This window comes from Astyanax mexicanus, chromosome 17 (assembly GCF_023375975.1).
Source record: "Astyanax mexicanus isolate ESR-SI-001 chromosome 17, AstMex3_surface, whole genome shotgun sequence".
Classification (NCBI taxonomy): Eukaryota; Metazoa; Chordata; class Actinopteri; order Characiformes; family Acestrorhamphidae; genus Astyanax; species Astyanax mexicanus.
In genome coordinates, this window is record NC_064424.1 from 13,456,970 (window position 1) to 13,571,919 (window position 114,950).

At 37.9% G+C, this 114,950-nt stretch overlaps 5 protein-coding genes, 1 long non-coding RNA gene and 3 other non-coding genes across 10 annotated transcripts; 6 read left to right on the plus strand and 3 right to left on the minus strand.

Annotated features, from left to right (window-relative positions):
* Positions 1–441: 441 nt before the first annotated feature.
* Positions 442–19,380, minus strand: LOC103033580 (neuronal acetylcholine receptor subunit alpha-10). The gene is made up of 5 exons (XM_007259577.4): positions 18,663–19,380; positions 9,450–9,595; positions 7,572–7,726; positions 3,128–3,660; positions 442–1,803 (listed from the first exon to the last, which is right to left on the minus strand). Exons 1-5 carry the CDS (start codon positions 18,721–18,723, stop codon positions 1,055–1,057), a joined length of 1,644 nt encoding a protein of 547 aa, XP_007259639.3. The 5' UTR covers positions 18,724–19,380; the 3' UTR covers positions 442–1,054.
* Positions 19,381–20,297: 917 nt separating this feature from the next.
* Positions 20,298–37,174, minus strand: nup98 (nucleoporin 98 and 96 precursor). The gene is made up of 33 exons (XM_007259573.4): positions 36,994–37,174; positions 34,540–34,646; positions 34,058–34,153; positions 33,457–33,639; positions 33,215–33,360; positions 32,977–33,084; positions 32,672–32,852; positions 32,238–32,395; positions 31,967–32,095; positions 31,684–31,816; positions 31,474–31,563; positions 31,241–31,384; positions 30,899–31,032; positions 30,615–30,802; positions 30,367–30,486; positions 29,981–30,264; positions 29,742–29,855; positions 29,503–29,641; positions 29,199–29,376; positions 27,715–27,867; positions 26,409–26,636; positions 25,926–26,055; positions 25,404–25,821; positions 24,603–24,829; positions 24,222–24,488; positions 23,969–24,126; positions 23,696–23,836; positions 23,225–23,379; positions 22,849–23,070; positions 22,316–22,557; positions 22,041–22,195; positions 21,786–21,897; positions 20,298–21,686 (listed from the first exon to the last, which is right to left on the minus strand). Exons 2-33 carry the CDS (start codon positions 34,616–34,618, stop codon positions 21,484–21,486), a joined length of 5,415 nt encoding a protein of 1,804 aa, XP_007259635.3. The 5' UTR covers positions 34,619–34,646; positions 36,994–37,174; the 3' UTR covers positions 20,298–21,483.
* Positions 37,175–38,315: 1,141 nt separating this feature from the next.
* Positions 38,316–39,872, plus strand: LOC103032202 (uncharacterized). The gene is made up of 5 exons (XR_455648.4): positions 38,316–38,562; positions 38,692–38,792; positions 38,988–39,047; positions 39,517–39,561; positions 39,758–39,872. It is a non-coding gene; the product is annotated as an uncharacterized LOC103032202 (long non-coding RNA).
* On the plus strand, positions 38,832–38,909 carry LOC125782523 (small nucleolar RNA SNORD49). Its single transcript, XR_007425230.1, has one exon. It is a non-coding gene; the product is annotated as a small nucleolar RNA SNORD49 (small nucleolar RNA).
* LOC125782530 (small nucleolar RNA SNORD65) lies at positions 39,371–39,444 on the plus strand. The gene has a single exon (XR_007425237.1). It is a non-coding gene; the product is annotated as a small nucleolar RNA SNORD65 (small nucleolar RNA).
* Positions 39,607–39,681, plus strand: LOC125782531 (small nucleolar RNA SNORD65). Its single transcript, XR_007425238.1, has one exon. It is a non-coding gene; the product is annotated as a small nucleolar RNA SNORD65 (small nucleolar RNA).
* An 873-nt stretch (positions 39,873–40,745) lies between the features above and the next one.
* Positions 40,746–45,780, minus strand: nsrp1 (nuclear speckle splicing regulatory protein 1). The gene is made up of 7 exons (XM_007259572.4): positions 45,674–45,780; positions 43,505–43,592; positions 43,358–43,414; positions 42,531–42,659; positions 42,182–42,389; positions 41,983–42,085; positions 40,746–41,666 (listed from the first exon to the last, which is right to left on the minus strand). Exons 1-7 carry the CDS (start codon positions 45,694–45,696, stop codon positions 40,898–40,900), a joined length of 1,377 nt encoding a protein of 458 aa, XP_007259634.3. The 5' UTR covers positions 45,697–45,780; the 3' UTR covers positions 40,746–40,897.
* Positions 45,781–52,102: 6,322 nt separating this feature from the next.
* ssh2b (slingshot protein phosphatase 2b) lies at positions 52,103–91,780 on the plus strand. Of its 2 annotated transcripts, XM_007259570.4 has the most exons (15): positions 52,103–52,302; positions 58,997–59,040; positions 79,727–79,842; positions 80,520–80,584; positions 81,036–81,157; positions 81,390–81,455; positions 81,548–81,613; positions 82,485–82,679; positions 84,695–84,788; positions 85,864–85,992; positions 86,124–86,170; positions 86,260–86,406; positions 86,787–86,987; positions 87,840–88,740; positions 89,457–91,780. In XM_007259570.4, exons 1-15 carry the CDS (start codon positions 52,240–52,242, stop codon positions 90,783–90,785), a joined length of 3,585 nt encoding a protein of 1,194 aa, XP_007259632.3. In that variant the 5' UTR covers positions 52,103–52,239; the 3' UTR covers positions 90,786–91,780. The 2 variants fall into 2 exon arrangements, with proteins under 2 accessions (XP_007259632.3, XP_007259633.3); XM_007259571.4 differs by lacking the exons at positions 52,103–52,302; positions 58,997–59,040 and adding an exon at positions 71,902–72,351.
* A 1,454-nt stretch (positions 91,781–93,234) lies between these two features.
* coro6 (coronin 6) lies at positions 93,235–113,617 on the plus strand. The gene is made up of 11 exons (XM_007259567.4): positions 93,235–93,480; positions 97,166–97,365; positions 103,905–104,027; positions 106,134–106,263; positions 107,766–107,944; positions 108,814–108,933; positions 109,877–109,981; positions 110,095–110,240; positions 110,371–110,428; positions 111,184–111,411; positions 112,273–113,617. The coding sequence occupies exons 2-11, from the start codon at positions 97,168–97,170 to the stop codon at positions 112,393–112,395; spliced, it is 1,410 nt and encodes a 469-aa protein (XP_007259629.3). The 5' UTR covers positions 93,235–93,480; positions 97,166–97,167; the 3' UTR covers positions 112,396–113,617.
* Positions 113,618–114,950: the final 1,333 nt, after the last annotated feature.

The window sequence follows — 114,950 nt, forward strand, 5'->3', positions numbered from 1 at the left end:
CCTCTCTATCAAAGTGCGGTTTGACTGGGGTTAATGTAGAGTACTGCACAGGTGCAGCTGATTGGTGCTAATCACCGCCGGGGATTCTGGGAGTTGAAGTTTTGAGATCCAGCTCTACCATTTCTTTTCCTACATCTACCAGCCCCCTGCTGGCAGTTTGTGGATGCAGCACTGCCCATCCTCACTACACTATCCAGTAAAAAGACTGAAATGAACTGTACACTAACATACCTGTCATGTCTTCCGTTTTGCCCGGAAAACTACTGTATTTTACCCATCTTTCCCACTGTCATCCGTATTAGCATTTTCCCTTAAAACTCCTGTATTATATTATAGTAAAAAAACATTCCTGTGCCTCTTCAAACTGAAATGTCATTAGCCTCATGAGAACTGCCACATACACATACGCGACCAGAGCTGCAAATATTTTAGTGTGATTTTATTGGAAACATTTGTTATTTATTATCAACAGTAAGACAGCAGCTATTCCTTGATTGCTTGCTTTACTCTATACAATAAAGTCATTTACACATTTAATAGCATCATACATACACAACATGTTTTCAGCTATGCTAATGTAGAGTCAAACAACTTCCTTTGTATGTCTTTGTAAATACAATGCAAGCCTACTAAAGTACCCTACTGAGAGCTGCTAAGATTACATGCAAAACAGGCAGTTTGTGGACCACCATACTCCTTAAAACAGGAACACTATGTTTAATTCCATTCCTCTGTGCTTTTACGTACACATATAGATATTATCTTTACAAAGGTAGAGTTTCTCACTGTCATTTTTAGTTTCCTTTAGATAGAAGGATATTGACTATAGGGACAACAATGAATGACGCATGAAAAATGAATTACAAAAACAATTGGCCTCTGTGAACAATATTGCTGATATTTCTTGGTCAGCCGCAACAGTTCAGAGTTTTTCAAGTCCATCAGTCTTAAACTTAACTCTAAAATGTCTTTTGAGTTTCTCTGAAGATCATCTAACCAAACAACGTGCTTAAAATATTACAAAACAAGTCTTTTAGCAGCAGGATGGCTGATCTCAGATTGCTTTTCCCATGATCAGCAAACTCATTAGAAAGACCATGATGAAGAAGAGCCACATGAAGAAGCGATCCATGACTTTGGCGACTTTGCGCCATTCCCCAGTCCGTCTCTGAGTGGATTTCTGTTCACGGTAACAGTTGGCCATGTACTCAATGTTCTTTAACAATGGTTGCTGATGGCACATGCACTGACCCCTAAGAAGCACCTCCTTCCTTTTCACTGGCTCCTTGTTGCCTACAGCTCTAAAACTTTCACTCTCTTTCTCTCCGCCTGTTCCCCGCCGTCCTCCACACCCTCCTACTACGCCTGACAGGTCTCTGTGATCCATGTTCACAAAAACTCCATCCTTCCTGGCACCAGAACAGGGTGATGAGTTTGTTCCTGGTGATATGGTTGGACTCAGATCATCTTCCACGTCCTCCTTAAGCTCTGTTGGCACTTGAAGATCCCCAGTTGTGCTAGCTAGAGTAGATCCTTGAGTTTTTAAAGCCAATTCCTCTCCTATCGCCTGGCCATTGACAAAGCAGCTGTTTCCTCTCCTGGAGGTCGTCTCAGTCGGAACCGTCAGGCAGCTCTCTCCCACCTCGTACACAAAGCAGATCCGGGCCAGGTAGTTGAGAATAAAGCGACGGGCCCACTCAGGCACAGGCTGTGCGTCAGAACCACAGTGATGGATGTTCATAATGAAGATGGTTAAGGCTGTGGAGGCTGTGATCATAGTCATCGTGGCAATGTAGTATTTCCCTGTGAACACAATGAAATGAAACACAACAGCAGACTGCATAAAGAGCACAGCAGCAGTAGTGAACAGATGCATTCATAAATACCCACTACGAGGACAGGGGATTATTGCTTATCGGGTCCTAAAAGGGCAATTACAATAGATCATCTGAGCGCTCATTATTGACTGCTGTGAGCCTCCAATAATGAGATAGATAACCACAGCTTAGGAGATAAAGAGTTATAGAAGTGCTTTGGTCAACAAAATACATTAAGCTGATAAAATATTAATAAAGCATACAGTTTTAATAGAATCACATAAAACCGCTAGGGTAAATTTACTTATGCTGCAAAAGTATCAGTATTATTAATGCATTTCAACTGTTAGAAGTACAATCATTGAATCATTGACCACTGAAGTACAATCATGCAGTTATGTCTCAGGCAGATATGTAAATGAATAAAGGTGTGGTCAATTCAGACACTGGGCCTTAACACAAAAGAGGGCAAAATTGTACTTTGGCCTATACAAGTCCCCCTCACTGTGAATGTTAACATGTGTTCAATTAAACTGTGCAAACATATAATGTTTTGTGTGGTATTAGTTTAAGCAGACTGTGTTTGTCTATTGTTGTGATTAAGATGAAGATTAGAACACATTTAATGACCAATTTATGCAGAAATCCAAGTAATCCCAAAGGGTTCACATACTCTTTCTTGCAACTGTATGCCTTTATGACACACTCAAAGTCATTTTACCCATTTTACAGACTTTGAGAGGGGGCACATTATTGGACTGCAAGAAGCACAATTGTGACTAAATGCCCACAATTTGACTAAATGCCCACCATCTAGTCATCCATTAGCCAGCCACCACTGCGTTTGTCTATAGTGGTGTTGTGATCAATGAACCTTGACTTGCTTAGACTGGAACTTTAGCTCATATTTATTAACAAATCTGGTTGGCAATGCTTCTGGTTTTAATATAACAATGGTCAGTTTAAATATAAGGGCCACATGTTAAGGGCTTCAATCCTGCCTTTGCTGCTAAGCATTACACGACCCAAATGCTGTTGAGATGAGCCATCGCATATGACAGCCAGTCACCCCTAGTAGTGATACGAGGGACACTAACAACTTAGCATCTGCCAAGCTTCACTTTTACCAATTAAGCAATTATATTGGGACCAGCTAAAACAGCACATTTTGGTACAGTAAAGACAACACCTTTTTGCATTATTAAAACAGATACTATGTTGCTTTTCATGACACTAAATCCATAAAAATGACCTTATACTTTAGCTGATACCTGATATAATATACCAGTAAGTATGTAAGAATACCTTACCAATAAGTGGTACGTTCTCTGAGGGTGGCATGCTCTCTGCCACTAACAACTGGAAGACGGTAAGAGCCAGCAGGACTGTAACCCCAAGGGACACCTTTTCTCCTGAATCAGCTGGCAAATAAAAGCCCAGTGGAGCCAGGAAGGAAATCATCATACATGGAATGAGGAGGTTAAAGATGTAGAAAGAAGCCCTCCTCTTTAACTGCAGTGTATAGGTGATATCAGGATAAGGCTCCGAGCAGCAGCCGTACAGTATAACATTCTTCTTGGCAGGCATTCCAAGCACCTCCCATTCAACATTCTCCACAAAGTCAGCCAGGTCGGCGCTGTCCATGCCGTTGAGAATGTCCATCTGGTTGCCGTTGTGGGTCCAGGAACCGAAGGTGAGGCGGCACTTCTGGGAATCAAAGGGGAAGAAGGACACGTCCACCTTGCAGGAGCTCTTGGATATGGCTGGCTGATCCCACATGATCTGGCCATCATGGTGGATCACCACATTGGTCTCCATAGAGCTGGAGAACTGGTCATCTGCACTGTAAGTTTAAAGTAAAACCAAACAGTCAAAGAAAGAACAGGAGAAAAATGAATAACTGATTGTTTTAAATTATTTGAAATTGTGTGTTTTGTGAAGTGTAAATTGTTCATTGTAGTTTTAAAAAAATCATTTTTTTAACATAAAACCTCTCAAATGTAACTCATGGACTACAACTGAAGAAAATACAATAAAATATATTGTAAAACTATTGTCATCTAGAGCATTTATTTGCAGAAAAAGAGAAATTGCTGAAATATTAAAAAAGATGCAGAGCTTAATTAATGCAAAGAAAACAAGTTCATATTCATAAAGTTCAGAAATCAATATTTGGTGGAATAACCTTGGTTTTTAATCATTTTTATGCATCTTGCCATGTTCTCCTCCACCAGTCTTACACACTGCTTTTAGACAATTATATGCCACTTCTGGTAGTTTGGTTTGATGGCTTGTGATCATCCATCTTCCTCTTGATTATATTCCAGAGGTAAAATCAAAGAAACTCATAATTTTTATAAACTGACATTAAACACTGGTTAAATACTGAAAATAGAGAGATACTCACTTGCACATTTGGAATAACCAGTTCATGGATGGTTAAAGATGTCGGTACATCATGGGAAGTGATGAAATGTAAAAAGCCACATGTACCATGGCACAAAAAGACCAGAAGAACACAGTGCACATTTGAACACTAATGCTTACTCCTGTTTTCTCTTCACTGTGTTGGTTTCTGAATTTCATTATCTTATCATACTTTAAACTGTGAGTAATTTCTTAAATTCTTAATCAGAATGACTGATTCCTGGATTAAATCTTATTTTTTAAAACTATGGAGATTTGAATTAAATCTGTGCATGGGATCTACTGTAGAGACTTTCAGCATTTTAACCAAAAGCAGTGTCCCCTATGGGGTCATATTTTGTGTAAGTTCCATGCTTAAATGTTACAGGAAAAAGGATAAAATCTATAAATATGTGAAATGGAATGGTGAATGGGCACAGTCCTATGGAGTCAAAAAAGGGTCATAAAGATTTTGAGTTTGTAAAACAGAAGTCACAAATGTACTGAAACTTGTAACTGCGTTTAAACAACTGCATGCACGGAAATCCAAATCCACAAATTAACTGGAATGTGCAAACTTGAAACAGAAAGTAATATTAATAATAATTCAAATGTACAAATGTGAAAAAAATATTTTAATTATATATAAATATATATTTTTTAATTTGTAAATCCAATCTCTTGAATGTGTGAATCAGTACTGCTCAAATGGCTTAAGCTGGATCAGACCAAAAATCACATGGAATTTGTGAGGTTGTAAATGTGACAGTGGGCGTTTTTCACTGTGGAGCTAAAATCCTCTCATTCATCTTCTCTGCTGCGTGTGCGAAGCTCCAGCTGCAGTTGCGAATTTTGACCCTGTTTTGACGCCTGATTGATGGACCAATAGGAAAGCTTTATCCGGACCAATCAGATTACGGGGTTTGTTTAACCAATCAGAACACTGGGTGGGTCTCTGCAGCTCGGAGTACTGGGTGTGTCGAAAGGTGTGGGCGTGTCGAAAGTGTGGCCGCCATTTTGGAGTCGGCCACCATGCGCCCCCCAGTGGATCAATTTACACTGAGGAAGGAGTTTAATAAAACAATAATATTCATAACTCTACCAATTTTTACCCGATTTACACACGGTTTGGTTTGTTACAAACAGCAGAGATGTAGTAATGACACAGGACACTGTCACACATTACAAATACGTGCTTTCATGCTGAAATACTTTATATTATGTTCTAATAATATGAATTAATTTTATATTACACACACACACACACACACACATATATATATATATATATATATATATATATATATATATATATATATATATATATATATATATATATATATAAATTAATTAATTAATTTATGTACTTATTAATATGCTATACCATATGTCTGTCTTTGATAAAGAGCATAATATAAAGTATGAAAGCACATATTTGTAATGTGTGACAGCGTCCTGTATCATTACTACATCTCTGCTGTTTGTAACAAACCAAACCGTGTGTAAATCGGGTAAAAATTGGTAGAGTTATGAATATTATTGTTTTATTAAACTCCTTCCTCAGTGTAAATTGATCCACTGGGGGGCGCATGGTGGCCGACTCCAAAATGGCGGCCACACTTTCGACACGCCCACACCTTTCGACACACCCAGTACTCCGAGCTGCAGAGACCCACCCAGTGTTCTGATTGGTTAAACAAACCCCGTAATCTGATTGGTCCGGATAAAGCTTTCCTATTGGTCCATCAATCAGGCGTCAAAACAGGGTCAAAATTCGCAACTGCAGCTAGAGCTTCGCACCCGCAGCAGAGAAGATGAATGAGAGGATTTTAGCTCCACAGTGAAAAACGCCCACTGTCACATTTACAACCTCACAAATTCCATGTGATTTTTGGTCTGATCCAGCTTAAGCCATTTGAGCAGTACTGATTCACACATTCAAGAGATTGGATTTACAAATTAAAAAATATATATTTATATATAATTAAAATATTTTTTTCACATTTGTACATTTGAATTATTATTAATATTACTTTCTGTTTCAAGTTTGCACATTCCAGTTAATTTGTGGATTTGGATTTTCGTGCATGCAGTTGTTTAAACGCAGTTACAAGTTTCAGTACATTTGTGACTTCTGTTTTACAAACTCAAAATCTTTATGACCCTTTTTTGACTCCATACAGTCCTTGCTAACAATTTTTGGTTTGTAAAGCATTTTCTTAACTTTACAATTAACATTCTTTGAATGTTCACTCTGTGAACATTTTGTAACATTTTGGTAATGTTGCTAAAATGTCACTTGTGTCAATGGTCTTATTCGTTTGTGAGTTTTGGAAATATTACTTTTAATGTTTCCATGATGTTAGTAGTCCTCTAGCTAGAAACACAATGTGAGAAAAGTTCTAATAATGTTATGATGCAAACCATAATTAAGTCACTCATTTACAGAATGTTGCTAAAATATTATTTCAGTAATTTTACAGGCTAACTTCCCTTAAACCTTTTAAAAACTTTGCTTAGTGTTCCTAAAACAATCTCTGTCGTCTGGCATGTTGGATTATGGTGCGATCATGTCCAGGTTTTATTTAAATGGTGAACCTTTTCTTCTTTGTTTATTGTGTTTATTGTTCTGAGCATGCTCCACTTGTTTTGGGTCTTATCTGCCTGTAACAGGCATTTGGACATGAAAAATAAATGAGTGGAAAGCTCAGGCCATTTGTTCAGTGTCTGTGTAAAAAGCACAGATATTCTGATTCAACATAAAATTCTCCTCAAATAGGGTTACTTCTAATAGCTGCATAACCTTTTCTGTGAGGACAAGATTTACAGTGTATGTTGTTTACTGCGAATTTAATTTTTCAGAGTATTGTTTTCAGTTATAAACAGAGATGTCTGAAAGCCGTAAATAACATTAGGCATTAGTAGACAATAACACAGTCTGGCATAGTCATCGGGGGGATTTATTTTGCACTCTGACTCACTTGTTCTCTTTTGAGTAGGATTTAGAACTTCAATATCCAATCCCTTTCACCCTCCTGCAAAGCTCTTCCCTAAAAAGATTACTTGTGTAAAGGATTAAATGATTTCACCACACCTGTGCAGGAATTGTCCCCAAAATGTAGGACTGTCCCACAGCAAAAAAAAACATTCTGCACTACAACTGAACAGGACAATGAAAGACAGAAACGGACTGTGTGACTGGACACTCCAGTTAAAACTTCAGGACAGTGTCCAGCTTGTGTCGATGGCACCACCAGTGGCAGGGTGTATTGGAGAGGATGGTGGGTGTAGTGAGCACAATGGCAGGCAGAATAAAAATCGATGAAACTCAATACCGGTCCGACCTACTTGTTATATAGGACTATATCTGGTCTCCATACATAACTACTAGGTATACGGATGGTATCGAGTCCATCGTAGTCCGCCTTATTCCATGTGAGGTATGCATCCAACCAGACCTGACGAATCCACAAGTATGTGGTGAGGATCTGGTTCCGTTCATCCTGAGACCAGACATGGAAAAAAGCAGACTGATTTATAAGACATCAATAATAAAAAAATGTTATTCCTAGTAATCATCTTGACTTATATTCATTTTAATACAAAAAATAAGATTCATTTGTTCATTTGATGCATAAAAATTCAACATCAATTTAAACATTCAACATCAATTTATGCACTGCTTGACAGAACTTCAATTTAATCCATCCTGTATTTTTTATCATGAACTTGACTGGGAGAAACAGAAAGAATGATTGGAATTATTGTATTATTGAGAAATTAACACATTACTACAATTAGCGACAAGAAAAGACTAAGACTATCTCAGTGAGTAAAAAAAAAAATTAGTCAAACAGATATAAATAAATAAATTGTACAAAAAAAAAAATTATAACATTTTTAAAATAAACAACACTATGTTTACTATGGCGTCACATCAATGTCAAAAGTAGGGGGCGCAAAAATACCAGGTGGAAAAAAATTACCAGCGTGCTTTAACATTTTGTGTGTGTAAAATTACTTCTTGCAAGCACAAATGTAAAATTGGTGAACCAAAAAAAAAAGGGAATTGTGTGCACGCTGAACAAAATATCGCTCCGGAGCTTCATTTTTCTCCCTCTCGGGTGTTTTTTTCCTCTCAAATTCACAATTGTCCTCGCACGCCATGTGAATTGCCTGCAGTAGAATGTCGAATGTAGAAAAGGGCAGTTTTGACAGTTTGTGGGTGGGGTCAGGGTCACCTCCCTTAGTGAATGCTATTGGCCGATTGGCCTACTACCAACAGGCAGGGGAGGGCGAGAAAAAAAGACAGCAGGAGAGTTAGCTAACTATGCTAAAATCCAAACAACCAGCTCTCTGGCGCTTTTCACCCAGCAGAAAAATGAAAAATTCACTGTCCGTTCCACTGATCATATAGAAGCACTTTGTAGGTCTATAATTACAGACTGTAGTCCTTCTGTTTCACTGCATACTTATTATCCTCCTTTCACCCTGTTCTTGAATGTGTTGTGCTGGTATGAGTGGAAAAGTGATAGGAATATCCAGAAATATCAACCAGAAACATGCAGCCAACAGTGTCTTGTGGGCAGCAATCCTGTGGATAGTGTCCTGTGAGCACTGAGGAAGAACTAGAAGATCACCAACACAAACTCTGCAGCAACAGATTCAGAGCTTTTGTCTCCGACTTTGCCTATATATGGGGGAGCAGCTATAGGTAACAGTGTCTAATATAGTGGAGGACAGTGAGTGAACACAGTGTTTAAAAACTCCAGCAGCACTGCTGTGACTGATTCACTTGTACCAACACAAAACACACACACTATGTCAGTGTTACTGCATTGTCTAGAATAATGACCCACCACTCAATTAATACATTCTTTCTGGTGGTCTCTCCTTTGGGGTCCTGACCATTGAAAAACAGGTTGACAGGAGGATAATAAAGTATGCAGAGAAACAAATACAGGACTACAGTCTGTAATAATAGAAACACACAGTGCTTCTATATGACTAGTGTAGCTTGACAGTGAATGTAGAAATAAAAAAGTAAATATATATATATATATATATATATATATATATATATATATATATATATATATATATATATATATATATATATATAAATATATATTGGGTGATATTGTTTATCTAATTGAGATTGGCACTGTTTTGAGCAGCAGACAGTAAGAGTGGACAGATGGACAGCTCTGTGTGGTGTGCCATTACCATATCGATGATTTGGGAAAGAGTGATCTGTAAGGTGACGTTAATGATGTTGTCGGTGTCCTCCACAGGCCTCACAGCATTGGAGTAATTAACAAATAGGTCCTTCAGCAGCTTGTGGGCATACCTCCCCTGAGCACTCCAGCATACTGCAGAGAGAGAGAGAGAGAGAGAGAGAGAGAGAGAGAGAGAGAGAGAAAGAGAGAGAGAGAGATGGGTTCAATGTTCTGCTTGAGAAATTGTCTTGGTTAAACAGGCAACTGACCAATGCAGGATTGTGACAAGCTCAATAATACACAGTTTTGATTCAGCAGAAGAAATATACACTGCGGATGGGCTCAGTTTGCACTACTTCAATATCATTGAACACCTTTATTTTTTTTAATGAGATGTGAGGCTGGTGATGGAATTGATTTATGTATGCTGAAAGGTGAAGGCCAAGAATCTGCGTCGCCCGAGCGATTTTTCCATTTCCCCTTACTGCAGGGTGTCTCGCTGCACAAAGCCTGCTGCAATTACACGGTATAACAGCAGCAACACTGCGGACCCTCTTGCAGGATTAGTTATCTTTCACTGAGCTTCGAGAAACTGTTTCATTACAAAATGGTAGAAAAGAAAGGTCTGTTTTTACAGCTCTGGAAAAAATTAATAGACCACTTCAGTTTCTCTGATTTTGCTATTTATAGGTTTATGTTTGAGTAAAATGAACATTGTTGTTTTATTCTATAAACTACGGACATTTCTCCCAAATTCCAAATATAAACATTATCATTTAGTGCATTTATTTGCAGAAAATTAGAAATGGCTGAATTAACAAAACTGATGCAGAACTTTTAGACCTCAAATAATGCAAAGAAAACAAGTTCATATTCATAAAGTTTTAAGAGTTCAGAAATCAATATTTGGTGGAATAACCCTGGTTTTTAATCACAGTTTTCATGCATCTTGGCATACTCTCCTCCACCAGTCTTACACACTGCTTTTGGATAACTTTATGCCACTACTGGTTTTCAATTAGGTAAAATCAGCGAAACAAATCATTTTTAGTGGTCTCTTGTTTTTTCCAGAGCTGTATTTAATAATGCAGTAGAAACTGAATGTCCCCCGTTTTCAAGTTGCCAGCATAGTGGTAATAAACAATAAACTGATGTAACACATCAGAAGATGTATATTCCACTGAGCATAATAAATATACAGTGACATTATTTTAACAGCATCTAGTTGCTTATCTGTTTATTAATAGCTTTGCCTAACTGCTGTCGAACAGTGGTTTCAGGCTATAAACTCTGCAGTGTGTGACTGACAGTCCAAGGTGGCCTGGTGCCCAGCTCTGTGATGAATGAGAGAACCACTAACACACTTTCCCTTGCACCAGGCCTGAGTGCTGCAATCACACTGCAAAGTCTGAAGCACTTTTTCTTATTACCTCCAACCTATCGGGGCTATCCTTTCCAGAAGAGCTGCTAAATGCCTTTCTTTTACAGTTTCCTTTTAGTTGATTCTCTAGCTTCTTTTACAGAAACATGTTTGCAGATATTATTTATTATTTTTGGAAACCAACACAGAAAATACAAGCTATGATCCATGCAAATTAATTCAAATTTAAATGAATTTCTTGAATCCAAGAAAGATGCTACAGCCTCAAATGGCTGTGTTTATTACAAAAAAAATTTAACTGATCTAAAAAAAAAAGTTATCGAACAGTTATAAAAACAAGAACAGTTGTACTGTTCCTGTATTTTATACACATTTAGTAAACATTCACAGTGCAGACTAGAACAAACTAAGTGACTCCTTCAATTTAACAAACTATTGATTCCCAGTTGACACCAATAATTTTAAGTGCCCTCCAAAATATTGTAACAGTAAGGCTAATCCCTTTATTTCTGCTGTAGACTGACAATACTTGGGTTTGACATTAAAAGATGAATATGAGACAAAATGTCAACATTTCAGTTTTTACTTCCATCAGGTATTTACATCAGGATCTGATATACAGTTTAGAAGATAGCACCTCCTATCTGAATCCACCTAGTTTTCTTGTGAGCGAAAGTATTGTAACGGCTAAACATAAAGTAAATTAATGTGATTTAGACTTAATATTTAGTTGCAAATCCTTCGCTTGCAATAACTGCATCAAGCTTACGACCTACTAACATCCCTAAACTCCCTAATTCCTACCCTGTGATGCTTTTCAAGGCAGTGGGTTTTGGGTCATTATCTTGCTACATGATGAAGTATCTGTTTTGTTGTAACTTTCTTTAAACTGACATTCAAAATGTTTCTGTAGGCTTCTGAGTTCATTGTACACCAATGGAGATCAATGAACCTGTCCCAGAAAAAGCCATGCCAGCCCAAACAATGACACTACCTCCACTGTGTTTCACAGATGAGCTGGTATGTTGGGGATCATAAGCAAATCCTTTCTTTCGTGAAACTTTATCCTTTTTTTTTCACAATGGAAAATGTTACATTTTGTCTCACTAGTTCATAATAAGTTCATATCAAGACTATAATTGTGACTTAATAATAATGATAAGAAAGAAGGCAGAAATGTCAAATGGTTCGCTTATGTTATCTTGCAACTGTAAATGGAAAGATGCTAACACTTACTACAGCAGCAGAACACTAATGAAGTAGCAGCTCTATGTACTCTTTACTGCTCCCCGGAGCTCGGGACATCGGGACTAGTGTGCTCAGCTCTTTTTTCCCCAAAATCAGTTCAGGCAAAAAGCCATGCATCACACACTGTGAAAAGACACTAATGTACTAATGTAGTCAGAGGGCAGAGGCATCGCAATACGAGAGATTGGTGTGAAAAGAAAAGACTATGACAGTGAAAGTGATAAGTTTTAGGTGCAAATGCTAAGCTACAATACATACTGTGCTAATATCGATGGTAATACTAAAAATTATTACTGAAATTGTTTTTGAACAACAGCTGATCATGACACTGTATGAGCATACGAAATACTTTGATTCATTTTAAAGCAATATAAATATAGTTGCTTCCAACATTATCGTAAGTAAGATCTTATTTTATTCATGTGTTTTGAGATTAGGAACATTTCCCTTTTCATGTAAAACTGCTAGATTTTGAACAATCTCAATGAAGATTTTTCCACATTCAACAAAAAGAGCATTAGTGAGGTCAGAGTGTTGGCAGATGTGGGGTTCCACAGCATCACACAGACTAAATTAAGAACCCCTCTGTTCCAGCACCCTTCATTCAGCTCATCAGAGGCATCCCAATTAGCAAAGCAATCTCAACTATACTGCCAGAGGAGGGAATCCCTAAATTAGACAGAGATTTAACAATGATCATTAAAATATATACACCATTAAACATGTGGGAAATCTTACGAAGAAACCCTGTTTTACCTTGAATGTATTGACACATATCTCACAATCATGATTACTTATATTAGTATCTAAAATTACATAATCATCGTGTGAAACCTTGTATTTTATATGCATTAACCAATACTCACACTATATTTGATCATTTTTATTACTCAGTGTATTTTACACGCATTTATATAAAAGATTAATCAATAATCACAATATATTCTGCACATATATAGTAAAACATTGTTTGATATGGCATGTGACTAACACAGACTCTATTATATGACAAATTAACCCACATGATACATTTACTAACACATTAACATATAACATATGAGATGTAGCTCAGGCTTGAAGTATTTTGTTTACTGCAGGACCCTAACTAACGGTCATTAATTCGGCTGGTACGGGGCTAAATTGCTACAAAAAAGGCTATTAGATCAAAGCAGCCTTTGGATGAGTGAGTGCCTCCCTAAAAAAACTCTACTTCAAAGCGGGGGGTGACGCACACACACAGATAGTGCCATGAGGTTCCATTCTGGAAGAATACAGTCAAGGTCAAACACTAGTGGTCCAGTCAGACACGTGAAACTTCAGTATTAACACGTGCATGCTAACATGAGATGATTTTAACAACGCCTCATCAACAGGCTTACGTCATTTTGGGTATAAAACATGGAGTCAGATCAGAGGGGGTCAGAACTTATGCTGGGTGGCTGTTAGACGGTCTCTCATGTGTTAGTTCTCCTGAATATTCAGTTTGTAATAAATACTTGGTTTGCTTTCAACTTCACTCCACTGTCTGACTCTCTCTATCAAACGAACACGCAGGGGAGTTGTACCCCGGACAAGAGGTGGGAGTAGCCCACCTCACATTTTCTTTTCTACAACAATTGGTGACCCCGACGTGATTTGAACACGCAACCGGACGAGAGGTGGGAGTAGCCCACCTCACATTTTCTTTTCTACAACAAACATTACCCTCAACAAGGCACTTTTCCTGGCATTTCCCTGGTTCTTTAAGAAGAATGTCAAACAAATAAAACAAGACGGAAAAAAACACACACAGTACAAACTATCCTCCCCTTAACCCACCACTTGTTCCCCAGACCCAATGCACAGGTCAATCCCTCCTCACTCCCTGGAGTGCATTGCTACATGGCTGCTTGATTGGTGTCCCTATCAAGATAAGAAACTGAAGATTGACTAAAGATTTCTTTTTATTCAATTCAAAGTTGCTTCATTAGCATGACAAACATTCTCATTTGTATTGCCAAAGCTGTGTTCAACATTTTCCAAACACAATAGAACATCCTGTCATCATCACCTACATCCACTGCATCTCCATATATTTCAGGCCTGTTTTGAAAATGTTGTCAGTTTGGCGAGTTGTCTTCCAGGTGTTGTACTGGATCTAATTCCCACCTGCTCATACCTCATTTTTTGTCTGGAATTAACATCCTATTCTTTTAGCAATACTTCAGCCTCAACAAATAAAGTATATGTAGTTTATTGTGCAAGTTGAAGTGTTTTTATTCTTTTTTTTTTAACTTGTATGGAACTTGCTAACTTACACATGTATGTTTTTGGTAGCATTCAATACTGTTGGAGTTTATGTCTCAATAGGACACCCAATTCTCCCCCAGACTCACATAAGAGATGGATAGTTTGGTGGTTAGTAGGAAACCGATGTTGGGCCTCAAATGAAGGCTGAGAGGCCTCTAAGTTGGGGTAAACAGGATCTAGGGTATTATATAAGCATGTGTATCCAGATCACAAATGGTCTTTTATGATCAGCAGAACATATCCCAATCTCTTTATGAATTATAAAGGGATTATTGTATCACAGACAACTTCTCTGCTATTTTTAGACAGCCTAACAGTTTTACACCACAGGGAAATATCCAATATTCACCAAAATGCATCACAACAAACCAGGTGAGTTGACTTCCAGAATCTGATTCCCTGACTGAATCTGACTCCCCTTGCCTGCATTCCCCTATACAAGCATATGCGTGAGCACCCATACTGCTAGGTGATCTGCATGCACCAAAAGTGGAGTCCTTCAACTTCCTGCAATTGGTCCAGAATAGGTGTTTTACACTGCAAATGAACTAGACTGCATCCAACAAGAAGAGCATTAGTGAGGTCAGAATGTTGAATGTTCACCACCCCAACTCATCCCAAAAGAACTGGATTGAGCACCATCATTCCAGAGAACACAGTTCCGCTTCTTACTGCTTTTTATAACTGTAAAGCCTGAGCCTGGCATTGGGCATGGACCCATTTGGTTTATGTTTATCTGTTCTAGAGAGTCCTACACTGTTAGCAATACATCTCTAAAGGGGATAGGCACAACACTGGTTCTTTTTCATCGTCTGCTGTTGAATGGGTAAAGGTAGCCTCCTTCAACTTTTTGAAATTGGCCCAGAAGTCTGAACCATCTGAATAAATGCTTTCACACAGCAAATGAACCAGACAATGGTTCATTTGATACGGACCTTTGTTGTAACAAATTTTGGACGGTTTGGACCCAGCTGAAAAGTCAGAAAGTCTGGACCATATTAGGTAGTTGTGAAAGCACCCTAAGTAATCCTTTACCTAAACAAATTCCATCTAGTGATGTATTTTTTTATCTTTTAGAAAAATAAGATAATCAATATAGCCGCAAGCGGCAATCATCGGGTTCAAGCACCAACTTGCACAATGGTGCCTACTGGAGCATTGAATGGTGATGTGTAAGAAGGTCTAATATGATTGGAGATGCCCTGTCACATTTAGAAATTATCAAGTTTTTCACCTGTTATTAATGTTGAGCAGAGGCATTTCAACCTGATCAGTGCTTAAATTCACATGTAAATCTAGTGAACTTTGTAGGATATTCATTAAGTGAGTTAGAACTAGTCAAAAGGTGTCTACATGTTATTGGTATTGATCAGGTGGCTTCAACCAGAATGTTCACAAAGTGGTATTCAGATTGACCTTTGAACCTTTGCAGAACAAGCTGAAATGTTTGACCAAACAAGTTTAAATTAACACAAAGGAGTGAATGTTCTGATATGACATGTAATTACGAAGTTATTATAAATCTAGTTCTGAATTAAATGGCGCTTCATCAAGCACCAACTAGCACAATGGTGCCTACTAGAGCATAGGATGGTGATGTGTAAGAAGGTCTAACACAATTGGAGACATTCTGTCACATTTAGAAATGATCAAAAGTCTTTCACCTGTTATTAATGTTGAGAAGAGGCACAAAGGAGTGAATGTTCTGATATGACATGTAATGTCAAGTTATTCTTAATCTAGTTCTGTATTAAATGGCGCTTCATCAGAGTGATATTGTACAGAGGTCTTTAACATTGTGAGATTACAGCAAATACTGCAGAGTTACAGCAATTTAAGTTAGAAATTCCAAGGACGCACAGATTGCTTGATGCCTGGAGAGTATTGTATGTGAAATTTTCACAAATGTTTTTAATGAACATTTACCTAGAGACTCTACAGTGTGCAGCAAGACTGAAATGGAGGTGATAGGCCAAATATCCAGAGAGTAGTTTCAATATAGCTATTTTCAAACAATTAGCAATTATAAATGAACAAAGCACTTTTTAAACATAGTTGTATTGAGAAATTTGTCAGAGCCACTGTACTAAATATGGCAAAAACAATTAGATGTCAAAATAGTACAGCATGATTGACATATACTCGTTTTTTTGGAACAGCGCCCCCCAGTGGGCGGATTGTTTCAGCACTTTGCAGGTCACTACAGTGTCTCCACCTGAACATAACTGCCAAATATCATCCAGATTGGGCAACATTCAGCCTGCCAAAATGTCTGCTGAATGCTGATTGGCTGATGGTGTTCAGCCATGTTGATTGATTAAGTTGCCCTTTGAACATCCTTTAGAGGCTGTATGATAGATTCTGCATGCAAAGTTTCAACTTGCTAGGTTGCAAGGTTGCTGAGAAATGGTGCTCCAAATTTACCTCTTGAAGTGAATGGGGCATATATCTGGAAGGACTAATTTGCATATGGCGGCCATATTGTTTACATATTTCAACTTTTTCTTAATGAATATTGAAGCGCATGCTCTCACGAGTGTTTTGATACCAAACATGCCAGGATTGGTCAAAATACCTAGGACTAGTTTGCAAAAGTAGGTTTTGCATATTATGCAAATTAGCAAAAAATCTATATAGACGGAAGTGCATGGTCCAAATTGGAAAGTTGTTGGTATTGACCCAAGGAATCCATCAAAAAAAGAATTTTGAATGTAGGTCTTATGGTTTTTGAGTTATTGAGAAAATTGTGAAAAATGAATTTCCTTGTTTATAGCGCCACCACTTGACCAATCGGTGCCATTTTTGTTGTCCACCGAGATGCACTGATCCTACATCTACCTACCAAGTTTCATTTCTCTATGACTTACGGTTTAGGCTGCACAACTGTTTTTACAGGAGAAAAAGAATAATAATAATAATAATAAGAAAAATCTTAGCAAAAACAATAGGGTTCTACGCACCTTCGGTGCTTGAACCCTAATAAACTTCTTCAAGACTAGACAACTTAAAAATTGTGGAACAGAGACATAATGACCTAAAAACAACTGCTTCAAGGCTCATTTCTGTAATGATCCCTGACAGAAAAAATAATGGCATGATGCATTTAAAAAGGCAATAAAGAAAAGCTTAGATGGGCCAAAGCATGCTTGTGCGCTTAGGGCCCAAAAGACAATATTTACTATATAAATTCTTACAACATGTATTTTGATTATTTCCACGCTTTATTGTGCAGCAGAACAATGACCCAAAATCCACTGTTCTAGCAGATAAAGAGATTATGATGGCCAAAAAGTGGACAGATTCTTGCCAGGCCAAGTCAGTTACTTGATCTAAATCCAATACCGCACGCAGTTCATATTGTAAAAGCTCTGAAACAACAAGAATTAAAGACGGCTGCAGCATAAACCTGTCAGATCATCATTACAGCTGATATGTCAAAAAGATTGAACACAATTGTGAGAACATGGTTTTAGGAAATAATATGCTAATACACACCTTCTCTAATGTCTTTCTAAATATTAGCATGCCACAGCAGTGGGTGATAATATGAAATTACACATTTATAAACCCAACATTTAATTATGGTTCCACTGAGAATTATACAGGAATCATTTGGGGATTTTTTTTTTTAACATTTTTGTTGTCCCCATACCCTAAGCCCTCTTTCTCATAACTGGGAGAAAGCCACAGGGAGGATTATAAAGCCCCACATGAGCATTCAATTCTCAAGATGCTCATAAGGGCCCTGATTCTATCTTTGCATTCCCTGTGGGCTGCAGCCTGTAATTATTTATTGGCAGTTTATTGCTTAATTGAGAATCTGTAAAACGCTCATTTCAATGTATCCAATAATAATTAATATCTTCCCACCCCAATCAATAACATGTTTGGTATAAACCTGGTATCACATCCAGGAATCACAAATAGCAGTGGATTATTACAGGATGTGACTAAACAGCACAGTGTGAATGGGAGAATCTCCTGTATAACAATAGATCATTTAAGGATAAATGTGTGGACAGGATTAAGGATGATGAGATGGTGAGGTGTTTTCATTCACAATCATTCCTAAATAACATTTTCCTATTATTATTATTTTTTTTTTTTTGCCGTGTGTGCCTGTACACAAATCTAGCCCTAAACCAGAGTAAAAACTCCCAAAATTACAGCTGATTTAAGAACATTATCTAGCTAAACCAAACCAGTCCTGCACACTTCAATTCCAGACTCCAGCAGCAGCAGCAGGAGGAGGAAGCAGTGCTAAACAGCTGCCCAACTCGAAATAAAAGTTCTATTACTAACCTGGAAACATGCTGAACCCGAGGAGAAGCTGCAGTGGAAATAAGCCGCTCCATAAATTCATCTTTACCGCTAAAGAAAAAGGCAATAAAGCCGCTCAATCTGTCCCCAGAGGAAGCGTGCTGCAGTCTGCAGGTATCTCCATTACACCCGAGAGAGAGAGAGAGAGAGAGAGAGAGAGAGAGAGAGAGAGAGAGAGAGAGAGAGAGAGAGAGAGAGAGAGAGAGAGAGAGAGAGAGAGAGAGAGAGAGAGAGAGCGTGTGAACCAGAGAGAGAGCGAGAGAATGAGAGATGTTGTCAGTAAGAAAAAGAGCGAGAGAATGTGAGTGTGAGAGAGAGAATGTGAGAGTTTGAGTGGGAAAAAGAGCAAGAGAATGTGTGAGAAAAAGATAGAGGTAGAGAATGAGTGTAAGTAAAAAAAATGAATGTGAGGAAAAGAAGAGAGAATGTGAGAGGGTCAATGTTAGAAAAAGAAGTGAGTGAGACAGTGTGGGTGTGAGAAATAGAATGAGAAAGAAAGAGCGTGAGAATGTGAGAGAAAGTGTGAGTTTGAGAAAAAGGAGAGCGAGAGCAAGCGAGTGTGAGAGAGAGCAAGAGCAAAAAAGAAAGAAAGAGAGCAGGAGAGTCAGAGAAGAGAGAGGGAGTGAGAATAAGAGTAAGCGAGGGAGAGGCAGCACACCGTCCACCGTAAGCTCATCTGCAGTCTGAGGCGCGAAAATCAGCGACCTCAGAAACTGAGGTGTTTCAGCTGTAGATTATATAACTCATCTAAAACTCATGTAAAAACACAAAAACGCAGGGCACTTATATGTGCTAAAGGGAAATTGCACAGTTTCATTTTGTCTGCATAAATCAGGTGTATAAAAGGGTCATTATCAGAATAATGTGCCTTTTGGCCTTCAAAAAATTATAAAACGTTATAAACTACACAGAAACCATATTTTCTCAGATTAAAGACTTTTCATTTTCACTTTTTATTTCCTGCCACACATCTGTACACCCCATCATTGCAAGCTCCATGAGAAGGCGGACAATTTTAGCATTAAATTGTCATTTAATAAACAAGTTGCAACATGTTGAGAATTGTTTTTGATGAGCTTGTCCTGTTTCAAAGATACAGGACAACCCCTATACTGGGGCGTTTATTCCAGAACGACAGGATGGACTGGGAATTCTTGGACTCCAAATACTGCGGTTAAAAACAATTAATTGCCAAGCAAATTAGGCTACCAAAGAGTTAAGTAATTCCTTATTAAATAAATACTTTCTGGTAACTAGCTAAACAATCTCATAAATAAATAACACAACCAAATTCTACCTTTAAGGGTACAAATGCTTGCAACTAAGGTGGTATCCGTAGGTAGACTTTGCATGTTTTGTACCTTCAGTAAGGGTACATTATCTCACTATATTATAAAAAAGACAGTATTGTATTCTCATTTTTTTGCTCTAATATAAATGGTAATAAAAATGCATCCCCAACATAAACACAATACCCCGAAGAATTCCCACATACAATAACATTGTGCCATTTAACCATACAGCATAATTTTAGAAGCGTAATTGATTAACCCTGTGATTCCCATAACATTAAAAACTGTAGAAAAGAGTGAAACAATTAAGACTTGAATACAAGACTTGAGTATTGTTTTAATTTTATTGTTTCTTTAAAAAAAGGAAAAAAAATATATAAATCACCTGCACAACCATGCACAGCAAAAAACACAGACCGGCAAAACACATCCCCGCCTTAAAGAAACAGAGCCTTCAAAAGAGAATTGAAATAAACGGCACAATATTGCAGGACTGATCTGAAGAACTAAAGCACTTAAAGTGATGCCTAAAAATAGGATAGAGAGCATAGCTACAATGCAGTTATCATAAATACATGTAAAACCTGTGCATGGGGGGGAAAAGAATGGCAGCCACATATGTTTTCTCTCAACATCCTCAAAGCATAGCCTCAGATTCACTTATTGTACTGGAGTGCTCTTCATTCATTCATTCATTTATTTATTTTTGTTTGTTACAAGCTTTTAACAATATGGTTTTGCTGACTGGCATATGTACAAAACCCTACAAAAATAGAGATATTCATGACCAAATTTACATTTTTACCCAGTCACCAGTGTTTGGTGCCAAAAGAGAAAGTTCATCAGATGAAGTTTCCCCCAATTAGTTTTACTTATCCATCTTAAAAAGACTCTAGTACTCTTTCCAATCACGCATTTCCAACATTTCTATCAACAGTTGCTTACTTGCTTGCATCATACACACAAAATATTCAAAGACTCTGAAGAAGGGACTAAAAACCCACATCTACACAAATTTTGCATTACAGCTCAGCATAGTCTGCGCACGCAACCTCAAAGGAAAAAACAACGAAATGTCTGTCTAGATGGTGTATGTAATGTTGAGAGCTTAGATGGTAAAATGTATTACACCCAAAACTACTCAGCATTTGAACTGAAATTTGAGGTTTTATGTAGTACTGTAATTCTCAAATTGCAAATGTTGTTGTCTGAGAGCTGGCAGGGTCTCCTCTTCCATAGGGAATTAGCAATATACAGGGTTTTATCAAGCAGACTCTTCAAAATATACTTTATCAAAAACAGACACACATTATCTAAGCATACAAGAAACCAAACACACGCAGGAATGACTGATCCAGAAGATTTTGCTGCTTTGTGTGTTAATGGGCTTTTAGGAAGTCCATAAGTCTAAAAGAACTGGAACCAGAGTGCTTAGAAGTCGTCTAATGATTGCCAATAGTGTCCACCCAAGTCATAAGAAAGCCCTGAAGTTCTGTATGTTGTCCTGATTTTCAGTTACTAACAATGTACTCCCGAAGGTAAGACTGGGTGAGGCTGCGAAGTTCTTCCAGAGCATAGTCTTCAGGCATGGGCAGACGTCCAATGTGGGGAGCCAGATGACACAGAGGGATGTGACGTGGGTCTGGAGTGCCCTCTCCACCCTGCTGCAGGCTTAGCACCACACGCAGGATGTTGGCCAAACGTTTGGCCATTTCTGTAAGCACAGGCAAAAGGTTGAGAAAAAAAGGTTAAAGAATGTTTATCATAAAATTGAAATAACAAGATAATTTAGACATGGAGGAACATCTCTGACCTGACTGGGCAAGCCTATCTTTGGCTTTGGAGCAGGGGAGAAGTTCAATTCTACTGCACAGAGATGTTACCTCTGTGTGTAGCCGCTCCAGCTCGTATCCAGGGCTCTCCATCTACAGTCACATACATACAGACACAAAAGTTACTTTCAGAAGATTGAAAGAATCTAAACCCTCCACAATTATTTGTGGTAACACCCACTCATGTTAGCATTTAAAGCATTATTATTGTACCCATGTTTATTTTGCTGCAGTACCTGCTGAATTGCCTTGAGTGTCTGAATAACGCGGATGTAGTCCAGGTACACCCGGCCTGAGGTGTCCCAGTCCTGGATCTGAGCACAGCGCTCAGGCACAGCCAAGCCTTCCAGAAACTCCATCAGGTAATCATGGTTATCATTAATGATGCAATCTTCAAGAGCACAGTAAAAACAAAAAATAATTTACAACACATTATAATGAGGCCAAGGTTAAGTTTATTAAAACGCTTGTGTGTGTATATGAAAAAAAAAATCTGCTGATCTGTACCAACCTGAGGCCAGATACTTTATGACTAGCCGGTGGCAGTGATTCCAGTGGCCAGCCTTGTAGAGGTGCAGAGCTTCTCTGTGTTTATCTCCATCCCTGCAGGCGCGAATGGCTTTTGCTTGGTGAATCCACTTCATGGGGATCAGCAGCTTGTCCGTAAGGAAACGCTCCTTCTCAGCAGACTCCTCAGTCTCCTCCAGCGTACAGTGCTGGTTTAACATTTCCCTCACAGCACGTTCTCTTAGCCTACGGGCCAGACAGAATTGTGTAGAGTTGTGATCAGCCAAACGTAGTTGTACTATTAGGTCACAAGACAATCATAAATAATTAGATTACACTATAAAAATTTATTTAGTAATGCAAAGTAACCAACCAGATTTAAGGCAAGCATAACCAGGCCAGACAAATAAAAACAGGGACCTTTATTATGCCCCCCAAAAACGTATAAATCATGCAATAAATCTTTGGGAGGAGAATCCTTTTAAAAGTCTCTAAGCCAAAAATATTTATTACCAAAATGAAAGCTTGGATACTTACGCAGAGTCAGGGATGTGTAGCAAAACAAAGACCGCCATCTCCCAGAGGCCCCCGCTCTCGAGCTGGGCAGCATAGCTGGCATGCAGGAGGCCCTGACGTGAAAGTGAAAGGTGGGTGTAGTTTAGAGCCTGTAGCACATTCCACAGGTGCCAACTCAGTCTGTAATCCAGCTGTTCCGCTGTCACTGTGCTAGGGTCCAGCAGCTGCTGTAGACTGTAGTACCTGACAGACAATTAAAAGTTTATTAAAATGTTGAACACAACAAATTACACCATTTGGACAGTTCTCTCAAAAGCTTTAAGACTCCTGAAAATTCTAGATAAATCTGTTGAATTAGATATCGAATCAAACCAGGAAGTGGGAACTGGTTTCTTACTTGTCGCTGTAGAGTTTAAGCAGGTGGAAGCAGATGTCATAGAGGGGTTTCTTAGTTTCGGTGTCCTCCATCTCTTCATCTAGTCCAAGCAGCTCTAGGTCATCCACATAAGGAGGGAAAGGTGCACAAGCATACTTGCTCACCTCCTCTTGGCCCTGCCAGAACATCCAAGTAGAAACATACTTAGAAGTGTCCAAAATGTGACAAATTAAAAGTTAAATATTATAAATGGGCTCAATTTAAAACACACATGCACCAGGCCATTTACATTTACATACTGCTATTCCATGACTTGCATGTTAGTGTAATTCCAAATCATTTTGGAATCATTTCGATTTGCCCATTCATAATGTATTATTTTGCTACAGCTAAATTAATTGTGACCACTTCCTGGTGCACATACTTACAATAGTCTTTAACTAATCTTTAACTTACGTTTTAACATGAAAAAAAATTCTGGAAAATTCGTACCTGAAACGCAGCCTCATATTTGGTGAGAGCATCCGCTATAGATGCTGTAGGAGGGAGCATGTACCACAGGTGCACAGCCACACAGCGCTTCCAGTCCAGCTCAGAACACACATTTACACAATGATCTGTTGACTCCCATACCTGACAAAGACAAAGTAATAGAAGTATTAGAATACGGAAACATGGAAACTAAAAAGTACTAAAAGTGTACTGTGTCAATTATTTCAAGACTTTCCCCTTAAACCTACCCACCCAAGCCCTTTATAGACTTACAGGTTTGCCTGCTAGTAAGGCAAATATTCGAAGTCTCTCTTCCTGAATAAACGAGTCAGTCTGCATTCTGTTCCAATCAGCTAGTTGTAGAGCCAAAAGGTCTCTGCTTAACTGGGAGCCTACTGCTTGGGAGAGTAGAAGCGACAGACGATGGTCTCCTACATAAACAAATACAAATTAGCAAGTTACATCACATCAATCTCACGAACAGAATAGTACAATATAGTATAGTAAATGGTATCAGTGTTCTCACCGCTTTTCTGAGCCAGTTTGCAGGCCTCACTTATGCAGTGGCCAGTCAGATAGCTGAAGATAGCCTCCACATGGCTGTGTCCCCTACTTCCCACTTCTTCCAGAATTCGCTGGGAGGCACTCTCAGACAGCCAGTGAGAGAAGCTACGTCGGCGTGCTAGATGCTCCTGGTAGTCCCCACTATACTCAATCTCCGCTTCCTCATCTCCCAGCCTGCCCCAAATAGCTGCACACAGGGTCCACACTTGCTGCCACTGACCCAGGACAGCTGGGAAAAAAAAAGACAGGACAGAAGAAATGGACCAATTAAACTCGATTACTCAACAAATATAAAAAAAAAATAATAATAATAATAATACATAAAAAATAAAATAAATCCTACCATCTCCTGTTCCCTTGTTGGCCTCGACAATCCACTTAGCATACTCATGCAATGCATTCACTCCTTTTTCAGGCTTGATGAAGGGGCATGCATCCTCAGTGCTGATAGTGCTGTGCTTAAGTCCAATCTCCAGCGGCCGGTGGTGCAGAGCTAAGCTCTCTGCTGTTGCCTTTGGCTCCATGCCCACCACCTGCTCCACATGCACTTTAAAGGGGCTCTCTGTGATCCTGGTAAAATGAAAAATCATGTAGTAATGAAAATTTGTATAACAAAGCAGTTTCATAAAAAACTAATAAATGACCTAAATTTAAGTATCCTATTTACCCCCAATGTTTAACTAGCAATGCCCCAACCACTAGGAGAGTGAAGACTAGCACATGCTTCTTCTGATACATGTGTAGTAATTCACTGCCTCTTTTCGGACTGCGAATAATTCAGTGTCACTGGGCAGTGCGCCCACCTGGTGGAAAGCACCGATCACCCAGCTCTGTGACCAATATCACACTGGAAGTGATGTGGAGAGAAAGCATATTCTACCCTTCCTCCAGGGAGGACATGACCAATTGTGCTCTCTCGGACTCTGGCTGCTGATGGCAAGCAACTTGATCCAGGATTCAAACCAGCAATTATTGAATTATAGTAACTGGACCACTTAGAATAAATGAAAAAAAGACTTGACTAGAAACAGCCAGGCTTAACCAGATAAATGTTGAACTAAACTGCCAACAGCTCTCAGAAAATTAAGATGATTGTTTATTGTTGGCATTCAGAATCAGAATCTGCAACCACTGCTCAACTCACTGTCTGGTCTTGCTAGGTTTGGGCAGAAAGCCAAATCCCATGGTGTCTACAGCATGCTCCTTTGACTCCTGCGCTGTGCTGATCGATTCTCCACAGTGCACCAGTGTCCAGTTAGGGCCCCAGCCTACCCTGAAAGACCGGCCCATGTACAATGCTGCATCCATCAGCAGCCGTCCTTTTCCCTGAGTGACCGAGCTCTCCTGAGCTACAGGTCCCTCCAACCTGCGAGCCCCCACAGTCCGCAGGGTGGCCTCTGGAGCTGGAGGTGGCAAGAGGAAAGAGGGGCCCAATGAGGGCCATGGGGCTTCCGGTGCTGCTGGTTTACTGAGCTTCTGAGGAATCCCTCCGAAAGGAATCTCTGGCAGATGGGCAAAGAGCCCCCCACCTGATGAGAACTTAGTCTGTAAAAGATTCCCCACTGCAATAGAAAGAGAAAAAAACTAGTTTAATTTATGAAGAATTTAGATGAAAGGAAGTACGCACACATATTTTTGTAAAATCTTAATCTTAGACTTGGCTAACCTGACAGACCACCTTGGGATTTTCCAAGTAAAACACGTGGAGATGCAACCTCCTCCAAGATTTTCTGAGGGAGCTGCTCATGGAAGGGGTCATACTCATCATCCCCCGCAAACAGAGACGCCTTCATTATCTGTTTAAAAAACAAGAGCACTATTACTTCAGTGAAGTGAACAGGAGTGCAAAAATGTGACTACTTGAGATTAAAGATGTAATGGTTTTATGTTACTAGCTCATTTTACAACTTTAGGATCTCAAAAATGTGCTGTTTTTTATGATTTTCTTTTTCATAATCTAAAAACTGTCTTTTTGATTTAGGATAAATATGTAGAGACACTAACACTAACAATTTCCTTTCCTGAAAGCTCAGCATTCAAACACAGGCAAGAGATGTAAAGAGTGGACACAACTATACAGAGATTATTTATTATTCCCTACCAGTACTTCACGATTTGCAAGATATTAGAACTATTAAGGATACTCTACCTGAAGGGTGTGAGGATTGATCCCCAGTGTAGAGGCAATCTGGCTGGAGGCAGAGACAGGCTCATGTTCAGCAGGGGTTTCCAATCTTAGTGCCATCTTTGCATCCTCATCCAGAGCACCCTCATCCTCCTCACACAAAACCCCATCAGGTGCTTGGTCCTGGGTAATGTCTGCCATGTCACTGTCCAGCTCCGACACACGGCTGAGAAGCTCCAACAGTGCCGTACTCTACGCAAACGTGCAAAGACACACTGTTTGACATGCACTTTATTTTTAATCTACATTTTGTATGAGATTAATGACAGGAATGTGTAATTAGATTATAACTAACTGAAACATACCATAACATTCTTGCAAACTCACATCTGCACACACTTTACTCAACTTTAGCACAAATGGTTAAACAACAAAATGTAGGATCTAGAAAAATATTCAGTCTGAAGACACAAATCTATGTATGTATAAACCTGACAGACACATTACATAAACTTTTTTTGCAATTTTATTTCATAATAGAACAAAAGACAAAATAATGGTAATGCGCACACACACACACACACTCAACAGTCAAACCTTAATTTAAGTTCTAAAAAGTACTAAATGCAAGAAGCATCACATCTTTAAAATGTTTGTTATTAGAGGCACATCCAAACATTTATTTTTAACATCACTTAAAATACCTTCATAACAAAAATGTGCATTATGTATTCATATAATCCAGTATCTGCAACAATTCAAAATATATATGCAAACAGTTTTAAAAAAAACATTCATCAGATCACGTGAGTTTGGTCATGTCTCACGATGCAAATTCATCCTAATTTTCATGTGAGCATCACACAGACGTTACATAATTAAATTACTGCTGGTGTTATCATTGCATATAATATTTTATTTTTTGTGTATTTCAACAAACTATATACTATATGCAGCTCATAACTTTATCTTTACTTAAATAGTACCGTTCTCAGCCAATATAGTCTGAATAAGCATGATCATAATAGAATAAAATCCCTTAAGAAACTTCTCCAGCTTTAGCATAATTGGCTGTCTCTGATTAAAACAGCATCCCTGAAAAAGAGTAGCACACAGGCCATCCCTACAACAACAATACACAAGCTGGTTATATATGTCAAAGTGGCACAATGCAGCAATATTAAAAGTTATTGTTAACAGTGGACAGGCATCAACAACAACCACAAGTCAGCTTTATTCTTCCCCATCGCAAATGTAGATGTGGATCCAGTAGACAAAGCAGGATTATTTGACCCAGTGTGTGTCAGGCGCAGTGTGTTCCTCAGTCTACCTGAGCCTGTGGCGCCATCTGCTGCTGGGTAGGTGGAATCTGCTGCAGCCCAGGATGAATAGCGGTCTTCAGCTTTTTTGGGTCGGTCCTGGCTGGTGGAACCTCTTCGTCCTCGTCAGAATCCTGCAGGCCATACTTGGAGAAGTGGGCCACCTGGAAAGCAAGAGGTGTATATGAGAAAGCAAGTAAATCAATGGCATCGGAACACAAGAACATCGAAACACATTCTGCGCCAGGCCTAACTTAAGGTGTTATTTCATTATTCTTCCAGAGCGCCAACAAAAAGAAAAAAAAACAGAATACTAGGGGCATCCCTGATCCAAAATCCGAATTAGGTGGGGAAATGTAAACAAAAATGTAACGTTGCATTGTTACTCCACAGGTTCACTATAGACTCTGTTGCATGCATGTAGCAAAAATGCCCGTGCTGCGTTTACATTTGCAACAGCAGTGCCTCATGTTTTAAGTGTGTTCACGACCACTTGGGTTCATCAATGCTGATTTATAGTGAATTAGCACAGAGGCTGATCCAGCAAGCTAACTGTCAAGCCATTTGCTACTTTCCTCCACTCTATTTTCCTCCAAACTGCAGACTAGTCTAGTCTGCCAGGCCCTTATTCTCCCACCTAAAAAACTGAACTGCCAGTATTAAAATTAAATTATGATTAATCATAGAATTGTTGTTTTGCAACATTTTTTTTTGTTTGTTTAAGAAAAGATGCATAATTAAATGAAAATCATTTATATTGTTTATTTTGTGCTAAAATGGTAATTTTTTTGTACTGTTGTTTAAATACAAAAAAAATACCACCATTCAAAAGGACTGTCATGATATAAAGGTTTGCAACATTTAAGAGCATTTATACCACTGATGTAATGATAACATAACAGCATAAAATGCAATCACAACCTTTTAAGAGCAATATGTTTAAGTGCACTGGACTAGCATTTTTTTAAGTCACCATACTAGCTGACTCACATTAATGAGCTCACCTTGTTAAGTGAATACAATGGGCAATATTTAGGTCAGCATACAAGTATACAGTCTAAATGTGCACTCTTTCCATACTGCTACAAAAATTCATTTGCCAAGTGACCATTCTCATGTTATGTTAGCACTAAACTGGCAGTGGTCTCCTATGCCCACCTGCTACCCACCGCCTACCAACCAATCCACACATGCACTTTTTCCTCCTCATATTTTCTGGATCCTGAACATTAGACATCTGCACAAGCTTGATTTTTATCTGCTTCAGCTAACGTCATGGTTACCAGACAAAAAAAAAAAACATAAAATATTCCATTGCTTCGGTCTTAAAAAATATATATATATTATTTCCCCTGCAGCAACTAAGCAAACTGCATGCCTCATTAAAGAAGGTAACACAGCTGAGGGAAACATGAGTGCAAGAGAAATGTCAATAAGCAATTTATTTATTTATTTATTTATTTATTTTTTTTAAAGAAACTCTAAATGCTCATACCTCAAACACCCAGGAGCCAGTTTCAGGCCGGTACTCTAGGAAACGAGCACCCTGTTTACGAGACGCATTCTCCAGTCGCCCCTCGTAGTTCATCTCGGTCAGACGCTCAGGAGTCTTGATCTGTGTGCAAGTGGTTTTGTCATTGGGCCACACACCATCCAGGGTCACCTCTGCACGCCTAGAGACAAATACACAAATTTATACATAAATAGACAGTTTTTAAACAAAGTAATTGGTTCACTCAGAGATTCAGATTAATCAATATCTAGATCACCTCTCACAAAAATTGCATCCTGATACTAACCTGTTAAGGCCTTCTCCCTCAGGAGGTTTTTCTTTGTCATCAGGGTAGATTATTACCTCCTTGCGTCTAAAGTGTACAATTTCATCCAGATTCATGTTGGTCAGATTTACCTCACCAGGGAAAAACACAGATCCATAACCTGCAAGATACCATACTCAAGGTTAGTCAAGCCTTGTCAAAAGAAATGAAAGAAAACAGATTAAAAACAGATTAACTAGATGGAAATCTGTGTAAAGTACCTTTCCTGCCTACAGTGAAGTTCTCCACAATACATTCTCCATTTTCATTCAGCATCTTTCCGAGCTCTTCCATGGATGGAATGGTGTAATAGCCTACACGACTGAGCACTATACCTGCAGACATACAAAGGAAATAAATAACTATGACAATGGTTCCGAAAACAAATAGGGCATGGAACCGTTAAACAAAACATCAAACAAAAGACCTATAAACTCGGTCAATAGAATAAAAAACATACCGGCTGGGTGAGGTGGTTTCTGGGCCTCCAGCTCCTCATCTCGCTCCTCCTGAACAGAATCCTCACCTAAGGAGATTTCCTCACTGCTTAGATCCAGTCCATTGCGGGCATTGACACCTCTTCTCATGTTCAGCTCAGTAATGGTGTCCTGCAGTAAGGGGCTGGGCTGAGAGTGTGGGATGGGCTTTGCAATGGGGTTGGTGTAAAATTTGGACACTTCCAGATCATCCTCCACTCCCCTCTCGGTCTCACCATCTTGAATTTCCTCTTTATCGGTTCTCAAACTGCAGGCAAGGTTAAAATGGTTAATATAGCTTTAAATATGGCAAACTTTATTTAAAAAAAAATACTAGAGAAGACTAAACAGTAACATGTAAAAATCATACCTGAGGCCGTTCTGTGGGTACTCTGAAGGAGAGTTCAAGTCATCAGCTTCTCTGTTCAGCGGGCTGCTGTATAAACTGCTGCCATTCAGGTTCTTCAGCACAAGCTTCTTTATGCTCTTTCTGAATCGAGCGAACAGAACAAAGGGACAGCAGATAAAATATTAATTCACTTACTTCACTAATACATTAATAAACAAGAAAAAGAAACTCGATTAAAACTTGATGTTTTGTACTGCATTTTTTTTTACCTTGGCATAAAAGCTCCATTGGTTACAGAAGGTTCATCATCATCCAGTCCATCAAAGAGCTGAGATTTGGCAGACCCTGAGGAGGTGAGGGCCTTGGGACGCACACGTGAGGCAGGACGGGGGGTCAGCTTGTAGTGTGTTGGGGTTGTCAGAGCTTTTTGGGCAGCTGGATTTGTTGGCTTTAAACGCTAATAAAAAAAAGAAAAATGATTAGTCACAAACATCACACAAACTTCTGAGGCTTTTTTTTTTTAACAAATCACATGCGAGGAACAATGACTCACCTCCTCTTTCTTCTTGGGGTCAGAGAGAGGGTTTCTGAAAAGAGGCGAGTCTCCAAAAGGTGCATAAGCCAGGGCATTGATCTGTTGTTGCATCACTGCTTGCTGGGCTGCGGCAGCATTGGGGTCAGTCAGAGCTAAAAGAAAGAACACAGACAGAGCAATTACTCACACAAATCAAAACATACCACCTTGGAGCATCAATTCTTCACACCAGTGTAGGTTCCTGTTCAAGTTTCCATTTTTTGCTTTTTGTGCAACATTTATATAGAGACTAGAAATAAAATGAAGGCCCACAATCCCTGTAATACTGTAATGCAAGGCGTTTGAATATATTTTACTGACCAACAGGCTGTTGTGGTGCTCCAAAGTTCAAAGCGCTGGTTCCTGTATTGAATCCAGTGGCTCCAAACGTCCCAACCGGGCCCAAAGTTGAGCCGATTTTGTTCTGGGTATTTCCAAACAGAGACGGTTGCGCTGTGCCTACACCTGTAAAGAACAGCCAAATTAATTTCACAAAAGTACACTGAAAATTAACCAACAAACAGGTAGCCACAAACATAAATGTTAACTTGTACCTGCTCCAAAACCTGTTCCTAGACCTGTCCCTAGGGCACCAGTGGTTTTGTTTCCAAACATATTTGCTCCAGCAGGATTGGCACCAAACCCTTAAACAATATAATTAAAATATACACTTTGTTTTTTAAAAGGAACAGAATATCTGTTTACAAAAATTCAAAAGAACACATTGTTACTGGTAGCTCATATCTGAGACTAGAGAGACTTACCAAAGTTGGAAGTATTTGTGTTGGCTCCCAGAGTAAGGGGGGGCTTGTTGCCAAACAAAGTAGAAGGTGTACCAAAGGAGGGTGCACTGGTTGTGGTGGTGCCAAAACCAGGAGGTTTATTACCAAACAAGGTCTGTAGAAAGAAAGGACTTAACATCAGCACTGGTGCAACAGAGATGGATCATTATGTAACCTACTTATATTTAATAACAACGAATGGGTAGTAAGAAGCATTAACTCTAGAGAGGATTGCTGACATGCTACAAATTTTCTGTGTACCCACATTTCCAAATGCTGCGCTGTTCTGGCCAAAGAGACTTGCGCCTGTGCCAAAGCCAGTGGCCGTACTGGTGTTTGCTGTGTTCCCAAACAGCCCTCCAGCCTGAGATGGAGCAGTGTTCCCAAACAGGCCCTGATAACAGAGAAGAGAGAATTAAGTACATCAGTCAACAACCAATTTATATTTTTATAGTATATCTAAGTGCATGTACAAGCATTGTGGATCAAAAGCTATTAATTACAGTTAATGTAATTTGCAGATTTTATTTACTAACCATGCTGCTGGTGTTGGGCTGACCCATGGTGTTGGTGTTGCCGAAGAAGCCAGTGTTTTGGGCAGTGGTAGCCTGACCGAAAGGCTTAAAGAGACTGTTATTCTGTTGTTGTGGTTGGCTAAATAAAGGGGCTGTGGTTGCACCAAAGCCAGTTGTACCTACAGAAAAAAAAGACATTTACAACATTAAATGTTCAATCACACTACAATCACGTTTACATAACGGGTAAGATGGGGATCTGTATTAGTTATGAGCTTTTATTATATACCACATGACTGAGATATATCAACAAAGGACAGTGTGCTAAATAAATGTGTATGCAAAAACATTAGGTAAATATGCAAAGTGCTATGGAAATAGACTCTTAACCATGTTTCTAATGTAAATATGAAAGTCCTATCTTTAACTACAGTTGGAATGAGGCATTTACTTACCAGTTCCAAATGTGGTCTTATTCTGGCCAAAATTGAAGGCAGTACTGGTGGTTGAGGAACCAAAGAGCCCAGTAGCAGTGCTGGGAGCCGCTGCAGAAGCTCCAAATAGGCTGGATGTGTTGGCAGCTATTGGGTTGGAGGGCCCCTTTCTGCCCGCCTGGTAGTCTTCCAACCTCAGCTCCTGAAAAGTACAGATGCAAGTTTTAGCCCAAATTAGACATTCATCATTATCTTTAAATATAAGATAATATCACTAACACCTATAATATATATGAATTAAGAGACTGTCTGGCAGTGCTACCCACCTCTAGAGATTTGTTTTCATACTCCTTCATGGCTGTGATGCACTGGTGTTTGGTATTAATGCTGGTCGTCACACCACTCTTTACCATTGTGTCACTTCCAGTTGGTGGCTTCACAAGATATTGAAAAAGAGAACATACATATAAATATCAGCCCTGTTGTGGATGTTTCTGAAAACCTTTAAAAGCTCCAGAAAACATAAAATAAAATAAATATATTTTATATATAATTCCAACCTACATTAAATTTGATGGCTGTGCCAGGCTGGGTGGCAGTGAAGCTTGAAGCCCCAAATAAGGATCCTGAGGTTCCTCCAAATGGATTGGAGGGGGTGTTGGTTGTCCCAAACAGCCCGCCGCCGGTACTGGCAGTACTGTTGCCAAAAGCTGCAAAACAAAATTCAGTTAATATATTTAGTATTCCTTTTCAAATCATTAAATTCCTGGAGGCCATTTTGATTACACTCAGTCAATGAAACGTACTGCCAAAAGAGGTAGGTTTATTGGCACTAAATGCATTGCCCTGCTGGGAGAAGAGTCCTCCACCTCCTGTGTTGGTGCTTCCAAAAAGGCTGTTGGAGGTGCCACTGGTGGCTCCAAAACCAAACCCACTGCTAGTTGAGGAGGTGACAGGCTGACTGAAGGTGCTGGACCCAAAAAGTCCACCTAAACAGAGCAGAGATCATGTTTACAAGAAATCAAATTGAGCAGAATTTAGTCTGAATTCACCATCAGCTAGTGTTCAAGTGGGTCATCTGACAAATTTACTAAAGGTATGCAATCAGATCAAAAGACTGAGACTGTATAAAACTCAAACTTGAAGCATATTTATTTTCAGTAAAATTACCTAGAGAAATGACAGATTAAAAGACCACATTGTGGTAATATAAAATCATAACTAATGTTTGAAGTAAAACTGAAGCTGCTAACATTTTGCACATTTGCTTATTAAAATCAGTCATTCAGACCCTTGTTAAAGTACAAAACTGCCAGATTTTTTAATGACAATCGTGGAATTGTGGTATTTTCCTGTAGAAGTTAACAGAACATAATGCTCAATAAAAGGTTCCAGCAAGCAGTTTACCAGGTTTGTTCTGTGGTGTCCCAAAGAGACCTCCTGTGTTATTTGCGGTCCCAAAAGCTGAGGAACCAAAGCCACCTGTTGTTCCAAACCCAGTGTCTGAAAATTAAATGTTTCAATGTTATAAAAAGGTAATCTTTAAAACAACCTATTCTGCTGGATACAATTGACATCATAATTGGACACAATCTTTGCATGAATCTTAGTGTGTGGCATTTATTCATGAAAAATCCTATAGAATAGCAGCTGTCATGACTAAAGGATATCCAAAGACAAATAAAGTAATGCAATCAGTCATTATGTGAGAACTCTTGTGCTTTTAACATTAGACTTATTCATTTTCAAACATTTGGTTGGGGGAAAAAGGCAAACTACATAGTTTTTACTCTGGTTGCTAGCAACTTGGTGCTAACCACATTTTTTTCAACATAGAGAAGAAATCCAGACACTCACAGTAAAGATATTTAATTACACAGTTTACTTACTTTGTTGTCCAAACGTGGATGATGTCCCAAATCCTCCTGTTCCTCCCCCGAAGGGAGCACCAAATGATTTGTTAAACATCTTGGACTGCTATACACCCTGCATATGTCTGCCACAAATAACAGCAGTGTGATAAAAGGTCAGTTTTTGTATTGTGATCAAACATGCAGCTTATTATTCAACTCAGTACACAACTCATCTGTGCTCAAAACATCAGAAAGTAAGGAGAGTATAAGAGGATAACTTAAGGCTACTTAACAGCAGAGGAAGATTTTACTTTCATTTCTCAAATCATCACATGAAACCTTACATAGCTATTATCACATTGTCAGAAAATGCACTGTAGCATTCAAAGCCTGCTTGGCTGTTACATTCCTAATTAAAAGCACTGGTTATCTGGCATCAGAATAACACAATAGTAGGTAGTCTGAGCAACTGGGTGGGCAGTACAGTAATATTTTTATCATACTATTTTTATCATACTTTTGTTAAAAAAATAAATTTTCTGAGCATACTGTGGGTTTAAGTGCTTGCAGAATACTAACCAACTGACCAACATTTATTACAGTGTGTGTAAATAGATATGTTTAATAGGAAACGTCCAGCGAATTTAAAATGAAACTATATCACCATACTACCGATGAAACAGTGTTTAAAACAGTGTTTGAACAGAATAGAGTTTGAATAGAGTCTTCTGCAATGACGCCTTTGTTTTTGGGTCAAAATATAACAATAAACATCGTTTATAACTTATTGTAGGGGTGCGGACACTTTTTTCTACTCTGCAAACATAACCATTTTTCGCTGCGTGATTTAAAAGGAACAATTACGGTCTCATTATTTTAATTGGCATCGCTACCAAAATTTATACCAAGTAATTGATATCTGCCAGAAATAATTTACTTTACTTTACAAAGTGCATTGAGCAATGTTTCATTATTAATGATTGTCAATTCTGTACATTTCCGAGGAAATATCACAATAAATATCACAGAGTAAAAGAATATTAAAATGTCCCTAAAAGCTCAGAAAGACACAGCATAAGCCATGACGACCTAAACATCACCAATTATCAAATTAATAAAAAATAGATAGAAAATAAATTGCACGATTGCTAATTAATATACAAATGTCGCTGTAAAGAAGGTCACAATAATAGAACAGTCCTAACTTTTCTTTGTTTGGATAATATTTAGGGATATCAGAAGCCATTGTTTCCATTACATTAAATGTATTTTTTTTAAATATACATATTTTACGAACAGTAAGCAGCCCCAATTCAACCCTACATGCAGCTTTTATATTAAACTCTAAACTGTATTTCAGTTAAGAAAAAGTGTAAAACATGAAAATCGCTGCAATATCATTTTTTAACAGGTTTCTGGCAGAAATAAATGTATATCTAATTAGATTTTCTCTGCTATATGTAAAGTCTTAAAATCTCAAATATTCCATTTTGAAAATGCTATTAAAACAGTATTAAACAGTACATAATTTGATTAACCTTTCAGCCCTAGAACACACAATAACTAAATATATTACGTTAGTAGTTACATCACAGTAGGAAATATATACATAAAATGTATAATGATAAACATCTTGTATAATGAAAACGTCTTTAAATATCGTAAAACAATATATTTTATAATAGTGGTCACCCCTACATTTCAGCAACTGGTCGCAAACTTTAGTCAGATAATCCTGAGCGCCAGAAACAGGCCTAGCTAATGTTGGAAACGGGCCCGTGTGTAGCTAAAATAGCTATCTAGTCAGTAAACATGGAACGCATGCTTTTAGATACATAAACAACACGTGAAAAACACACCCTGCTAGTTTGTAACCAGTCTGGTTCAGTAAAACTCGCTGTGTGACCGGATTTATCCTGAGAAAACCAGTGTGTTCAAACATGCGCCGACCAGAGGCAGTTCTCTGCTGGCTTAAGCTAGTTACATTGTTTTCGTTAACACTAACTCTTAGCTAGCTACAGTAATGCTCGTAATTTAATGTTTGTGGCGTTTCTTAACTGTTTAAATCACATAAAAACAGGTTAACATGAAAATTAACGTAAACAGAGGAGAAAACATGAAGCTACACACAGCGCCAGAGGCTCCCACATCATGTGCGTGAACACTGGCCGCCGCTACTGAAGAGGCTAACGCTAGTTAGCCAGCTAGCTAGCTTTTAGCTTAACGAGCTGTAACAACTCCAGTTATAAACAACAAAACACTGCCCCGCTTTACACACAAATTATAAACAAACACGCGCCGAATACTCAGCAGAACCCATTTTCAGCTGTAAACTACACTCATGTTGCGCAACTTTTGAACTGTACACACAGCTGAAGCGGCAGCAGGCTAACTATTCAGCTAGTCTAGGTTTAGCTTAGCTTGCTAAGCCGTTAGCATCGGAGTTTCAGAAAACCAGCTCAGCTACAACAGTTCTCCTCACACACTCACCGCGCACACACAGCGGCTCAGAACGTCTCAGCGGGATCTGCTAGCGCTTCTCTCAGGGTCTTCAAATTTCGCTCTCAGCCAAACTCCGCCGTTCCCTCAGATTCCAGGCATTTGTGTGAGTTGAGAAACACACTGTGTGGAAGGAGGGAAACGACAGGCGAAGCTAAAGCAGTACAAACCTACGTCAGACCCGCACATCAGCGGACGTCACCACCCCGCTTCTGTCATTTTCTCCACACATCCAAAATAAATACATTTATTTTTTATAATGACGATTCTTTGAGATAATAAAAAGAATGAATGTTTTAAAGTGGACTTCTCTTAGTTTATTTGAGATACAACACATAAAAGGAACCATCCACACTTTTGTTCCTACTGTAAAATGTTATATTCATAAATACATCTTTAATTCGCAATTTCTTTAGATGAAGTAAATAAATCATAAAACATTAGCCCCCCCATTATTATTATTATTATTATTATTATTATTATTATTATTATTATTATTATTATTATTATTATTATTATTATTATTATTATAGTTATTATATTAAGTTATATATGTTTTGTAGTCAACTAAGTGGCGTAATGCTCCAACGATTTGGTGGTTGTAATAAACACAAAAAGATGCTTTTAATAATCAGATATGCATAAACAGGCTTATTAGATTTGAACAATACTATCTATCATTACTAACATTTATATTTTGTTATAATACATAATAGTATATGGTTAATTATATCATATTAAATACTGTATGCTCTGCAATGCTGTCCACAATAATTTCGATTTTTAAATGTCCCATTGTGCTTTTACATCAGTACATTTTTCTAGATGTATATATTTTTGTAGTTTTAAATGCTAGAACGTATTATATATATATATATATATATATATATATATATATATATATATATATATATATATATATATATATATATATATATATATTGATTTCAATGGATTTAAAAATAGCCTTTTATAATTACATTGTTTATTTTAGAACATAAATAAATTAAAGGTGAATGTCTAAATATACCGTAGGTTATACCGTAGTTTGTTTTTATTATAATTTTATTTTATATAAATGTCTTACTTCTAATACTTTTTGCTGTGTGTAATGCCTGATCTTTGAATAAGTATTTTGTACGTAATTTCTATGTAATACGTATTTATAATATAAGAATGTGTACATTAAAATAAAGTAAAATAAAATTAACTAAAAAATCCCGTATATCCGGTGTTACGGAGTAGATCTGTGTGCTTCGCAGCGGAACATGAGCAGAACGTCACCAGGCGGCTCGGATATAACTGGAAGGACGACGCCATTCAGTCTTTCTCATACGGCTCCGAGAGGAAGAGTGTAGTGCAGAGATGGCTAAAGTCTGTATAAGCAAACACCATGGGTGTGTTTCCAGTTTTTACGCATTAATGGAGAAATATCTCACTCGACAATGGCTTTCGATGGGCGCGAGTTGAGATAATTTGTGCTTACTACATTAGTTAAAACCTAGTTACTGAAGAGTTCAGGAGAACCACGTGGCTGAAGGAGGCACGATGCGGCACAAGGTAACGTTACACATTCTTCACATATATAATCGATAATGAATATCGATACTGATACTTTTCTGTAGTTCTGAACGCGGTTACAGAAGTGCTATGGTATCTTAACTTCTGTTTTAAATGTGTTTCCTATAGGTATGGTGCTGCAGCCCTGCATCTCACAATAAACTATGTCCAAATCCACCACAGTGCAGGGCGGAAAGGAACAACTGAGGCTTGAGCCTTATTATTAAAAGGTGAGAAACGTTAATTCGTAAATTAGTGTTTTTTCACGTCTCTGTGAAGAAAACTTTGAGTAGGAAGTGCCGTCTTATGCGATAACTGACGATTTCATTTATTCAAATAATCTGAGAGACCTTAACCTAATAATGTAACCCTTTAGTCACTAGTACTAGTTAATGTTTACCATTTCACCCTTTCATTCACTGCAGGCAGAACCTCCTTCCACGTGCTGGAAGAAACAATTGCTCGTTACTACATGAGTTAATAAGGTAAGTCGTTTTTTGGCTAAAAGATTTGGTTAATTATGGAGGTTATGTTAATAGTATGTCCACAGTTCACTTGCAGGTTGCAGAATTTACTATTAAACATGCCATCTACATGTGCACTTTTATATATGTTATTAAAGATTTAATTATTTGTTTAATGCCTGATATGTAATTTTATTTTTCCCCACTTTTTAATGCAGTCTTTCTATCACTTTTACTGCTGTAGTTACATCCCTGCCCCCCTGTGGGATTTAAGCATTCTTGGTAGTAAAGAAATTAAATCGAGATTCATTTAGTTAGTAAACAAATGTAGTCCTGATATGGTGTAATGATGAAACCTAAACTGAAATAGCTGGAATTACCGGCAGAAGGTTCAGTGGTGATCATCGGTTTTCTGAACACACAATAGCCACTTGCAGACTTTAAGGTAAAAGTATGTGATCTCAATCTAACAACTTGTTAATTTTTACAGGGACCATGTGATCCAAGGATTCAAGAAGATTTTAAGTAAGGCGGGGTGAGTACACTGCTAACCCTGTTCTGTTAAATGCCTCATGTTAACTTGTGATGAAAACAAAACTGAGAGTAGCTGGAATTACCGGCAGATTGTTCAGTGGTGATACTCGGTTTTCTGAAGTTTTAAGAAATTTTAATTAACTGTTAAATTTGGTTTCTGTACTTGGTTTTAATTTTTTTTTCCATCTTCCACTCAGGCACTGGACAAAGCAGTAAAAGCTGTTGAGCGGAAGAACGTGAAAATCAAACCTGCAACAGTACATGTGTGGCATGCGGAATAAAATTTTTAATTAAATAAACTTGTTAACCTGACCATTGGTGTGTCTCTTCATCTTGAAGGTTTAAGCTTTTCCATGAATTTTAGTATTTTCCAGAGCAAATACAATGATTACTTGATGAGGTTTTTCATTACTTTTATATGCTATAATTCAGTAAAAGGAAAAAAAAACTTCTAAACTTCATTCTAAACAGTCAGTAGCACACCAAATTTAACTTGTTTAATCAGGTGGGCAGTCATTAAACTGCATCTGCTTGGCTGAAAAACCTGTGCAGCCACACCAGCTCTGTGTAGGCAAGGTTTTAAATGGTGTAGATTCAAGGAAGAAACAAGGAATTGAACCGGTACAATAACACCTGTGGCCAAAATGAAAAGTTCCTTGCAGATTAGAATAGCACCCCTACAAATTTGCCTGAGAAATACCTCAACCTTCCTTACTCTGGTGGATTTTTTTTAAAGGAAGGGTGAAAATAATGGTGTGCCTTAAGGTTTCATTACTTCAGGGGGGAATATGCTGGTCTATTGCAGTTTAAGGACTTGGTCACATAGCTAAGAAAACCCAAGGGAAATTAACAATGGGCAGATACTGGTCCAGTTTCTTTTTATCAAGCTGCAAAGAAGTTGTATAGCATAAATCTAGGGAAGTCTGACCCTCCACATCCAGTAATGTGACTAATGCTCATATGCGCATTAAGGCAAATGAACTACATTGTGCACCTGTACAAAAATGTACATTTTTTTAGATCAAACTTTATAGCTGGTGAATAGCAGCACATCAGTAGTATTTTGACACCAACTTGACAGCGTTTACATGAACATTTAACAGGGTAAAAGTGTGGTTTCTTTACTTCTGTCCCTGTGAATTAGACCAAGTCTCTGACAAAAAAAAAACTGAATTTTAGCGAAAATGAACCACATACTTTTTTTTAATAAGCACAAACAAGTTACTGTACAATTTGAAATTAAATGGCAACTACAGTGGAAACATGACTTCCCTCAGGTTAGTCTAGTTACCAACATCCACCATATGTGAAACAGTCCCTGCACAGTTGTGTGCATTTTAGTCTTCATCTTTTTCAATGTAGGACTTTGCAGCCGATCGAGCCATCTGTCGAGCCAAATATCTTTCCCGGGCAGAGCTCACAGTCTGTTCACTGTTGCGTTTTGCAAATTTGCTGGGACCTGGTTCTGCCTCAACTTCAGCACCACCTTCAGCTTGTGCATCCTTTTCTTTCGTCTTCTCATCTGCTTGGGTATTTTCTTCCTTCTCTTTTCCTGCATCCCTTTTGCCCTTGTCATCTGTTTTGTGGTGGTCTCTCTCATTGTGTCTGTCCCGATCCCTCCCTTTTTCTTCATTTCGTTCATGTGCTCGCTCTTTTGGGCTGCTGTCTGTTCTGTGTTTCTTCCCATGCTTGTCTTCTTTGTCTCTCTCCCTGTCCCTGTCTCTTCGCTCTCTTCCTCTGTCTTCATCCCTTCGTTCTCGTCCTTTCTCTTCCTCCCTGTCCCAATGTCGGCCCCTTTCTCCTCTGTGGTCCTTGTCTTCTTTGCGATGACCATGCTTGTCCTCTCTTGCTCTGTCCCTCTCTTTTTCTTTGTGTCTCCTCTTCTCCTTCTCTTGTTTCCTTTCCTTCTCTTGTTCATCGCCACTGGCTGAGGAAGGAGACCTCTGTCGGTAGTGCCTCTTGGAGTGGCTGCTGTTGCTGCTTGTCTTGCTGAACTCTGATTTTGAAGTCTTCTGGTCATCATCGCTGTGGCGTTCGTCTTCACTGTCATTTTCTTGTGGTGGGGAGTCCACAACTGGGGACTTCTGCTCCTTGGGTTTCTCTGCCCTGGGACATACATTAGTATGGCATGTTGTAGTAAGTTTTACAGTTTTTGTGTGATTTCAAGTGTAAAAAGTTAAGTGCCAAAAAAATACAGAAGAGATCCTTTTCACCCCAACTACACAAATGTAACGAACTCAGAATTCAGGATTGGTCTCTTTACAGTTTGAACTTTAACAGTGCATTAACCAATAAAGCAATAAAGAGATGTTCAGTGCCTAGAACAGTATTACATGTTATTAACCTACTACATACAATTAAAGCTAATTTAGCTTTAACTTTCACTAGTGATGACACTAGATGTTCACTGTCCATATCTCACCTTTCAGCACTCCGATCAGGAACAGCCTCCTCCCCCACTGTCTGATTTAAAAGATGCCTGTAAAATCCACTAAGGTCCTTCTGCTTCTTTACATCCAAGGCAGCTGAAAAAAATAAATAGAATTGCAGTTTAGAGTCATCATTTTTTAAAAATTATTATAAAATATTTAATTTTAAGCTCTGCTGTAATACCATCTTACCCTCAATCTCTGCAGCTCTTTTCTCTTTCTCAAGCTCTTCTTGCCTTTCTTTAAGCTTCTGCCTATATGCTGAAGTAACGTATGCTTCTTTGTCAGCAAACTTCTCGCCCTCTGCCTCTCTTTCCTTCTGAATCTTTCTTTCATCTCGTCGCTCTTGCTCCTTCTTCCTCTCTTCCACAGCCCGCAGTAGCTGGTTTATATACTTGGGCTGAAAAGAGAAAAACAAAAAATCAATGTGATTTAGCTTTGATTCAATGTAATATGTAAAATTGTAAAATTGAATATGTAAAATTCACTTTAATAAAAAAAGCAAAACTGATATCAAATCAAGCCATCAAATCAAACATACCTTTTTGTCTGTACCTCCTAACAGTTTTTTATTGCTATCAAGCTTCTGTTTCTGCATGTCATCATATACATTGTCATACTCGTACACCGTGCTGTCCTCCTCCAGAGCTTTCTGCATCTCAAGACGGGTCTGTCATACACACAGAAACAAACATACAATACAACGTTTTTTTTAGACAGGAAGACTTTTACTGATACATTAAGACAGAATGCAGAGTTTAGTAACATTCATTTAAATGTGTATCTATCTGTAGGATACAGATGCCTATAATGAAACTAGCATAAACTGCATTACAACAAGGAATCAGTACAGACATCTACAATTTAAGATATCACTATTCCTAATAGCTGTAGATTTAAAATATAGCTTAAGGAACAAATTCCAAATCATATTCCAAATAAACTCATCTCATAAAGAACTATAATTCATGGGTAATAACAGTCAAATATTGATCAAAAATACACTGTCACAGGGACTACAACAGTCCCAAATAAAATTATACTTAAAAGGTCTATTTAAAACATGTATTGTAGTTCAGTGTTTGTTGTTTAGTCCACAAAGGGAAGCCAGTATGTAGGAGTAAACACTGAGTCATTATATTAACACTATAAGAGAATTGTATGAATAAAATGTAGCAGAAGAAAAGGGTAAGAAACAAGTAATTAAGTCAAAGACGTCCAAAAAGAAAACTATGAAGAAGAAAGACAAACACTTAATTGAGATCTGTACAAAGTAGTAAAAAGTCATTTGTTGTAATCTGTAATTTTAAGAGTAAGTTTTTTTTTTTAATTCCAGAAAGGCAAGTCTGCTTCTAATCTTATTCATACCTGCTTCATCATTTTCTTTTTGATGGACTCCTTTTGCAAAGTCTCCCCAACAGAGGCCTGTGAATGTAAAAAGTAGGTAAAAGCACAGTCAGAATATAGAATTTGCCAAAAAAAAAACAATGAGTGTGATATTGTAAGTAACATTACTTCTTCGTCCGAGTCATCCCCAAAGATAGAAGGTCGTGGAAGGGGGGCAGATTTTGAAGTGCCTTTTTTAGGTAGTATGAGCCCATACCTGTAATGTAAGTATAAAAAAACTGTCATATTTAGCTACTGCAGTTCATACATTTTGTGCATTCCCTTTTTAAAGACCTCAAAAATGTTACTGTACTATCTTAGCCAAATTAGATATTGCAAGCTATCACCGTAGTGGAAATTTTTCTGTCATCAGTTTCAAACTTTAGGGTATGCTGCTATGACCTGAGATTTTTTATGGAAGCATCAGTTGGGATGTGAAGAGGTAGAGTTGGTTTAGCCATATTTGAGTAATGTTCTAATCCATATTGTCACAAAAACTAAATAAAGAAAAAAATACTTTAAGAAATGAAGGTCAGTCAATCCAAAACAATTCAAGAACTTTGAAAATGCAGTCAAAAAGACCATCAAAATTATTATGATAAAACTGGCACTCACCAGGAGCACATTAGGAAAGGAAAACCAAGGCCCAATCCCATTTCACCCTTTGTCCCTACTACTTAGCTCTACCCCTCTGTTTTGTGTGTATATTTTGGGGTGTTAGAGCTACATATTCCTTCAAAAAGAGATTTTGCGGAGGCACGCTCAAGATGCTGACACAAATGACCAAAGAAACTCATACATTTTTGTATTTTCCTTGTTAAAAATTATGATAACCACTATACTACCACAGTTTAATGTGCAGTTACAATGTTTTATGGTAATTTCTTTATAACAAGCATAAAAAAAAACACTCGTAGTTAATCTCAGTAGCCAACTAACTTGCCCTTTCCACCTTAAATGGCGCAACAGGCGGCAGAGGCTGCAGCATTTAAGGTGGAACGGAAAAATAAAATAAAAATAAAAGCTAATAAAAGCTAATATCAGCTCCCCATCATAGAGGAATTAAGGAATGGACAAAAATAATTAATTGCTGTAATATCTGTCCCATTTTTCTGAAGACATACCATGCCCTAAAAAACTGTTATTTCAACAAATATTAATTTCTGAACTCTTAAAACTGATTTATATGGAAGCCCATTTCCGCCACCTGAAGAAAAAAAAAAGTCCGCAACTAAGTCATAATTATGAGATAGAAAAGTCATAATTATGGGATAGTAAGTCATAATTATGAGATAGTAAGTCATAATTATGAGATTTAAAAAGTCATAATTATGAGATAGTAAGTCATAATTATGAGATAGAAAAGTCATAATTATGGGATAGTAAGTCATAATTATGAGATAGTAAGTCATAATTATGAGATAAAAATTATAATTTTTTATTTTTATAAATTTTTTATTTTTATTTTTAATTTTATAATTTTTATTTTTTTATTTTTTAGAAAGTCATAATTATGAGATGACTTTCTATCTCATAATTATGACTTTTTTAATCTCATAATTATGACTTACTATCTCATAATTATGACTTAGTATCTCATAATTATGACTTAGTTGAGGACGTTTTTTTTTTCTTCAGGTGGCGGAAATGGGCTTCCATAGATTTAAGACTGGTGGAGGAGAACTTGTCAAGGTGCATGAAAACTGTGATAAAAACCAGGGTTATTCCACCAAATATTGTTTTCTTCAGTATTCATTTAAGATGTAGCAATAAAACAAATAAATAAAAACATTGAATGAGTAGGTGTGTCTAAACGTTTGACTGATACTGTGCATTCATAGCTTTTATACTAAGCTAGTAATTAAGGTTAACGTTATATTGGACATGTCTCGTTAGCTAGCTTACTTGGCGCCCTAACGTATTTAAACACAATTGGTGCAGCTGTTTTCTTACTTCTTAATAATCTCTTATTAAAAATAAATGCCAACTGCATCTACGAGACGCTAAAATCAGCTTAAATGTCCTGGAAATCAGTACTTCTCAAACTGCCTGTCTGAAACACGCTGGTCTGTTCAGCTGCACTAGCTACATGAGCTAAGCTGAGCTAAGCTAAGATAGGTTAGCTGTTTTGGATTCGTGAATCTATTAACGTTACGTAGAGCAGAATTAATATCTCGTGACACTATCTATTCACACTGACGCACAAATCGATCGTCTTTTAAAATGATCGTTAATAAAATCACGAAACTGCGTGGAAATCGAACAGTTAAAATGTAATTTTAATGCTAAACTACTTACTGTTTACTGCCGGAGGCTGCCATCTTGCTTATGACACTACCTGACGAATCACATATGCAGTTTCGATAAAGAAACTCCACTAGCTATATTTATTTAAAAAATATGTTAAAACACATTAGAGAGGCTTTATTTTAACGAATAACACACGCAATAATCATCATAATTCTATAGAAGCAACTTTACAAGTTGTGCAAAGATTGCATGACGAAAATGCCCTTTTTCATCAAATGGATATTATAGCAGAAAATGACTGGAACCACTAGAGGGGGCCCGAAGAATGAGTCCTCAATGAAAGGGAGTGAAGGAGCTAAACGGCTAAAAACTCAAATTAGTTTAAATTATTATTAAAATAGTATGCGTATTTGTACGGAATATTTTTATTTTTATTTAAGTTGAGAAAATAGACTACCGTATTTTGTTAAAACGTAAAGACAACATACATGTATATTACCATTCTTCTACATTTGTTTTGACAACAGATTCGCTAGTATTAGTGCTACCAAGATCTGACTGGCTGATAAACTGATCTTAAAGGGAAGGCTATAGCTTGAAAAGCTGCACTCTAGAGATTCTCTGCTTATACCATTTACCAATTTTATTACATTCAGTAATAAAAGTAATAACAGTTTTATGTTGTTTTTAGAAATCGAGATAGCCACCATTATTAAAAAATAAATAAATAATAATAATAATAATAGATGTGTACTTTTACATTACATTATATTAACACAACACAAAAAGTAATTCACTATAAATAAATACTAAATAACTCATTTTAATGCATACAATTTTTTTTCTCAATTTTGAAAGGACTGGAAAATGCAATATATTATATAGAAAAATATTTCATTTTAGAATTTATTTCCATTTAAACATTGACTTTTAACATGCTGGATGTTTTGCTTGCTGAATATTTTGAAACCGATGTCAGATATTATACATTTGATTGGGAACTGTTTCCTGATCAGTCAGTTATGTAAACACAGACAAAAGATCCATCTGCTGGAGATTCTGACACTGTACACATGCAGAAACCTGTATCTAATCTGAACCGCTCGCCACCAGGTGGAAGCAGTTATCTTACTTACGTCAGAAGAGCGCGCCCTGAATTCTGTAAATTCTGTAAATAACAACAATGTATTAAAACAAATGCATCAAAATAAATGAAAAAATATATATATTTTAAGCATTTCATGCACCTCATAACAAAAGCTATTTTTGATATAAATAGTAATTCATAGCAGATCTTTTATGTATATTTTACGCATATGTATGTGTTATTTAGGGCATGTAAAACCCTGTAGACCTAAATAAACAAATAAAATATGTCTGATCACTGTCTGCGGCGCTTGTACAGAGCGCGCGCTTTTACGCACGGAATGCGTTTTTACGCAAGGCGCGCGTTTTTACGCACGACGTGCGCATTTACGCATGACACGTGCTTTTACGCACAGAACGCGTTTTTAAGCAAATGCTATGACTTAGCTATGACTCTGTTGTGTTTCTACTTTTTTCATCTCTTTGATCCCAAAGGGACACTTGGAGATGTCCAAAAGGACACTTGAAGATGCCCAACGGGATCTTAGAGATGTCCAAAGGGACACTTGGAGATGTCCAAAAAGAAAACTTGGAGATTCACAAAGAGACACCTAGAGGTGTCCATAAGGACACTTTGAGATGCCCAAGGGAACACTTGAAGATGCCCAAAAGGACACTTGGAGATGCCCAAAAGGACACTTGGAGATGCCCAAGGGAACACTTGGATATGTCCAAAAGGACACTTGGAGATGTTCAAAGGGACACTCAGAGATGCCCAAAGGACACTTGGAAATGCTCAAAAGGACACTTGGAGATGCCCAAAAGAACACTTGGAGATGCCCAAAGGGACACTTAGAGATCTACAAAAGATCACTTGGATATGGCGAAAGAAATGTGGAGATGCCCAAAAGACCACATGGAGATGTGCAAAGGGAACTTGGAGATGCCCAAGAGGACATTTGGAGATGCCCAAAGGGACACTTGGAGATCCCCTGAAAGCCACATAGAGATATCCAAAGCAACATTTGGAGATGCCAAAAAGGACACTAGATGCCCAAAATGACACTTGGAGATGCCCATAGGCACACATGGAGATGCCAAAAAAGAAAGATACTTGAAGTACTTGAAGAAGTCTGAAATTGCACTTTTTGATGCCCAAAAAGACAATTGGAGATAAAATATTTGGGTCTGCAAAGGTACACTTGGAGGTGCCTAAAAGAGAACTGGACATGGTAAAGTGGCCAAAACATACCAACCAATATTTCAGTATCTCAAAGCAACATAATTTGCTAACAATTTTGTTAAAGAATAACAGATTGTTGAAGATCTGAGGGCTACAAAGAATCCATCAATTGCGTTCTTCAAATTCACTCCAAACTTCGACTGCACTTGCACGTAGCTAATATTGTGGGATCCTTTACTTAGGAACTCCCTTCATGGATGTAGTGGCCACGAAACAGAAATGCATCTCATCGCTGGTGCAGCCTAGGTATTGTAAAGCAGTTCTTTTACTTGGTGCAGTTATTTTTTAAACCACAGGGTGCGCTGTTTTACTAAAACACAAGGCCTGTTATTTAGGTCTGTCTGTCAATATTGACAATATTGTTTTTGATTTTTTTTATTGTACATTTTTAAACAGTGCATAACATGCATAAAAGTTATATGGGTGCCTCATATGTGTAAATAGATTTAAATGTATATCTTTCTTCAGTAATGTTTTGGATGCCTAAAAGGTAAAGACCAAGTAAGAATTGTTTTTCATGGCCTGAAGAATGAAGGTCCCAGCATTTGGTAAGTAATCTTATTAAAGGTCAACTCTTTAGCTAAACATCACGTTTAGTCCAATTAAACATCCCTGTTTCATGGCATCAGGTCAAATGTGTCATTGATTAAAGAAGGTAAAAATAAGACTGAATTTATGATGACCTTTGCTTTTATCAGTTTATTGTCTGTATGCATTTGTATTTTCATGTCTCAAAATGTACAGAATTTGCAAATGAAAAAAAAATTGGAATGACTTCCTTCCTGTTGATTTAGTGTTAAACCCAAACACTATTATCCCTGCCGTAATCCTAATCTTATCTCCTCTACTCTCTCTGTTAATCCCACTCGCACTGCTCAGGATGGGTGGACAGATGGAGCAGCGTTCAGAGGCGGGTCAGTCCTGATTCCTGCTGTCAGGGGTAGAGAGACATCAGAGAAAAAGGAGGGTGATTTGATGCTGGAACAACGCAGAACAGCAGCAGGTCTCTGCTAGTTTATTGTCTTGTGATGTATTGCCATTGTCACATTGAATGTTTTCCCCGATGGTGGCCGAAATTGTTGTGAGGGGGAGATCAAACATGATATTTGATATTAATGTTTCATTGCACAGTAATACATAATAATGCAGAAAATACAAAAACATTTATGAGAGGAAAACATTAAATTACATTTTGATCTTCTGGCTAAATTCAGAGCATACACTGGAAATGTCTGATGATTATGCAACAAAAACAAAATTACGCATGACAAGGTAAAAGATCAAAGTTAATATTATTTTCAGGTTTGAAGATCCAATTATCGGTAGTGTCACATTATTCTAATTATTCTGTGTCACAGGTGTTGTAGGTTTACATGGAGGAAGTGGTCTAAAACCCTTTTTCTGGCAGGCCATTAAAAATGGTATATAAGAAATTATTCATGCTACATAACTTGTGAAAGATGCAGAAGAAATAAAAGCCATATAGGATTATATTAAAATCCAAAATTCATTTTCAAGTACCTTTTACAACCCTTTTCTTTGTACCAAAAGCTGTGTCTGAAACAGTTTATGGCAGTGGCTGAATTCATATGAATTAAAAGAGGCATGTCAGAGACGTTATTATTGAGGAGACCAGCCACTATTTGAAATGTGAGTGGGCATCTCGTAACTGTTTAAGTCCTGTCTTTCAACAAAAAGTGACAATCAGTGGAGATCTGCGCAAGTGCAGTAGCCAAAACAAGCCGAAATATCATGTTTTTGTGCCTTATGGAGCCAAACGCTACAAACTAATCATAAGGTTTTTGTCAGATTTTATCAATTATTTAAAATATGTTGTTCAAATGGTAATTAGATCTTCAGTTTAGAGAGACAAAGATATTAATTCAAACAGATTGAAGGTCAGTCTTGTACAAATACATATATAACTGCCCAGTGGTGTTCCAATGGTCTAGAACGACTGATAAAATCTTCTAGTAACCACTAGAATGCAGAATAACTTGAAGATTTCACATGTAGGTTTTATGTGATATCACAAACATATAGACCGTTTTAGAGGAATATTCATGAGCGTAGGAAGTGACGTCGCTGTTCCTAGGACACTTCCACTCAGCGGTAAACAGCGTTCAAAACTGTGGACGTAACTTTTTAATTTAACATGAATGCAAACTTTACCTAATCTGAGAGTCACAAACATTGAAAATTAGGTCAAATTGTTCTTTAAACAAGTAAACTATGGAGGACCAAAAATTACATAAGTATAAATAAATACACATATAAATGTATAAATAAGTAAACAAATAAATGAATAAATTAATTAATGTTGAAATTAATAAATATATATATATATAAATGCACATATGAATGTATAAATAAATATACATATAAATAAATAAATACGTGCACAAATAATTGTATAGGTAAATAAATTAATTAATAAATACATTTCTTATTTTTATATTTATATATGTCAACATTTATTTATTTATTCATTTATTTATTTAAACATTTATTTATTTATACTTATGTCATTTTTGGTCCTCCATAGTAAACACGCCTGCTTTTGTTTTTCACACTGCTGACCTGCCATGCAGTTACAGTGTCTGCTCACAACTTCTCCCTCCTTCTTATCTATAAATCATGCATGTGTTGGATTGCGTTTGACTTGCTCCAGTAACCTCACCATACACTATAGTGATGCCTTCTCTACTACAGGAACAAATATTACCAACTTTTCCACTGAGAAATTAATTATATGCGTCCAAACTGCGGTGCCCTTTCACTGCCTCCGTTTCAACAAGATAGTGATCACATCTGGGTAGGTCACCTCTGTCAAGCGTTTTAAATCAGAGGAAAAAAAACTTCCATCTTAAATCCTTATCAAAAGGATCAGGAAAAGAGTTTTGATCACTTTTTACTAATTTCTGACCATATGTTTGCTCTGTTTTCGGGATATTTGCGAAGTATGCGCTCTCATTTTGACAGTTGTAGTTGAAAATAGCGCCACCGGAAGCGTCGAAGGAACAGACATGAGCAGTAGCTTTGTTATTGTTTTCCTCATTGAAACGGTCTATTAAAGGAAAACAAAAATGGCTAATTTGCATATGGACAAAAATAATAAATTTGCAGCACATTCTTTTCATATTTTTCATAAGTTCCCTGATAGCAAAGGACATTGAAATGATGCCAAATAGGCAACTTTGGTTAATGTCAGGAGATCGGTTCGAATCCTGTTCATGTAGCTTGCCATCGGCTATCTGAGCCCTGAGAGAGAGCAATTTCCTTTGATCTGTCTGGGTGGGTAGATGGCGCTCTCTCCCCACATCACTCCAAAGGGTGATGTTGATTAGCACAAGGTGTCTGTAAGCAAATGTATCAGAAACAAGTCGCTGTGCTTTCCTACGAGCGAGCTGTGATGCTACTTGGCAATGCTACATCAGCAGCAGTTCGAAAAGAGGCGGTGGCTGACTTCACATGTACTAGTCTGCACCCTCCTGGTGTTGGGGCATCACTAGTAATAGGGTAAGTCCTAATAAGTGGGTTGGGTAATTGACTGAATAAAAAGAAAATGAAAATGAAAAAAGAAAATGTAATCCATAATGGTAAATAATGCAGTTTCAGCTTTTTAAACACAGCTATTTTTTATTAATCATAGTTTAAGAAATATATACTTTTTTATTTATTATTCTTACTTTTTATATTGTTGCTGTCCAATTAAAAAAACATGTATCTCAAAACAGCACCTTTACAGGAGAGCAATAAAACCTTCTTTGGTTTCAGTGGAAATCAATGTAAAACGAGTTTATTTCAGGTAATTATGGAGAACTTTTACTGATCCATTTATCAAGAAATTGTGATATTTTGTGTCTTCAATTATGTAGTAAACAAAAAAAATACACAAAAATTGAGATATTTGTTTTTCATTGGACAGCAACGATATGTATTGTACGATAATTCGATAATTAATTATTGTGACAGGCCTATCTCAGGTGAATGCCTGGGCTTCTCGGAAAGCGTCAAACATGTTCCCACACGATATAAGGTAACGTTAGCTAGCTAACCAAGCACCTTTCAGCACAGCCTTCAGCTCACTTCGGTGTCTCGAGGCCACTGAGGCTTGACAGCTGGCGGTGTGGCGCATGCGCAGAGCAGTCGTACAGAGGAAGCGATAGAGCAGCAGCAGCAGCAACGGACGAGCTGGATCCGCTCGCAGCTCATTTCTCTTCTCACAATTATGTCTGTGTGGTCGCCGCTCGTTTCCCTCAGGTATCCGTTTCCCGGAGCCTGAATGGCGTTGGTTACGGTGCAGAGATCGCCAACTCCAAGCGCAACGTCCAGCCCGTGCGTTTCGGTGAGTAATGCTCGTCGTTTCGGTGTTCTTTTACCCCCCGACACCTCGGTAGGGTAGCTAGTTTTGGGCTCGTTTCCGCTGTTTTTTCCCTCCCCCGACGGTCCATTAGCGCTCAGTAGCACGCATGCGTGAAGATATCGGTTTGGTATTACATTGTTATTAGCGAGTAAAGCTGTTTTTTGGTATGAAACGGTGAGTGCGGGAGGTGCTGGGGGTTTTGTGGGGAGACCGGGAGGCACATTCAGCGGGCCTGGCGGCCGGTATGAGCAGGTTCAATGTGACAGCGGTGAACTGGCTGGAACAACGATGCAGGCAGGGCTGTGGAGCCTTCTCCACCTCCTAACAGGCAGCAGCACTTAGGTAGGTTAGCTAGCTAACCAGCAGTCAGTGAGGATTTATTCTAGCTAGATATTCTAGCTATATCATGTCACCTTCTGTAGAAAACAGTCACAGTCTTGTGATCGGCATGAAACAAAATAAGCGTGTTTCAAATATCCTCCACAACTGCTTGGTCTGAAGAGCCAGCAGGCCTATAGGCCAAGCCTTCCTGTGTTTAGTATAAAGTCAGTAGTCAGAAATATCACTAACATAACCTAATATGGCTTTTTTATTAACTGTAATTAACCCTCTGTGGCATATTGTTGCCCTCAGGCAACAAACCACATTTTGACTGTTAATGTTACACTGTACCCTAAATGTACATTTAATATGTAAAGAAGTATGTAGTGAAAGCCTATTTTGTTTCCATTTACCTCCTAAAGCTCCTAAAAAAAGGTGTTTTTTATTTGTTGCCTCAGGGCAACATTACACAGTTAGATCACAAGACACTCATGCTAACAAAAGCAGTGGTTCTCAAGCTCCCATGCTCCTAAAAAAAGTTGGTCTGATTTGTACTCTCAACAAATTTTAACAAACTTCATGCTATAGAATGTTAATGATCTCAAAGTGAAGGCAGAAGAACCAACGAACATCACTGAGGAAGAGACTGACATAGGTCCCTAAAATGAACAGGGAAAAAGTTCAGGGTAGGCTATTACAGTGTTATAGCTGTAACTGAAATGGAAAATGTAATAAATAATTATGTTAAAGGGTTATAATTAGTCTGGAAAGGAATATCATGTATGCACTTCAGTTAATGTGGAATTTCAAAACAATACATTAGGCCTGCTCCATTTAGAACTGTACAATATATAACGTTTTTAAAAATAAACGAATCAGTATATTTTCATACGAGATATACGATGAGACAATATCGTTTATATCCTTATAGGCTATCTATGTTCTGTTTCAATTAGCTTCAACAGCTCCATCTCTCGAATATATGTCTCATGTTCATCTGCAGCTGAATGTAAAAAAAAAGTGCCCGTCTAAAATTTGGAACATGTACTTTTGTCTCAGAAGTGTCTTTTTCTTATTACCTTATGGGCTGAACAAATATTGTGATTTATTGTATATATCCTTTCATCTAAAAAATATCAAGATATTTGTTTTGAGTCATATCGCCCAGCCCTAGCTCCAGTCTTTCTGCATACAAGCCGTATTGTACGTGTTTTGTCTTTACATTCATATACATTTATAGATTCATGTATACTACATTTAGTCTATTTCGGACATAAGCAAAGCCATAATAAAAAAAATCAACTGGTTTGGATTCATTATTATATTCATTATAATGGTAGGTTGACATTTCCTTGTACAGTTACAACATTGATTTTCTGAAGTCTGGTTTCTCGTTCTCCAAACAAAACCTGCTATTGTAACTGAAATGTCTTTATAAATGAATCAGTTCAGTCAAATTGAATTGGGACCTTTTTGATTCAGGAGATCAGTGGTGATGCCCATCCCTAGCTTTAACCATTATTTCTACTGATGTAGAGAGATATAGGTAGGTGAACTAACTGGCTGGCTGGCTGCCTGACTGACTAACTGACTGATTGGAATGTACACAGAGCCTCCAACACTGAGCCAGAGTATCATTTGTTTGAGATATCAGTGTTGTCCACACTTACTGATTAAAACTGAATGAGCTCTCGGGTAAAGATCGCAAACTAAATGTGGAACGAGTAGGTTATTTAAAATGTATGAATCCATAGCTACTACTGCTGCTGTCATTAAAAGCCCCTCTCGGAGATAAACAGCAAAATCAGGTTACGTTAGTCCACTGTATTTCCCTCTAGCTTCAGATGTCATGTGATTCCAGCGAGATGTCTCGTGTGAAAGTGTCTTGTGAGACTCTTCCAGACTCGCTTTGAAATGCTGCCCTGTTCAACTCCTCTGAATTTGCTTGCTTGGATTTTTTTGACCTGGAAATGTGAGCCACTGTGCTAAAGCATAAATTATGAAGGTCTTGGAAGACAAAAGTAATAAACACTTTTATTACACATAGTGCACCCGTTTTGGATTAAATTAAGTATTAAATGTGTTTATTTACTTGTCATGAGCAGATTGGACGTAAATCATCAAAGCACAGATTTCTTAAACAGGTGGACAGATTTTCATAATGCAAAGCACTATGTTAACTGTGGTATTGGCTGGTGCTGCACGCAAATGCATACCAACGATCTGTCTGCCAGGCAGGCATCTATAATCTTGTGCACTAATCTGATAGCTGAAGGAGAGGATATCTTGATGTTGACTGGTGGTGCCTCAGTTTGAGCATTTACTCTATTTATTTGTTCACTCTGAAAGTCACTGGACTGTATATAGGTGTGGGCTAAGGGCTAAAAGAGCTTAGCTGGCAGCTCATGTTTCATATGATGCACCCTGTAACCTTGTGCATTGTGCATAGTATCATTAGCAAGACAAAATTTCCCATAAAGCCAAGAGAAATTTTCTAGTAATTCTTTTTGTGTGTGTGTGTGTGTGTATGTGATCATTCCAGCCATGCAGTGCAGCCATGTAGTGTCTATATGTGTTCTGCTCTGTTCTGCAGGGCTGGGCATTGTAACAACCACCCCTTTTTACAATGTGGAGTTCATCCTCTGAAGGACTTTGCATAGTCTTATGTAAGCACTATTCTAGTGGGATGTGAAGTGTGTTAGTTAAATTTAATGATTTGCAAATATCATAATACAGGAAGATGACAAAATCCTGCACGTAATACTTTTGGGGTCATACATAGGCCCTAGCCTGCTCACTCACTTATATTTAACTACACAAAACTGAAAAAAACATATAACACATAACATAACAAATGCAAATAATGTTCCAAATATTTTAATTGTTAACTAATGAATATGTTGCAAGGTGAAATGTAAAGTCACTGTAATTATCCCTACGCATATTACACTTGTAAATGTCTGTTGATTTGTTGACAGTTTGCATTTCTTTAATTAGAATTTTTAATGAATTAAAAAAATGCGCCCCTGACTAAACCTTTTACAGCTTTCCCTGCTTCCAACTCATCCGATTGAAATAATTAGTTGATTAACAAGCCTTCCTGAGTTGCAGGGGTGTGTTAAAGCAGGAAAGCCTCTTAAATGGGCAGCGTCTAAGTCTAGTCTAGGAGTTTGTTTCCCAGTTAGGGATTAAGCTTAGTTCTGTTCTACATTTTGTCTATATCCATTACAGTGTTGTGTATTTCATGTCTCAAAAACTCGCCATATAATTTTTAACCTAATGTTTAGTCTTTTTAAATCAGATACTTTATTATCATCCTTATGTGATATGTTTGGGCAAGTTATCATTTTCAGATGGGAAACAAAACAACCGCATTGTGACCTTTGAGTGAAAGTGGGCACTGTATGCTGCCAAATGAACTCTGGGGTGGTTAGTTTATAGTGAGAATGTGATCTTTCCTAGATCCGACCCACCTATTAGATGTACTTTTCAAGTTTGATCTGAACTTATACTAAGGTACATTTGTAGTATGCTGTCTGGGTGTATAGTCCAGATAATTTCTATAACAATGAAAAATGCTGTCCCTAAAATGAATAAATATCCACTAGTGCAGAACACATGACTGTTTGTCTGTATTTACTTTATTGCTACCGGCCCAGACAGATCTGGCCAATAAGTAGATTTGCATTTTTCTTGCATTTCTCCCAGCGTGAAAACAAACCAAACCCAGGGGAAAACACTACACATTTACAAACTTGCTATATGATTCAAACCAGAGCAGCTCAGCTGTGATTGGTCAGCCTGATTTCATTGCACCAGACAAAGCAGTACAAATAAATAGGTTCTAAAAAAAATACGCAATGTTGCAGTCCATCAGTTTCAGCTTCTGTTTGAAAGTCATAAATATACATGTTTATTTTTATGTGTATACATGTTAAGTTAACTTCATGTGTTTTTTCTCTTTGTCTGTAAAAATCTGTACTCTGTATTAAACTGCCATAACTCGCTATATATGAATAATATGATTTGCATTATCTGAAACGATACATAGCCAATCGATTCTTTTATCTCCAAGTATTTCAAACTCCTACATCTATATTGTGTGCATGTGGTCCTTCTATGTGGTCTGTACTCTAAAATAGGGCTGCACGATATATCGCTTAAGCATCAGCATCGTGATGTGCGCAATATATGTTCCAATATTGTGCAGCCCTACTCTAAAAATGTGTTAAAGCACCATAATAATTTTGTCTCTGACCTGTAACAAATCTGTTGTTGCATAAACATTGCTTCGTTGTGTCAATAAACGGCAGTGTATCCTATTCATTTTCAATGGGAAGGGGTAGTTTATCAGCTGCAGCCTTGCAGTACATCATGGGTCCGGCACGTCGAGTCCGGAGATGCTAAGCGGCAAAAAGTTGAGCCCAGACACTCTGTAGACAAATGAATCTGTACAACGTTTTGGTAAATCATAGAGGAAATGCTAATTATTGCTGTTTCAGGGTTCCTTGTCCTTTATAACACATCCTTCCCAAATAAAAAAGCCTATATGATAAGCACTAGATAGTGTTATGAAGCTCAAAATATAGCTTATATTAAACCATTTCTAATTTAGTAAAATAAATCAAATCTGACCAGCTGACGAGGGGGAGTGTGTTCATGTCTGTTGACACGATTGAGCTGTGTAATTGCATCGTATCCACTGTATGTCTCTTCCTGTGTGATAATGGAAGTGCCAGAATTGATAAAGTGCTTTTGTGCCATCTCATACCATTACAGGCTTTTTTTTCATATTGCTAATTTTTCTCATTTTCCGCCCAATTTGGAAATCTAATTACTCAATCCCTGTTCATATGAACCCCCCTATCACTAGTAATGCCCCCAACACTGAGAGGGTAAAGAACAGCACAAGCCTCCTCCAATAAATGTGAGGCCAGCTACTGCTTCTATTCGAACGGCATCTGAAGCAGCATTGCCAGGCAGCCAATGCGCTTGGAGAAAAGTGCTGCACCCAGGCTTCAATACATCCGCTAACAGGTGCCTGTGCTGTAATCATTTCACTGGGAAGAAATGCCACAACCCACTCCTAAGATTGGAGACTGCTCTCTCAGACTCTCTGTTGATAGCAAGTCTGGGGTCGTTTTTGAAGAGCATGTGTAAATTCAGTCACGACTGTGGAACACATCATCATGTCAGTTGCTACTGTTTGCCATGTCTTGTTGTCTTGTTGTATTAGTGTCGTTTCAGGCATCTGTGTATGCGTCCCTCTATCAGTTTAATACATTAAAGAGTTTCTTTTTTTTCTGGAGAAGGTTATTTGAAGTTAACTACATTCATAAATGCTGCGTCACCTTTTCAGGTGAAGAGGCACCAATCCCACCTTTTATGCAAAATGGGTTTGTATGCAAAGCATTGTCACAAAGTGCACTGAAAGGTTTCTTAGGGTGTGGAGGTCAGTAAGGCAGCAATTGTACTCCTCTACTGTTGTTATTGATGCATGATTACTGCTGATATACACATTTATAGCTTACAGAGAGACTAGATACCCTGGTATAACTTTAAAACTAATAAAAATGAATAAAAATAGATTAAATCAATTCATTTTAAAGTGGCACAGCCAGTGTCCGCCAATTGTCATAGTGCTCGGTCCTTTTTCTGGCATTCAATAAATGCGTCAGCAAGTATCGTTTTGAAATATTGCTGATGGCTAAAAAGCAGCAAATATCGGCAGATACAGATATAATCCTGATATAATTATGCATCCCTAATTTATATGTGTCTATATTCTGCGTTTCAAAAATATTTTTGGATTGTTAACTTTAGCATTAGAAGATATGTTTACCAGCCCATAGTTCCCTCATTAAAGCAATTAACTTATCATTTTTGCTGAAACATCATAACTAAAACATGGCAATCAATAAATGTCTAAACAATGCTTATAAACAAGTATATTGTTTTATTAAAAGTTAATCTTAAATATACATTATATGGAACCCTATAGTTTTTCTGATGTCTCTGATTTGATGATTTCTGATTTAACGCATATTCTAATTAAATATATGTGTAATGAAGAATATTATTTCGTGTCATTTCATAGGGTCCTTTTTGCACATTTTTTGTACGCTTTGTGGCTGTAAGCGTGCTTATTCATCACAGGTGTATTTCACTCACTGTCAAATGGTGCGCACCAAAGCTTTGAGTGCTACCTCCGCCTTTTTGTAAAGAACACGTATATGTAAACTGTTAGAGTTTATCATCATACTACTGTGAATGAATTTTGTGTTTCTGACTTTACTATACCAGAGCGTTTTTTTAATGTCTGCTTCTGATCTGTTTTTTCTTTTCCTTCCAACAGGAGTCTGGCAGTGGAGAAGATGACCGCCGATCTCAGCCCCGAAGGTAGGAAAATGTTCATTGTAGGCGAAAGCTTCCTTTCTACTCCCTTGTGGTCAGGGCTAGTTTTCACTTTATGTTCCCATTGGCCATATTTCCATTGTTAAAACTGGGAACCTCAGACCTAGAAGTTCTTCTTCCACTAGCTTTCTGTTGTATTGGGTTGTATTTAGTTCTGTGGCTCTAAACCTATAACAGGCTAGTGTCATGTTTCAACTAATTGTATTAGATATGTGACCGTAAAAATGTGACCTTTTAAACATTTCAAAAACTAAGGGAACTGTGACACCACAGATGCTTTAATCTATGTTCTCATAGTGTTAGGAAGGTTTTTTTCTAGTCTCTTAGTAAATGTAGTTAGATATACACAGCAATGTTTAATTGGTGATACTAGTGGAATTGGTGGAATTTTCTTAACTCTATGATTTTCCAAAGTAGTGCTCACTATGGTTTCCACGCTAACATAAACCATTAAATAATTTGATTGATGTATGTGTGGGAAATAGTCAAATGAATGTGCACACATAGAGCAAATGTAAAGCTATTATCGTATGGTGTACGATGCACAACAGCGTCCAGCCTCCGACTAGCCGAAAGGCCCTTTCACACTGCATCCAGTTATAAAAAGGAAACACTTGTATATTAATGATGACTTTCAGACTGAGGCCAAAACTGACAGACTGCGACGCTTTGTGCATTTTTTAATCAGAGTCTGTTCGAATTTTTGCCATGTCAAATGTGTTAAAATCAGACTGACCAATCAGAGCTGAGCTCCATTAAGCAGCTGAGCTCTGTGGTCCTGGATACGGACCAAACAGATAATCCTAAAGAGTGCAGGAGAAGAGAAAAGCTTGGCCTAGCTATATAACAAGCAACATGCTAACTGTAAAAATTCAGAGTTTAAAAAAATATAATACATGCCCCTTTATTTAGCTGTTTTTTGTCTAGAATAGAGTTGCCAGGTTCCTGTTTTGCTCGACAAATTGGGCTTGTTTGAAAATATAGTTGCGGGTAGAAATATATCACATTTTAAAATAACTACAACAAGAAACACACAAATCATTATAGCATTCACTAATGAGCTCTCGTGAGGAGGAGGAAAATAAACAGAAAAACTGAAATAATGGACATTTATGAGAGCTGTGTGTTTCTGTATTCTGTTATTAATAGGGGCTGGGTGTGACTGTTATATTCTGTTCTCATTTTATTCTGCATTTTCAAAAAATGAAAAACATTCAAATAAAAGAAATTGCTCACATGGTTACCAACTAAATGAATTTAATCAGCTTTTAATACATTACTAGTTAAACCAACAGTCTTACCAGAGCTCATGCATGTTAAACTGTGCCGCATTTCAGATACTAGGAGGTATAACTTATAATAACCATTAGCTTAGTTAGCATGCTAACATTCTTCTCACCACAGAAAACCATTGAGACTGTCTAATAGAATCACCTAATACAAGACTTTAAATCGTAATAGACCAAATCTGATCCAATTCATTTCAGTGACTAGTAATGGAAGGAGTAATAATCTGAATTAAAATCTGAGGTGCTAAAACTAAAGCTCATATGCTGCGCTAAGCTAAGATAAGCCAAGGGAGTGCCACATAGCACATTGCAGCTGTAGTTCTGAGTAGTAGTTGGTAATCAAGTAGTCTTGACTATTAAATGTTGAGTGGATGCTTTTAGAGTGCCAGACAGCGACAGTTGAAATACACAGTGAGTAATGCTATTATGATACTTTATCATGATCAGACGCTAAAAATAGTATTATATTGCCCATCCCAGTATAATCATTGCTCAGTTCCCATGGTATAAATTTGCGTCAGTGCCACATCACACCACCCCTTCACGGATTATTTTTATATAACCACACATCCCGGGATTATCCCTCACATAATATGTATATGTCTCAAGGATTCCTCTCTTCAAATGTTAACAAAGACCTGAGGCATTACAAACACTCACAAACTCTGCAGCCCGTAATCTCCTGCTGTCATTTCGAATGCCTGTGCCATTGAAAGAAAGACACGAGTAAGTTTATACAGCATTTCCGCTCTGTTGGGAAAGCCCGAGCCGTTCTCTATATATAATGGAATTCTTCTAGGTCAAGAGATCAGGCTTCAGTAAATAACTGTAATATCACAGATCAGGCTATATTAAGGAACTTAAACAACTCATTTTTATTAATTATATGTACTAAATGTTGATAATACATGTTTAGGCCTGTCACGATTTGTTTGAATGAAATATTGTCCTCAGCATCTTTGTGATTAACAATATTATTGTGATTTTAAGACCATTTATGCCACTGAAAGCATTATATAACATAAGAATAGTAAAGCAATTACACTCTTTTATGAATCTGTGAACGTTTTTTATTAGAAAAATGGATCAATGAGACATTGGAATTTGGATATAATTTTTCTACATTTTCTAAATTTTATACAAATGACAAATAAAACAAAGCCACTATTATTAAAATCAACAACATACAGGTTCACTCAATGTACTCAATGCAATGTAAAGCTTTCCTTGCTAAGAAAAAACTAATAACAATAGCAATATCAAGGTCACCAAAAATTATTAAGGTCATGTTTATTTATTGTATGATAAGCCAATATAGTTTTTATCATGACACCAGAACATACAAGCGGTTCCTAAGCTTGACCTTTGTGTGTATTATAATTAGACTCTTAGCAACAGCAGCCACACCTACAGTTTACAGTGATATATAGGTGTTTCCCACAAAGCAGAGACACCACACTGACACCGTCCTCTGTTCCTCTCTGATGCCTCCCCCTGCTGCACTGTGATCAGTGTCTACAATGCAGCATTAAAGCTGCTGTGTTGGCTCGGTGGCCCCACTGAGAAAGCAAGTCAAACCGGTCTCAGCCTCCTTACTCAGGTTTCCTCAAACTGCTGTTAATTCAGAATTTCCTGCCCCCTGCAACTGACCTACTTCCTGACTACTCTTTCAGAACTAATAATGGAGAGGATTATCTTTAACTACAATTTGGAGATTATTATTATTATACAACCCCTGCCCAGATACAGTGTTTAAATCTTCCTATGCTGAATTTTACTAAGGCCCCGTCCACATGGAACTGCAGATATTTTTTAGAAACTGAGGTCTTTGTGTGCATTAACTGCATTACCACATTAAAATGCTGTTTTCAGTCACTAAAAATTGAGCTTTTCAAGCGGCTCTCTAAGCCGGAGAATTTTTGAAACAGGCATTTTTAGTGTTGTTTTGTGGATGGAAAAAACAGAGCTCAATGAAAATGCAGATGTCACAATACATTACATTACATTACATTACATTTGGCAGACGCTTTTGTCCAAAGCGACTTACAATAATTATAATAATAAGTACAGTGTAAAATAAGTTTAAAGGTAAAACATCTTTGGATAGGGATAAAAGGAGGTCAAAGGGGAATAATAGGATAGTGGAGTGAAGGAGGGGAAGAAGGAAATGAGGTTAGAAGTAGTTAGTGTGTTAGAGGTGTTAAGAGAGTAAGTGCTCTTTGAAGAGCTCTGTCTTCAGGAGTTTCTTAAAGATAGCGAGAGATTCTCCTGATCTGGTAGTGGAAGGTAGTTTGTTCCATGGTTTGTTCCACCATGCATGTTCCACCATGGTGGTTTGTTCCACCATGCATACATGCATGTTTCTGGCTGAATCTCTAAAACCTCCTTACTCCCTATTTGGTAAACTACATAAGTCATACAACTATAATTACTCTATGTAGATAGCTGTAGAATTCAGCTTTAAATAAATAGACAAATATATTATAACTTTAGACTGCTCTATTTAGATTTATCCACTCATGGTGGATCAATCTAACTGTCAACTACACTCCAAACTGTCAACTACACTCCTAGCAGTACCGCAAGGCTGTATGTATACAAACATGTGCTTGATTTATATGTTTTCTGAGCATGTCATGCACTTTATGTGCAAATGTTTTGAGCTGACACAGATGTGCAAATACAGACACACACAAACACAGATTATCTGGTCACCGTAGATAAGTATGGCCATTTATATAGGACTCTCTGGAGCAGATAAACCGTGCTTCTTTAACGAGATGTAGTTCAGTACTGTGTGTGAGATGTTGAATAGCCTTTAGCCTTTACTTATATTTGACACTACTGAGACTTTTTCTGTTAAAGCTCATCTAACCTCAGAAAAAGTATTGTGCTATAAATCACGTGCAGCGTGAATATGTCCTTCAGTATTAGTAAGGTATTGCATTGTTGCCATATTTGTAGCTTTATAGGTTCATTTAAAATAGCTAAATCAGATTGGTGTTCTGATAAAATAAAATCGAATATAGTAATATTTATTTAATATAATAATTTTCGTTCTAATATTCTCAAGCAGTGAAATGTCTCTTCATTTTGATAATATGAAATTTTATGAATATTACTGAGAATGGGAGGGGGAGAAGGTCTACTAACAAACAAAATCCGCTGTATGATGTCAGGAAGAGCTGAGCTTCATTCATCTCTGCAGCAGGACACTTCTGGCCACCAGAGGGGTCAGTGGAGCTTATTTTAGAGCCACACATGACGTGTTACAGAGTTTAGGTAATCAACAGGAACATGCTGCAAACCCCTGCCATGCTATAGCGAGTGAGAGAATTGTTCTGCAGACTAGAAGATTGCGTAACAAGTATGCTGTTGATGGATGTTGTTTATGATGTTTTTTTTTCCGCTGGCATTGGATTACATTCACATGTAATGTAATGCCTATGAATAAATAAGCTGTGTTGATTTGCATTCAGCATGGTGTAAGACAGCACTAGATACCTGATGAGTGAGGAGTATGTCAGATCAAGCAATCTGCATTTTTTATTGCATTTAGACTAATGATATTTACTTTGCAGGTTTTAAACTAGTAAAAATCTAAATGATAGAAAATAGTAATTTTATGGAAATCAAATGTTAACATAGGACTAGTCAAACTGCATGTAGGGTATGCCAACTTGCCAATATGACTGTTCAAAATGGGTTTATTAATTTGTAGTTATCATATTATTACTAATAAGATAAGAGTGTATGTTTTCAAACCTGACAGTTTTTAGTAGAGGTTTACTTTTCACAGTGCAGGGCTTCCAGCTAGTAATAATACTAAACATAAATCCTGTACCAAAGTCTTTTGGAAATGGACCGGCATGCAGAGACTTATGACTTGAGTCTTGACTTGGTTAGGCACGCAGTTTTTAGAATGTAACTTAGAATGGCCCTCAGAAATGTGAAACTAGATTTGGACTGGCACCTAGGGACATAAGACTTGACTCTAACTGGCACTCAGAAACCTACATTTCTGGCAGTCAAAGATGCGAGACTCAACTTTCACTGACACTTCGAAACTTGACTCGGACTAGCACTACAAGACTCAACTTGGACTAGCACTTTAAAACCCGCTCATGCAGCTTCGCCATCAGCTGCCGGTGCTTAGAGGGAGCAAAATTGGCTCTGCTCCCTCTGGGGTGGGTAGATGGCACTCTCTCCCCATCACACTTAAGGTGGCGCTGGGCGGCACAAGGCGTCTGTAAGCGGATGAATCGGAACCTAGCCGCTGTGCTTTCCTCCCAGCGTGCTAGCTGCTCAGGCAATGATTCATCCTCAGCAGCTTGAAAAAAGGGGTGATTGACGTCACACATGTCGGAGCAGGCGTGTGCTCGTCCGCATCCTCCAAGGGTCACGGGCGTCACCGGTGATGGGGACGCACAAAGGGGTGGGACAATTGGATATTCAAATTGGGAGAAAATGGGGAAAAATCAGAAATAAAATTTATAAAAAAAATAAATAAATAAAAAACTTAACTCGGACTACCACTACAAGATTCAACTTGGACTAGCACTTTGAAATTTGACTCAGACTAGCACTACAAGACTCAACTTGGAATAGCATTTCGAAATTCGACTCGGACTAGCAGTACGAGATTCAACTTCGACTAGCGACTTGATTCTATCACTACGAGACGTGACTTGGAATAGCGCAACAAGACTCGACTTGGACAAGCACTACAAGACTCAAGTCGGACTAGCAAATTGATTCTGTCTAGCACAGCGAGACTCGACTCGGACTAGAACTACAAGACTTAGCTCAGACTCATGCATGGTGCCGGTGCGTTGAATCAACGGTGGTCAACGGTGGTCCACCGAGGATAGCAGCAAAAGTTTTAAAAGGAGCTTGGGTTCCCCCATGTTCAATTCAATTCAATTCAATTTTATTTATATAGCGCTTTTTACAACAAAGGTTGTCACAAAGCCGCTTTACAGGAAAAACAGGTCCACGCCTCTTATGAGCAGCACCACAGAGATGCCAATTTTATGGTGACACAGTGGCAAGGAAAAACTCCCTTTAAGAGGAAGAAACCTGGGAAGGAACCAAGACTCAGTCCGAGGAACCCATCCTACTCGGGTTGACCCGCTCAGTACAAACAAACAACAAACAAATAACAGAACAAAACAGTACAGAGAATTAATGTGAACTATGGCTAATATAACAGGTACTAATTTATGAATATAAGAATGTGATGGGCACAAACTATAGAGCTATGGCTAATACAGAAACAGATACTGAGTGTGTTAATGGTAATCAGTGCAGGGTTGCAGAGCCGGACAACAACACAGCGGGCAGTGGAGAGCCAGGCTGGGAACATCAGGAACAGGGCATCTCCATACATGTAAAAGAGATAGATAGAGAAAACAGAAAGGAAAGGAAGAGAAAAAAAAGCAGGAGTTAGAAGGGCTGTGTAATAACTCTGATGAATAGAAGGACAGGGCTGATTCCTGAAAGCTGGAACCACAGACGGACACATCCAGGAAGACCGGCCGGCCAGGCGTCTCAGCACATGTGAGAAAGATAGAGATAGAGAACAGAGAGGGGAGGGAAGAGAAAGGGGTTAGAATGGTTTTATAAAACTCTGCTGGAGTGGGATGGGCACTGGTAGCAGCAGCTCAGGACATGGGGAGAGAAAGAGAAAGCAGATGATTAGGACAGGGTTTATATTTGCTGGATAAGCTGTAAGAGGAAGAAAATTGTAATGAGACATTACTCAAAAGCTTGAGCAAATAGAAATGTTTTGAGTCTAGATTTAAAGATTGAGAGTGTGTCTGAGTCCCGTATATTAATAGGGAGGCTATTCCAAAGTTGGGGAGCTTTATAAAAGAACGCTCTTCCTCCTGCATAGTTTTTTCTAATGCGCGGGACTAATAACAGGCCAGCGTCTTGGGAGCGGAGTGAACACGGCGGATTGTAAGGAGTAAGGAGTTCCTGTAGATAATGCGGGGCCAGACCATTAAGGGATTTATACGTCAGGAGAAGTATTTTATAATCTATACGAAATCTAACAGGTAGCCAATGTAGGGATGAAAGAATAGGTGTAATGTGATTGAACTTTCTAGCTCTGGTAAGCACTCTTGCGGCTGCATTCTGAACTAGCTGGAGTTTATGGAGTAATTTATGTGGACTTCCAGCCAACAACGCGTTGCAGTAGTCCAGCCTGGAGGTTATGAATGCATGTACCAGCTTCTCAGCATCTTCCAGAGAGAGTATACTGCGGATTTTAGCTATATTTCTTAAGTGGAAGAATGCAATTTTGACTATGCTACATATGTGAGCATCAAACGAAAGAATTGGGTCAAAGATGACCCCAAGGTTTCTCACAGTTTTACCAGGTATAATTAAGTGACCGTCTATGTCTACAGTATTAACATTTATGTTTTTATCAATATTAGGACCTAATAGAAGGACCTCAGTTTTATCAGAATTAAGTAAGAGAAAGTTGTGTGTCATCCAATTTTTAATGTCTTTAATACAGTCTGTTATTTGATTTGTACAGAGCTCCTCGTTGGGTTTAGCAGATATGTAAAGTTGCGTGTCATCAGCATAGCAGTGAAAGTTAATACCATGCCTACGGATAATTTTACCCAGTGGTAGCATATAAAGAGTAAAGAGTAATGGACCCAGTATTGATCCTTGAGGGACACCATATTTTACTCTAGACTGATAAGAGCATTCGTTATTTAAGTAAACACACTGGAATCGATCTCTCAGATAAGATCTGAACCAGGTGAGGGCTGATCCTTTAATTCCTATAAGATTTTCTAACCTATCAAGTAGAATAGCGTGATCTATGGTGTCAAAGGCAGCACTTAGATCTAGCAGTATGTTGTGTTTTTAAATCGCCATGCGACTTCTGTTGACGCCCACATTCACATAGGTAGTGAGTGGCTCCTTGAAGCAGTGGAAAAAAGGGTCGGTTCTTAAAAGGTTCACAGGAACCGGCTCTGGCACCAGCACTTTGTTGGTGGAAAAGAGGTATTATAGACTCTCTCTGACTGAGATTGCCAAAGACTCAAAGATTCTACTCTACTTGGACTGGCACACCAAGATTCTAGATGTACAGGCTCAGTTCAGACTGGCGCTTGGTGACTTGTGACAGGATTTGATCTTGTATTCAGAAGCTCGACTTGAATAAGTATTCAGTGCACTCAGGGAATCTTCATCTGAACTCAATCTGATGTTTTTTCAATGTTATTTGACCTTTATATGTACTGCATTTGTTTTGAACATGGTTTTATAAAAATATACCCTAAAAAGGGTTGGTAAACAAAGGCATTATGACACATATTTCATGAATCAATGCTGCATGTAAACTAAATATGCAGTAGTGGTTATAGCATGATTTGACCTTCACATTAGCATTTGAACTGTAATAGCTGTGGAATCGCTTGTTTTTTCCTTGGGTACATGGCACTTTGATTTTCCATTAGTAATCTTGTCACTCAGACTGCACAAATCCAGCCTTCACTGCATGTTTTCTTCCTGTTCTGTGTGTCACATAATTGTATGGTAGAGTTTGTGCAGACATAAGACCACATTTAAGGGAGCCAGTGTTGTGAACATTTGCTTCCCGTGCCACTTCACCACGGAGAACACTGAAGACAGAGGCAAAAATTTGAAAAACATTCCAGTGCTACTTTACATGGAAAATGATCACACTTGTGTGCACTGACCTCTTTATGAGAACAGTTCCAGTTATTGTTTGCCTTTAACGTACTGTTCTGCCCAAAATATAACTGCAAGTTCTGACCTGCTTGTATTAAAAATCATCACAATTTACGTCTCAGGCATCAAATGTTTGTTGATCTGTGATTGTTTTACTTTCAGTCCATTAGCCTTTTAATTTATCTATTTTAGAAATCAGATGCAAGTAATATGTCAAGGTCAGTTGAGTGTGAAGGTTGTTATTTTAGTCTTCTTTATAGGACAGGCAGTATTGACACAAGCTATGGCACATGTATTCTGAGGCAGCGACAAAAACATTTAAAACACACTTCCTGGTTGGCAGGTGTTCCATGACACACGTTTATTTACTGCCTGCCTGAAAGGTTTTTTTTTAAGCACGTGACTACATACAAAGCCATGTGTACAGTTTTTAGTGTTTTTAGTTCATCTCACCATTTCGTAACCAAATTTCTATCATGTATTTCATACAGATTAATGTATAGTCATGTAGGTCCTGGGTAGGAGTGCATGAACTGTTTGGCCACTACAATTATATGGCAGAAATGACAAATAAAGAGCCTTCTATGTTTGGACAAATAAGTGAGAAGACCAAATTATAACATACCAACAGCAACCAGCAGCAGTGTATAGTTGTAATTCTTTTTTTTATCAAGTCAACATATATGTAGGCTATTTGATTAATGCTTAGGTAAAACAAGTGGAAAATGTAATAAAAACCTGAGAAAAAAGGTCTTCAGCCTTCTGCCAAAAGTTTAATTTAGTTAGTTTTCATTTAAGAATGTTCTTTTTGGTGCATCCCTAGTCCCTAGTAAGGGGATGGTAGGAATGTATTTATTTAATATTACTATTTTTCCATTGATGTCTGTGAACGAAGGGCAACCATTCTGGTGTCTTTTCCACATGGACATGGATCGGCATGGAGCACTTACAAACAAAGTTGAGCCCAGTTTTCTCAGCATGGTTTGCTAACTGTACTGTTTAGTGAAAGGACTCCATTGATCGTCTCTACATTTGCACCACTTTTGCAGTAAGATATATTCATATTATCTAGTATAGAAACCAGAGGAGGATAAATCTGGTTCAGTGGAGGACACACTAGGTCTTTTTGCCACCTGTATTCAGCATTTGTAGGGTGCAGTCTGTGCTGCTTTGCACACAAAAAAAGAATGGGCAAAAACAAGGCAATAAACTTGCAGTTCTACATTTTGGTTTTAGTTAGTATGTTCCATTTCACAAGTTAGCATGCTAGCATGGTCAATTGCTAAATCCAACACATATCCGACACATCCAACAACAGCAGCAGTACCATATTTATTATGAGATACTGTCGAATAGCCACTCCCATCTCACTCATTAATTCTGAGATTTCTCATCCCTTGCATACATTTTACAGATGTCCAGTAGAAAAATTACATTACTCCACTTTCCCATGTAAAACAAATCCAGATAGGGCTTAAATGTATCCTTAAATAAGACCAGGGTAATAAGTTAATAAGAGCCGTCAGTTTAAGTTCTCTGTAAATAATCTTCAGAAAGACCTTATCCTGTATGGTCTTATTGATCATGCTCTGCATATGATGAGAAATCGTTCCTACCGATCAATATTCTGTGTTTGGTAATCAGAGTTGAGGCTTGAACCCTGCATAGTAACGCACAGCGTGATCAGGAGCAGGCTTGTTTATGGTTTCATCCTCCTCAAGCAGGGCCATAGCCTGAAAGTCAAGCAGCAATGCTGATTGTGTTTTCCTGCCCTTTACCTGCCACTATCAGATCTTTCACTGGAGAAAGCTACTATTTCCAAAAACACTATTTTTGTTTTGTTTTTTTTTTTGTGTGTGTTTTTATGGCATGTCACCATAGCACAAACTCATTGATATTGCCATGGCACTGTCATGCGAGAGGCAGCCTTAATGTTTACAAGAGCCTTCGGTTTCACCCTGGGTTTTGGATTTCATCAGTCTGGTCAGGAAGAGAGTGTGTGCAAGGGCAGGCATGCTCCATGGGGAAAGATGTGGCCCATCCTCTTGTAATGCATCTATGGATTGCAGCTAATAGGCTAAGTGAAATTCCAGAGCCCAGGATGTCCCCACTTTGACCTGTCGAGGACAATGGAAGAAAGGAAGGTCGTGATTGAATCTGGACTGTTTAACTACATTGCCATGCTCAAAAATTGCACACCATCATGAGGATAAGTGCTCACTTTTGTTTTCTCCTTGTTTGTGGCAGTGCGCATTAGAGTTATGTAAGCAAAATGAGGGTTATGTGTGGACATAAATTGCAGGTTATTACCAGTAAAAAGAATTTAATGTAGACGTTATTGCCTAGGAGTGGGAGATATGATTCTAACGTAATGTCACAATATTTCAGGGTAATTTTAAAACTATATTATTGGCAATATGACGAAACACTGACAAAAATATTTTAATAATTTCAGGAATATACTACTGTAACAAAAAAAAGTTTTTAGTGCAACAGTTTTAAACATTGATTAGATACTAGAAAGCTGTTTTTTAATGTGTTGTAAACAACAGTATCTTATCAAGACTCTTGGGTTTGTATAAAATAATAATTGAGCCATGTAAACAGCAAACATAAACAATTATACAAAAAAAAACTCCTAAGGCTTCAAAGTGAATATCAAAACAAATACAAAATTGGCTGCTTTTAAGACAGAATGACACAGCCCATTTATTGACATTGTTTAAATAATGACCTTCTAGACTGTGTAATTTACATATTAGATTCAATTTCTGTAACATTGTATCTCGGCAACAGGAAACACTGGTGCACCACTGACTGAAAGCAACCTAGGCACGTGTCAACAGTCAGACAACATTCGCACACGCCAGCTTGTAACACACACATGGACACGCAACAGTGCACAAACCATTAGCGCATGCTGGGTGGCAGCTATGCAAACTTTTACATCAATAATAGAATAACATTATAAAATATATAGAACATTTTAAAATAAAACAATATTACTCTACATTAACACAGAATATAGGTCATTATTATATTACTTAAAGTACCTGCTCACTCACCTTCACAGCATAAATGAGCAGGTCAGTCTCTTCTGCTAAGAAGTGCTGGACACCTCCATGTAGCTGCGCCCCTGGAATAGCAATCTGCCAAAGTGAATGGCAAGTGATGCACTAAATGGTTTATTGCACGTTAAGTCCAAAACACAGTTATGATTAATTAAGAGAATTAGTACATGCCTTTTGCTTGTCTTGAGTCGCACAAGACATGCTTTTCCCATCGTTATTGACACACCCTAAATCAAGCTGTGCAGTGTTTCATTCACAGCTCGCCTTTAGATCGCTAAAAATGGACCAGTTTCTCTCAAAAGTGAAGCAAATAAGTCTAGCACCTCTGCTGACTGGTTGAAGTATGATGTGAAGCTCCGCTCGTCCCAAGATGTTTCTATGACAAAACAGCCAATTTTCAAAATTTTCCAATGTCAGATTTTTTTTTTAATAATAAAAAGACTTGAAGACAAGTCCCTTTACTTTTTTTAGCTGTACCAATTGCAATTCATTTATTAATAAAATGCATGTGTTTAGCTACTCCTCCTAACTAATGAAGATTAAATTATGATTAATAAACATAAGTTTGTAATTTAGACATATTTTAAAATGATTGAAAACTCGTAAAATATAACAAAATGAGGAAAAAAAATGAATTCAGCAGTGTTTTTGTATGTTGAGGGTGATGTCAGAAGGCGAGGCCTTCTGGAGCACGTGCGCCTAGCTCCTCCCCCTCCTCCTCTCTTGGCTCCTCCCCCTCCTCCCCTCCAGCGGTCTGCTCGGACTTGTTCTCTGAGCGCCAATATGAATAAGAAACGGAGGGAGTGACTAGTCTGTATCACACCACGACAGAGAGAGTGTTTATAAGCGTTTATAGACGAAATACGTTCGTTTGTTTGTTTAGTTATCGGCCTTTCTGAAGAGCTCCGTCGTTTGTGTATAATAGCGGCTCAGCCTCAGTGAATGCCGCAGTGAATGAGGTGATGAGCCCCTTGGCGCGGAGCGGAGCTGGGGACGCAGCCCGAGCAGGCGGTCTCATCGCTGTGGAGACCTGAGGAAATCTATCTGCTAATAAGGACTGTAGAGGAACTGAAGGAGATCTGTGAGACCCGCGGTGTGTGTGTGTGTGTTTTCTCAATGACTCGGGGCGGTGTAAGCTCGGCGACACGTCCAGCTTCGACCTGCCGGTTCGGATCCAGAGCCATGCCGTGCCTGCTCTCTCGCAACAGGATCAACAGACTGTAAGTGGAGGGAAAACGAGGCTGAAGCTCCTTATGAGAATGTTCCTTCAATGTTAGCGGTAAAAATAAACATTCCAATAAGAAGCTAGCTAACCTATAGTTTCTAGAGAAACATGGGATAAAATGTTAAATATGTAGTAATTTTTATTAATTTGTAAATGTTGGGTTTGTTCGGTGTTTTGACTGGTAGCCAACGCCTTTTATTCTGCTCGTTAGCTAGCGTTAGTTTACATGTTGCTATAAGGAGGTGCACTATCCCAACAAACGCACGTTGACACGACGTTGTCATCTTTCTTACAACGTTGTTGAAACCACACACATTGGTCACATCGTTGTCTAGGGTTATCTCACAGCGTTGCTACATTGATGTCCAAAGGTTGTACTGTCCGCATTTTATCGTTTTAACGTTCTCACAACCTCATTATTAGGAAACATTGCTTTCTGTTTAGAAAACTACCTAATGACAACATTTCCAATGGGGCTAGGCGATATGGCCCTAAAATATAATTTTGTGATAACAAAACACTGGATTAAAAATATATATATTTCAAGAATACACTACTGCAGCAAAATGAATATTCAGTTTTGTTATTGCCTACTATATGATATGGCACACCCATAACTGAGATATAAAAAAAATACAAATATTTTATTAGATTTGTAACAGAAGTCAATGAACAAGAATGTTATGATACTAATAATGCACTCCAAATATCTCCATATATCCAGGAATAAAAAAAAAAAAATGATATTGGACAGATAATCTGTCACTAGTAGATATATAATGGGGAATGAGAACAGTGTGATTTATTCCTTTGCTAAAAACAGCAAAAAAGTAGTACCCTGTAGTGATAATTAGGGGTCGGTGATATTACAAGGTATAATATTGTTCATGATATTTAGAAATGTTGGTGTTATTATTGTGTACGATACAATATGGCACAACCCTACTTCCCAAATTCTATTACTATTCCATTGAACATTGATCTAAATATGAATCATTATATATTTTAACATATAGAGCATTTTACAGTTGTGACAACATGGGCACCAAAACAATGGGTTGTCACGACATTGTAACAACCCAAGCCCAATTGTGTTTGCTGGTTGTAAAAAGATGCACCAGTATCCCAACAAACTCACTTTGTTCTGTGAGTTTTGTGTTCTTCAATGTTGCCTGCTTTCTTACATTGTTAAAGAGGTGGTCTCAGGTTGTCACAATGTTGTTATAAACTGTAATATGAATAATATTACTGTATGGTTTTATACATGCAGTTCAATGAAGGTCCAAACACAACATACAAACCATCAGTCTAAGACTAGTTTACACTGTCAGATAATGTTTTTACAGCTTTCTGAAAAATTGTGGCAATAAAAAAGCACCAAGTAGATGATAACACTGTGGACACAAAAACAGTAGGTTGTTACATCTTTGTCACAATCGAGTAACTGTGTTTGCTAGGATGGCAGTCTGCTGCTGAGGAGAACCAAATACTCACTGTCACACAAAAATGTCCAAAGCTTCGAATTGTCAACTGTAAGGTGGAAAAAAAAACATTTTTAACTTAGCTATAATAACTACTAATAAATAATAACCTTTACTGTAACTGTTACTTAGCAAAATGTATGAAATATATAAAAATAAGCATTATAATACCTGAAATATTAACAATACCACAGCATGTATCACAGCATGACTCTTTTCTGTGTTTTAAAAGTTAAACCAACCAAATGCTCAAGCAAACCATTTGTGTCGTATTTAAAAAGGTCGTCAGTTTCTTAATTCAGCGTGTCATGTAATGTACTGCATTAAGTTAATTTAATTAGAGCTAATCATCTGTTCTGCTTAATGAACCCTCCAGTTGTTTAGTGTCCTTCCAGTACTGGCTATACCCTTGGCATGCCCAGGAAAGCATGTTATGATGTAATCCATCATACTCATCATAAAATACTGCTGATATTGCCCTATTAGATTCCTTTGAAGTTATGTTTTATTCCAGGAAAGGTTTGTTGTTTAAGCTTTTTAAGGAAGTAGTTCGCTGGAAAATAAAACTTGAGTTTTCCCATCACCCTAAGCATAAATCCTACAAGATGTGTTTTCTATCTTATCTCTGTGTCTACAGGTTGAGAGCTGTGAGAGTAATTAGGGCTGGGCAGTATGATTAGATTTGTTGTCATAAAACGTCATAATGTACTTTGTGAGTGTATCGTCGTGGATATCATCAGCACGTCTGGAGCACTGTGTATTTTATTACAGAGATCGTAATATCAGTTGTATGCCAAAATCTACTACCATTACGTAAATACTTTAATATTTTAGTTTTATAAACCTATTCATCATTTGAGCTAAGTTCACGTTATAAGCCACCTCAATTCCAATTTTTGGTCTTGATCAGTTTGGCTATTGTAATGGTTCACATTAATAAATGTAAATAACAACATCAACAAATCTGTCCTTAAAATGGCATGCATTCAGATAATGAATCTTGGAATACATATGAAAGTAGTTTAAATTTTATTTGTAAAGACAGTATTTCACATGTACACACAGCCCTGAAATTTCAATGTTGCCTAAGAGTTTGGGTATGGTTGTCGGTTGGCATGAGAAATTGATCTTTTCTATTTTCAAAAGGTGTCTGAAAAAAGTAAATATCACAATATCAATATTTTAGGGTATTTTTGTGATAAAGATATACTTGGCAATTTGAAAAACTCTAAACATACACAAATTTTATTATTTCAATAATATACTGCTAATAATATTCTTAACAAAAATATCTGTTAAGAAATCTACCAAAGCAAAATATTTAATGCATGAATATAAACTTAAACAGTTATATAAATATCTTGTGAAAGCTTTAAATTAAATAACAAAACAAATACAAAATAGACACAAAATCACAATAATTTTTTTTTTCAATCATGATATTACTGTGATATATTGTGTAGGATACAATTGTGCACACACCTGTAAAAAGTAAAAAAGTTGTGAAAATTTGTTGCCCAAATCTAATCTTATATAGTAAAGTTGTGGTGGCATATACTTACTTGTCAGCTGAATTTGCTTTGAAACTCAAGCAAAAAAATAGTCTGAAATAATTAATTTCACCAAACATGTTTTTACGTCACTGTGATGAAAGTTTGGTGAGGTGTGTTTACAGTGGAAGAAGGCGATACTGGGATTCCCTGCAGTGTAAATTCAGAGTGACTCACCTCGCCTATTAATCATTTAGCAGGAGCATGATGGTGCATGTAGGGTGTGTTGTGATGATGTAGACAAATGTTTACTTAGAAACTGGGTTTGCTTAGACACATTTCGGTCTCTTTATTTCTTTTTTTCTGTGTTTAATTGTTTTTTTGTTGTGTTTAGTGAATAATTGGTCATTATAGTAGGTCCCTATGAAATCTGATTTATTTTTTGCCTAATTCAGCTGTTTTTTAACAATAATGTTTCTTTAAATTTTATTTTTCCCCATTCAGAAATCACAGGACCCTATTATAAGGTTTATAATTAGAAAATAAACCTAAGCTTTTACACTCTTTTTCTTAACTCTTTATCTTTCTTTCCATGGCTCACTCTCTCAGTCCAAAGTCTGATTCTTTTACTGGTAATGTGAACTGTATCTGCATTTCCTGCATCGTAAACATGGGTGTGTGTGTGTGTGTAGACAGGTGTGAAATGTCTGCTGCTTCTTGTATTATTGTGAGCACATGGCCAAATTGTGTGCAGTCAAAACAGAGCTGTATTTGACATCTCTTTAACACCCCTTCCACCCTATTCTTCCTGTGAAGTATACAAGCTTGACTTCCTTCAGATTTACATGCTTATCATCATCAAACTTAAGCCTGTACTGTTTGTTCTTGAGCCTTTCTAATGAAAACCATGTCAACCATTTCTTCCTTTCTGAAGAAATTAGATATTCTTTTTGTTTTAAAGTTGCTTCATAAATAGAATAGAAGAATAAGTAGATGTCTACATATTTTTTTGTTTTTAATGTAAAAAGTAACATTAAATTAAAAGAGTTTAAATAAATATGTTAAGTGAAAAAATATATATTTTAACTAATTTAGTTTGAACAGAGACATCACATATGTTTATGTCTTGATATGGAGATTCCTTTACTGCTGTCATCCCTTTTTCCTACTCCTCCACACCTGATTGGCGCAAAACAGAGACTTTATTAATGAGAAGAACAACCACTTAGTCTGAAAAATCTGAAAAAGTAATGTAGCTGTACATTATTGTGTATCATAATTAGGCCTGTCATAGTGATTAGGATATCCAATTGTCATACACTATATAGACATGATCTCAACAATTGTTAACTTAGTGAGAAGAGCCTATTAACATGAATGAGATGGATAATATTTAAGCATTTTTCTATATTTAAGCAGTGTTCTATTTAAACAATAGAAGGTGCATGAAAGTTAGCTTGAAAGCAAAATTGTGAATAAGCGAAGATGGTAACGTTAGGACCGTGAAATAACGCTAATACTCTCCTTTCCTGCTTTGTGGATTCGTCTTCAGGTGAATGCTGCGCATTTTTTTGCTTGTTTTGCTGGGTGGTGTTGGTTTTATCTAGCCGGCTGGACTGTGGTTAGGTTAGCGTAGCTTACTTTAGCTCAGCATTAACTTAAGCCTGGCTGGTTAGCGTTCTGGCTGTCAGACGGCATTAGCCGAGAGATTTTCTTTTCCTTTTTTCCACAAAAGACGAGCCAGCGCTGCGGGCGAACATGCCGTGGTTGAGCGCTAGCCTGTGCTAAGCTAACGCTGCCGCTGATGCCGTTGATGATTCTGTTGTATAATTTACAATACTATATTGATTTAGTATAAGTATCAATTTTGAATAATAATAATATAATTGCATTACGGTTTTGTATAATCAGATATTATACATTTGATAGTGTGTTATAGTAGCATGACAGTTTTTGTCTTCAATTTGATGTAAACAATCACATTTTATCACATTGCTTACAATAGCACAATACATTGCGACAGTATCGTGATACGCATCATACCGCCATGTTCCTGCCAATACTCAGCCCTGACTCCAGTGTATAAAAATAATAATAATTTCAAGTTGTTACTGTATATGCAGTCATTTGCTACCGTTTTATTATTATATCAGTGTCTTAAATTGACCTTATCACAATTATTTCTGAGATAATATATTGTCCACAAATCGTGACAGGCCTAATGATAACATAAATAGAAGTTGATCCAATGATGGTTCACTCTTTCTGCCCACTTGTCTCATTTGTCACTGTCAGCTCTGGTCAGTGTGCAGCTGGGTGAAATCGCGGGTAAATAAGTGAATGCTGGAGGAGGCTGCAGGGGGGAGTCATGTGAGGTTATTGAGATCATAAGAAGTTGGCTTTGAGTTTGATGTGTTGTGGCCAGAGCAGGCTGGAATTCACTGTCTCACGTTGCTGCACAATGGGCTGCTTTCTTTCATGAAAATCATGAGCTGTTTATGTTTGCAGTCACTCCAGCGAGAATGCAGTGATCTATTATTATTACCCTGTGACCCTGGAGCGAAATGAATTATCCTGAAGGATGATAGATGTGAAACCATGTGAGCAGCAGAAGCCAGTGTTTTTATTTACAGAAGGAATCTTAATGGATTTCTGTCCGACGGCCTTAAAACAGTTCACGAAAGGGTAGGTTTTAATTTGAAAAATAGCTCTGTGGTAGAAGAGGAGAACATGCAAAGTTGACTTCTGCTTCACTGAAATGCTTAAGGAAAACACATGCTTATACATATGACACCTACCTCACACACCCCATAATGATTCCAACATGGGCTGCTTCACACGGACTGTCTCTTTCCAACCTTTATGGCTGTTAATCTGTTCGTATTGTTTGTTCTTTGTGATAGCAGTGGATTTACAGGAAGAAAAGACATGTTGAACACACACACACACACACACACACACATCCACATGTGAACACAAACAACTTGCTCACTCGCTCGCTCGCTCACTCACTCTGATTCCCCAGCTGTTGCAGTGATGAGGAAACAAGGCCACAGTGGAACAGCTTGTTCTTATTTCTGTCCAGCACGAAGTGTTCAGTGTCTGAGACAATGCCCCGAAAAACTCTTACCCACAGTGGACTGTCACATGCTCTAGCAGAGTCAGAAAGCACATCAAAACAAAGAAGTAGTGCTGGAAGACACACCAATACACTGATGTACCAATACTGAGTACTAGTTTTAGCAGTTTTATCTCTAAAAACATTACAGTAGAGGGAAAAAAACTACTTCACTTTTAATAGAAGTCAGTGTAAAAATATTTTATTCCAAATAAGTAATTATGGACAATTTCTATTGATCCATTTATCATTAAATTAGCAATACTGATAGATCAACAACTTTAAATCTTCAAAGTCTGTAACTTTACAGAAGGAAAACAAATGTCGTAACTTCTAATGGAAGTCAGTGTAAAAAAAAAAATTATTCCAAGGTATTTTGGAGCACTTCTATTGGTCCATTGATCATTACATTTGAGCAAGTTTCATATTCAAGTTAGGTAAATCATGCAGACATACTGAACTATCATGCTATAGAGGTCATGGTATGCTACAGCCTAAATACCTTAATATGTAGTCTGTCGTATTTGCATAGTATTGTGGGAACTGTAGGGATTTAGAAGTATTACTGAGGTTACTGTAGTCTTGTAGTTTGCCCCCCGACCTTCCTCTTTTTTCTGTGTGTGTTTGTGTGTGTCTGTTGGTCTTGTTAATGTTTATGCTTTAGTACCTAATGAACACACTACAGGCTGTATTAATTACCTCAGGGATGCCCATACGGCCCTTAATGGAACAAACTGTCACTTGCACTACTGTCTGTTCAAATGCAATGAAAAGAAACCTGTTTTTTTCTTAGGTTTTCTTGGGATTACTTTCCTGTTTTTCTGTATTTGTTCCAAACCATAATGTCCAAACCAGGGATCAAACCGAACTTGAACCTTTACAGCCATAGTGTTTGGTAAATAAAACAGAACATCCCAGTCAAACCAGTGTTCACGAGTATCATTAAAAGCAGTGTTTTTAACTTGATTCAGGAAGCTTTTATTATCTATTCAAACTGTAGTTTGTATTATTTTATCTATAGTTTTTTTTACTGAACATGAGTTTCGGATTCGGATATTTCTTTCCCCTATTTAGAGTTTAAAGTGCACATGAGTTTTATTTATGTATTCACTGATTTTACTATCTCTTTAAAGTTGATGCCAAGTGACAGGTTCCTGTTTTTAATGCCCATCAGATTAGACATCAAACTAAACGCGTATAGCCACTGTACTTCTCACAAACTCCTGCCAACTTTGATAGAAGGTTTAATTGTTTAATTATTGTTCTGTTTTGTCTCCTCAGCATCAGCGAGAGCTTCCTTACAGTGAAAGGTGCTGCACTCTTCCTCCCAAGAGGAAATGGCTCCTCCTCTTCCTCAACCTGCTCGAGAGCCACAGTACAGCGCAGCAAACATGCAGGTATCCGAAAACGGCAACACACCACATGCTAGAACTTCCTTAAACAATTATTGTATGTTAAAGTATGTTACTGATGGCAGTGTGTGCGAAGGAAGAGTAGTCATGTATTCCTTTTGTGTTTATTTGATTTGCATTTGCCATCTTGATCTTGAGGCATGATTAGATGTCAGTTTGGAGGACATGTTCTTTTGTTTTGTTTTGTTTTGTTTTATTTTTTTAATAAGTATTTTGGAACTTGAAGTAGAGGGCTACAAATTGTTATTATTTTTATTCGCTTACTCAGACAATTGCTATACTGGTATATATTTCAGTAATCAGCCAATCAGGTAATCTCCAAATGTAATAAATTGCTATGCCTGGAACACAGGAAATGCTGGCTTGATTGGCAAAGTATTGACAGCTCACTGCTATGATCGGTTAGCCATGTTGTCATTAACTATTAAAATTTTTGTCCAATAAAACAGACATCTAGACTACTAAACCTTAATTCAGGCATAACGTGAAGCCTATCTGCTCCAGAATCCTGTCTGATTAACACATTTCTTACATATCAGACAAAAAATGGAGATGCTGCCATTTTCAGCACTGCCATGCTTCTGGAACTGTCTTGGTTTGCTGGTAGGGTTGATATGGTAAATAAATGAATTAACAATTTATGATAATTTGTACTTGTGTAGGGGATCTTCAGCAGCACCTGCAGACCATGTTCACACTGCTGCGGCCAGAGGATAACATCCGCCTGGTGAGTGAGTGACACATACTCGAGCACACACAGTGTATCATCTAATTCAGAACAAACTTAGCACTCGGACTATACTCAAATAACTGATATGAAAGAAATGCCAGTCATTGAACCCAAATAATCACGTTACAGATTAAAAAAAAGAACAAAAAATACTAATATGAATTTGTTTAAATAAATAATTTGAAAAGTGGACTTTAAAATGCATGAAAATCACTTGTAATCTCTATGATGTGTGCACATTTATTTCTCAAGTGTCTCCATACTTTTGTAAGTCTCTCTGGATAAGAGCATCTAAAAGCATGTGTAGGTTTATAGCACCTTTGTCATGAAAAATGCTTTAATTTAACTTTTTAATTTTATGCATATTGAAGTCTTAGTGTGTTTTATCTGAGTGATTGGTTTCTCCAGGGCAGCTGATTAAGTGTAATAACTCTGTGTTGCCTGGCAGGCTGTGCGGTTGGAGAGTGTACACGCTCAGTGCACACGCTACATGGTCGTAGTGTCCACAAATGGGCGGCAGGACACTGAGGAGAGTGTGGTGCTAGGCATGGACTTTAACCCCTCAGACAGGTGTGTGTGTGTGTGTGTGGTTTCACTTCTTCTGTGCGTCTTGTACAACACGCCTATTATTTATACAATCAGTGCTGTGAAACTAGTAGATAAAGTTAAAAGTTCTTAGATGCTAGTTACTGTGGTCATTTATGAATACTATTATAAGTTCTGAAGTGTGTTAAATTGTAAATGATTGTGTGAATATTTTTATTTTGCTGATATCTAACGCTTGTTGATTTGTTTGTTGTAGTTCCTGTTCTATAGGCTTGGTGCTTCCTCTGTGGAGTGACACGCTGATTCATTTAGATGGAGATGGGTGAGTGAGACATGACATTTCGCTGTTAAGAAACATGTTCTGTACATATTGAACATATTTTGACTCTTATGATTTCTGTCTGTTTATTACAGTGGGTTCAGTGTGTCCACCGATAACAGGATCCATGTTTTCAAACCTGTATCTGTCCAGGCCATGTGGTAAGTGACCTATCTCTTTGTGACTTTTCTTTTATTATTACTACTATTATGACTATTACTGCTATTATAGTAAGTGGGAGTGTTGGTAACTGAGTTAAGTAAAGCTAAGTTAAGACATTCTTTTAAAGTCAAGCAAGCGCTAGATGTTAATCTACACAGATTTCTCTCCGGAAAACTGTTTATTTGCGTGAGTAAAGCGCTTCCATTTATTTGCAGTAAGCTTAGATTCCTAAATTTCTCCAGCACTAAGGCTGTAGCATTAGCATTCACTCGTTCCACTTAGGTTGTTTTAACACGATGAACATGCAAACTACAGTCCGATATACTTCCCTCTGAATGACGAAAGAGCTAGCGCTGTTAGCGGCTAATGTCAGTGCTGCTCCAGGCCGATAATACTCACCTCTGAACAGGGAAATAGCGGTTAGCGGCTAATGCTACTCCAGCCCTGATACTGGAGAACTAAACTGAAACTCCTGTATAATGCTGCACTTCATCGGAGTTACTTTACTGATTAAAAGGCACATTCAGAATTCAAAGATTTTAATTGCGCCTTACAGTGTGAAAAATACGATAATTCAACCTGTTTCACTTACAAAACACTTGTAAGAATGGTGGTACACTCCACAACCTAAATCATCATCACCTAAATAACTCTAATGTTACACTTACACTTACACGTCTGTTCACATTCTTCTTTAGCTTTTAGTGATTGTTCTGTCACATTTCTCAGCTTGTAAACAAATGCACGTGTAAAGTGTGTCCTTCAGGGGATGTCTCAGAACTCCTGTGGTACCCCTACAGTTGAACCAGAATTAGAGGTAAAAGTATTTCTTTATCCTTACTTATCTTCCTTTTTTCCCCTGTTCCTCAGGTCTGCCCTGCAGTCCCTGCACAAGGCGTGTGAAGTGGCCCGCTGCCATAATTACTTCCCTGGCAGTCTGTTCCTCACCTGGGTCAGCTACTACCAGAGCCGAGTGTCCTCTGACCAGTCTCACATCAACGAGTGGAATGCCATGCAGGACGTGCAGTCGCACAGGGCTGACTCACCTGTACTCTTCTCTGATGTGTAGGTGCACTTTTCTATTCTGCAGGCCAATCATGGTAAACATATCAGCTCATATTAGGTGTTATTCATAGCTGCTCATGTGTAAGGTACTTGGTGATTGTTTAGGCAGCTTTGTGTCATTTATATTTTAGGTTTGTGGGTTTGGTAGATGTTTGCAAGCAAGTCTGTTCAACAAAAAAAAATAAAGGTGCCTTAGAACTGTATCTGCTGTAATATATGATAGATAGACTTGACCTCCTTTCCTTTGAATAACTTATGGTGGACTATACTTAAATTTTATACTTAGCTTTCCCATAACCTGTCCCCCTGAACTCCTTTTAGACTGTGGTGTCTATGTGCTGTATAATGAGAATGATTAAATGTTATTCAAGCAAAGAGCATGAGCAAGAGAGCTTAAATTAAACTCTTAGATCCACTGTGTTGTTGGGTAATGGAGGATAATATTAGATCATATGCAGTCTTATGCTAAAATGCTTGCATAGTGTTAAGTTAATTTTGGTTGGTGTAGCATAGTGGATAACACTATCTCAACATTTCCCCAATGTTCTCCTACCAAGCATCCAGGAAAAGCACTTGCTGTACCACATTAACCAATTGAGAACACTATGGCAAACGCCTGGGTTAGCATAGCAACCACTTAGGAACACCAAAGCAACCACCTAGATTGGGTACTAGATTAACCACTAACAAACAATTGGGATAGCATAGTGCCTTATTATGTAACAACAACAACAACAAGGGATACCACTTCGTAACACAATAGTACCACTTTGGATGCAATTGCAACCACATAGCCACAACATAGCAACCACTTAGCAACATGTAAGTTACTTTAAAAAGAGCGTCAGTCAAATGCTTTTAATGTAGCTCTAAACAAGTAGAGAGAGTGTTCAGTATAAAGCTGCTTTTAGAACTGAGCCATGTACAGGTTAATTTATACACTAGCAGGTATGTCCTCTATAATGACAAAAAGTTGTCACACTAACAATAACAAAAATAAGAGACCACTTCAATTTCTGAATCAGTTTCTCTAATTTTGCTATTTATAGGTTTATGTTTGAGTAAAATAAACATTGTTGTTTTATTCTATAAACTACGTACAACATTTCTCCCAAATTCCAAATAAAAATATTGTCATTTAGAGCATTTATTTGCGGAAAATTAAAAATGGCTGGAATTACCAAAAAGATGCAGAGCTTTCAGACCTCAAATAATGCAAAGAAAACAATTTCATATTCATAAAGTTTTAAGTGTTCAAAATCAATATTTGGTGGAATAACCCTGGTTTTTAGTCACAATTTTCACGCATCTTTGCATGTTCTCCTCCACCAGTCTTACACACTGCTTTTAGATAAGAAGCAGTTCAGCTTGGTTTGATGGCTTGTGATCATCAATCTTCCTTATGATTATGTTCCAGAGTTTTTTAATTTGGTAAAATCAAAGAAACTCAATTTTTAAGTGATCTCTTATTTTGTTCCAAAGCTGTATACCATGTACTCATGTGGCTCAGGTTTGTGTTGTAGACATTGGGGCAACTTGGTGTGTGTATGTGTGTGTCGTGCCACTCTGTGCTAGACTGCGGTTTATGAGCGTGGCAGAATGGAAATCGAGCCAGAACTTGCAGCATGAGTGTCACATCAACACTTCTGCATACTGAGGACACAGAGGGTGACACTCAAGACTCACTTCCCTTAACCCAGCACAGTGCAGACATGCTCACTTACACTTCCTGTTTGTGGTCACATTATCTGAGCCAGATATAACGAGCCCCACTGAGTAGTTCCTTTAACCGGCTGCTGTGTTGCAAGTTTTGTTCTGCGCTGGTTGGCTTTGCTGCTGACTGGGATGTGTGGAATTGTTAATGAGACCTAGCTCTCTTAGTTGCTCACTACTGCAGATTTCTTTCCCTTTAAAGGCCCTCGTAAAAATGCACCACAGATCTCAGCAGGAGTTTGCGGTAAAGTTACTGTTTAGTGGAAATAACATTAACAAGGCTGTTTGTGTTTTTCTTGCAGGCCAACAGAGCGAGAGAGAACAGAGCGACTGATCAAGACTCGACTGAGAGAGATCATGATGCAGAAAGATCTGGAGAATGTCACCTCAAAAGAGGTGGGGTTAGACATTGGTGCAGTCATATATAATACATCCCTCTTGTATGTACAATAAAATGTCTTAATGGGACTTTTATTATATCATTACAAACACAGTTTTACAGCTGTGAATCATGGGATCCTACAATAATTTCACTTATTACCCTATTACACTGGAGCGCTTATTTGGTTCAGACATAGCAATAACATGTTAACAAGTAAATTGTATTAGGGATGCACCACATAGGCAGCTGATGTGTAAATAAAGCAGTGCTCAGCTATATTGTTTTTCTGATTTATGTTCTTGCATGTTTTTCTTCGCCTTACTTTTTATCTGACATATTTCTGTGGCATATTTTGTCACGCACTTTTTGAGATAGCAACATCCAGATGTTTAATTGGACACATAATTAGATTTTTGTAAATTGCTGTGCTCTTTTGAGCTGGATTAAATGGGCTGCAAATGTTTACTACCCTTAAAATATTTTAATATACAAATACTGTGGTAATACCTAACAATAAAAATCAGGTACCACAGCAACCTCCATAAGTACCACCTGAGACACAATACCTTAAAATAGCCTAGCAGGCTATAAGCAATATAATGGCAGCTGCCTAAAAACAATTTGGATTTTATAGCATCTTTTATAGCATCCACCTAGCAACACCTTAGTAACTGCATAGCAACCAGTACAACTGTCTGGGTTTTACCGTAACAACAATGCCATTTTTTGTCTCAAAAAACACTTTAGTTTGTGTGATATTTAGCTTTCTCAAGCTAAATATTTTACTATATCTTCTGCAAGAAATTATGTTTGAAGCTGAATATGGTCTTTTATTTGCTTGCTTCTAATTGAAACAATATGTCCTACCTGAATTGGCACATCAGTTACGCAGTTCTCGCAAAAAAAAAAAGTTCTTGTCTCATAAAAGTTAAAAGCATAACATCAATTTCTACTTACGGCACTACTCATGGTCGTGTTTAATGCGCATATGATCAAAAATAAGATTTTCAATCAGGAAAATGTTACCACACATATGCTTGATTAAATACTTGCTTAAATAATACATTACCTTCTTCTGAATCCTTGCAGATCCGCACAGAGCTGGAGATACACATGGTGTGTAACCTGCGAGAGTTTAAAGAGTACATTGATAATGAGATGATAGTCATTCTGGGTCAGATGGACAGCCCCACTGAGATCTTTGAACACGTATACCTGGTGAGTCTTTTTTTTTTTTTTTTTTTTTTCAAAATCTCTCATAGTTTTCAGTTCCCTGTTTGTGGAGCTAATTTTTAGTATAAGCGATGATCACATGTAAACATTAACTGACTATTTGTGCTTGTTTAAAGGGTTCAGAGTGGAATGCGTCTAATCTAGAAGAGTTACAGAACAGCGGGTAAGATTGCTGGACTCCTTTATCAACATACTTGTCTGATGATCTAAGCATGCAAGCTAACGAAGTTGCCCTTTTTTTCTGTTGCTCAGGGTACAGTACATCCTCAATGTGACCAGAGAGATCGATAACTTCTTTCCAGGTCTCTTTGAGTACCACAACATCCGCGTATATGATGAGGAGGCCACAGATCTGCTGGCCTACTGGAACGACACCTACAAGTTCATCTCCAGAGCCAAGTAAGTAGGACTGCTGACAAATACAGGATTTTAGAGGGAAGGATATTTGCTGAAAAATAGCATTTTTTTGATGGAGTAGACCACATTATGGAGCTATATTTTTCTAGTGGTGTTCTGTAGTAATCCACTCTATGCAGCTTGAATAGTCTCACACAGTTCCTGCTGACTTTCTTGCTGTTAACATGTCCAATAGCATCCCACACATTTTCAGCCAAGGATAGGTATAATAATGCAGCTAGCCATGGCATATTATCTACGCCTTCAAGACAGGTTTTTGGAAAGTCAGCAGTACATGGAAAAACATTGTCCTTATGGAATAGTGTGCATTCAGAAATGCAGTGTCCTTTATCCAAAAGAAATAACCAAACTTCTGCCTACAGGAAAGCAGGGGCCAAGTGTCTGGTACACTGTAAGATGGGCGTGAGCCGTTCAGCCTCCACTGTGATCGCCTACGCCATGAAGGAGTACGGCTGGGACCTGGAGCAGGCCTTCGAATACGTCAAAGAGCGCCGGGCTGTTACCAAGCCTAACCCTTCATTTATGAGGCAGCTTGAGGAGTACCAGGGCATCCTTTTGGCCAGGTATGAACCTTTCATTATTTGCATTTATACAAACTAGCAAGGCACCTGGACAAAATACAGGTTGCTCCAAGCCACAGATTAACAAGAACGTGGAGCACGCTGCTAAATGTCTAGTCAAATAGTAGACAAGTGATTAAGTATCCTGATTGGTCACAAAAATTCAGACAATGTTGATTTCTCGTTTGTGACGTACTGTGGCACGTCTAATTAGAGAACACGGTAAGTGTCTCAGTTCTTGGCATGTCTGTTTCCTGCTGAGTTACAGTAGCTGTTTGGCTGCATTCCACTGTCTCACTTCTGCGTGCAATAAGATTTTCACCAGTCACTTAAATCACTTCGGGAGATGGTCTGAGACATATTTAAGCCACATGTGTTAACAGTGTGAATGCATTAAACAACCAAAAGCTGCCAGTGTTGTGCCTATGAACAAGGCTATTCGCCATCTTCTTCTGGTTGTGCCATAGTGTTTTGTCCTTGGATATGATATGTAAAGAGAATAATTTTAGGGGCAGCCAGGTTAGAGACACAGGCCTGGGCCAAATAGGCTGCTGACTCCATCCTTAGGACTGGCATCCACAGTTGAGGTGACCCAATTGCTTAGAAATTGCTCTCCAAGCACTGAATTGGCTCCCCACCACTCCAGGTGCATGTTTGCACCACCCTTATCGCGAGGGTTTTCATCACCACAAAGGCTCAGTTTTGTTGTACAGCTGTGCACTTATGGTAAAGGGTTCTTAATTTTTTTGCAGAATATCCTGTCAATAATAATCCAGTAATGGTTACGTATGCAGTGTATTTATAAAAATAATAACTTCTCTCTGTGTCTTCCTTCTCTTTCTCTCTCTTCTTCAGCAAGCAACGGCACAACAAATTGTGGCGTTCCCATTCAGACAGCGATCTGTCCGAGCACCACGAGCCTCTGGTTAAAACCCCTGCAGCACAAACGCTGGGCCGCTCCAACCCCCGCAACCAAAGTGGCACCCAGACCTCGCCCTCACTCCACGAGCTGCTCCAAGCACTTACGCCCACCTCCAGCTTTACTGCGGCAAAAGACCAGGAAGAATCTGGAGAGCAAGAGGTCCCATTTTCAAATGGCTTGAGAGACTCTGAGGAAAGCCTAGCTACCGAGGACCCTCCTTTGCTCCCCAGACCCTGGGCAGCCACTGTGGTACCAGAGGTCCAGCCTGACGTTGCAGAAGCAGTCTCGGTGGGTGGCCCTCACCCACCCGCTTCCCTTCATTACCTGGCCTCTTCCTCCAAAATTCCCTCAGACACAGAGGCTGAACAGGGCTCCTGTGAACAGCCTGAGGCTTCCTCTCTCACTCCAGAGAAGAGCAGTGCACCCCAGGTGACCAGAACAGAGTCCGTTAGGAGTAAAACCCCAGAGCCAAGCAGGCAAGCCCCCGATTCCTCCTCAGCAGCAGGGCTGCCCACAGAGGTGCCTCAACATCACGGGCAAGAATTTAGCCAGCAAGTGCCTGACACAGACGTAGACTGTGCAGGTCTAGGTCACACCAGCGATGATGACCACCATCACCCCAGTGCCACATTAGAGGAAGCAGAGCTCTCTACTTCGCTTCCGTCACCTCTAAGCACAGACCGCATTGACTTCTTCAGTGCCAGAGAGAAATTCCTTGGCCTCTCTCAGGAGGGGCAAACGGTGCAGCAGACACACAGAGACAAAAGTCCCAGCCAGGAGAACAAGCTGCTGCTTTCTGAGGAGCCTGTTAAAGGAGAAGAGGACCAAAAAAAGGTACACTTTTTATTTTTTATTTTTTTACATTTACTTTGTTAGGAAAGTTTAGAGGGGTGGGCAGTATAAAAGAGGAATGGTATGGTTTGTCCTGTTTATTAAGTTTTGTGACTTTATGAAACATTTATTCTTTGCTATATTGAGTAAAATAATGAAAAAAGGCTGAGCTTGTCCCTTGTTTTTTTATTGAAATAATCAGAAAAATTATCCAAAAAAAAGATACCCATTGCGTGTTAAAAGTAAGATGATGCCCATATGAAATTTAATACAGTTTAAGATATAAGCTTGTTATGGAAGGGTGATCACACTATTTATGTATATATTTATATAAATATTTATTTATCTTATGAATTATATAAAATTGTTTCCATATAACTAAGAACTGTCTGAATTGAATGCACAATAAGTTCTTCAGTATATACACCTCTAAATGCTCTATCGTTATTCTGCAGCAACGGAGTAGTGTTGCTGAGAGTAAGTGCCAACCTTCTATTAAAATCAAATGTCTCGACATTCCATGCATCCCTGTCGACATGCTTTGAGTTTGAACTCATGTCATTCACTGCCACCCTGTGGTGAAAAGGAATGTTGCATGGATCTCTCCATCCCCATTAAAACGTTGTTGGTCCAAGTGCAGTCAGTGATCTTTGGTTTTCTGTACGAAACAATGATTGTTCCAGTCTCTGACCTTATCTATCTCTGTTTCTCCTTCTCAGGAGAGCTGCAGTGTCTGCAGTGTTTATGACGTGACCTCAGAGCTGGAGCACAGTGTAACTCCTCCCCCTCCTCCTACCAGCCAGCCTGTTTCCAGCAGCTTCCGGGAGGAGGAGGAGTTAATCAAAAGCACATCGGAAGGAGCTGAAACGGAGAAGGTAGAGCTTGAGGAGGCAGTGCAAAGCGATTGGCCAAAGAGTACAGTGCGGCGAGCCACCAGGCAGCTAGAACAGAAGATGAAGCAAGACCTAGAGGTTCCCTCGTCCACGCTTCATTCATGTGCTCTCGGGTGTCTTTCACAACGCTCCACTGCCAGCGCCAGCAGCAGAGAGAGAACTGAAGACACCACATCTCATACAGACCTCACTCCTGATCCAAGCACTGTGTCAGCCCACCACCATCAGCCTGAGAGCACTGTGGAGGAGAAGATGGAGAGGGAGGAACCTTCTCCTGCAGAGGAGGGGATGGGAAAAGGGGGCGAAATAAGACTCAGGGAAGAAGAGTGTGAACACACTGGATTTTCAGAGGAGCATGTGAGCCTCTTGCACTCTAGGCAAAGCCATTCCACTCCATCCAGCTCATCTCCGGCAGTGGTTCTCCATCTAGAGGGAGTCACGGAGAAGGAGAGCAGCACTGACCGCCCTTCAGAACCTCGTCTGGCAGTGGACATGAGGGAGACATGGGAGACTTTGAAAGAGCTAGGAGCGTTCCTCTGCCAAGTGAGCAGGAGATCAGACAGGAGGCTCAGCCAGCCGTGGGCTGGAAAAGATCAGAGGAAGGGGCGGAGTGTTCGAGAGCGGGCCAAAGAGGTTGAGGCTAAGATCCGCCAAGCCGGTCTGACACCGCCCTCCCTGATAAAGCGCTCAGCTTCATTAGCAAAGCTAGGTTCCCTGGAACTGTCCGCTAACGATCTGAGCGAGCTGGAGCTGAGTCCTTCCTCTGTGTCCCCGCCCACCACAATTAAGCCACGCCCCCACTCTTTTACAGAAGATACCTCAAAAAAGAAGCGGGTTGTGCCCCGACGCACTCCCTCTCTACCTTCCCCCTGCATGTCTTATCCGTCTTCTACTGGATCACACTCGGATAAAACGTTAGAGGACCAAAGGACTGGAGAAGGAGGGGACAGTGACAGCGATGAGGACCCCGTGCCACTTCCAGTCTCCCCAACGCACAATCCGTGCTGGAGGCAAGGGAGAGCCCCGGACCCTTTGTACGCTCCTGCGGCGACCCCCGCGTTGATATCTGTGGCAACCCGGCAACAGTATGGGAGAACACACCCACTGAGGAGGCTGAAAAAACGAACCTTGAACTGCCCTTACCACACCATGTGACCCAGGCTCTGTCTGTGTGCTTGTTTGTGTGTGTGCGTTTTACAATGTAATTTTATCCACACATACCTCAATGGGCCTTACAAAACCGGAAATCAAAAAAGAAAAAACAGCAGGGTAGGTTTGTAGCCTATCGAACATATAATTTAGAGTCAGAAAGAAAACAGAGATCAGAGACGTTTTTGGTATTGAGCTCACACGTGACGGGGTTGATGGGCAGGTTTTAACCCGGACCCGTCGTCGGAGAAATAGCTAAATAGCTGCTCTGTAAAAACAATGAAGTGCTATGACTGATCCTTTCTTTTTGCACAGCGTCTGTCAACTGGTTTATTACACAGTGATAAACTTGCAATTATCCGTCAGTCTGTGATCTTGTACTGCAGAGTGCTCTTGCTGAACTGAAATCTCTCCATGCTCTGGGGACTTTTGTTTGTGTATGTATGTGTGTGTGTAGGTATGGGTGTGAGGCAGAGTGAGACTGGTGCGTACATGTAAAATACATTCTGTTGTGAATGTAAATGTAATTGAGTGTAAAGTTATTCTGGGTGTCTGATTAGTGTGCATGTTGGTCAGTTTGAGAATGAGATAAATTGTGTACTTAGAATGTAGATATATGGGGCCTAGTGGATGTATGTATGTATAGCCTACTTTTTATGGACATGTATGTATGACTATACTTTAAAGTGAGTGTGTGCACCTTTTCTTTCTGTTCACTTCTTAAGTGCAGTTTCTCCCATCTGGGTTTTTGTTTAGTCCAGTAAACAAGTACCAGAGGGGAGTTTTTAAATATGCACTTTACCTTTTTTATTATGTTTTACATCGTTTTTTTAATCTGTGGTTTGTACTCTGGAAGCATGCTTGCTGAGTGTGTACTGAGGGTCGCCTGTATGGTTGAATACAGTGCAATTTTATTTCCTGTTCCTTGTAAGACTGGAAACGTAAATGTTTTCTTTTTATTCTGTGCTTAAACTGTGACCATTAAAGAAAATTTATGCAAATATTTTGTGCACTTGTTTTATATATCTACTGTCTACTTACTACCAGTAATTGTCTACTGTCTACTAGTAATGTCTGCATGAGCAGACCAGTAATCACAAGCCTATTGATTTTGTTTACAAACTAGTGAATACATATATGGACATGCCAGCAGTGATTGGATAGCTGTATGTAAACTGATAAAAACATGTTACTTTAGCTAGATTCAGCTTGGGAACACCCACACCTGTATAAGTTGTGAGTGAGCTTAAATACAAGCCAGCATGTTCTTGGCAAGACAACTCCAATTATCGGGTCATTTTTGACCCCTATTGTTGACTCATCTTTATGCACCTGTTTACACACCTTCAGACACTGCTACTAATGGGAGTAAGGGCTACTACATGAACTATGCACCCTGACTGGGGCTTTGTGCCAATTGTGCCAGTGTCCGCAGATGAGGAGCTCAAACTCCCGCACAACAAAACAAGATGCACAGTAGCTTCTCTTCTTTCCAGCATCGGCTCTCTTGAAAAACAAACGACAAAATGACTTTCTCTTGTATCAATGCTACCAAAATGGAGCTAAATAGATTAGAGATGGAAGTGCTGGAAAAAATAAACAGTAATTGGTATTTTATCAGTATTCCACATTAGTTGAAATTTTTATATGAGATTTAAAGCTGACTCATTTTAGCTAGAAATGTTTATATAAATAAATAAATAAAAGGAATATATATATATATATATATATATTTATATATATATATATATATATATATATATTTTAGCAACGTTACATTTTCAAAGTTCAAACTGAATATTTTTATACATTTATTTTTTTATTTGAAAGCTAACTTGTACATGTTTAGAAATCACAGACATTATAGGTGCAGTTAATTAAATAATTTGTATACATATAAAAATATTTTTCTCTTATTGTAACTCGTACATTTAGAACTTTGAGTTACTAACAGTTAGTCCTGAGGTTGTATATAAATAAATAAAACGTACATAAAAATAAGAAAAAATATAATCAGAAATTATAGGTGCATATATATATATATATATATATATATATATATATTAACAAAATATTTTGTAAGCTAAATCATACACGTTTTAGAGCTACTGAATGTTAGTTATTATCTTCCTGAGGTTATATATAAAAATAAATACGTACATAATACATGATAAAGACGTTCATAAATATATATATATATATATATATATATATATATATATATATATATATATATATATATTAAAGGTAATCAGACATTATTTGTGCATTTAAAAATATATGGAGTATTTTTTTTACACCTGATGTAAGTTATAAATAAATAAATAAATAAATGTTATAAAGTAATGGCAGAGCTCTCGCGCGCCGCGTCACCTGACCTCGCCGAGCGCTCCTGCGCGAGCAATCTATAGCCCTGTTCGGCGGCGATGGGAGAAACAGCCGCGTCTAAAATAGACAGGACCGCCTTGACCCCGCTCCCCCCTCCTCTCTCTCTCTCTCTACAGCCCCCCACAGTCAGTCCGCTCCTGCGCTCCCCTCACACACAGGAGACACTCACTGTAGAGTCAGAGAGAAAGAGATAGAGAGGGAGAAAGAAAGAGAGAGAGTCCTGGAGCGGAGAGAAGAGGAGCAGACCACCCGAGCGGAGCTGAGAAGAGATTCAGACCCGAGTCCTGCTGTGTAATTCCTCCAAACTCCTGAGGTGAGCTCGGCTGAGTGGCCTGACCTGTTATTAACTGTTTATACGCGTTTATAAGCTCAGACTTTCTTTATTATAAAGATAATTAGCCTTTTCAATACTTGCCTCGTCATGACGTGCGCGTTCGCGAGCTCCGGAGATATCGGGGTTGCGCACTTGTTTTTGGGGTGTCAGACATACAGCTTCATATACACTACACACGCTCCCATAATGGAACCCACTGTGCTGCTGGGCAGGGGGCTGAGGGGATTAGATAGTCCTACAGTATTTATGGCTAATGGGCAGGTGTGTGAGTGTGTGTGTGTGTGTGAGAGTGTGTGCTTGTATTGTGTGGCTCTAGAAACCTGTGCTCTTTCTTATCTAACTAGTGTGAAAATTGAGGCTCCCTCTCTTGCACTGACCCCATAGTACGAGGCTGGTCGTGTCATGTGGTGGGGTATATGTGGTGGGCACTATGTTGGGTGGGGGGCAGGGGCAGTAAGAGGCAGTTTAGCATGACTATATTAGGAAAATGGCCATGTCATTCTGTCTAGAGACATCAGAGAGGGGCTCTTCTCACCAGGGAGAACTCCAGCCCTGGAAGTTACTGCAGTCCACAGAGATTCAGCTTCTCGCCAGCAGAATCGGCCCACAGCAGACCCACTTCTGTCTCAAGGCTGGTTCTCTAAGTGTGTCACTGCTGAGAGTGGAAAAGCTGTGCAGCCAAGGAACCGCTGGAATATCACTTACACATACACCTTGTCTCTAATCTCACTGTTTATGACATCTAAATATAAGTCAGAAAGGCTTACCAGAATAACTTCTCCATCTTTCACCAGCTAAAGCTCGCCCAGGGTTTGTCCCCTGGGCGAGTTATTCACAGCTCGATTGTGTTAGTGATGCAGAATGTGTGTCCCGTTTGTTTTTGTCCGTCGTGGTGCTGGGAAGCGTCCCAGAATAACTTCATGATGGGTTAGCACAGTAGTGTGACAGCGAGGCAGCAACAAAAACACCGGGGCACGAATTGGCCTACCATCAAACTGTATTGCTTTGTTAAGACCCATTGAAAGCAGTGTCAATACATTTCGCCTCTACCCCAAACATAGTTGAGTCGCCCAAATTTGTTTAGTGTCTGAAGTTTGCTTTGTCAGTTTTCCATTAAAGTTTTAATCAGATTTTCAAACCAGAGTTTTTTTTATTGGAAAACTGTTGCAAGGCTAATATATTAGAAGTAGAGGTGGGTAATGAGACAATATTTTATCACATCATGATTACATTTTGTTCTCATGATAAACAAATTGCTTTTCGAAGCATATCATATCAAAATTAGGGATGCACTTTATATCTTTATAACTAATACAAATGAATAAAGCTTAAAATCAACGAATTTTAAAATAGCACAGTCAGTGTTGACCAGTTTTCCTTTTCCGGCATACAATAAATACATCAGCAAATATCGGTTTGAAATATTGACCATATCTTATATTAGGGAGAAATATTGTGCGTAGGTTTACTCATACATATAAAACAAATAGAGAATTAGAGAAACTAATTCAGAACATGAAGTGGTCTCTTCATTTTTTCCAGAGCTGTAATTTGTTAAATAATTAATATCAATGCTTACAGAACACTGTCAATTTCTGTACAGAGAGTGTAATTAGCCCTGTTTAATTGAATGGCGTGCAGCAAATAAAAAAAAATCACTGTACAGGGGTGGGAGATCATTTGATTGGTAGTTTTGCAAGAAACTGATGCATATGATGCATTTTTCTCAGTGTCTGAGTGAGAATATCACCATAAATAATATGTATCATGTATTGTGCTATAACATTTAATAATATTTATTTTAATAATAATATTTTACCATTTTACCCACAGCTAAGTAGAAGTCTTTACCACTCAAAAAAGCTCAATTGTTACTTCTCCGCTACCTTACTTCATAAAACTAATGCAGGCCTAGGGCCTAGGACATGTACAGTATTTGCACCGGTATACTATTGTATGTTTAGGGTGAAAGGCATATTATGTAAATGGGATTTGTCTGGAAACTCATTTGCTATATTAAGCAACTCAGCTTATAAAGAACATGTAGGTCTTAAGCAACAGTAGGCCTGTTTACAAGGGAGAATGTGTTTATTTGAAAAAAAAAATAATGTGCATGCAGATACAAGTTTATAATTCTCAATTTACCTTTGTCAGTTTGAAGTTCTTTCATACAAAAACTGACATTACACTCACATGTCATGGGTGAGGAAATATTATCGTGTCCCATGACTTTTGCCATTTCCCATGAATATAGAATGCTGCAATGACCTGCAGGATATGTGTAGGAGCTCCTGCATTAAATGTGGATGTGATTAATGAATCACTTGTCTGTTTGTATGGACAGTTCTAGCCAGATGCCACCAATCACAATCATTACCAGCCAATGCCTTTTATGATGCGTTACCTATACATACATGACACTTTGAATGGAGCAATGTTAAGTGCTCACAAAACTTCAGAAATTGGATGTTTTGTCCACCTGTCACCCACTTTCAGGCCTTGCCCTCGCCCTAACTAATTTACATCACCTTGCCATGAGCACGCTGACCAGTGTTTAGCTTCACATTTACAAGATAACACAATTCCTAACCCATCCCCATGGTACCTTTACATACTGTTTTCCCACGATCTTTAACATGTCAGTGTAAAACTTGAGTCAGGGTTTGAAAATATGTTTTATGCTTGATTGCTAGAAGGCCAGTTTGGTTGAATGCTTATGTATTCTCTCCAGGATCTGCAGAATCTGACTCTTAAGTTCATACTACCATAACAAGCATACTTTTCTTAGATTTGTTATTGAGACTCGTGATGTATTTTTAAAATGCACAGTTCACAACTGTACTCTAAAAATGAACAATCCCATTGTTGTTGAAAATTGAACTCCCAAAAAAATAACAACATTACTGAATACCAAACTCTTTGTGAAAGCTATGAACATAGGTATTAAGAAGACATTGTTTAATACTGCCTGTACTGTCTTCACATACAGTATCTTCTCATACACTGCATGAAGTGAATGGTGCAGGATGACATCCGCTGTGAGCAAAGGAGTAAATCAAGCTCCAGTAAAGAGAAGAGTGACAGCATCCTACATTTGGAGCTTTTAAGGACATTAGGGCAGGTTGATTGCTTCTGCTAAGCCAGCAGTTCTCAGACCAGGTTCTGGAGTACCACTTCCCTTCATGTTGTAATGTTTTTTTTTGCTCTGACAAGCAGTTCAGCTGAGGAAGGACTTTTTTATTTGTTTATTTGGTTGCATTTAAGTGTGTTAAAGCTACTGTAGCAGAGCTTTATTTAGGGTCTAAAACATTTGTGGCACTATTTGAGTTTGGACAATATTTTTTCCCAGAAAACAGTTGGGTTTACAACGAAACAATACTATTGTTACTGTAACAATTTTTGTAGAGTAAAATTCAGCCATTGGATTTAAAATATAAGCATTTTTTAATTCACGGTTAAAAGTGTTCTGGTTAAAGCGCTCTTCTTTCTAAGAAACTGAGGAGTTAAGGAGTTGCAATGAGACTGCAAATGTCACATTAAGCACCAAGGATGTTAAGCAAAAGTTTTATACATCATATCATCACTATGTAATGTTGAAATCGTAAAAAAATGTTCAGATTTGATTTCAACTGACCCGCACCTCTTTTCTGTCACTTTTTTCCAGGGATGAGTCGCAGTATTGTGCGCCAGAGTAAGTTCCGGCATGTTTTTGGACAGCCGGCAAAAGCAGAGCAGAGTTATGATGACATTCGAGTTTCCAAGGTGACGTGGGACAGCTCCTTCTGCGCAGTCAACCCAAAGTTTTTGGCTGTTATAGTGGAATCCAGCGGAGGAGGGTCCTTTTTAGTTCTGCCTCTGTCAAAGGTAGGAATGTGGATTTTAATGCAGATTGAAGTACAGTGTGAAAGTCTCTGAGCCAAGGTTGAATGTTAATTTTCGGGTGTAATTTTGTGATATATGGATAAATGGCAGCTCATAAGACCTGTCGGTAATATCATGTGTTTAAGATGAGTGTGCATGAATATAAACATAGTTTTTTCACTGATCAGTTGTGTCAATAGATATCTATTGTATTGTAAACTGTATGTATTTCGGTTACTCAACAACTACATATAAACATTGCAGGCCAAAACCTACCATAAAAGTATTTTCACTGGAATGGAAAACAAGGCAGTAACCTTAATAAAGAATGTGCTTTTGAAAGCCATTATGCTGAGTTCATCAAGTTGGAAGCGTTAGTCGATAAAAAATAGAGGCTAATGTCTGTCTAGTGCTTCTGTCTGGGCAAAACAAACAGGCAAACAAGATGGAGAAACTGCTTATTATTGCCTTTTTTAAGGACACCTTGTTCTATGCAGCTATAGCCTTAGAGAATGTGAATACATCAATAAATAAATGCTTAAAATGCAGTGATGGTTGCTTTAATTATGGAAAATAAATACCGTAGTCACTCCGCCTTTAACTCACTCACACTAGAGAACAAACTCAGAAAACACACAAAATCAGACAGTAAGCACTTGTGCCCATAGAGTTGGGAGGCCATCCTTACCTGCACCACAATGTATAGTGTATAAATAATGTACCGTGTTTTTTTGCGGACTGTAAGGGGCACCGTATTAGAAGGCACACTATCAATAAACATCTATTTTCATACAAAAGGCGCACTTGATTATAAGGCACTTTTTAGGAGACACTATAAGGAATTTCGAATTCAGGTTTGAATTCAGGAACTCAGGTTTCACTGCTGAGTGGTGGTGGGAGGGGTAGCTAACTAAGTTAAGTTTTTTTGTTTTTTTTTCACCTTTATTTCACCAGGCTAGTCATTAAGAACTAGTTCTTATTTACGATAACCGCCTGGGCTATAAAGCTATAGTTCTTCATGTATTTCACTGATCTTATGTTGCTGAACAGCATAATAATCAAATATTACTCCATGAACAGCACAGAACTTTTACTAACTTTAATTCAGAGTTTCTGTGTACAGAGTTTTAAACACAGTTCAGCCATTCATGTGTTTGTATATGTGACCGGCACTGACTCGTGCTTATGGTGAGGTAGTGTTCGTATTTATTTGTGTTTTTATTACTATTTATTACTATCTATTTACTTATTACTATTTATTACTGTTAAGTAAACTATTAAGTTTATTACTATAAGTTAATTAAAACTGTTCATATATAGCACAGCTATAATGAGGGAGTAGGAAGTCATTACGGTCACAATCAGTGATTCAGAGTTCTGTTCAGAAGCTGGTGCACACTGAATTATATGCCATTTTGGTATAATTTTTTTCTGGTATTATTTAGATTGTCACTGATTTCAGTATTCTGCTCAGCTTAAATGTAGTATTTACAGTGGATTTAAGTAAAGAACCTGTGGATCTGACACATGCTGTATAGATATATTTAGAAGCTGTGTTATATAGCTTGGAATATATTAGTTCAGAAGCATGAACTAGGCTGAACTCAATCACCCCATATCGAGGACACCCTACCCCCACTCAGCTTCTGTTTCACACATGAGAAAAGAGAGAATACATACTGAAACACAGGCCACAGGTCCCTACTCTCCACTTACATATGAGACTCAGACATATGTGATCCAGACCATGTGTTGCACCTAAATTTGTTCAATTCAAAATGATGTAACTTCTGCATAGGATGTATTTAGCAGTTTATTTAGTTAAATAAAATTAAGATGAACATTTTGATGAGTTCTTTCTGAGATAGAGGAAGTAGCTTGGTGTAACTTTGTGTTGTGAACAGCTGATTGGTCAGTGCTTCTTTCTGCTAAACAGTAGCACCTGTTCTCTGCCTTTCACATGAACAACTGCATTCTGTCTGCTATGTGTAGCACGTGCTATTGCTCAGATTTGATCTGCACCAAACATTTTGTACAGCTTTGAGAAATGGCAAATGCCAGTGGTGATTTTAGAAGGTCATAAAGGAATCATATTTTTTTCTGGGCTTCACGTCTTAAAGTAGTGCCAGTCTGACAGGTGTTCTTACCAAAAGAAATGCTCCAGAATAACTCTAGAAAAATGAATATCTTTTTAACATTGACTTACATCTTCACTTAACATATGAAAACCTTTTATCTCATTTGTAACATTGCTAAAGTTGCCATCTATCACAGTCTATACTCTGTGTACTGCATCCTGTATATGCTGTACAGTACAGTTACTATTATAGTTGTTACAGTTACTGTTACCATTACAGTGCTTGTGTTGTAGTAACAGTAACACTACACCCCTGTGCTGTGAGTACTTTTATAAGGAACTAATTGCTTAACTAATGATTCTTTCACATTTTAATTAGCCTCAGATGCACCATCATTCTTGAGGTAGCTTGATTATGGCAAGCTACTTCTGCAGCATAGTGATTAGTTTAGCCAGCTGCATTTCTCTGAAGGACAGCTTTCATGTAGCTGAGCTGCTTTCAGTACTGGTAGTTACTGGTGCACTGTAGTACTGTATATACAGTGCAGTATGTAGTACTGTAAAAAGTCAACGGTAACAGTTAGATTACATTAAAATATATACAAATAAACATAACGTATACATTAGTAACCATCTGTTGTTTATCAATAACTATATTCATGTGTTGTTTAAAATAATTCAGTTAAAAAAAATGGCAAATCATTTTATGTTCTGTAATAAGTACTGAGGATATATGTTTGGAAATGCTTCCTTCACACACCCACACACATACACTTTCTTGTGCAAATGTATCAAGAAAATAAGCGATATATTATACTGTATCATACTATACTATATTATAATGTAACCTAACTATATTAGCTACATAACTTATTAAGTATACTCATTTCCATTTTCTTTTATAGATGTTTCTTTTTGCACATGGCCCTGCTCAGCTAAACTGATCTAAACTTAAAGATATCTAACACATTTCTGAGATTGTGCAAAAGTTAAACATTGCACCACTAATTCTCAGCATGGTATTGTTTAATAGTGTCCTGCAATCATTTTATGCATGCAGTACATTCCCTAGAGTAGTTTCTTTTCTAAACAATACTTAACTACAGTTCTATGATGTTTATATTCTAATATTTCATGAGTTAGCAATCGGCAAACCTATATATTTACAAAAATATATAGGCCACTATTGATAACTAAAAATATAAACATGGCCATATATTGTATAATGTTTGATTGCCATATGTTATTAATATGTGGTGTCAAATATTGGTATTTTTATTGAAACATGGGCGCTGTAAAATGCCTAAAAGTTAAAGGTACTGCTTCTTTACTCCACATGGTTGCGTTAATCAAATTAATATGGTAAACCTGGTCTTAGTTGACACCAATAAATCCATAATTCCTGATATTCACATATTTAGGTGTATTTTATCCTCTTCAGTAACACAGATGCAATGAAGTATACAGAACATTGTCTTATATTGAGTATCACAGAATGACTTATTGTTATCATTTTTACAAGGCATTGTTTACTTTAGGCAGTAAACATTACTTGCTTTCTAGTCATAGATGATAATACTAATTATATAATAATAAAATTAATAATAATAATAATATTAATAATAATAATAATAACTGTTGCCAGTCATGGTCACTACGGTTAACTGCAAAAGTTTGCCTTGTTTGGCACTTCTAAAAACAGTCTGACTTTCTTGTTTATAGAGTAAGTCATGCGCTTACTTAACTTAGCCTTAACTTAGATGCTAACTTTATCTTCTTCAGTTTTGTAGCCTCAGCAGGACATCCCTGTGCCTTTATATTTGCTCCTTTGTGATTAGTGAGATTAGTGATTTAATTTTTTTATACTTTTCTTTTTAGCAACATTATTTTGTATTTGTACAGTGACACACAAAACATGGCTGACATGTTACTTATTTTCCAAATTCTTAATTCTTAATACTTAATTCTCCCCCCAAAAATCTTCAAAATACAAAAAACTTGTTTTAGACATCTTTATATGATGGCTAACTATTATATAAGTCCCTGGCAGTCCATTGTCTATGTTCAGAGATCACTTGTAAAGGGATGGAGGATTTGGATAATGAATATGGATTGGCATGTTTAAGGAAGGTGGAGGTTTGTGGTTAGTCTTAAGAGTTTGTTAGTATAGCTCCATATGCAGATTCATTACACAGAGACATAAGCATATATCAGCAGGGCTCAACAGACACACTATAAATATCCTGCTCGCCGTCCCTCCCGCCTCCAGGCCCAGGCAGGTCAAAAGAAAAACTCCCTTTTCATCACCTCGTCACAGGGTTATAAATACACTCCAGGGTAGTGCAGAGAGGGGAGAGGAGTGGCTGGAGGAGGATCAGTTCAGAGAAGGAGTACACACACATGTTCACACTGACTGAACAGGAATTAGAGGAACTCAAACACCTATACTACAGTATGTATATGGAAAGCTACACTATGGGCCAGATTCCCATGCCTAGATTATTGTATGCCTACTCTGGTCTAAAAAGAAATATTGACACCACAGTCACTACAGTTTACACTTGATGTACAGTGCTCACTGTAAATAAACTTTCTCCTCATTTTTCACTTTGCAATAGTGTTTAAAGAGGAAATCTCTACATTATCTGAAGATGTTGAATGTTTTCTGGGGACAGTTAAAAATGTAGCACCCGGGAAGTGATGCAAGAACTGTAGTTTATCTGCAAAGCTTGGTCTGGCCTTGCTAACGTTGGTGTTTTAAGCTTATTTGACACCAAAGCAAGAAAAACAATTACCATTATATCGTTAAAAAAGTGTAGTCAACACCACTAAAAATAAAAAGCAACCTAGGACTGGTAAAACCTAATGTTTTGTAATTTGTCCAAATCAGTGAATCTGAAATTTTGAAAGAACTTCTCTGTGTCTGCCTGAAAGGGTTAATTCAAGCCTAGCCTCAATCCATGTTCACCAAACCATCCCTATATGTTCAAAGGTTTGTTGACACCTCCTCACTCAGCTACTTCAGAAGTCACGGGTATTAATAGGGAGTTTGTCCCTCTGGTTGCTGCAGCAACCTCTACTCTTCTGAGAAGGCTTTACACTACATATTGGAACATTGCTGTGAGTGTTTCAGCCACAGGAGCATTAATGAGGGCAGGTACTGGTGTTCAGTGATTAGTTATGGATCACAAATGCCACTCCAACAATCACTCACCACTATAAAAAAGAACCCAGTCCAGAGGGGATTTCTATCATTTACGTTATTCTAACTGACCAATCATTGGTCAGTAGTAGTACCACTGTAGAACACAGTAGAAACAGAAGCTGCTGAATGCTGCAACTATACCAGTTTTGAGAGATAAAACAAAGGAACTGTTTTAGTCCTATTAAAACTGTTTTTTGAATGGATATGTGTGATGGTCTTTTTTTTAACACTGACAACTCTTTATGGAACCAGAAGTAGTTCTTCTTTGGTATTGTTATAAGGACTCTTTGTAGAACTTTAAAAGTGTAGAAAATGTTATTAAATAAACATTTGTTTTGTAAAAGGAATCAAGGATCCATACTTAGTGATTTCTTTATTTTTACTGCACTTCATATATAGACACTATCCAATTCTTACATAAAACTTCTAAATTAGGACCATAAAACCTACAAAATGTTCATAACAAAACTCAAAAAAATATCCTGTATTTTTTTTATGTAAATGAGACAGACTTTTAGTTGGAGAAGAAACAGTTATCCCTCCTGTCAAATTGACCCGTTTAAAAGTTTAAAGATCTAGGAAAAATAGAAGTGAAAATTCTGCTTGCCTTAATTAGTGTAATCAAATATAGATAAAACTGTTTGTCTCACATATTTGCAACTACCCTTTGCAAATACAATGACTAAAACTAAATTGCAAAGTTATGTTTCAATGTGATGTAAAACTAGTTTTATATGTCTTTTAAAAGTAATAAAATAGCAAAACATTAAAAAAAGTTTGACCATGTATTTTTATATAAAAAATGAGTGAATTATCCTAGTTGCACTAAATATTGATATTATAATAAGCAATGGAGTTTTTAGGATTTTTAGGCTTTTTAGGATTTTTGTGGTTTCAGATAATTAAACATTAAACATTAAATTGACCCGGAAACACCATTGCTGTTCCTGACAAATTGACATAATAGGAGGGTATTAGTATTTTCTGAAGTGTTTGTGTAAAATATGAAGGAAAGAAAGAATATGTAATGTAGATATAATGCAACATGTATTTTTTGCTTTATGTTATTGGTTTGATCAACAGTAAGGTGATAATTTTGAGTATTTTTTATTGACCTATAAATACCATATTGTTGGTTTTCTAGATTTCTAAGGAAAATGTTCAGAGATTCTGAGTTATAGTTTGATCATTTGATCATAAGTTTAATTTAGTGATGCTATGCTCTGTTGATCATCGTTTCTTTGGTATTATTTATTACAGGTAGGCCGTGTGGACAAAAACTATCCCCTGGTAGTGGGACACTCTGGACCTGTCTTGGACATCGACTGGTGTCCTCACAATGACAATATCCTGGCCAGTGGCTCTGAAGACACTACTGCTATGGTACATTTTCATCCTGTTATTGTCTGACTCTTTGTTTCTTTATGTTTTTTTAGTATTAATGAATGTTAAAAAACATGATGCAAACACATCACTGTGAGTATATAACACCAAGAAAAGATTTCTGTGTTTATTGGAGGAAAACTTCCTGGAACCCATAGTTTTGGGTTGATCAGCTGTAAGGGGTCTGGTTTTCTGAACATATGTTATGGGAATACTCACAGATAGAACTCTCATATTCTTACATGAACCGATCGATCTGCTTGCAAGAGTAGTTTATAAAGATGAGTAATGTGAACTCAGCCCACACACAATCATCTCCAAATCCATCATCTCTGTGCATACATGAAGACTCACTCTCTCAGTCCTGAAGGGGTGTGCATTGAAGATTTACAATGACATGAGAAAAAAAGGTCATAGGGAAGAAGTATGCAAATGTGTTAACACAGAGGATGGCTCGGGAATGCCTGTATAAGTGGCGAGGTGTTATCTTGTGAGTTAGACCAGACACTTGTCAGTGTGCTCATGACAAGGCAGTGTGAATTATCTCAATTTTATTGAGTCATAAGTTAGTAATGATCGTAACTTAAGTGACTCTGGCAGAAGTCACATGCACTAAACAAGCATTAAATGCAGGAGTAGGCTTTACACGCATATTCCACAGGTTAGTGCAGTATTTATTAGCTTCCTTGGGACACGGCAAAATTCATGGGACAGGAGAATGTTGCAGATTATTATTGAAGATATTCACTATCATTGGATATAATTGGAGATGGCAAAAACATCTTATTTATCATTACAAGTCAATATAAATATTAATTTGTGGGACATTCTATTTGTTCATTTGTCATTGGAACTTTGGCATAATGTAAAAAAAAAACATTTGTCAGATTATGTAGTGAACATATCATAGTGAAGCTTTTATAAAGGGACACAGACTAGTGTTTTTTATATCAGCAACAATATGCTTCTGTAAGCACAAGTCTGATGATGTAATTGTCATCATATTACATTACACTAAAAACATGAAAGGAATGCATCCTATGCACTTTTGGTGCAGAAGGCGTTCTGCAGCTGGTATCTGCTGTTGGACTGTACTTATATGCCATTCCCAGTAACATTAAGAGAATGTGTAATATTATGCCAGTAGATGTACAGCAATCTAGATGTTGGCTGTGATTACTCATTAGCTGTATTGTGTTGTTTAAGAGGAGATTCATGTAGCACATGCTTGTTTTCAGCTGAGCTCAGAGGACATATTTAGCCCATAATTAGCCCTTACTTTGACCTTGAGGAATTAATAGTACATGTGTACCCAGAGCTCACAGGCAAAGAGGTCAGCTCCACAGAGGCAAGGCCTAGACAGTTTTATAAAAACTGCCTTTTTTTTGCCTTTTTTACTATAATTGCAGTATAATGCATTGACTGAGACTACAATGTACCTCACCTTAAATGACTTGAGCCTTATTTAGGCAAGGTTAGTTTTACATGAGGAGATGGGATAATGTAATTATTATGAGAGTATCTCAGTGATGTTTCACTATCTCAGTGATGTCCCAATCCTCCATGACTGTCAGTTTTATGTACTGTTTGCTTAATGAAGATTTTATCAGTTTTAAAATTACCTGGTAAAGTAACCCCAGGTTAGATTAATCTTGTCTCAGTTGGCATGGTGGTAAGTATTCACATTCAGTGGAAACTTTCAGTGTAGAATTTTCAGAGGACTTCTCAGAGGAGTGACAGTGATGTGTAAATTAAGTAGCCACTCCCATCCAGGTATTAATTACATTATCAAATGTTAAACTGCTGCAGAATTTTTAGACTAGTACATAATACAAATATCTAGACTGACTGCTGTCTCAAACTTCACGGTAGAATGTGTACACTTTAAATGTACACTAATGAAAATATATATATTCCTATCGATTATGTGGTGTAGTGTTCCTCTTGGTTCATACATGAAATGTAAATGTCACAGAGTGCAAAAGGCAGCTTTGTTGTTCAAATAAAATAGGAAATAGTTTAAAGTAGGTTATAATTTTTAATTCTTGGCAGTGACGGCACTTTGGTTTGGTTTATTTGTTCCATTTTTGTTTTCCTATTCGACAGGTATGGCAGATCCCTGACCACACTCCATCCCGGCCCATCAGCGAGCCCATCGTAGTGCTTGAGGGACACTCCAAACGCGTAGGCATTGTCAAGTGGCACCCCACTGCCCGCAACATTCTCCTCTCTGCAGGTGTGAACTCTATTTACACTCATTACACACACTACATTACATTATACACTCAGCCTGATAATTATCTACAATCCCAAATTAGAATAAAAAGTTGCACAGAATGTTTTCTCTGATCAACATAATTTAATTTGTTAATATACATCAATTTCTGCACTTCAGGCAAGGCCAGCAATACATTGCAAAAAAAAAGTGACAGTAAAGCATTTACTACTTTATGTACTTAATGACATTCTCCTTATAAAATGTCATAAAGTCATAAAAAGGGGCATAACAGTACATAAGTTGTCATTGTTCCATTTTTCCATTTCATTTTTTTATGCATTCTCTATTGGGGACAAGTCAGGACTGCAGGCTGCCTAGTCCAGTATAAGTCCCCTATTTTTCTGCAACCATGCCTTTGTTGTCAAGGCAAGGCAGGTCTCAGACACTGGCAGATGCAATTAAAAAAGGTTTTTGAGAAAAGGGGCAATACAAGGGGTAGTTAGGATGAGCAAGGTCAATACCAGAGGACAGCAGCAAGAGAGAGAAAACAAACCATACACGATTAAAAGTCCTAAAGGCTATATCAGAGAGCAATCTAAAATCAAAGTCGGTAAATACAAAAACAGGGTCAGTAACAAGAATAAACACAGGCGAAGAGAAGTGCATTATACGAGGATAATCTATCAATACTGTAGGTGAAGTGGAGTGAGGGGTTTATATAGGCCAGTGATCAGGCATTAGTAATTTGGTGATTGACTTCCTGGAGATGCCATGTCATGTGATCATGAGTGTCAGTATGTGGTGCATCCTGGGTATCGTAGTCCAGAGACTGGAGATCACAGGTAGAGCTGAGTGTGAGAGAGACAGGAGCACTTTCAGTGCTAGGCATGACATTTTTAATGTGTGCAGAATGTGGTTGGCAGAATGGACATCCCTAGAAAATATGTATTTATTTAAGGCAGCATATATTTATTTAAGATGTCAACTTGCACTGACACACCCCATTCCATGACAGAGCCTGGCTTATCTCCATTGTCCTGTTAATTTTTGGTCTAGAGCAGTCAAAACTGTATAGATGTTCTGTGTTGCACAGTAGAGATTTAAAGGGTATTTGTTTATATTACTCTCCAAAATACTCTCCAATTTAGTGATTGACAAGGTTTTGCCAGAGTAATCCCCTGCTCATTTGGTTGTATAAGCTAATGCTGTATGGTGGTTCTTGATGCAGTGAAGTCTGAAGGATTGATGATTACCAGTGTTCAGCTTAGGCTTGTGCCCTTGCCCTTTATACATCTTCCAGTTCCTTGATATTAAAAATGAAAAATGGTGTTATGCCCTAAGAGGGAGATATATGAAATATGTTCCTTTTATTGATCTCATTCCAATATTTTTAGGAAGTGTTGCAAATGTGAAATATCTGCATTTTTATTATTTGCCTTTTCACCTACTATCCTAATTTTACGCCTTAGAAGAAGCAGTATTTTGGTAATCAGAATTTTCTGTGTGTGTGTCCATCACAGGCAGTGATAATTTGATCATAGTCTGGAACGTGGGCACTGGAGAACCTCTTATCACAATGGATGATCACCCGGACCTCATATATAACGTCAGCTGGAACTACAACGGAAGCTTATTTTGCACCACATGCAAAGACCGCCGCCTTCGTGTCTGTGACCCTCGGAAAAGAGAGGTTGTTGCAGTAAGTATGAGAGCATCTAAAGAGAATCATTCTTTATCCAAACCCAAATTTTTGAGAAAAAAAAAACACTAAACAGGGAAACAGGGATGTTAAACCTATCCATATTGGGCCAGTGCGGCTGCAGGTTCTCAATCTAAACAACCAGCAGCAGCACTTATTTAATCAGTTGGTCACAGAAAGTTCAATCAGCTGATTGAAGAAACTGCATACCTGCTGCTTCACCGTCCCTATGTGGACTTTGTGGTATTATATACTAATGGTATTATTAAGTAAAAAAAACTTAGCAATTACCATTCTGGAAAAAAACACTTCAATCCCATTTTAGTCCTAAGTAAAAGTGGTTTAAATAAGATATTGGGATGTTTCTGTAGTGTGGCCTGTGCGGAATATGGTGACAGACATATTGAAACACAGCAGAGAATATAAGCAAAGACTAGAGAGTCTTCAGATCTAGACCTTAATCCTTGGCAGGTGTGACAGTCATTTTCACTTTAACTGTTTGCTTAACTTCCAGTGAGAATAAAACCCAAGACTGCATGCTGGATTCAAGGTCCAGATTTGAAGACTTGGATGTGGATATTTCATTTTTCCACTGATTGGCTGAATATTGAGGGTCACTGAGAGCAACCTTAAACAATAGTAAATTCTTCAGTGGAAATTTGTGAGGTTAATTTGGTCGGATAATCTAATCAAAACAGTATAAATATATAAACACCATATATATATATATATATATATATATATATATATATATATATATATATATATATATATATATATATATATATATATATAAAAAACACTATTGAACAGTATGTGTTTTAACTCTTTTGTAAGACTTTGAGCTTCCTTTTCTTGTGTTCCTGCAGGAGAGAATGGCGCCACATGAAGGCATAAGGCCGATGAGAGCTATCTTCACCAGGGAGGGCAACATCTTCACAACAGGCTTTACCAGGATGAGCCAGAGAGAGCTTGGCCTCTGGGACCCGGTTAGACACACAAAATGTGAACTTATTGTACAGCCCCAAATCAGAAAAGACAAAAAACATAGATTTTTTTTGCTGCTGCTCATAGAAATGGTTAGAATGTTATGATAAAATAGGGACAGTGACTTGCTTTTAACTGTGTGTGAGAGTAATAGCTTAAAGCAGGACATGAATCATCAACCTTGTCTTTGCTGTTAAAAAGGCGGGAAAGGCAAACAAAGGAAATGCCACATTACATGGCTCAAAGAAAGGACAGACATACAAACTTGATAAAGGAACTTAAGCAACGTTCACATTACCAGGCTGAAGTGACTTAAATCAGATTTTTTGCTCAATGTGGCTCAGATCGGATTTTTTTTAAGCCTGTGTAAATGTGGTCCTAAATACACATATTAATGTGCGCATGTGAGGCGTTGTTTATACTACACACAGATACAGGTCACTTATATTTGTGAATGTGAACCGTAAAGATAGCCAAGCTTTTTGTAAGCAGTCTCTTTGTTTTCTTTTAAGATATTTTCTTTTGTGTGGCTTTTTTTTAAAGATATTTTCTTTTGTGTGGCTTTCTTTTAAGATCTCTTTGTTTCTTTTGAGATCTTTCTCTTTTCTTTTACCCTCTGTTACCAGTCACTCCTCCACAAAAGTTTAACAGGGTAGCTCTGCCTGCTCTGGTCTTATATACCAGTGCCAACAGGTGTGCCTGGTTTTGCACTGATCACCTCTTGGAATTCTGGGATTTGTAGTTTTCTTTGGTGACTGCATTTTTTCTTTACCCTCTGCCAAACCCTCACAAAAAGTCAAATGTAAGACAACAAATGTAAGAAAAATGTAGGGTTTAGGGTGTTTCTGGTTTAGGGCTGTACATTAGGCATAAGAATGACATAAGAATACCATGTCCTTACAGTTCAATATGCAAATAGTTTATTTCTGTTGTACTTCTCTGTAGACAAATTTTGAGGAGCCCATTGCACTTTTGGAATTGGACACGAGTAATGGAGTCCTGCTGCCCTTTTACGACCCAGACACTAGCTTGGTATATCTGTGTGGCAAGGTATGTGTCTGCATTTTAGCATTCCATACACACAATTTCAGTTCAGTGGCCAGCATAAGGTTTGTGAAACAGTCTGGCTCTATTTCTCTCTGCCCTGATGTCACTGTCTCTAGGGGGACAGCAGCGTTCGGTATTTTGAGATCACAGAGGAGCCCCCCTATGTTCACTACCTCAGCACATACAGTAGCAAAGAGCCACAGCGAGGAATGGGCTTCATGCCCAAGAGAGGAGTGGACGTCAGCAAGTGTGAGATTGCCAGGTCAGCCGGACATGAGTGATTATATATGAGTAGGTGTTTTGGTGGGAGAAAGAATGTGCTGCAGCATGCCAGTGCAGGTACACTGACTTGCCAGTTCATTAAGACCATGTTTTTGATTTTCTGTCTTCAGGTTATACAAGCTCCATGAAAGAAAGTGTGAGCCTATCATAATGACAGTCCCCAGAAAGGTTAGTATCTTCTCAAAATCATGTAATTCCTTACTTAATGGTATCATTTATTATGTTCTGTAACACAGATGCCATACGTATTTAATAGAATTGTCTCGCAATATATTAAGTATATACAGGGGTTGGATAATGAAACTGAAACGCCTGGTTTTAGACCACAATAATTTATTGTGGTGATGGACAGTTCTGGAGGAAACAGGAGAGTTGAGGTGCAGATTGAATTCTGCCGTGATTTGGGCAGCCGTGGTTTTATGTTTTAGATACAATCCGGGTTAGCACCCGAACATCCCTTTCAGACCGCTTCCTCTTACAGCATCCACAGTTAATCCTGTTGGATGTGGTTCTTCCTTCTTGGTGGTTTTGCTGACATTACCCTGGATCCTGTGGCTCTTGATACATCACAAAGACTTGCTGTCTTGGTCACAGATGCGCCGGCAAGACGTGCACCAACAGTTTGTCCTCTTTTAAACTCTTGTATGTCACCCATAATGTTGTGTGCATTGCAATATTTTGAGCAAAACTCTGCTCTTACCTTGCTAACTGAACCATCACACTCTGCTCCTACTGGTGCAATGTGCAATTAATGAAGATTGGCCACCAGGCTGCTCCAATTTAGCCATGAAACCTCCCACACTAAAATGAAAGGTGTTTCAGTTTTATTGTGCAACACCTGTATATATTGGTCCTCAATGATCCTTTATATTCATAATTATGACTCTTCTTCCTATTTTGTGGTCTACATCCCATCCTGCCAGTCTGACCTGTTCCAGGATGACCTCTATCCAGATACAGCAGGTCCAGATCCAGCTCTGGAGCCTGAGGAGTGGATGGACGGCCGAGATGATGACCCCATTTTAATCTCAATGAGAGATGGTTATGTTCCTCCAAAGAGCAGAGAGCTGAAAGTTTCTAAGAAGAATGTGCTGGACTCTAAGCCTGCACCTCGAAGGAGCTTGTCTGCTGTTGATGGGAGCAGTTTGCCAGTAAGTTCACTGTTTGTCTGTTTGTCTGTATAGTCTCTTTCTTTTGTCATTCCTTAGTTTAAGAAAATATCTAGATTGAGGGTGTCAAACCTGTCTACATTGGGATCGTTTGGCCGCAGGTTTTCGTTGCAAACAACCAGCAGCACCTACAGCTCTGGAAAAATATATAAGACCACTTCAGTTTCTGAATCAGTTTCTTTGATTTTGCTATTTATAGGTACACGTTTGAGTAAAATGATTTTTTTTCTCCCAAATTCCAAATAAAAGCATTGTTATTTAGCGCAGAAAATGAGAAATGGCTGAAATAACAAACAAGATGCAGAGCTTTCAGAGCTCAAATAATGCAAAGTTTTGAGAGTTCAGAAATCAATATTTGGTGGAATAACCCTGGTTTTAAATCACAGTCTTTATGCATTTTGGCATGGTCTCCTCTACCAGTCTTACACACTGTTTTTGGATAACTTTGTTACTCCTGGTGCAATAATTCAAGCAGTTCAGCTTGGCTTGATGGCTGTGATCATTCATCTTCCTCTTGATTATATTTCAGAGGTTTTCAATTTGGTAAAATCAAAGAAACTCAAATAAACTTTTTTCAGAGCAGCCCAATGTGGACAGTTCTGACACCCCTGATGTAGTTAGATCTAGATCCTTCACTCCAATCCAGATAATCCTTCCACAGGCTCAATCTGTCCTGTCCCTTGCTTTCTATTTCTTGTTCACTCTCCTCCTTCTGCAATTTTCCATTTTCTGCTCTGAAATCGACACACTTTTTCTTCCCTTTCTTTCTTTCCTCATCACCTCTTTCTCTCTTCCTCTCCTCTCTCTCTCTCTTTGTTCTCCTTTTTCCTATCTACTCCATAGCCTCAGTTGTTGGAGAAGCTTGTGGAGGAGATTCAAAGTCTGAAGGCCACAGTTCTCTCTCAAGAGAAGCGAATCTGTGACTTAGAGAATAAACTCTCCAAGTATACCAACGGCACTGTCTGACCCATCCAGTAAAGCACAATCATCCCTGTACACACTGCCCACACCCTACACCGCCCCTGACAGATGCACAAATGTTTAACATACTACCATAGCATTCACCATAGCGTAATTGAGCCTTTATTATACTTAAAGCTTCTTTTATTGAGGCTGTGAGAAATAGTTAAAAGGTAAATAGAATACCTTACTAACACACTCACTCATGCTTTACAGCATCTTTCCAAATACAGGTAGAAATATGACGCACATGGACTGTACATAAGCTAAACAAGTGCCAAAGAATGTTGCAGAATTACAAATTGCCCCTGCAGTTACTCGGCACTGTCTTTGTAATAGTAATAATACCTATAAAAAGTGTTCACCCCCTTGGATACTTTCTTTTTATTGCTTTTAAAAATGCAATCAGAGCCAATATATGTTTTTTTTATATTATAATACCATGTAGACACCACACTTAACTCTGAGAGACAGGTATTGAAGAGTATAAGTCTGTTTTTGTCTGACAAGACCAGTATAGAGTTGTTTTAGCATCAGATTAGATGGTCACCAATCCTTGCACATTACCACGAACCCAATAAACCCCACTGTGAAGCATGGTGGTGGCAGCATCAATTTAATGTTTTAAAATGTAAAAGTTGTCATAGGGCTCTTGGTGTCTTCCCACACTAGTCTCCTTCTTGCATAGTGACTCAGTTTATGTGGACCGCCAGCTCTAAGCAGATTTACAATTTTTTTTTTAATGATAGATTAAACAGAAAACAGACAACTTATATTGACAGTGGTTTCATTTATAAAAGCGATATATAGGAAATTCACCCAAAGACATGAAGAGGTTTTACAGTCTAACATATTATATGTGGGAGCCACTGTAAGAACCATCCAGAATTAGTTTTTTGTTTGTTTGTTTGTTTTTTTGTGATTCTGTTGACCCAGATCCACATAGAACAATAGATCTTTAGATTAAGTTGCAGAAAACCGACTTTCTCAGTTTAGAGTATTTTGCCACAGGAAGACGTACGGCAAGTTTACAACCCCAGTATATTCCTAGTGTTGAATGTATGACAGTATACTGCACTCTGTATAATGTAACTGCTGTTTCTCTATTGTTAGCCTGTAGCTGACGCTAAATAATAGGGGAGAGCGGGACACAAACTGATGTCATTTTCAAATTATGACAGTAATTCGACCTTTTTTGTACCATTAAAATAACTTTTTTCATCATAAATGTTTGTTGTTTTGTTTATTACTGTTTGAAGTTGAATTTGGTTTAAGTAATAGATTTTACACATACACATTCAAATACTCTTTTAGTTAGTTAGTGGATTCAAGTTGATAAAAAGGCAGGGGTGAAAACAATTGAGTACCTAGTACTTACCTAGTACTTAACCACACGGCCTAACTATCATGTAAAAACCTACGATACACCATATACAGCGCTGTAAAAAAATAAGAGACTATTTAAAAATGATGAGTTTTTGATTTTAACAGATTGAAAACTTTTGGAATATAATCAAGAGAAAGATGGATGATCACAAGCAATTAAACCAAGCTGAACTGCTTGATTTTTTGCACCAGAAGTGGCATAAAGTTATCCAAAAGCAGTGTGTAAGACTGGTGGAACATGACAAGATGCATGAAAATTGTGATTAAAAACCAGCGTTATTCCACCAATATTGATTTCTGAACTTATGAACTTTATGAATATGAACTTGTTTTTTTTGCATTATTTGAGGTCTGAAAGCTCTGCATCTATTTTGTTATTTCAGACATTTCTCATTTTCTGCTCTAAATGACAATATTTTTATTTAGAATTTGGGAGAAATGTTGTCCGTAGTTTATAGAACAAAACAAAAAAAAACATTTTAGTCAACCACATACTATAAATAGAAAAATCAGAGAAACTGCATTGAAAAAAATCCATTGGCAAAAACTAGAAAAAAATATATGCAAATTAAGACAAATATATGTATATTAAGCAAAAAAAATCTGCCAATGGGGTAAGCAATTTTTTTTACAAAGAATAAAATAATAAAACATTTTTACAAAAAGCAATGGCAAAGTCTCAAAATGAGTGAAGTAACATAAAACAAGCAAAAAAACTTCTGTTTTTGGACACAAGAATCAGAATAACTTGATAGCTGCTTGATTGTGCTTATTTTGAGTTCAAATTACTTAAAATAAGGTACATATTCTAAGTAAGAATGATTAAGATAATTATCCCTAAAATAAGCAAAATAATCTAACACTTACACAATGCTTAGTAAGACAAAAAGTCTTATCAGAGAAGAAAATAAGATTTATTGCCTTCAATTTAGAAAATTTCACTGGCTAAGATTTAGTTTTTTGCAGTATGATTCAGAAACAGAAGTGGTCTCAACTTTTTCCAGAGCTGTATATAAAAAACAGTCTTCCTCTTTGAAAAGCATTAGCATTCTTGACCATGTTACACATAAGCATCAGAGTCTTCATTGTAAGGCTAACCAAATAAAGCACTCATTAAGACATACAGTATTATTGAATTTCCTTTTCCTAAAAGACACATCATCATAATTTATTGC

What these genes read in the sequence shown, in the direction of transcription:
- nup98 (XM_007259573.4), bottom strand. Translation starts at nt 34,618, where the DNA reads ATGTTTAACAAATCATTTGGTGCTCCCTTCGGGGGAGGAACAGGAGGA. An exon ending in TAAGACCACATTTGGAACTG is followed by an intron (nt 32,396 to 32,671) that starts GTAAGTAAATGC and finishes TTTTTTCTGTAG; the next exon opens with GTACAACTGGCTTTGGTGCA. An exon ending in TACCCACAGAACGGCCTCAG is followed by an intron (nt 30,265 to 30,366) that starts GTATGATTTTTA and finishes CCTTGCCTGCAG; the next exon opens with TTTGAGAACCGATAAAGAGG.
- nsrp1 (XM_007259572.4), bottom strand. Translation starts at nt 45,696, where the DNA reads ATGGCAGCCTCCGGCAGTAAACA. An exon ending in AAAAGAAAATGATGAAGCAG is followed by an intron (nt 42,660 to 43,357) that starts GTATGAATAAGA and finishes TGTGTATGACAG; the next exon opens with ACCCGTCTTGAGATGCAGAA. An exon ending in CCTGATCGGAGTGCTGAAAG is followed by an intron (nt 41,667 to 41,982) that starts GTGAGATATGGA and finishes TGTATGTCCCAG; the next exon opens with GGCAGAGAAACCCAAGGAGC.
- coro6 (XM_007259567.4), top strand. Translation starts at nt 97,168, where the DNA reads ATGAGTCGCAGTATTGTGCGCCAGAGTAAGTTCCGGCATGTTTTTGGA. An exon ending in TAATGACAGTCCCCAGAAAG is followed by an intron (nt 110,429 to 111,183) that starts GTTAGTATCTTC and finishes CCATCCTGCCAG; the next exon opens with TCTGACCTGTTCCAGGATGA. An exon ending in TTGATGGGAGCAGTTTGCCA is followed by an intron (nt 111,412 to 112,272) that starts GTAAGTTCACTG and finishes TCTACTCCATAG; the next exon opens with CCTCAGTTGTTGGAGAAGCT.
- LOC103033580 (XM_007259577.4), bottom strand. Translation starts at nt 18,723, where the DNA reads ATGAATTTATGGAGCGGCTTATTTCCACTGCAGCTTCTCCTCGGGTTC. An exon ending in CGGGTTCAGCATGTTTCCAG is followed by an intron (nt 9,596 to 18,662) that starts GTTAGTAATAGA and finishes CTCTCTCTGCAG; the next exon opens with TATGCTGGAGTGCTCAGGGG. An exon ending in GATATAGTCCTATATAACAA is followed by an intron (nt 3,661 to 7,571) that starts GTAGGTCGGACC and finishes TTAAACTTACAG; the next exon opens with TGCAGATGACCAGTTCTCCA.
- ssh2b (XM_007259570.4), top strand. Translation starts at nt 52,240, where the DNA reads ATGGCGTTGGTTACGGTGCAGAGATCGCCAACTCCAAGCGCAACGTCC. An exon ending in GACTTTAACCCCTCAGACAG is followed by an intron (nt 81,158 to 81,389) that starts GTGTGTGTGTGT and finishes TGTTTGTTGTAG; the next exon opens with TTCCTGTTCTATAGGCTTGG. An exon ending in CAGGGCATCCTTTTGGCCAG is followed by an intron (nt 86,988 to 87,839) that starts GTATGAACCTTT and finishes TCTCTTCTTCAG; the next exon opens with CAAGCAACGGCACAACAAAT.